Source organism: Vulpes vulpes, chromosome 11, assembly GCF_048418805.1.
Source record: "Vulpes vulpes isolate BD-2025 chromosome 11, VulVul3, whole genome shotgun sequence".
Lineage (NCBI taxonomy): Eukaryota > Metazoa > Chordata > Mammalia > Carnivora > Canidae > Vulpes > Vulpes vulpes.
The window spans coordinates 21,183,683-21,310,612 of record NC_132790.1 but is presented as its reverse complement, the minus strand read 5'-3'; the positions used below and the strand labels follow the sequence as shown (position 1 = coordinate 21,310,612).

The 126,930-nt window shown below is 39.6% G+C and overlaps 6 protein-coding genes across 12 annotated transcripts in view; all 6 read left to right on the top strand.

The window, feature by feature from the left end:
* The first annotated feature begins 10,478 nt into the window (after positions 1-10,478).
* TRIM6 (tripartite motif containing 6) lies at positions 10,479-25,435 on the top strand. 3 transcript variants are annotated; one of them, XM_025988419.2, is made up of 9 exons: positions 10,493-10,578; positions 11,284-11,439; positions 17,734-18,223; positions 18,950-19,045; positions 19,706-19,936; positions 22,432-22,454; positions 23,800-23,900; positions 24,188-24,214; positions 24,437-25,435. In XM_025988419.2, the coding sequence occupies exons 3-9, from the start codon at positions 17,801-17,803 to the stop codon at positions 24,997-24,999; spliced, it is 1,464 nt and encodes a 487-aa protein (XP_025844204.1). In that variant the 5' UTR covers positions 10,493-10,578; positions 11,284-11,439; positions 17,734-17,800; the 3' UTR covers positions 25,000-25,435. The 3 variants fall into 3 exon arrangements, with proteins under 3 accessions (XP_025844206.1, XP_072581898.1, XP_025844204.1); XM_025988421.2 differs by lacking the exon at positions 11,284-11,439 and having other exon boundaries at positions 10,479-10,578; XM_072725797.1 differs by lacking the exon at positions 11,284-11,439 and having other exon boundaries at positions 10,492-10,578; positions 23,803-23,900.
* A 10,957-nt stretch (positions 25,436-36,392) lies between these two features.
* On the top strand, positions 36,393-37,355 carry LOC112911792 (olfactory receptor 52B4-like). Its single transcript, XM_025988465.2, has one exon. It carries the CDS (start codon positions 36,393-36,395, stop codon positions 37,353-37,355), a length of 963 nt encoding a protein of 320 aa, XP_025844250.2.
* Positions 37,356-49,388: 12,033 nt separating this feature from the next.
* On the top strand, positions 49,389-69,996 carry TRIM34 (tripartite motif containing 34). Of its 2 annotated transcripts, XM_025988418.2 has the most exons (8): positions 49,389-49,784; positions 55,522-56,009; positions 56,876-56,971; positions 57,744-57,974; positions 64,570-64,592; positions 65,831-65,931; positions 66,237-66,263; positions 66,611-69,996. In XM_025988418.2, the coding sequence occupies exons 2-8, from the start codon at positions 55,590-55,592 to the stop codon at positions 67,174-67,176; spliced, it is 1,464 nt and encodes a 487-aa protein (XP_025844203.2). In that variant the 5' UTR covers positions 49,389-49,784; positions 55,522-55,589; the 3' UTR covers positions 67,177-69,996. The 2 variants fall into 2 exon arrangements, with proteins under 2 accessions (XP_025844203.2, XP_072581897.1); XM_072725796.1 differs by lacking the exon at positions 65,831-65,931 and having other exon boundaries at positions 49,523-49,784; positions 66,611-66,669.
* Positions 69,997-72,817: 2,821 nt separating this feature from the next.
* On the top strand, positions 72,818-96,590 carry TRIM22 (tripartite motif containing 22). 4 transcript variants are annotated; one of them, XM_025988426.2, is made up of 9 exons: positions 76,433-76,739; positions 82,878-82,990; positions 87,826-88,297; positions 88,852-88,947; positions 89,589-89,819; positions 92,603-92,625; positions 94,023-94,123; positions 94,428-94,454; positions 94,755-96,590. In XM_025988426.2, exons 3-9 carry the CDS (start codon positions 87,887-87,889, stop codon positions 95,348-95,350), a joined length of 1,485 nt encoding a protein of 494 aa, XP_025844211.1. In that variant the 5' UTR covers positions 76,433-76,739; positions 82,878-82,990; positions 87,826-87,886; the 3' UTR covers positions 95,351-96,590. The 4 variants fall into 4 exon arrangements, with proteins under 4 accessions (XP_072581895.1, XP_025844211.1, XP_072581896.1 ...); XM_072725794.1 differs by lacking the exons at positions 76,433-76,739; positions 82,878-82,990 and adding an exon at positions 72,818-73,531; XM_072725793.1 differs by lacking the exon at positions 82,878-82,990 and having other exon boundaries at positions 76,452-76,739.
* Positions 96,591-115,227: 18,637 nt separating this feature from the next.
* LOC112911736 (olfactory receptor 52H1-like) lies at positions 115,228-116,169 on the top strand. The gene has a single exon (XM_025988413.1). The coding sequence runs from the start codon at positions 115,228-115,230 to the stop codon at positions 116,167-116,169; it is 942 nt and encodes a 313-aa protein (XP_025844198.1).
* Positions 116,170-126,851: 10,682 nt separating this feature from the next.
* LOC112911793 (olfactory receptor 52H1-like) overlaps positions 126,852-126,930 on the top strand; it is a 948-nt gene continuing 869 nt past the window's right edge. Inside the window, exon 1 of the mRNA XM_025988466.1 lies at positions 126,852-126,930. This exon is cut by the window's right edge and continues 869 nt beyond it. Within this exon, the coding sequence (XP_025844251.1) occupies positions 126,852-126,930 (79 nt within the window).

The window sequence follows — 126,930 nt, the reverse complement described above, 5'->3', positions numbered from 1 at the left end:
CCTAAAATCTAGGGAAGCAATGATCAAGAGTCTGATGAAAGAAGACAAAGTCAATTGGAATATGCCTAACCATTAACAAGAGAAAATGAAATAAGACTACACCAAAATTCAATTTCTCACCTGTCAGATTGACTTAAATTAAAAAGATTAACACTGTGTTGGCAAAGAATTAAGAAAACAAGCTCTCTCATACACTGCTCATGAATATAAAATATGACAGAATTTTTGTGTAATTTGGAAATCTCTTGAAAAAATTCTTATGTATTTGTCCTTTGATCTAGCAGCCACAAGGGAAATTGCCTTTTAAACCTATCTTCACAGGTACAAAACAACATATGCACAAAGTCAGTAATTATGGTAAAATTTTTAAAATACTAAAGTATTTGAAAACTTAAATGGAGCCTGAATCCCTGGGCCCCAGAGCTTACTAGGAGTGCTATCTTCCCCAAGTTCCACAAAGGCTTTAAAGCCACACAGAGTTGACTTAGAGGAAGTCACCCTATTCGGTACATACTAGCTATTTGTCTCTAGGCAATATATTGAACCTCTTTAAACTTCTTTTCCTTTTCTGTAAAATATAGTAACACCCACTTCAGAGATGCTTTGATTATTAAAGAGATTAGCCTGACATAACAAAATAAATGGTGTTTCAATGGATATTTTGTTGCTATCAAACTTGACACCTTTCAGGTGCATGGGTGGCTCAGTCAAGTGTCCAACTCCTGATTTTGGCTCAGGTCATGATCTCAGCGTCCTGGGATAAAGCACCCAGCCCTATGTCAGACCCTGTGCTCATCAGGGAGTCTGCTTGAGATTCTCTCTCCCTCTCCTTCTGCTCCTTGCCCTCACCCTGCTCTCTCTCAAATAAATAAGTAAATATTTTAAAAAATCTATCACTGTTATAAAATAGCTGGAGTTTGTGTATATTTATGTGCATCTTGGGAGTTCTGTATTTCTGTAAGTTAAATACCTAAAAGTGGAACAGCTACATGATACATTATGCATTTTTTAAATTTTAATAAATTATGCTACTTTTATTGAGAAGGTTTTTTTTAAAGTTTTATTATTAGAAAGCTTTTTATAAAAGCTTTATTATTATTATTATGCATATTATTGTTCATATCAATTAATCAATTATGATTTGAATTAAATAGCACTAGGGTATCTGTTCCATGTTTAGCAAATTTTTGGTAACTGCTTTGGTAACTTTTAGTAATGTATTCTTTTACTCCTTCACCCCTCAGTCTGAATAACCTTGAAGAAATTGAGAGCTTTGAAGGTTCTGAAGGAAACAGAAACTCACCAATCTGAATTAGGAAACAGTTGCTAATTAAGAACAAGGAAGGAGGTCTGTGTCATCATCCTGGACCTCCTACAGTACCCTTGAGCACCAACTATGCCCCCAGCATCCAGAGAGGCTGCATCTTTGGAATCTGGGAGAAGTAAGAGTCAACCAAGGGAAAAACAAACCTATATTACTGTATACCATGTACTGGATCAACACCTAGAACACTCTATCCCTTTTTCCATTTGGCCATCCAGGCTGAAAACTTCAGGCTAAGTCCTAGACAGGAACTTCACAAGAATAGTCAGGAAATATTGTCAAAGATTTGGAAATGGGAGAAAAAGATGATTGGTATTCTTGGAGTGGAATTTTGGACGTTGTCTAACAGACTCTCTGGGAATTATTACCTGATTCTATAAGGATGTACTACCGTGATCATCTTTGATTAACTGGGGTCTAGGCTATTTTGCAACCCTACAAATTATAGAAAATGTTAACAAAGCAAATGTTTTCTTCCTGGAATTACAAATGATTCCTGTTCATGGCATATAAAATTAATTTTGTATGCTAGAGTATACAAATTTCTTGTCAACTGTTGGCTCTCTCAGAGTAATCCATAAATAACCTGTTGATAAAACAAGGCAAAGTTTTATCTTAATACAATGAGGAAGGGATCCCTGGGTGGCGCAGCGGTTTGGCGCCTGCCTTTGGCCCAGGGCGCGATCCTGGAGACCCGGGATCGAATCCCACGTCAGGCTCCCGGTGCATGGAGCCTGCTTCTCCCTCTGCCTGTGTCTCTGCCTCTCTCTATCTCTCTGTGACTATCATAGATATATAAAAATTAAAAAAAAATACAATGAGGAAGAGTCTTCAGAGGGAGAATGGTAAAGTTAAGATGTTTATGAAGATTTGGAGTTCTTTTCAAGATGAGTCTTGCAGTTCAGAGACTTAAGATTGGGTATGGATAACAGCTTAAGATTGATGGAAACAGTAAGGTAAGAAGAATTTTGAGGTAAGGAGGCTTGAAAAGTCTTGAGGAGTAAACTCTTCTATTGAAGTATTGAGCAAATGGATCACATATAAATGTATTTCTAGGTTGAATAATAAACTTATTTGAAATTTTTATTTTGCTAGGCAAGAGCCTCCTAAAATAGTAAAATCATGTTGGAATAGTAAGGTTTTGCTAATGTAGAAAGTAAACTATATAAGATATAGAATGTTGCAGTTCTCATTTCTGAAGTCATATTTTATTTGAACTGATTTTACTACCTTACTGGTTCATTCCTTAATTAATGAAGTAAGTAAATCTCTGACATGTATTTATTTCAGAATTGTATAAATGTTGTGGATTTTCTGTTTTAAATCCTTTAATGAGAAAGGAGATGAGAGCCTGGGAGAATGGGGGAGAGAATAGATTACAGAGCATTAAAGACTCACATAAATTTAAAGTGAAGTGTGTGGGGTGGGGGAGGGAAGGGGTTGTTTCTCCAATCATGGTCAGCTAACTGGATAAAGAGGAGCAGCAAAGAGTCAAGTAAAAACAGGGTTGGTGCAAAACAAACAAACAAACAAAAAAAAACAAAAACAAAAACAAAAACAAAAAAAACAGGGTTGGTATTTTGCTAAGAACCTACAAAGAAGGCGGGGAATAATAACAAAGTCTTTGAATGAACACATCAAAGAGTGATTATAATAGAGGAATTTAAACTGAGAAAATTGGAGAGTAGTGCAGACATGGAGGGGGTGCTGTGCACAGAGAATCAATGGTAGGAACCAGTTTGATTATGGTGGGATCAAAGGAAATTATAGTGATGGCACCTAGAGGAAGAGTGAAATGATTGAAACTAAGGTCACAGAAAGGTTTTGTAGTTATTGGTGACAATGGGATGTGTAGGATGACCACGGGAGGGAGAGGCTGAGGAAGGATGAAAGACAAGCTTATTTTAGGAAAGGTAGTGAAGAGGACTGAAGGTCAGCATAAGCAAGGATCCTGTATGAATTGAAATATCAAGAATCATGACAAAAGAATTAAGGAGAGAGAGAGACAGAGACAGAGACAGAGATAAAGAACCAGGAGTGAGGGGATCCCTGGGTGGCGCAGCGGTTTGGCGCCTGCCTGTGGCCCAGGGCGCGATCCTGGAGACCCGGGATCGAATCCCACGTCGGGCTCCCGGTGCATGGAGCCTGCTTCTCCCTCTGCCTGTGTCTCTGCCTCTCTCTCTCTCTCTCTGTATGACTATCAAAAATAAATAATTTAAAAAAAAAAAAAAAGAACCAGGAGTGAGACCAAGAAAGTAAAGAGAATATTCCAAGAAATTGACAATACAGGGAATTTTACTGAATGATGACTGAATCCCAGATTGTCCAATGAAGGATTTCAAAAATTGGAGAGGGGTGGAATATCGAATCAAAACTAGGGGTATAGGGCAGCCCAGGTGGCTCAGCGGTTTGGTGCTGCCTTCAGTCCAGGGCATGATCCAGGGCAGGATCGAGCCCCATGTCGGGCTCCCTGCATAGAGCCTGCTTCTCCCTCTGCCTGTGTCTCTGCCTCTCTCTCTGTGTCTCTCATAAATAAATAAATAAAACCTTAAAAAAAAAAGAACTAGGGATATATAGGGCTTTATGGAGATGAGAGTCTGGGCAATAACCTTGAATCATGAGTTTCTTGCATGAGACATAACAGGGAAAAAAATGCTTACTGACACTATTCCTAATGGTCTCAAAGCAGTAAGTGGTGGTGAGTATCCTGAGTGGGGAGGTGTGATGGGTCAGTCCAGGGGAGCTCATTGTTGTCTGCTCCAGCCTCTGGAGATGAGGAGGCTGGGGAAGGGCTGGTCTTCTCTGAAGCAGGGGATCGCTCTCTTGATTCTTGGGGCATCACTCCAACATTTCATTTCCCCCCCTTTTTTTAATATATAGATTTTATTGATTTACTTGACAGAATGAGAGCACAAGCATGGGGAACAGCAGAGGGAGATGGAGAGGCAGACTACCCCGACTGAGCAGGGAGACCTACGTGGGGTTCCACCCCAGCACCCTGGGATCATGACCTGAGCCAAAGGCAGACACTTAACATATTGAGCCACCCAGACACACCCATTTAATTCCCTCTGCCTTAAATGCACAACATTAGACTCCAGGACCTCTTAGGTGCTTACAAAATATTTGAATCCTAAAAACAATATTTCCCATAATATAGGGGAAAGATAAGTTGTAAAACCCAAGTTAATCAATACTTAACTGCTTCAGTTCAACTCTCCTAGTTAATTATTTTGAACATATGGGATGTGGGCATGTTTTTCTTTGTTTTAAATCATAGAGGAAAAATAATCATCCCTGAGGCCAAGACCTCAGTACCACTGTCTACTGGCCTCTGATAATTTCTAAGCCCTTTGTATTTGCTGTTCTTCAAGATCCTGTCACAGTTCTTTGCTTGAGAAAGGCATTTCTTCCTCTCAATTTTCTGATTTGGTGTTGCAGCATTCCTGACAAAACCAGAGATTGAGAATGCCTGGATGTACTTTGAATACCTCCCTACAGCAGGCTTTTCTGTCTCCTCCTATCCCTTTGAGACTCTGCCCCATTCCATTCTTTCCTCTTTTACCCTTCCTCCACTTCCAGAAGTTTTCCTTGCTCTCTATTCCAATTGGCATAAGCAGGTATAGATGAGTGAAGCCAGGTGTCCTTCGCCCTCCCTTCTGAGAGTTTCACCTCCCCTATTAGACTTCTGCAGTGGACTCTTGTTGAGTGAAGAAATGTAGGGGAGTTTACAAGTTTAAAGTGTCACCCAAGCTTGGGGGAGAGAGCACAGGAAAGATGATCTTGGGGCCATAAAGTAACTGTATAAAGGCTATTGTTCAGCAGACTGATACAGAAAGCTAAATGGCCAGCAGCCCACATTTCTCTTTCTGATCCAGGAGATAGACTTAGTTTCTTTCCTCCTCCCCTCCCTTCTATCTATCCATCCTTCCTTCCTTCCTTCCTTCCTTCCTTCCTTCCTTCCGCCCTCCCTTCTTCCTTCCCTTCCTTTCCTCTTTTCTTTCTTTCAATTTCAATAAGAGCTTTATTGAGATAAAATTCACATGGCACACAATTCATTTATTTTGGGTGTTATGAGTATTTCTTATTATGTTCATAAAGCTGTTGTCACTATCACCCAACCAATTTTAGAACATCTGCATTACTCACCTCCCTCAACAAAACCAGTATCCCTTTTTCTTCCATCCCACCTCCCAGCCCCAGGTAACCACTAAACTACTTTCTTTTTATGGATTTATCAATTCTGGAAATTTCATATAAATGAAATCATGCAATGTGATCTTTTCTGACTGGTTTATTTCTCTTAGTATGCTATTTTCAAGGTTCATCCATGTTGTATGTATCAGTCTTCATTCCTTTCGATGGCTGCATAATATGCTGTTGTATGAATATACCCCATCTTTTTAATCAATTTATACATTAATGGATGTTAATGCAAGGACACAGGAATTACTAATCCTGAGACTCCTTTTACTATATATCCCCCCACTGACTTGGAGACCTTGCCAAGTTCTCCATGTCCATTCCTGTTGATCATGACTCCTTAAAACCCAGATCAGTGTTATCTGCTAACTGCTCAATATCCCATCTTCTTTGCCCTATGATTCTCACAAGGGCTCATATCACACTTCACAAAATGAAGTGATATGAATGAATGAACAGTCTCCACTCCAACCCCATCCACTGTCTCCCTCCTCATAGAGGAAAAAGAAAGACAGATCAAGTTCAGAAATCACAGAACACATCCCCTCTTAGAAAGGCTTAGTACTGAGGTCAGAAAAGCAGGACACAGACTGAACTAGAAAAACAAGAGGGGACATAAAAGATGCAAAAATAAGATCTCCTGTGTGTAGAGCCTCACCATCCTCCAAATAGCTTAATGCAAAATCTGTCTCAGATTCACCTTCTTCCTCCCTTCAATTCGCTGCTGTCACAGAGTCTGATCTTGCCACCTTGGCGACTTGCTTCATGGTTACTTCATATTCTCACTCTGTTGCCTTTATCTAGTTTCATCTGGACTGTTTTAATCATCCATGAGTTGGTCTCCCTGGTTTCAGCATTGTGTACTTTCTAGCTACCACCTACCCGGACACCCAAAAAGGCTACCCAAAATACAAATAATTACACTTTCCACTGCCTATAAGATAATAAAATCAAGCCCCATAGAAGATATCTATTGAATGGAAAGTAAATTAGCAGACACATTACAGGGCAAGACTTATTTAGTACCTGGCATGCCAGTTAATTTTAGGCAAACAATTGTAAGTTGAATTTCTCAGGGTTTCTTTGTAAAGCGGATTTCCTTCTTTCATTATCTTTTCTGTGATAAGCTGAATTTCAGGGGTAAAAACTGAATCTTTAAAGGCCTATGAAGTGTAAGGGTGGGTGGATTGGGCTTGCATGAAGTAGGGGTTCAACATTGAGGGGGAAATAAGAGAGAGTGAGAGAAAAACTTGTTAAGAGAACTCAGACTCATTTGAAAGATAAAAAGGCATTTTAAAAAAAGCAAAGAAGTGTGGCCTTTGACCTGCAATTTCGGAGTGGCTAGTCTCTTGAGAGAAAAACAAGTGGGAAAAGAAATGCAAGTTGTATTGAATGGAATCAATTATCCACTGTTTGATTTATTCATCCTCATGTTGAAAAAAGCTTTTGATGAAATGATTTTTTAGCTTATTCTTGTGCTACATACCATCTTTCCTTTACATCTCTTCCAGTCCCAGACCTCAGACTTCTCCTTAAAAAAAAAAAAAATATTGAAGTATAGCTGATATACCATGTCCTGTTAGTTTGAGATGTACAACACAGTGATTCAACAATTCTATATATTACTCAGTGCTCACTATGATAAGCATAGTCACCATCTGCCACCAAACAAAGTTAATATTTGTTATCGACTATGTTCCCTATGCTGCACTTTTTTAACTCTGTGACGTTTATTTTGTAATTGGAAGTATGTAATTCTTAATTCCCTTTACCCATTTTGTACCCCTCAATACAAGCCCCAGACCTTCTTTAATATCAGGGCTCCCTTGAGCTTGCTTTCTTTCTTTTTTTCTTTCTTTCTTTTTTTTTTTTTTTTAAGATTTTATTTATTTACTCATGAGAGACACAGAGAGAGAGAGGCAGAGACATAGGCAGACCCCCGGATCACGACCTGAGCCAGTGGTAGACAACCACTGAGCCACCCAGGCATCCTTCTCTTGAGCGTTCTCCTTGATCCTTGGCTCTGTGTCTTCAAGGTGTTTTCCCTGGAAAGATGCTCCTTCAGTGTGCTCCTTTAAGCATCACTTCATATTTCTCTTCTTCCTACTTGTATTCTTCATCTCTCAAGTCATCTCTCCTTCATTAAAATATGAGAGCAAGAAATCTGGATGTACATCTAGAGTTATTTATCCTTAATCCCCACCTACACATTATCACCAATTTGCATGGAGAGAAAACCAGTGATTTCACAGATCCATTATTTTAATTTAATTTAATTTTTTATTTAAATTCAATTTGCCAACATATAGTATAACACCTCTTTTAACTAAACTCAAGAGCATCTAGTTAAGCATGTTTTCCTCTGTACTAAAGCAATAGCTAGACATTTATTCTCCCTGGATTTAGGCATTTAGTAATTTCCAGACCTCTTTACCTGCTTACTGCTGCCACGTGATCTTTTCTGACATGACATTTACAAATTTAGAACATATTACTTCCCACCTACCCCGTACCATCACACACACCCCTTATTAAAGGTCTTTAGTGGACTGCCAACAACATTAAGATAATTCAGTGGGGAAAGAATATGGTCCTGGGATAACTGGATATCCACATGCAAAAGAATAAAATTGGACCTCTGTCTCACACAATAAAAATTAACTCAAAATAGATCATAAACCTGGGGATCACTGTGTGGCTCAGTGGTTTGGCACCTGCCTTTGGCCCAGGGCGTGATCCTGGAGTCCCGGGATTGAGGGATTGAGTCCTGCGTCGGGGTCCTGGCATGGAGCCTGCTTCTCCCTCCTCCTGTGTCTCTGCCTCTTTCTTTCTCTCTATGTCTATCATAAATAAATAAATAAATCATTAAAAAATGCAAAAAAATAGATCATAAACCTAAATATAAGAGTTAAATCATACTACTTTAAAATATATATAGGAGCAAAAGAACGACTTTCATCAAGATTCAAAACTTGTTCTTCTAAAGGATGCAATCAAGAAAATGAAGAGACAATCCCTAGTGTGGGAAAAAATATTTACAAATCATAGAATTCATAAAGGATCATATCTAAAATATGTATAGAACTCTTAATACTAGGGACACCTGGGTGGCTCAGCGGTTGAGTGTCTGCCTTTGGCCCAGGGTGTGATCTCAGGATCCAGGATGGAGTCCCACATCGGGTTCCTTGCAGGGAGCCTGCTTCTCCCTCAAACTATGTCTCTGCCTCTCTCTCTCTCTCTCTCTCTCTCTCTCTTGCTGTGTCTCTCATGAATAAATAAAAATCTTAAAAAAAAAGAACTCTTAATACTAAAATGACAATCTATTAAAAAAAAAAAACAGGCAAAGGCTCTGAATAGACATTTCTCCAAAGAAGATATGCAAATGGCAGTAACGTGTATGAAAAGATGCTGAACACCATTAGTTCTCTGGGAAATGCAAATTAAAATACCACTGAAATACCACTTCACACCCACTAAGATGATTATAAAAGACACGGAATAACAAATACTGGCAAGGAAATGGAGAAATTAGAGCCCTTCTACACTGCTGGTGGGAATGTAGAATGGTGCAGTCAGTTCGGAAAACAGTCTGGAAGACTCTCCAAAGAGTAAATACATGATCCGGCAATTCTATCCTTAGGTATAGTCCCAAGAAAAACAAAAAGCCTGTGTTTAATAATAATAAAAAAAATGTACAAGAAAACTCAGTCATATTATTCATAAAAGCCAAAAAAGTAGAAACAATGCAGAATATCTAAAAACTGATGAATGGATGAACAAATCGTGGAAAATCCATACCATGGAATATGATTCAGCCATCAAAGTAATAAAGTGCTCGTAGGTGATATAACAATAATAAACCTTAAAAATAGTATGCTAAATGAAAAAAATCTATGTTGCCTAACCCTCTGTCCTGACTTTTATCTGACACCTTCCTCCCTGTGAGCCCTCCCCCCCCAACCCAACTTCTGGGACCAGGTTAGGTTTATCTCCTCCATTCCCTTAGGGCAAAAAGTTTGACCTTCCTTTTTCTTTTTCAAGAGTTGCTGTGCCATTGAAACCCGCTCTCACACTTCATAAGCTTTGCGCGTATTCACAAGGACCTAAAAACTCATATACACGGTCTCTCAGAGTACATAGGTCACATAGGCTAAAATCACAGATACAATTTTTTTAAATTTTTTTAAAATTTATTTATGATAGTCACAGAGAGAGAGAGAGAGAGAGAGAGGCAGAGACACAGGCAGAGGGAGAAGCAGGCTCCATGCACCGGGAGCCCGACGTGGGATTTGATCCCGGGTCTCCAGGATCGCGCCCTGGGCCAAAGGCAGGCGCCAAACCGCTGCACCACCCAGGGATCCCCAGATACAATTTTTTTAAAAAAAGACTTTTATTTTATTTGACACAGAGAGTGTGTGTGTGCGCGAGCACAAGCAGGAGTCGCTGCAGAGGGAGAGGGAGAAGCAGGCTTCCCACTGCGCAGGGAGCCTGATGCGAGGCCTCCATCCCAAGACACTGGGATCATGACCTGAGCCAAAGGCTCTTAACCGCCTGAGCCACCCAGGCTCCCCTCTTTAAAAAAAAAAAAAGAAAAGAAAAAAAAATCACAGATGCAATTTTTAACTTAATAAATTTTAATGATGTTCTTGCAAAACATACCATTATGATGCGAAGTGGTTTTCTTTACCTACTCCTCTAAGTTTGGATATTTTTATCCAGACATTTTAATTAACAGGCGTATTATCAGTGTCCCTCAACACTGACAGGAGGTCGGAAAACTCAAGTGGAGGCAGTTTGCAAGCGCCGTGCCCGGCGCTCAGGTGCTCTCCAAGGCCGCAGAGCTGCGGCGCACAGGTGAGCGCAACAGCGCCCCCGCGGGCAGGTGGGGCCCCGGCGACCACACCCCCGGGGAGCGGGACCCGCGCGCGGCCAGGTCGGCCCTATCAGCAGCCCTCGCTGTCCGGCGCCCCGCCCCTGGGCGCGGAGTCTCGGCTTGGGTGCGGGCGGCCGCGGCTGCGGGACCTCGGCTCGGCTCCAGGCCCCAGGTCCAGGTGAGTGAGCCGCCCTGCAGGCTGGGTCGCGGGGATCGCGGGCGGGCAAGGGTGGCGGAGACCTCTGGTTTTGAGCGGACTCGAGTGTGGCCCGGGAGCTCGGAAGGCCCGGCCACGCCCGAGTCGGCAGCCCCGGGTGGTCGGTGCGCAGCGTGGGGACAGGGGGCCGCGGGAGGTGAGGGAGGCCGGGCTGCAAGTGTTGAGGTCGCCAAGGAGCGCAAACCGCGGGGCCGGCGGGGCGCAGAGGTCAGCACCCCTCCCCGCCTCTGCGCTCGGCCCCAGGAAGCGACACCGCTTACCCTCCACCCAGGAGGGCCTGACCTCTCCAGGGAGCTGGGGGGGGTGGGGGGGAGCCTTCCGGCCTGGCTGGGGCTGCGGGCCTGGGCCTGTGCAAGGCCTGGCCCTGGAGCGCGGCCTTCCTGGGAAGGGAGCAGGCCCGCGCGCCCCTGGCCCTCCCCATCTACTCAAAACTGCTGGGGGCCGGGGGGGGGGGGGTCTTGGCCGCCCGGGGCCGCTCACCTCTGGGCCCTCTGGGGCATCTCATGCTGGCGGTGTGCGGGTCCCGCCTGCCCTTCCGCGGCGGGCCACCTACTGTCACTCCTGGCGGAGGGGAGACGGCAGTAGACGAGGATAGGAGGCCCCCTCCCTTCCTGAGCTCACGATATAGATAATTTTTATTTCTTTTTCATCCTCATTGCGAATGAGCTCGGCGAGATTAGGGACAAAATCAGTCAATGGAGGCAGAAACGGTGGCTGAAGAACCGCCTGTGGCCAAATTCTGCCTCGGACACGGACGTCTTTGAGCTTCCGTTTCTCCCATCTGCAAAATGGACCCAGTGATCCTTCCACCCTGGAGTTTTGGTGAGCATTAAGCGAGGGAGAGGTTGAAACGCCCAGGCGACTTCCTGACAAATAGTAAATTAGCAAATTAGGTCATTATTCTTGACCAAGTCAACGCCGAGCTTTTAGAAAATTGCAGTCGGAACAATTTTTGCAAGAAGAGAGTGGGCAATAAAATATGTTAAAATGCGCTATGATGAAGAAGAATAGGACTAACCTCTAAGCAAGTGAAAATATAACGAGTTTTAAAAATTGGAAATTACAAGTGGAATATCACAAATGCAGGGAGAAATAAGAACTTTGGGAACAGTTCTCTAAAAAAAAAAAAACCCTCAGTTAATGGATTGTCTAAAACTCAGGGAGAAGACGACAACTTGTGCGGGACAGTACTTTAAGAATTTGCAAAGTTATTATAAATTTCCGAAACGCTTGGGATGGAGATTCTTTTGAGGTACATTTTAAAAAGAATTTGAAACTGATTGTGTTCCAATTCCAATATTTATCAAGTGCCACCTTTACGATTATCCATTCCAGATAATAGGTTAAAGTAGAATTGAACCCTACACAAAGGTAAATATATATATAATTATTCCCTAAGTACGAGAAATCAAACTTACTCATGAATGCAGTTTCCACCTGTTCAGGTTTTTACTGCATTTTCAGTGGAGCTCCGAGCTGGGGGGTTAGTCTTGCCCATCTTATTTCTAACTCATTCTGAGCCCTCAGCCTGGGCTAGCCTCTAGTGTTCCCTCCGGAGTCACTGCCTTTAATTCTGAAGTCATTTTGATACTGACTTGTGAGCTTCTATTGGATGCTTCAGATCTAACTATTGGCCCCTCCTCTGACTTTTCCTCTCCCCCTGCCCCTTTCCAGCTATTTTGCCCCTAAATTGCATCTGCCTGGAAAGGAAGCGCCGTTCTGTAAAACCGGGCTTCTGAAACCTTGATGTGCATAGGTGTCACCTGGAGATCTTTATTGACTTGCAGAAACTGAATTGGCCCAGGTGAGGCTGAGATTCTGCATAAAGAGCTCCACTGGACGCCAATGCTGGTAGTTCCGTGATCACTTGACATTGTTTTTCAGGCATCTGCTTCTCATTTAATAGTTCCACTCAGGTCATGAATTTGGGCTCTTTCATTTGCAAATGTGATCCACAGGGCTCTGGCATTTTGGGCTCTGGGAACTGCTCCTCTCACAGCCAGGCTGTCATCTCTTGGTCGAACCACACCGCTCTTGAGACAGGCCTCCTTGGAAGGCTGAGCTGACCTGCCTTTTCTCCTCTGGGCTCCCTCTGTTGATACAGGCAGTCAAAGGCCTTCTGGGATGTGGGCAAGGGTTAGTCAAACATGCTAACTGTATGTTCCCCTCCTTCAAATTTCTTTCTCCAGCCTCAACTTTATACCCTTTGACAAGAGACGTTAACTCTTACAGCATCTTTTCAGCTCAAAATTCTTTCTCTGTCTTGAATATCAAATTTCCTGGTGGCCTATTAAAAAGAAGAAACAGGTGAAATTGATTTGAATATATTTTATTTAACTCAATGCGTCAATAATATAAAATATTAGGATGTATAATCAATACAAAAGCTGTTAATGATACGTTTTAGGTGATTTTTTTTTCTAACAAGTTCTTTGAAATCTGGTGTATAGTTGATGCATAATATATCTTATTTTTGACTAGCCACATTTTGCGTGCTCATTTCAAGTGGCTACCATATTTGACAGCTCAGTTCTAATTTATGCTTAGAAGATCAGAAAACCAAGCCTTCAACTTTTCTAAATGTTTCTTCCTTGTTCTGTTTTCTTCAGCCCTAATGAGTTATAATTTACATCTATTAAATCAACTTTAAGCATACAATTCTGTGAGTTTTATTATGTATACAGTTGTGCATTCACAAACACAGTCATATATATAGGACATTTCCATCACCCCCAAAAGTTCCTTGTGTTGGATTTAATCCCCTTCCCACAGCCTTGGGCTTGTCATCCACTAGTCTGTTTTTGAAATAGGATAGTTTTGTTTTTTCTAGAATTTCGTATAAATGGAATCCTATAGTAATTTACCTTTGGAATCTAGTTTCTTTCCCTTTGTATCGTGCTTTTGAGATTTATCTTGTTTTTAAGTATCAGTTTGATTTTATGTTTGGTAAAATGCCATTGTATGGATATACCACAGTCTGTTCATTTACCAGTTATTGGTTTTATGAATTATTTTTATTTATTTATAAGATTTTATTTTATTCATTCATGAGAGACACAGAAAGAGGCAGAGACACAGGCAGAGTGAGATGCAGGCTCCCTGTAGGGAGCAAGATGTGGGACTTCGTACCAGGACCCTGAGGTATACCCCACCACCTGAGCCAAAGGCAGGCGCTCAACCACTGAGCCACCCAGATGCCCCTATGAATTATTTCCAGCTTTTGGTATTATTGCATTGCACTTATGATGCAGAAATGCCCCATGGCCTATTCTGTATATAAAGGTCTCAACTGGGATCCAAGGGGTAGCTAGCATCCCTTCAACTAGGCAGTGTATTTGTGAGTTTGTTCTTTATTATTTTTTTTCAAAAGGGCCAGATACTCTTTTCTTTTTTTTTTTTTTTTTAAGATTTTATTTATTCATGAGAGACCGAGAGAGAGAGAGAGAGAGAGAGAGAGAGAGAGAGAGAGGCAGAGACACAGGCAGAGGGAGAAGCAAGCTCCACACAGGGAGCCCAATGCGGGACTTGAGCCCAGAACTGTGGGATCATGCCCAGAGCCCAAGGCAGGTGTTCAACCGCTGAGCCACCCAGGCGTCCCTGTGAGTTGGTTCTTTAATGTCCCAGACAAGACTCCAGCTAGGCAAGCAGAACAAATGGCTTTCAAGGAAAGTGATCAAATGGGGGAAACACACACTCACTCACTCTATACATATTTACATAGGAAGATGTCTTTAAAAAATTCTCATTGTGATTTAAGACAATGGTAATATAACTTAACAACTGAAAGCTTCTAATAATGAGAAATAGTGTTTTTCCCTTTTTTTTTTTTAAGATTTTATTTATTTATTCATGAGAGACACAGAGAGAGAGAGAGGGGCACAGATACAGACATTGGGAGAAGCAGGCTCCATGCCCGGAGCCTGACGTGGGACTGGATCCTGGGTCTCCAGAATCACATCCTGGGCTGAAGGTGGAGCTAAACTGCTGAGCCACCTGGGCTGCCTGAAATGGTATTTTTCAATGAGAACATCTATTTTAATTCACAAACAATAAAGTTAGAGAAAGTTCTAGCATCTCTAGTTGTGTAGTTAGAGAAGCTTCTAGCTTTCTTAACTGACCTTGTCCCAAGCACAAACAGACTAACTGGCACAGGTCAGGCTTTCTCACATTGTCCTTCAATGCCATGGAGTTAAATCTTGTTATGAATTGAAATAGTGGATTTTTCTCCTAAGTCCAAAAGAAGTAAGAAGAAATGAAAAGGGATAAGAAAGTGAATGATGAATTCTTGTAACAGATACTTATATAGAGCTATCTGTCTACCAGACTTGGCTCTGTCCCCAGTAAAAATATTAAGAGGCCCTTTTCCTCATGGTGACAGGTTAAGAGCATTGAAGGATCAGAGAGCAGTGCTAGCATAAGTGTAGCCATAATTAGTTTTTATTGAGACTATTCTATGCATTGGCTCAGATAATTTTCACAATTATACTCCTAAGGGAGGAATTGATTTCGGCAATGCACAAAGGATGAAGCCACAGCTCAGATCAGGAAACATTTCAGTGTTCTAAAGCTAGATACCGATAAATTCAGGATTTAGACCTAGGTCTATGTTACTCTAGCACCAGTGCCGCCTTTTCTGCCCTAAACTGCCAGGGAAAAGGAAGCAGCCTAGGTCTATGGGATGTGCTGCCAAGAATAAAGCCAAGTTGGGCTGGGGAGGGAGCTTGCAGATAACTTAGGAAGAGGTAGTGGATGCTTTTAAGTGTTAAGAGAAATAGAACATGGTATCATGAATCAGCACAGCCTAAAAATGAGAAAAGCGTCAGTCACGTCATGATCTGAGCACCTGTGCATGTGGCATGGGTAGCATGAAGAAAGCATTCTCTCCCTTTAAGGACCAGACAGGTCACTAGTTAATAACCTGAGATTTGGAGCTCCATAAAACTGGATTGTAATTTTTACTTTGTCACTTACTCATTCTGAGACATTTGGCAGTTAAATACTTCCTTAAGGATTTCACTTTTCACTTTCATAAAATAGGTGTTATTAAACCTCACTGATAGAATTACTGTGGGATTTGCTCATTCAAGGTCTGTAAAGCGTTCAGCCATTGCCTAGCACAGAAGAACTGATCAGAAAATGGCATTGATGATGATTTTCTACCTTCCTATTACTATTCTTGAAATGAATACCTTCATACATCATTATCTCTCCACACCAACTGCAGAACCATGCTTGACTCCTCAGTCCTCTCCCATGGCATGCTTTGTGTACAAGCTCAGGGCTTGGGAGAGCACTGAACAGGAGGTCATGGTAGTCTTCACCTCTTTTTTCCTCTCATACAGTTTGTTAATTGAGATACCATTCTTGTGCCATAAAATTCACCCTTTAAAGATATACAGTATTTGGGGGATGTAATTAGAAATACGTCCAACGAGCACCACTATCTAATTCCACATTATTTTCACCAACCCCCAAAAGAAACCTCAAACCTATGAGCAGTCATCCTCATTCTTTCTCCCACCAGCCCTCCACAAATAACATCCAAGGTTCGCTATTCTGGACATTTTATGTAAATGGAATTCTATAACATGTGATCTTTCGTGTCTGGCTTCATTTACTTGGCCTAGTGTTGTCAAGTTTCATTCATGTGTATCATGAGCCAATATTTCATTTCTCCCTTCCTTCCATGCTTACACTTCTATGCCATTGGTGATTCCAAACTACTTCCCTGAAATGCTGTAAAACCTCTTTGTGCCAGCCGTCCCACCTGCACACATCTCCCTCAGGTCTTTCTCTGGACTGCCCTACACTGGAATGCATGTGGCCCCCATCACCTCATCTTTCCCCTCTCCCCCCAAAACACGGGTCCTCGAAGACTCCTGTCAAAGATTATGACAGGCCCTGGTGAAATTTCTTCATCAAACAGGCCCTTTCTCATTTCCACACACCTTATGCATAAGGGTCTGTGTTTGACTTTTACCACCTTTCCCACCAAATGTCTAGTTAAAGCTCTGAGGTTGCAGACAGAGCCTTGAACTAAGACTGTAGACACGTTAGGTCTGCCAGCTGCCAAATCTGACTTACAGACTGTTTGGTTTTATAATGTCACTCAATGTCTCTATTGCTTTATCAAAAGGCCAAAAATACTCTTATTTATTCAGAGCTTTTCTCTGAGGATAAGGAAGGCAGGGGAATGTGATTTTCAAATCACAAATAGTTATGAAAGTCAAAATATTACCTCACAGTTATGGTGATCATTGTTTTGACCTGTTAGAAGGTGTTAGAGCTCTTAGAAGGTGCAAGTGTCTTCATGCTAAATGATTCTCATGGGAAGGCTCATGACAAAGGAAGTTCTGGATTTTCATTCATCAAAAGTTGAGGACCTTATACACCTGAAACTAATATAGCACTGTATGTTGAGTCTACTGGAATTAAAATAAAAAAAAATTTTGAGGACCTGTGTGTAGATACTGATATTTCTGAGGATATAGTAATGAACAGGGGGAAAAAAAACAAAAACAAAAACAGTCTCTGATTTCTAGAACTTATATTCTAGCAGGAGGATTCAGGCAATTAAAAATATGCATTAGGTGGTGATGAAAAGAAAAAAGCAGGTTAGTATATGGAGAGTGATTGTATGGACGGCCATGCTTTAGTTAGGCTAGATAGAGTCCGCTCTTCTGATAAGGGAACGTGTAAGGAGAGTGTGGAATGAAGTCACCCAGTCAGGCGGATATTAGGGTGCAGGGCCTTCAAGCAGTAACAGCAAGTGCAAACATGCTGAGGCAGCCTCGTGTTTTGATGCTTTTAACACTAAGGGTGTGTTTTGGTGGATGGGAAAAGATCAAACAGATGGTGGTTCATGCAGGGCTACTCCTCTCATGGGCTTCAGTTGGTCCCTCCATCCAGTAGGAGTAAAGGAAAATCTTTAATTTAACAAGGAGTAATTCTTGTTCTAACGAGAGTACAAATTGATGTCTAATATGAGCTGGAGTGAATAACAGGTTTGAATACCGTGTTACCCGGGTATCTGGCCAAGTTGTCCAGGATACTCAGCATCCCTTTATTTGTACTCTTTTCTTACCTTGACCCTTTTTTGTTTGCCCATCTACCCAGGATTCTGGAAGCAAGAAGTGCCTTAGAAATCCCAGCTGGGCAGGCAAGAGCCAGGAGAGAAGCTACAATGACTTCAGCGGTCCTGGTGGACATACGAGATGAAGTGACCTGCCCCATCTGCCTGGAGCTCCTGACAGAACCCGTGAGCATAGACTGTGGCCACAGCTTCTGCCAAGCTTGCATCATGGGAAATAGCACGGAGTTGGTGATGGGCCCAGACGGGGAAAGCAGCTGTCCTGTATGTCAGACCAGCTACCAGCCCGGGGACCTGCGGCCTAATCGGCACCTGGCCAACATAGCGGAGAGGCTCAGAGAGGTGGTACTAGGCCCTGGGATGCAGCTGAAAGTGACTCTCTGTGCACACCATGGGGAAAAGCTCCAGCTCTTCTGTAAGGAGGATGGGAAGCTTATATGCTGGCTTTGTGAGCGGTCTCAGGAGCACCGTGGTCACCACACGGTTCTTATGGAGGAGGTTGCCCATGAGTATCAGGTAGGATTCCAAACGGAGAAGGCAGGGAGGAAAAAAAAAAAAAAAAAGAAGAAGGCAGGGAGGAGCAGGGCCCTTGGCAGCAGATGACTTTTCTTCATCCTGTATTCTTTTTTTTTTTTTTTAAGATTTTATTTATTCAAGAGAGACTCAGAGAGAGAGAGAGAAAGGCAGAGACACAGGCAGAGGGAGAAGCAGGCTCCATGCAGGAAGCCTGACGCGGGACTCAATCCCGGGTCTCCAGGATCACACCCTGGGCTGAAGGTGGCGTTAAACCACTGAGCCACCGGGGCTGCCCATTTATCCTGTAATCTAATTTCTTTGTAGTTTTTCCATTTACCTAGAGGATGAACCTAGAAAATGCCCCCTGCCCAAGGGTAGAGACTTTATCTCTTCATTGCTGCTCAAGACCTGCTCCGCAAGAGTAGAGGATGCTGCAGGGTATAACTTGGTATGATCGAGTGTGGCGGATGTGGTGGTGGTGAGAGAAAAATCCTTCATAAACAGGTTCTATCCCTGGGAGGAAAGAGAAATGAGTCTATGCCCTTTGGCTCTTTATGCACACTCCCTGTGCATAAAAGATCCTTAGGCCTTCTCGGTTCTTCAGCCGGTTCTTCAGCCGTGGTAGGAGAGACTTCTGAGGTCAGCATAATCTCTTCCCTATTCACTCCATTCTGGACACAGAGACAAGTTAGTGCTTGACCCTGCTTGCCCTGATGTTTCTTTAAGGAGAAGTTCCAGGAGTCTCTGGGGAAGCTGAGGCAAGAGCAACAGGAAGCTGAGAGACTAACAGCTGTTATCATAGGGAAGAGGACATCATGGAAGGTGAGAGAGATTTCTTCTTGAAGGTGTCCTGGGACAAGAATCAGGGCAGGGCATGGGAGCCCAGGGTCTGTCTGTTCCCTGATTTGACTGGAAGAGCTTCCCTTTGCCTAATTCTTTTCTGAAGCCCTTCCAAACAAGGGCATTATTCTCAGTGTGAGGATGGGGAAGGCGGTGTTAGAGAATAAACATATCAAACAGGAATTCACGTTTTTAAAGATGGTTACATAGGAGAGGAACCATGACCATTGGCAGCCCCCAATTCCTGATTCCAGACCTTGTTCTACGGTTTCAAGCTCTGGAAGCTCCTGGAAAGACAGGTCACACAATCCTTCCCACCTGGGTATTCAAAATTGGAAGGGGAGGCCAATGCAGAGACCTAGGAGGCCAGGGAGGTGCCTTGGAATCTAGACCTCGCCCAGGATCCACAGTCTATGTCCTGGAGGCCTAGATAAGGTAGCCTGGGGCTGATGGTCTGGGAAGAGCTGAAGACAAAGCAGAAGGAAAGAACAGGTTCTGTGGGACTCCCTTCCCATTTTTACTCCTTTCCTGGTGAGACCTAGCCAGAAGAGTGGTGCTGAGCCTGAATCTCCACCCCCACCCAAGAGTAGGGACTCTCAGCTCAACAGATGAGCAGCCTTTCTCTCTTACACGTTCCTGAAGAATCAGATGGAACCTGAGAGACACAGGATCCAGACAGAATTTAATAAGTTGAGAAGCATCCTGGACAAAGAGGAGCAGCGACAATTGAAAAAGCTGGAGGAGGAAGAAAGGAAGGGCCTGAGTATTTTAGAAGAGGCTGAGAATGATCTGGTCCAGCAGAGCGAAACACTGAGGGAGCTCATTTCTGATCTGGAGCTTCGGTGTCAGGGGTCAGCAATGGAGCTGCTGCAGGTAAGACTCGGGGAAGAGCCCTTAGTCTGAGAGTCAAGGCAAAGGGAGACTGACTTTCATTCCCTTCTTATGCAGGACTAATGACCTGGTAGGAGAAAGAAAAAGATTTGCTTGGCCCTGTTGTGCCTCTTGCCTATTAAACTATGCAGAGGTCACGGGTAAAACATAGGATAATTAAGGTATAAATGCTAGGGGATTCTCATTTTCATTTATTATATATAAAGGGTAGTCCAAAAGTGTATTTGATACTATGGAGAAGATCTGTTATATCCACTGATGTTTTAGAGCAGCATTTCTCAATCTCGGCACTGTTCATATTTTGAACTGGAAATTCCTTGCCATGAGGGACTGCCCTGTACCTTGGAGGATGTTTAGCAGCATCCCTGGCCTCTACCCACTGGATGTCGGTAGCATCTCTCTTCAGCTGTGACAATCAAAATCCTCTAGATAATGCCAAATGTCCCTGGGGGAATCATAATCCCTCTTCCTCCTGTTGAGATTCACTGGCCATTTGGCATCTGTCAACTCTGAGGCTGTGTTGGGATTTGTCAGGTACTTTTCAGCCAGCTTAGTTACAGGCAAACACCCAAGCTCAAGTACTTAGAGAATCTGTGTCATCACCAGTCCTTCTTTGCTTTCACTCTCTTCTCTAGGGCAAAATCATTTAACATGTAAAAGAAGTTTGAATGGGTCTTTTTAAGACACAAACAAGACTGAGCTCTGGGACCTGTGTACTGGGGTGTGTGTATGCATGTGTGTGTGCCTGGAGAGTACATGGTGTCAGTTTGGAGATATTTGATACAGGAGCTTGAACCAAAGTTGAAATCCAAGCGGGTGATTTCTGCATAGAATGAATAGTGTGACTGGAGACTGGATGTAGTTTCAACATTCTGGAACATTCAGGCTATTCCTTATTTTCTGTTTGCTTTCTTGCTTTCCTCTTGCTCTCCCTTTATTGGTAGAATAATTAGTCCTAGTTACTTATCCTTGGGTCCTAGTATTAGGGTCATGGAGTAGCTACATTCTACCTATTGGACCTTTTCCCACGCACTGCTTCATTTTATTTTTCTTGTCCTTTTTCTTCAGCCTGGATATTGGGTTGCCCTGATGCTTCTCCCTGCCCCCATTTGAGCCCCTCCACAGACTCTTCAAGCTGTAAAAATTGCTCCATAAGTGCAAAGGGCTCATCCATTGATATCATTCGACAGGACCTGTCTAGACTCTCACATCTGTTTGTATGACTGCCTTATGGGTGTTTTAACCTGAGTGCTGTTCCACAGTCAGGTTTTCTAGAGCTTGCTCAGCACAAATACTTTCTTCCTCCCCTTTTTTTTATCGATGTGACATTGTTGCATGTTAGATTTGATAGCCCATGCCAGCCTGCGGCTTTCAAGTATCAGAATGTGACCCTTGAGAATAAAGCTAACGGAAGAGAAGGAGACATGAAGTGGCACCTAGATTTGGCCATTGAGTTCCTCAGTACAGCCACGCCTTAAGGCTGATCCAATCCTAGGTATTTGGTGTAAATTGACACATCCACCCCCTCTATTGCTTTCCATATTCAAACCAGTTTGAGTTGTGTTTCTGTTAAATGCCACCCAAAATAGGCCCAACACAGAAAATAGTTATTGCCATGTTACATAGATCAAGCCATTGTCCTTTCAGTCAATGTGGTGCATAGAGCAGAAGCTATGAGGACCAAGCGGGAGGCTCTGCTCCAGGGAGGCCATGGTGGCAGTGATGACAGTGAAGAGCAGGTGGCTAAAAGAAGTTACGAGTGTGAAATGGACTGGCTTGGTCTGAGATGGGACATCGAAGTGAATATGACATAGTTTTTAGAATCATACTTTGTCTAAATTGAGTGATTAAATAGATGCTGGCAACACTGAGGAAGATTGAAGATAAGAGACTTCACCATTGCAGGGAAAGTAAGGTGTTTTTTTTTTTTTTTAAACGTCTTGAGTTTGTGGTGCCGATAGCTCTTTTGCTGGCGTATATGAGAGACATCTGAGTGGAAGTACAGATTTGGAAACCATGAATATGAGTGTGTGTCGAAATCAAGAAAACTAGATGAAGTCAGAAAGGATAGCATTGAGGGTGAGAGGAGGTAAAGTTTGAGAAATAACCACATTTAAGGCTCTTGTATCCTTAGCAATCAGAATGTAAGCATCTCAAGGACAGAAATGATGACTTAATCATGTGGGATTCTCTAGTGCTAATAGATAGTGTGCATATTTAACATCACACACACACCCTATCATCAAAATAAAGGTACTAATGAATGAGTTGAATCATTTCCTGACATCCCTACATTAAAGTCTCAGGGACAGTCTGCTCTGAGTTCTTAATCTACTTTATGGCCTCCAGTTTGGGTCCTTTTTTATTCCCATCAAATCATGGGGTGGTGGGAATGGGATAAGGAATATGGATGAGGCTATTAATGGGTGAGGCCTAGTCTATTACTCTTTAACTTAACATTTCTCTTTCCTCCCTAGGATGTGAGTGATGTCATGAAAAGGTATGTGTAGGAGAGAACACAGAATGGTCCCCTTGGATTGACAAAGATTTCTGCACCCATAGAGTTATCTTGTGGGCAGTGGAAAAGGAAAAAAGAAAAATCACAAGGCAGGGAAGATATAGGACTGTGATGCCTTGAGTTGCTCATCATAAGAATTTTTGGGTTCCCCAAAATAAAGGGAATGACCTGGTTTCTATGGTAAGAGAATTTGGATGAAGGGGGGGTTGGTCACAAATTGGGGACAGTAGTGTTCTTAAGAATAAAAATTGCAGTATCATTAACTCCCCTAGTATCCCATGACTGGACTCCATTGCCACAAAACTTTAGATGTTTCCAACCCAGATTCTAGTAGCTTATAGTTACCTCAAACTACACAGCTTTTCTTTGTCCCTCTATATTATCAGAGGGAAATTTCCCATCTGTGTTTTCCAAGGTCCAAAATACAACACCTGGGGCATTTCACTTCAATTTCCCTTTCTCTTTTGGCTTTTGAAAAGTCCAGGCCTTACTACCTTTTCTCCTCAGACTTCCTCTTTTTTAAATTCCAGGAAAAACATAGACAAGGTCTTGAGAAGATTGGTTTTGGCCTTGAAACAAAACATGTTCTCTTCTCTCTCCCATACTCTAGAATCTCATCCATCAAGATGACATCTGAGGTTGCCCACACACCTGTACCTTTCAGCTCCTCATAGACACATGAAACACAGAGTCCGTTGTCCCTTCTGAAATATTCACTCTTGGCTTGGAGATAAAGATGTCTTCTTTCTCCAACTGGCATGATATTCCCAGAGACAGAGATATTCCCTCCTAAAACACTGTTCTGCAGGCCTTTGTCCCTAAGCCTTTAGGAGAACCTAAGGCATAACTCACTCTTCACAATGAAGCCCTTTACTCGATACTCTCAGAGCCCCAGCAGCAGTTTCCTGGTGTTCTCCTTGTCAACACACACATCTCCAGTCCGTTATACTAGACCTTTAGGATGGCATTGACATTGTAAACATCTTGTATCTTTTTTAGAGGTAGAAAAATATTTCCCAGCCCATTATTTTATATAGTCCTAGGATGTAGAGAGAGAAGGGAAAATTATTGTGTTTTATAAAAAACAAAAAAACAAAACAAGCAAACCAAAATGAAGTCTTTGAAAGGTTAGATCTTATCCAAGTTTGCACAGATGGTGAGAAGCTAGTTTCTAGTCCAGGTCTTCCAGTTCTAGTGTAGAATGTTGCTCATTTTCTTTAGGAGAGAATGCTGAAGTTCTCCCAGGGGCCTGGTTGATGGGGGAGATGGGCGTTGGAGGAACCCAAGGCCAGCAGTGTAGGAGATTCATAAGGTCTATTCTCTCTAGAAGTGAGTTCTGGACCCTAAAGAAGCCAGAAGCTCTCCCTACCAAGCTGAAGAGTATGTTTCGAGTTCCAGATCTGAAGAAGATGCTGCGAGTGTTTAGAGGTGAGGAGATTCAGGGGACAGCTTTTGGATGTGAAATTATTGTAGCCTCAGCAATACACAGAATGGAGTGTAGAGTTGGTATTTGGTAATAGTGGTGCAGAGAGAGATCAGAGAGAGAGGGACATAACCATGCTGAAGAAGATGCAGTTCATATATAAGGTGGAATGAGATGGCCAGCTTGCATCATTATAGAATTTCCTGCCTCACCCCTCAGTCAATAAGGGGGAGACAGCCGACCTGAAACTGCCCATTCTGTATAACATAATTGACTCTGTTTATCATTACAGAACTGACGGATGTCCAGAGCTACTGGGGTAAGTAACAACCATGGCCTCTCTGAGCTGAAATGTCCTTAGCCTTTCTCACCTGTTCCTCCCACTCAGACATACCCACACACACTCTCAACTACAGGTGTTAGTACCATCTCTCCAACCCCCCACATAGTTCCCATTCCTCCACTTCTGTGTTTCCTCTTCTCTGTGTCTTATGACCCATGTACCCATCCTTATCTGCTGATGTTGTACCTTTTCCCACAGTGGACGTGACTCTGAATCCACACACGGCTAACTTAAATCTTGTCATGTCTAAAAACCGAAGACAGGTGAGATTTGTGGGTGCCAAGCTATCTGCCTCTTACCTGGAAGAGCATTATGACTGTGGTATCCTGGGCTCTCAGCACTTCTCCTCTGGGAAACATTACTGGGAGGTAGATGTGGCCAAGAAGACTGACTGGATCCTGGGGGTGTGCAGTAATTCAGTGGGACCAACGTACTGTTTCAGCCAGTTTACGAACAATCGAAATGTCTACTCCAGATATCAACCTCAGAGTGGATACTGGGTGATTGGGCTCCATCATAAACATGAATATAGAGCCTATGAGGAATCTTCTACTTCCCTGCTCCTCTCCATGATGGTACCCCCTCGCCGTGTTGGAGTTTTCTTAGACTACGAGGCCGGCACTGTTTCCTTTTATAATGTCACAAATCATGGCTTTCCCATCTATACTTTCTCTAAATATTACTTTCCTACCACCCTTTCTCCATATTTCAATCCTTGCAACTGTGTAGTCCCAATGACCCTGCGTCGCCCAAGCTCTTGAACATTCTGCTATCTCCACCCATATCTGAGCAGGACCCTCTACTAAGATTCATCTGTATCTCAGTCTTTCCTTTCTGCACTTCTGTTTTCCTGCGTTCTCACACCCTTCCCTTCAAACATTTATTCAGTGCCAAAATATACCCAGAGGTGATTGTGAACATCCCTGAATGATTAATTACCAATATTGAGATGGGTGAGGGTAGCTTTCAACATTTTACCATTACCGTTGATTCATGGGATCAAATTTAGGAAGTTCTTTTCTATTAATTTGCTATCATTTTCTGCACTGAATGGAAAATTGAATTTCAATAGATACTGTCCATAATTATTGAGATAATCCTGTGCCCTGTTTATTCTGTCATTGGAATACATTGATTTGTTTCCATTTTTAAATGCAACACAAAGTCCTGAAATAAATCATTATTCCTCATATGCAATACTGGATTTGTTTTTGCTAGTATATTGTGTGGGTTTCATTACCATCCCCATTGATGAAAAAAAGCGACCTATAATGTTACAGTGTTGTAACACCGATGTCAGGTTTTGTAAAATGCAATAAATGAGCAAAGAAATTACTATACTTTTGTGTAAGTATATATAGGATTGAGTGCTAAAAGCCATTATAATGTTAATTTTGGTGGCTTTAAATCAAATTTTAACTTCAGTTTTCACTGCAGCCTTTATGGATTTAAAAATTTAAGATTACTAATTGAAAATTTAAAGCAAATTTCCCAAATTCACTGAAGTAGAAAAAAGGGAAAAGAAAATGATGATCGAATACAGATTTTTCTCCCGGAATGGGAGGAAAACATACAAAGAAAATAATATAAAGCACTTTTAGGCAGAGAATGACTTTTTCCAGTGTCACCCTCTTTCTTTATGCTCAAATGTGAGCAGCCTGTGAATGAGCTGCAATGGCTTTGCTAGAGGTGCTATATGCTTTTGAGCCAACTGTAAAAGAAATTAGGAGGTGGATGTGAGAGTGGAAATAAATACCAAGGAGCTAACTAGAGCTACTGTCCAATATGGTAGCCAAGAGCTACCTGTGACTATTGAGTTCTTTTTTTTTTTTTTTTTTTTTTTTATTTATTCATGAGAGAGACAGGGAAAGAGAGAAGCAAAGACACAGGCAGAGGGAGAAGCAGGCTCCATCCAGGGAGCCCAACGTGGGACTCGATCCCAGGTCTCCAGGATCAGGCCCTGGGCTGAAGGCAGCGCCAAACCACTGAGCCACCCAGGCTGCCCTATTGAGTTCTTCATATGTGACTAGTCTGAACTGAAGTATGCTCTATATATAATATGCACACCTGATTTTGAAGACTTAGTTTAAAAAAATAATGTAAAGTATAACTTTTCTGTTGTAGATAGCGATGATAATATTTTGCATACACTGGATTAAATAAATATATATTAACTTCACCAGTTTTATTTTACTTTTTAGATGTAGATACTAGAAAATTTAAAATTACGTGGTGGCTTATATTGCCTTTATATTGGACAGCTCTTTCTGAAATGCAATTTCTATCTCTCCAGGGGCCCTTGTGTAGGGAAGGTATGTTCATCTCTGCACAGACCTCCTCCCTTTGAGGCATTTTTGTAGAAGGTAATGGCAGAAGGAGATCTCAACATATTTAGAAATTTACAATGTGGAAGATCATAGAAAGGGATCATGGCCAGAAAAAAATCATTCTACATGGTCTGGTCCCTGTCTTTAGCCCCCAGTCTTTTGAGCACTTAGTCTGAAGAAATACAGAGTAGCTCATCCTCAGGCTCAGCTCTGGTATCTGTGGGGGAGATGAAGTACAGGTTATAGTAAAAACCCAATATTGGTTTGCTCTAGGGCAGAATTTTATTTGGGAGATGAAATTTGTGGGAGACCAGAGGCCAAATGTATATGCTTCATCCTGATTTGCATTTCAATCAGGAAATATAAAAGGAGATAGAGCTGGTAAATGGTTGCTCATAGAGGTGGTGGGGGTTTGAGGATGAGAGATGATAAAGAGAAAAATCTGCCTGAGTAATTAATCCCTTCTACTTATTTTCCCATGTAATAATTTCCAGGTAAAAAGGAATTAGCCCAGCCCGATGTCCTCTACCAGTGGAGGTGTTCAGTGAATGACCTTACACAATAAGGAAAGACAAAGTTCTTCCTGGGATTTTGTTGGTGAAATCTGGAGAAGGTTGTCCAGTTTGAGATTTGGAGGAATGAATTTGCAGCCCTGACTCTCCTGGGGGTTCTGGGGAGAGTGGCCTTGATGTTTTGGACATAATGTGGTATAGACTAACCTGCTATGATTAAATATGATCAAATACTAAAGAAATTCATTTCTTATAAAAATCAAACAGGAGTGTAGTTAGTGCCATGTAGCACTGTTCCATATGGGTTTCATGCACCAAGCTTTCTTCATCTGAATCTCTGCATCCCCAAAGATAGTATTGTCCTAAGCATCAAGCCAGTAGAATAGTTTAAAAAAAAGACCCAGGGAGGCAATTTGCTTCTTAAATTCTTCACTTATATATGAGATTCCTAATTTCTGCTCACTTTCTATTGCTGAGAATAGCTGTGGGGCCACATCTAACTACAAAGAAAAGTTGTAAACTTGGCTAACCATTTGCAATTTCTTTTCTTTTTTGTTTTTTAAAGATTTTATTTATTTTATTTTTTCATAGAGACACAGAGAGAGAGAGAGAGGCAGAGACACAGGCAGAGGGAGAAGCAGGCTCCATGCAGAGAGCCCGATGTAGATCCAGGGTCTCCAGGATCACACCCTGGGCTGCAGGTGGCACTAAACCACTGCGCCAATGGGGCTGCCCACCATTTGCAATTATGTACAATCAAATTTCAAAGGAAGGAAAATGCAGATTTTTGTGGAGACCTAGTAGTCTGTTACATGGGACACAATGAGTGCCTGGAATCTTAGGCAATTCCTCTTTCTCATTACAGAAGATCCAGGACCTTAGCTTTTTCTGGAACTATGTTTATTCCATCCTGTAGCCTAAAATTCATAAAGAAAAGGGGAAGAGATGAGATGTTTTCCTGTCATACACATGGACATGGGCTAAGTAACAACCATCTTTTTAAAATTAAAGGCCAAGCTAAGATCAAATGGTAATAAGTTAAAGAAACAGAACAAGAGGAATGGAACTGGTGGATAGTATATTAAGATTTTCAGGAGGTTGAGGGACAGCCAAATCTGGAATGTATGCTCTGATGTGAATGGACTCCTGAACAGATTGTAAATGGGTTCTGTCTCTTACCTTGTCACTTCCAGGAAAGACCTCTGTGGAGATTGAAGTACTGAGGGGTGAGCAGAGGGGATTGGGTCTCTGGTCATATATAAAGATATGAAATATTCAAAAGGAACTAGAGGAAGAAGCATGGATGGACAAAATTCTTTTTTTTTTAATTTTAATTTCTCTTTTTATTTATTTTTTAAAATTCAATTCAATTTGCCAACATATAACACCCAGTACTCATCACATCACATGCCTTCTTTAATGTCCATCATTCAGTTACCCCACCCCCCCACCCGCCTCCCTTTCAGCAACCCTATTTATTTCCTAGAGTCAAGAGATTGTCATGGTTTGTTTTCCTCTCTAATTTTTCCCCTTTCTGTTTCCCCTCCTTCCCTTATGGTCCCTTTCACTATTTCCTATATTCCATATGAGTCAAACCATATGATGATTGTCCTTCTTAGATTGACTTACTTCACTCAACATAATACCTTCCAGGTCCATCCATGTTGAAGCAAATGGTGGGTATTTGTCTCTTCTCTGGCTGAGTAATACTCCATTGTATGTACATAACATCTCTTCTGATGGACAAAATTCTTAAACAAGAAATAGATATTCATTTAGTTACTGAATAATGGAGTTAAAGGGGAAAGAAATAGGGTTAAATAGACAAGGATTTGAATATCAATAAACTATTAAAGTGTTTACTGAAAGAAAATAAAGAGGTCAAACTTCCTCTAAAGTTATTGGTGCGATAATTCCATATCATAAAAAGTAAAGACTTTACTCACCAATAACGATAAAATAGTTGATAAGAGGAGGACAAACTTAACATTAGTTATACTACTGTTATAGGAAATAATACCAAGAGATGTTCTTGAGATGAAAATGTAATAGCCTGAAGATCTCAGGGCCAGCTATTACTGCAAGAAACCCAGAAGTAGAGCTGCCTTTTTAATCTCTCTCCCTCCGACCCACATACAGAGGCCACATATTTGTGACTTTTCAAACCTGCACATGCCCTACTCCACAATACCGTGCCTAAATGTGTTATTTCCAATAAATGAATTGTTAGCATTAGTGCACCAAATAATCATGTTTCCATTTGAATAGGAATTAGCAAATATTAATCCCATTTTAAATCGGGACTAATTTGAACATCCACATATGTTTATAAAGACCATGTATGAAAGACTCACAGCTAATATCATCCTCAATGAGGAAAAACTGCTTTTCCACTAAGGTCAGGAACACAACAGGGGTATCCCTCTCACCACTATTATTCAAAGTAAAAGTATGAGTTCCAGGTGGGAAATATATATATATATTTTTAAGGCAAATATGTATTGGATAGAATACGTATAACATAGAAAATATTTAGCAATATTTTCTGATGTAATAAGAATATCTCTGCATTGAAAAATGATTTTTATAAACATTTTATTTTGACCCTATTGTCATATTATTCCACATTTACCTGCTTTACTAAAAAATGTACTTCTTAAAAAGAGGAATGTCCTCTTCCCTTTGTGACCATTGCTGAAGCACCAGTGGCCAAAATGAAGTTCAATCCCTTTGTGACTTCTGACCAGAGCAAGAACTGTAAATGTGGCAGCCTGGGTGGCTCAGCGGTTTAGCGCTGCCTTCAGCCCAGGGCGTGGTCCTGGGGACCTTGGATCGAGTCCCACATCAGGCTCCCTCCATGGAATGGAGCCTGCTTCTCCCTCTGCCTGTGTCTGTGCCTCTATCTCTGTGTTGTGTGTGTGTCTCTTATGAATAAATAATTTAAATCTTAAAACTGTAAATATGGCATTCCCACATTTGTAGGAAGATCATGTCTTTCCAAAGAGCTGAGAAAGTAGTATGATGTTTGATCCATGCCCATCCGAAAGGATGATGAAGTGTAAGTTGTGTGAGGACACTACAAAGGTCTGCAAATTGGTAAATTTACAGGAAGAAGTATGTCATCTACATTGAATGAGTACAGTGAGAGAAGGTGGATGGCATGACTGTCCATGTGGACTTTCAACCTAGCAAGGTGGTTATCAGTAGACTAAAACTGGACAAAGACTGCAAAAATATCCTTTAATGTAAAGCCAAATCTTAATAGGAAAGGAAAAGAACAAATATAAGGAAGAAACAATTGAAAAGATGCATAAGTAATCTTATATGCAACTTTGAATAAAAACTGTTAAAATGAAAAAAAAAAGGAATACAAACATGTTTTCTCATCAAGACATTATTTTAAAATGCTTAGTTGGGAAGATGATTTATAACATGCTCTATGAAAGGTAAGATTTCAAATGATTGGGATCTAAGTACAGGCTCACCAACCAGCCAAAGAAAGAGGATATTCCTGGCAGAAAAAAATAAATGAGGATAAGGACACAGAAATAATAGAAGCACCCAGCATGACTAAAGAGTGCTGATTTGCACTGTGTCTGAGAAACAGTTATGAAAGATGAAATGGGAAATATTGCTGGAAAGATAGGCTGCAGTGAGATGCCTAACTACCTGAGGTGGGAATTCTTGAAAAACGCTATGAATTGGGTAGTGAGAGGTTCCCAAATCCCATTCCCTGGCATCATCCAATGCCAATCAAACATTCTAAAACTCTACCAAACTGTCCCTGACTGGGGGATCACCAGGCTTCAGGGTATCCAAGCACCTTAAAAGTTCTATCCAGCAACTTAAGTCATATATTCTATCATTCAAATAAAGGTTATTCATTCAATCATGTTTCATTCAATAAATATTGTGTGCCTATAGTATGCCAAGAACAGTTCAGGTTTATGCTATGAAGAAGCAACTCAAGAAAAGTCCTCGCCTTTATGTCCACTGGTATGCTTCTGTTGTCTTTCGTGTGATCTCTCTCCACCTGGTCTCTTATTTGTTTGTCTAGCCTGAGCTTTTTAAATGACTGCTGGCTTCCCCAAGGGGGCAAAATAGAAGTTGCAAGGTCCAAATGCCTGGAAATTCCCAGATCATTTCAATCCTATTTTATTGGTCACAGCAAGTTATAAGGCCATCCCAGATTCAAGGGGCTGGAGAACAGACTGCACCTCATGATGGGTGAAGTTGGCTTGTGTGTGCAGTAGAGGAAAGAATTATCGGCAGCCGTTTTTGCCGAGGGGCCAGCCACACTTGATAAACTAGCAGAGTGACGAATAGTCAAAAGCTTGATAACAAACTCTGCTGACAAGATCTTGAGAAAAAAGACACTCTCATACATTGTTAGTGGCATTGGGGAAAGGTACAACCACATTTCTCCTTTAGTATCTAACAAACATACAACCACATTTCTCCTTTGACCACCATAGTTATATTTCTTCTTCTTTTTAAGATTTTATTTATTTATTTGGCAGAGAAAGAGCACAAGCAGTGGGAGGTACAGAGGTAAAGGGAAAAGCACTGAGCAGGGAGCCTGATGTGGGGCTCGAACCCAGGGCCCTGCAATCATGACATGAGCTGAAGGCAGACTTCTAACTGACTGAGCCACCTAGGCACCTCTGATAGTCATATTTCTAATAATGATCCCTAAGATTTATCAAAAGTACTTTCTAACTAAGATGTGAGAGGAAAAGAAAAAAAAATGAAGAGACCCTCAGTTATTGGTGGAACAATGTCAGAAGATCTAAAGTATGCAGTTGAGATCCCAAAATGACATGAGAGACTGGAGATAGGAAATAAGTTTAGAAGTAATAATTACTGACATTTTCCAAATTAGGTGAAAGTCATAAATTCACAGATTTAAAAAGCTCAGTGAACTTTATATACAGAGGATGCAAATAAAGCTACGTCTGGGTACATCACAATCACACTAAAGAGGTAAAGGGTCACCTGGGTGGCTCATTGGTTGAGTGACTGCCTTCGGCTCAGGGCATGATCCTGGGGTTCTGGAATCCAGTCCTGCATTGGGAGCCTGCTTCTCCCTCTGCCTATGTCTCTGCCTCTCTGAGTCTCTCATTAAGAGAGAAGAAAAGAAAAAAAGGAAGATGAAAAAAAAAAAAAGTAAAAAAGAAAAAGAGGTAAAGTAAAAAATCTTAAAGGCAGGCAAAGGAAGCAGAGAAATGATAAATGTCTAAGGTAGCTGCAGGCCCCCGCCTGGAGTGCCCCCCGCCCCAGCCACTCCTCCTTGCAGGGACTCCTGGCCCCTCGCATATCCACGTCACGGAGTTGGGGAAAGCCGCCGAGCCCTTTTGGTGGAAGTCGGTGGAAATCAGCACAGCAGTGGAGGAAATCCCCGAGTTACAGCAATTGGATCCCTGCGGTGACTGGGGGAAGGCTGCCTAGAACTTGCAGCCCCTGCACTCCTCAGAAATACCCATTCCCACTGTGAATCACTGCACAGCTGAGAGGGGCTGGAGCATTCAATAGCCCGTTTTAAGGTCTCAGGAACACAAGGAAGCTCTTCATCCTGCGTGGATTCTGCCTTTAACCCTTGGGAGTGTCCTCTAACACATCCGCACCACCATCCAGGCCCAAGAAACCAAGGCCAGAACACAGGTCAAGATGGGGTTTATTTTCTCAAAATCTATGAATGAAAACCTGAAAAACCAACAGGAGTTTATGCTTATGAATGCTCGACTCCAGATGGTGATGCTGTATAGACAATGGCCTCTCTGGAGATTGGCTGTGATTTTGTCTTTTTCTCCGTGGGATTCTGTATTGTTTCTAATAGACTACCTGGAAGAGGTCAGGGAATCCCTGAATGAGTGTCCTCTCATCACTACGAGTATTTACAATTTAAGCAAGTGAAAGCTGTACTAACATCTTGAAATAAGAAGTAACAGAACTACTGTTCTGAGGCAAGCAAGAGAGTACAGTGTCTGCTTTGTAGAGAGTCCTGTGGCAACAAGGAACCCCAAATGTAAAGCAGGTAGTGAAGAGGGGAGGAAAGCCGCCAACTGCATCCGTATGTAGGATGAGCAAGTGGGAGTTGGCTCCAGAACCAGAAATGACCAGGAAATGCCTTGACTAAAAGAGGCAGCATGTCAACCTGAGCTCATCAACAGTGGGAGGATCTTGGATTTACCACGGCTTCCACTTAACCCACTGAAACTCATTTCTGCTCGGTCCCCATCCCTGCTACTTCTCTTAGCCTCCCTCTGTCCCTCCCTCATAATCATTCTTCTGAAGTTTTATTGCGGTAAAACAAATAAAAATTCATCATTTTAAAATTCAGTGACATTTACAATATGTGCAACCATCGCTACTATTTAATTTTTTCATCAAAAGGAAACCCTATGCCCATGACACAGTCACTCCCATCACCCCCAATCCCTGGAAACCACTAACCTGCTTTCTGGACTTGCCTGTTCTGGACATTTCATATAAATGGAATCATACAATAAAAAAAAAATGTCTAAGGTAATCAAGACTCACACCTCTTCCACTAACTGTTAAGTGTGTTAAGAGTATATGAATGGTTATATACTCTTAGGCAATAGTACAACATCATTATTCATGATTCTAAAATTTACAACTTATTAAAATCCAGAGGATAAGTATACCTAATTCTTTTTATGAGGAACAAAACTATAAATAGAAATCATTAGTACATATTATTTATAAGTTTTTATATTCCCTTTGTTTTGTTTTGTCTTAAGGATTTTATTTAGTCATGGGAGACACACAGAGAAAGGCAGAGACATAGGCAGAGGGAGAAGCAGGCTCCCTGTGGTGAGCCAATATGAGACTTGATCCTAGGTCCCTGGGATCACCACCTGAGCCAAAGGGAGATGCTCAACCACTGAGCCACCTAGCTGTCCCTATGTTCCCTCTGAAAATGAGTTAAATATTCATTAAATAGGCCTCTAGCAAGGCTAGATTAGGTGGAAAAAATTTTCCTATCAGAGAATCTTGAGAAAAGCAAGCAAGAAGAGGGTCAGAAGGAAGGGAGGGAGATGGTAAATGGTTTTAGAGACCCAGCCCTTTTGGGAATAAGGCGAGGCTGGTGGAGACTGGCTCTGTCCCTGGAGCCCCAGTGTAAGTAAATGTTCCCTCCAGGGTTCCACAAAAGAGTATAAACAGCTCAACTCCTAACCTACAAGCTGAATTTTATTACGGATCTCATATCATCTGCTCCTGGATGTTCAGCGTAAGGCTGGTGAGTGAATTAGATATCTAGGAGTGGTGAAGTTTCCAGATTGAGGTAAGGACTGGACTGGTGTTCTGTCCCTGACAGGCCAGAGGTGACAGGACCCTTAGGGGCTATTGATACATGTGGACAAGGAGTGGTAAAGACCAGTGGCACAAATCTGTTTGGTTCTAGCAGATGTGGAAAGTGAGGTCTGGGAGGGGAGCTGGGGATGCATGGGCCAGATGGAAGTTCCTGAGGGGTGACAAACCAGGAAAAGCAATCCTATCAAATGGTAGATGCCTAAATAATTAGACTGGAGATGAGAAAAACAGAAAATGCAGTTACTTAGACTATGGAAATGCATTTACTTACCCCTCCTGAAAAATCAGGAAAGGAGCTCTGAGAAAGGCAGCAAACTAGTCAACTCCCCCAAGCCGGATATTGGAGGGGACTTTGGGGAAGGACCCAGGGCATCTCTGCAGGTGTGAGAACTCGAAGCCAATATTCCTCCACAGAAAGAAAAATCAAGGCACCAAAAGAGGGAGCTGGAGTGGAAGAAATAATGTTATCAAGTATAAGATTTATCTTAGCCCCTGAGCTAGATATTTTAAGATGCCTCTTCATTTAATATCTTCAGAAACCCCGGGAAGAGGATATTTTATTATTGGCTTCATTTCTTCTTCATTCTGGTGAAAATGGAATTAGACATAGCTGTCTTCTCAGGGGGTACCCTGTGAGCCCATTACACCTGGAAAATTTTACTGAACCCATCTGCTTCCATACCGACCACTTTCTCAGTCCATAAGCCCAGTTAGGACAGATGCCTGAAAAATAGCCTGTGCTCCAAATTAGCTTGCTGAATAATTAAGCTAATGAATGAAGAAAAGTTAGTGAATGCTAGGAAGCAAATGGTAAAAATTACGTGTTAACTTCTATCAGGAGAGTCTTCCAAATATCAAGTGTTCCACACCCGCCCCTAGAGATAATGTTTTTCTTTTTCAACTTTCAGTCATTTATTTTTTTAAATTCTTTTTAAAAAAAATTTAAGTCCTTTTTTAGGCGTGAAATGGAGGCCATATCTACTTCCTAGAGTGGATGTCTGCTCCCTACAGGGAGAGTATACAAAACGCCACATGCAACGTGCATACTGCAGTCCCTGACCTAAAATGATGATTAGGAAATACTAGTTTAATTCTTCTGTGACCATATTACATTCAGATCTATCCTATTCCTAGGACACAACTTACCTCTTAGTATCCAATTTCTCGGCAATTACTATTCCAATAAATCTTCAAGACATATAATGGCTGCCACATGGGTGAGGTCTAAGTATGAAGTTGTGATCAAGGCCCTTCACTGACTGTGCACCCCTTCTGGCCTCTTAAGCACTTCCTATGCACCTGTCACCCAAGGCTAGAAATGTTTCATAAACGTACTGTGCATGTTTATGCAGTATATTCACCTTTTCTTATGCTGATTCTCTTCTGATAAATTAGTCAATTTCAAGTATCTTTTGCATTCTTCCTAGTAATGATAATGAGTTTTTCTACTTATGTATAATCCTCTATTTGAAAGTGAGATACATAGAATAATATCTCTGATTTTGATTTGTTGGAGGTGAGTATAGTTGGTTGTCACTCATTGAGGCACACACCATATCCTTCATCTTTGCATATTTTCTTTTTTTTTTGCATATTTTCTATTTGTATGTTTAAGAAGATGAAGAGTATGAGATATGCCAACAGTTCTAATATTCACAAAGGATATTAGAATAATTCCCCTTAAGAATATATTAAAAATAATATGCATTTTCCAGGTGCCTGAGTGGCTCAGTTGGTTGAGTATCTGCCTTAGGCTCAGTTCATGATCTCAGGGTCCTGGAATTGAGCTGCATGTCGGCTTTCTGCTCAGCAGGATTTGCTTTTCCTTCTCCATTTGCTTTCCTCTGCTCATGGTCTTTCTCTCTCTCTCTCTCTCTCTCTCTCTCTCTCAAGTAAATAAAATCTTTTTTAAAAAAAAGTATGCATTTTCATATCTTTATAAACAGAAAGTGAGATCCCAGATCATCTGCTCCAGGCATGACTGTCTTTAACCACACTGCTGTTAGTCACACGGTCTTCCAGTTGTTGGGTATCCCTGGGCTAGAAGACCAGCACATGTGGATTTCCATCCCCTTCTTCATTTCCTACGTCATTGCCTTGCTTGGGAACAGCTTGCTCATCTGCATTATCCTCACAAAGCGCAGCCTCCATGAACCCATGTACCTCTTCCTCTGCATGCTGGCCAGAGCAGACGTTGTCCTCTCCACGTGCACAGTACCCCAGGCCTTGGCCATCTTCTGGTTCCATGCTGGGGAGATCTCCTTGGATCGCTGCATCACTCAGTTCTTCATCATGCATTGCACTTTCATATCTGAGTCAGGGATATTGCTGGTGATGGCCTTTGACCGCTACATTGCCATATGCTACCCACTGAGATACACCACTATTCTTACACAAGCACTGATTGGGAAAATCGGTGTGACTGTCTTTCTGAGAAGTTTTTGTACACTTTTCCCCATAATATTTCTTTTGAAAAGATTGACTTTCTGCCAAAATAATACCATTCCACACACCTTTTGTGAACACATTGGCTTGGCCAAATATGCTGGTAATGACATTAGAGTGAACATCTGGTATGGATTTTCCATCCTAATGTTAACAGTGGTTTTAGATGTTGTGCTAATTTTTGTTTCCTATGTGCTGATTCTCCATGCTGTCTTCCACATCCCTTCTCAAGATGCTCACCACAAAGCCCTCAACACCTGTGGTTCCCACACCTGTGTCATCATCCTTTTTTATGGGCCTGGAATCTTCACAATCCTTACTCAACGGTTTGGACGCCACATTCCACCTCATACACACATCTTGTTGGCTAATGTTTGTATGCTTGCCCCACCTATTCTCAATCCCATCATTTATGGGATCAAGACCAAGCAAATCCGGGTGCAGGTGGTTCATGTGTTGTTCACAAAGCAGAAATCACTTTGGTTTAAAACTTGAGTTTTGGAATCTCTACCCATCTGTGAAGTGGCCTCTGGAGTGGTCAATTGCAGATAGCTCAGTGAGTTCTGTCTCTGGAGCAAGTTCACCAGGGAGGTTGCAGGATTACTCCTTCATTGTCAAAACAACCTGAGCATAACGCCTTGTTGGACTGAGCAAGCCTGCTCCCACAAAGACCCTGGGAAAGGATGCACTGATTTTCAGAGATCATAGATATTTAATGACTCTAGCATGATCTTTATAAATAGATGAAGTGAGAGCAATCCTCTGGCCTGGGATTTTTGTTCCACCATTCCTCAGTGAGTTTCTCAAGCTCTGAGATGTCTTGTGTTGTCTCCTTAATGCCTTTCATTCTGGCTAACGACGTTCTTAGAATCAGTGATTCCTATGTTTTGTAGTTATTAGTCCTATTACATTATAATTTTTTAAAAGATTTTACTTATTTATTCATGAGAGACACAGAGAGAGAGAGAGAGAGAGGCAGAGACATAGGCAGAGGGAAAATCAGGCTCTATGCAGGGAGCCCAATGTGGCACTCGATCCTGGGACTCCGGGATCATGCCCTGAACAGAAGGCAGGTGTTCAACCACTGAGCCACCCAGGTATCTCTACATTATAATTTATATCTTGTCAACATGCATGTCTGTAATAAGAGAATGTAAATGAACCATGTATTTTTTACTTAGCAGAACAGCCCCTGAGGAGACTGAGGGGATTGAAATTGGTCCCTCCTGTGTTGGGGGGATGGTGAGGAGGGTGCTCTTCCAATCTCAATGTCAGACCATGTTCTTCAGTGATCTTCTCCTCAGTGGGGCATTCAAGGCCTTTAATGACCTGACTCCTGACCTCCTTCACTGCAACACTGCCCATGTCACCTCTAAGCGACCTGAGGATCAGACTCACCAGGATATTTAATGCCTCACCTTTTCCAGATCATGCCACACTCTCCGTGTCCTTGTTCTGCCTCGGGATACACCCCCCATGGGCTTGTGAAAAACTCCTATTCCTCCTTCCATATCCACTTCTCATATTATCTGCTCTGCCACTTTCTCCAACCACAGCTGTTTTCCAATGTGCTGTTTAGTTGATTTTTCCTCTCTGAGGAAGATAACATTAGTCCATGTTTCTTGTTAAATATGTATTTTATTAAAAAGCTATGTTTCCTGTAGAAAATATTAGAAATTATGAAAAAAGACAAACATGAAATGGAACTCATAAGCTCATAAACTTACAGCTCCCAAGCAATTTTATAGTTAAAGTTTTGTCTCCTATAGTTATACATCTATATCTATATACTTATATATCTACATCTGCATCTGTATCTATATCTGTGTCTGTATTTTTTCTCCATCTCTATCTATAGTTTGATCTACTCCTTTATCTACCTGGAAAATATTATCATATGATACACATAAATTTTTGATGGTACTATGTATATGGTCTGTAACTACTTTTCCAGCAGTACTTGTTAACATTGTTTCTAATACATATACATTTATATAATCAATTACTGTGCCTACATAGTGTTTTACTGCAGGGTTTTACTATATTAAACAAAACAGTATTTTTTAAGCCCTTTTTGCATGGCATTATGACTGTATATCTCTACAAATTTAAGACTCAATTCTACTTGCCTCTTAAGTACACAGTCCAGATATGGTTAGATAAATTATTTGTAAATATTGCCTTTTAATATAAGATGCAAATGCTCAACGTAAGATAAATGGAAAAGAAAAAAGTATAAAGAAAATCCCTAGTTAGGAGAAAACCACTGGTAACATTTTAGTATTTTGCCCTATATTCATTGTTCTTTGCATATATTTTTTCATACATTTTAAATATTACTGGATATTTGGAGTTTTCTGTTTTTAACTATATATACAAGGATTCTCTGCATAAATCTTACTCTGGTGTTTCAGTTTTTATTTTGAGGATGGAAACCTACAAATGCTATTGCAGATTTTATATATGTTTTTTGATGAGTTCTATAAAAATGTACTCAGAAGGATGCATAATCTATCTCTCTAACAATGGAGTTGAATATTTTTCTTTAAAAGGACAAAAATATTATACTGCAGTTTTTACTTATATTTTTAATTGTTTTGAGGTTAAATATATATTAGATAACCAATATATCATCTTATGAAGTAATAACTACCATTTACATGTTAAAATTTTTATGTACATTACCTCATACCCCTTTCATTTGCACTTCGTAAAATAGTTCTTACAGATGAGGAAATGGAAACTCTACCAAGGAAAATATCAGAGGCAAAAACAAATCTGTTTCTTTTTTATTTGTTAGGTTTGTTCTCTTGACTACTAAATCACCCAGATGATTTTAACTGTCTTTCCTTTGGGCAATTTAACTCTTAAAAACTTTATGTTGTCCTTATCACTTTTTATGATTTTAAAAAAAAGCATCACAATGATATATTTTCACTCTCATATTTAAGTATTTATCCAGTATATTTGTCTTTTATTTTTCCCATTTTATAATCTGATTTAGATATTTAATGTGTTTAACTATATTAATAGCTATGTGTATGTCACTTATGTCTTTTCCCCTTGCTTAATCAGAAAATTCACCTTAAGCTAGGATTTGAGTATTTTTCACATAATTTCTCTATTTTTACTTTCTAATTTCTAAATTAGGATTATTATATAAACATTACATAATTCTTATAAGGATTAAATAGCTTATTATATGTAATGTGCTTAAATTGGCACTAAGGATATAGTGTTATATATATTTGCTATTATAAGTATTACTTTTTATTTTAATTTTTCTTAAGATATCTTTTCTCACATTTAACACTAATGAGACATCTTTTAATTTTGAAATAATTAAACACTCACAGGAAGGTTCAAAATAACTACATCCTGGAAGGTCATGTTTATCTTTCCACTAGTTTTCCCCTGTGGTAACATCCTGTGTAACTAAAATACAATTATCAAAATTGTAAGGTTGACATTGGTACGAAACCATAGAACTTACTAGGTTCCACCCATTTTACATGCACTACTTGTGTGTGTCCTTGTGTGTTGTGATTCTTTGTGTTTATGTATAATTCTAAGTAATTGACTTCATAGATTCACAGAAACTCCACCACAATTAAGATACAGAATTGTTCAATCACTACATATGGTATCATTGTATAGCTTCACTCACACCCTTCTCTCTCCATATCTAGCCCCTGTCAACCATTAATTGGTTCTCTATCTCTATAATTTTGATACTTCATGAATGTTATGTAAATAGAATCACACAGCATATAACCTTTAGAGACTTTTTTTTATTATTATTTTTGAAGCTCAATTTGTCAACATATAGTATAACACCCAAGGCTCATCCCCTCAAGTGCCCTCCTCAGTGCCCATCACCCAGGTACCCCCAACCACCTGCCCAGCTCCCCTTCCGCAACCCTTTGTTCATTTCCCAGAGTTAAGAGTCTCTCATGGTTTGTCTCCCTCTCTATTTTTTCCCACTCATTTCCCCTCCTTTCCCTTATAATCCCTTTCACTATTTCTTATATTCCCTGTATGAGTGAAACCATATGATATTTGTAAATGACATATCACATAAAGGGCTAGTATCCAAGATCTATAAAGAACTTATTAAATTCAACACCCAAGAAACAAAAAATCCAATCATGAAATGGGCAGAAAACATGAACAGAAATTTCATCGAAATAGAGACTGGGTTTGTTTCGCTCAACATAATTCACTTTGGATTCGTCCAAATAGTTGTGTATATCAGTAATTTTATCGTTGTGTGGAATTCCATAGTATTCTACAATGGATGTACAAAGGGTGTACCATAGTGTTTTTAAACTTTCATATGTTAAATGGCATTTGGTTTGACATTGTTAATAAATTAGGTTTTAATCCTAAAAGTAATGGACACTCAATGAAATGTTTTACTTTCAATACTGGCATGATCATATTTTCATTGTAAAAGATAATTTTGGTTATTCTGGGAAGAATGTATGTTGGGTAGAATGTGTTAACCAGGAGAATAATTAGGAAGCCATAGGGCAGAAAAGGAGTGATGCTGGTATAGAAAATGATGTTGGAATTTGAGAGAGAAAAAAATAGATGGAGTTTTAGATATATATAATGAAGAGAATCTAGCTTCTGATGGCATCTGGAGGGTGTGTGGCCCTGTGTATTTGCATGGGTTTGTGTAAGGGGCAAGTGGAGAGAGAGCAGTGCACAGGTTCTACAGCCTGAGGTGTCTTTCCTCTCCAGCCTGCCCACAGAGCCCACATTCATTTTTAATCTTATGTCTTCTTGAATCTCTGAATTGACCCCATATCTAGGCTTCCAGTAAGGTCGTTCCTGGCTATGTAGTTTGTGTGAGGTCTAACTGTCATATGGATCTGAATAAAGGCACATTTCAGAGTGAAACATAGCTTATACCTGGTGACCTACTTACCTAAATCTATAACTACTGTCCATTGATTTTATCCTGGTCTCCATTCTTTATGATTTGAATGAATCAGTTTTAGAATTTTACTTGAAACATTGTTACCTTAGTTTTATTTCAAGAAATAGAATAAGTTGATTTTAAAATCACAGATAATTTTAAAATTTCATCTGATTGTAAAAGAATTCTTCATTGTAAAAAAATCTTTATTCTAAAACTAAAACTTTATTCTTACCTTATTCTTTACTGCCTTTTTAAGCAAACTGAACATAATAGTTAAATGATTTGATATTATTTATTCTAGATGTAGAATTTTAAAAAAAGTATTGACTTGTGTTCTCTGAGCTTCTTAGATCTCTATTTGATGTTTATTTTTATTTTTTGGAACATTCTTGGCCATTTTTACATCAAATATTTCTTGTGATCCTGCTCCACTCTCTCTTTCTTTTGCTAGTATTCCAATCATACATATATTACATAAAAAGAAATTGTCACACAATTCTTAAATACTTTTTTTTCCCATATTCATTCCTTTTTGTCTTGGATTTCATTTTGTTATGGGGAAGTCGTTGGACATATTTTATGATGGTTCTTTTACCCTCCCTCTGCCAGAGAAAAGATAGGATTTTTTTTCCCCTTGGCTCTTCACTAGCAGATCTGATTTGGTTTTCTTGGAAATAAATTCCAGGGCTGTGTGGTGGTCCCCTAGGGCAGTTTATCTCAGGAATTTCTCACTCTCAAACTATCCATACCCGGCCTCCAGCAATTCATTAGAATTACCATTTTAATGCACCTATTAGTTTATGATTCTTTTAACTTCTCCAGGTAAGCAGATGGAGGCTGTTATTCTCTGCGCTTACCTGTCATCTGTCTCTAGATACCAGGGTAGTGGTTTATCCTGTGGCCTCAAGTGTCTGTTGTTGCATCCAAGAAAAGTCATGGATGTTCAGTTTGTTCAGCTTTTTCTTTCATTATTTTTTTGAGTATAATCAATACACAACATTACATTAGTTTCGGGTGTACAACATAGTGGTTGCAAAAGTGTATACATTATGCTGCACTCACCACAAGGGTAGACACCACAAATGTCACTGTGCAACTATTACAATATCGTTGACTGTATATTCTTATGCTGTGCCTTTTATTCCCATGACTTATTCATTCCATAACTGGAGGGCTGTATCTCCCACTCCCATTCACCCATTTTGCCAACCTCCCATCCCCCCACCTTTCTATCTGGTAACCATCAGTTCGTTCTCTATAAAAGTCTGATTCTGCTTTTTGTTTGTTTACTTGTTTTGTTTTAGATTCCACATGTGAATGACATCATGGTATTTGTTTTCCCTAATCTGACTTATCTCACTTAGCATAATACCCTCTAAATCCATCCATTTTGTCACATGGCATTTTCTTATGAGGTCCTCATCTGTTTACCTATTGATGAATACTTAGGTTTGCTTTGATATCTTGGCTATTGTATAATGCTGCAGTAAACATAAGGGTGCATATATCTTTTTGAATTAGTGTTTTCATTTTCTTTGGGTAAATACCCAGTAGTGAATTATTAGGTCTTATGGTAATTTTATTTTTAATTTTTTAAGGAACTTCCATACTGTTTTCCACAGTGGCTGCAACAGTTTGCATTCCCACCAACTGTGCACGAGGGTTCCTTTTTCTTCACATCCTCTCCAACACTTGTTTCTTTCCTTCTTGATTCTAATCATTCGGTTCAGCTTTTTTCTTACTGTGAAGTTGGAAGTATTGACTTTCAAGTTCTTTTTACATGTTGGAACTAAAACTGCAAGTCTCTGATATTCTTTTATAATACTCAGTAATTCTTTCACTAGAAACTTTTCTCTCTTTGTCCAGCTAAGTGTCTGTTTTTCAGTTTGCTTGTTCACATTATGACTGAAAGTGACAGAGGAAGGCTCCAGAGTTCTGGGCTGGGCCCCCTCAACAGTGGTATATGTGGGTCAGAGTTGCTTTTCTCCATTCCTTTCCCATTAGGAATGAGGTAAGGCCTTTCTGCACCTCCAGAGAGAGAGGTCCAATGGTGTCGTCATACTTGGTAAGATCCCCAGGTCTTTCGTCATTTCCACTGCTATCTCTTCCCAAATTCTGCACTGAGACAAGTGTGGAGGCCAGGAAAAATTAAGGCCATCCCACCTCAAGTTTAGCATTAGCACAAGTACAGCCATCTTAGGCCCCTGTGAATAAGAGCTGAACTTTACGGAAAAACTGCAGGGAATCCCATATCAGAAAGACAACAGAGCCCACGCCAGTGGTAGAAAGTCCCATATTAGAATGAGAACAGAGCTCAATGTCCTTAAGCCCCATATCAGAACGTAAACAGAACTTGAGAAATTCCTCTACCCCTTCTGAAAATCCCCTAGACCAGCCTATAAAAAAACCCAGCTGTAACCCACTTTGGGGTCCAAGTCCCTGCTCCGCTGTGTGGGGTATACTTGGACCCAAGCTCGAGCTTGTAAATAAACCCTCGTGTTTGCATTGGTGTCGGCTCCTCGGTGGTTTCTCAGATTCGTAATCTTGGGCACAACGACAAGTAGAATTAATGAGCTGCTTGGCCAAGTAGTTTCTGCTCTTGTCCTTTCTTTGCCAGGAATTTTTCAAGTCTCCCAGCTCCTGGTGACTTTGAGGGAGGGGATGTAAAGTCAGACACATCCAGTGTCTCTGTGGGTACACACACACCTTTAACTACAGCACTCATCCATGGAAACCAACAGAAATCAGCCTCTATCGGTTTCCTTCTATCTGTTTAGTCCCCTGCTTACGAGTCAGTTTATTACTACCCCGTGGCTCTGGCTTTTGAATTATTGAGTGTTGTTGAGCATAATACTCAGTTAGCAAGTATTATCGAGTATCCCTGAGATAACTCTTGGGATATTCAGATCTTTCATTCTCTGAAATTCCCAATTCCTCAGCTCAAGATGAGACAGTTATAGAAGAAAAAAAAAAAAAAAAGACTTGAAATAGCAACCCAAACAAAACCATCTGCTAGCTAAGGAAGACACTTTTCAACAGAGCCCCTGGCACTAAAAAATGGCACCCTCTGCTGACAAGACCATAAAGCCTGCAATCAGCTTCCAATTTTCCCACTTTCAGGAAAAGAACAGAAAGGATCTGAATTCAAAATAAAAAATCCGGTGGGCACAAAGTGTGGATTCTCACCACCCAGGAATCAGTTCTAGGACTTTCTCCTTCCCATCATCTCCAAAAGTGTATGTGACATAATGCCATCTTATATTTCTGGGGCCTTAGGACTACACTGGGTCATAATTAGAGAGAAAGAGTCCACCATGAAAGTTTGGGGATGGGTTGGGAGGGTGGCTCAGGAGCATAAGGAGCCTTCAATCTGCAGGACTGTGCGTGGACAATGAATGAGCAGCAGGAACTACAGCCATCGCCAAATGGCAATCAGAAGTTTCTCAACCCTGGGAACCTGAGATCCTCACTGGAATAGACACAGGATCTGCACTCATTTGTGTGTGATTCTAATGATCTTCCCTTTTGTCTGAGGATGATGCTGGGCAATCTCTCAATCCCGACTTCACCCTAGATCTGTTTTGTTTTGATGATCTCAGGACCCTCAACCTTTTCCCTCTGCAGTGCCCCTCCCAGGCTGTGCACCTTCCCAGGGCAGGTCTCATCTGGTCTCCCTAGGGTGGGAAGAGAGGAATTTTTTTTTTTTTTTTGCTCAGTGTTCCTGTGCCGCTGAGACCCTATGGGGGAACGTACTAAGGTACTCCTAAATGCTTTAAATTATTCTTGAGAATATTGGAGATTTAAAAACAAAGGTCATTATTGTCTTCAAGTTTTTTGGTTGGGGGAGGGGGGACACCTCATAATCCAAAAGTAAGTGTTAATTATCTTTCTTCCAGACATGCTATTATGCCAAGTAGTCATCTTTAACACACTCATAAAATTTTAGAATATTTATATTTAATGTGGGACATTCTTACTGTGTCGTAGGAAAGCTAAAGCAAACAGATCGTGCTTTGCAGGTGGTGTCTGTGGCCCTACATGTGTTCAGAGGCCTCAGATTTTCCTCTTCATTTAGGGAGCATGCCACTCAGTACTGATGAGTACAAAAGATTTGAACTGTCTCCTCCCCTGGCTGATGGGCTGGAGCTGTATCCATGGAGTGTGGAGTCTGAGAGTCTGTGAGTCTGCACTGTGCTGTGTTAGTCCACCTTACAGCAGTGTCCTTCCTCCTGCTCCTTCCCTTCTGAGTCATTTACTCTCAAAGGATCACTGGCAGGTATCACAAGTGGAGGTAGGCTACAGCAGCACATGGTCTTCTGTAAAGCTGGGCCAAGGATTTCGGTTTTGGAATGCTATCCCAGCCTCCTTCTGTCCCCAAACTGCCATCTTCCCTCATACAGGGAATTTGCTTGTTGAAAGAATATACTAGTGTATAAAATATATACACTAAATTTCAGTAGGAAGAATTAGATGATCATTTTACACAAATGAACAAGGCAAATGAAATTGTGAATGAAAGTAGATCATTACAGATAATTAAAAATGGTAAACAGAATTACACAATTCTATGCTAGTAAGCTTTAGAATTCTGCAAAAAAAATTAAAAATGCCCAATATTCAAAAAACAATCAGAAAAGCTCCATAATGAAATAAAAATTAAAAGATGTACACAATTATCTCCATGTGCAGAGGGCCTTATGCATACTGATATTTGCGGAGACCCAGGCTTCCAAGTTACTTCTGCAAGTGAAAAATTGCAAAGCAGAGAGTCCTGCTGCGCCCTGCCATGGGAGAGTGTGGATACCTTGGTGATGGGATTATGAGGTTCCCCCACTCCCTCAACCAAATAACTTGAAGACAATATCTGGGAAAGTTAACACTTTACTTCTGCAGTGGTATCTGTGTAGTAGTTGTCATTCTTTTCCAAATAACTCCCAGCTCCCTCCCTGCCTGTGTAAATGGGTCTTAATGATGCAATGCTTGTTCACCTTTTGTGGTCTCTCTTTACCTAGAGCTCCAAGTACAGTGCCATGGAGCTCTTTGCAGGTTCCTGAATATTCCAAACTTGCTTATCCTTCCATTCATGTCTCCTGGAAAAACAGCTGACAGTGACATGCCAGACAAACTCTTGATGCCCTAAGATGAGTTTCCAAAATTGTCAAATTTTTCTACCTTTAATATATTACAAGTTGTAGATGGTTGTTAAGAAAATAATAAAACGATAGCAAAGTCAAAGCATGGTTGCAAGCCCATTGAACTCATAGACAAGTCAGGTATACGGAAAATAGAGGGAAAAAAACCCAAGTGAATAAAATTATTGATGAAAATTGGATGTTTCCCACACAGAACTGATAGTGTTGAGGTAATTTACATACCTAAACTAATGATTCAGACACCTAAAATAACAAATCTGTCTAATGACTAATTATCTGAATGATGTTAATTATCAGTATTGAACTAAGGATAAGCAAGCCTAAATAGGTAATTTATTGACTCCTTAAAAGTGGTCAAAGCATATGTCTAAGTGTAATAGATACAGCTATTTTAATGGGAAAGTTGTTAAAATTTCAAACAATTATTTGTCTTTCTGCTTGGGGGTGGTCTTTGGGCACCAGGTCTGAGTCAGATGATGAGAGAGGGCTGAAAGAACAATTACACCTTGGAAAGCAGTTCCAGGATTTCCTTGAGGAATACAACACAGAAAATTAATCCATCAATTTATTCTTCTCATGTTATCTTCATGGAGGCACAATATATGCTGAGATCATCCTGAGCCCAGAAAAGGTGGTAACTCCTGACAGGAACACCCTTGATCAAGATGACTTCCTATCAGAAATGGTGTCAAGGTTGTCTCATTTTCAAATCAGTCCTTTCTGACCAAGGCCCCCAAAGGCCCAATTCACCACTGAAGGTGGTGTTTCTCAACCTGAGACTCACATAAGAATCACCTGGAGAGACTACATCAAAATAAAAAGCTTTTGCACACACACACACACACACACACACACACAAAGCTTTTGCACAGTGAAGGAAACAATTTACAAAACTAAAAGGCAACCTAAGGAGGGATATTTGCAAATGCCATATTTGATAATAAAAAGCTGGTATCCAGAATATATAAAGAAATTACAAAACCCAATACCCCCTCAAAACAAATAATCCAACTAAACATTGGGCTGAAGACATCAGTGAACATTTCCCCAAAGAAATGTTCTCTCAACCTCAGCAATCAGGACATTTTTTTGTTTGTTTTGTTTTGTTTTGTTTTTGTTTTTATTTTATTTTATTATTATTTTTTAAAAAATAAATTTATTTTTTTATTGGTGTTCAATTTGCCAACATACAGAATAACACCCAGTGCTCATCCCGTCAAGTGCCCTCCTCAGTGCCCGCCACCCAGTCACCCCCACTCCCCGCCCTCCTCCACTTCCACCACCCCTAGTTCGTTTCCCAGAGTTGGCAGTCTCTCATGTTCTGTCTCCCTTTCTGATATTTCCTACCCATTTCTTCTCCCTTCGCCTCTATTCCCTTTCACTATTATTTATATTCCCCAAATGAATGAGAACATATAATGTTTGACCTTCTCCAACTGACTTACTTCACTCAGCATGATACCCTCCAGTTCCATCCACGTTGAAGCAAATGGTGGGCACTTGCCATTTCTAATGGCTGAGTAATATTCCATTGTATACATAAACCACATCTTCTTTATCCATTCATCTTTCGATGGACACCGAGGCTCCTTCCACAGTTTGGCTATTGTGGACATTGCTGCTAGAAACATCGGGATGCAGGTGTCCGGGCATTTCATTGCATCTGTATCTTTGGGGTAAATCGCCAGCAGTGCAATTGCTGGGTCGTAGGGCAGGTCTATTTTTAACCCTTTGAGGAACCTCCACACAGTTTTCCAGAGTGGCTGCACCAGTTCACATTCCCACCAACAGTGTAAGAGGCTTCCCCTTTCTCCACATCCTCTCCAACATTTGTGGTTTCCTGCCTTGTTAATTTTCCCCAATTTTCTCACTGGTGTGAGGTGGTATCTCATTGTGGTTTTGATTTGTATTTCCCTGATGGCAAGTGATGCAGAGAATTTTCTCACGTGCATGTTGGCCATGTCTATGTCTTCCTCTGTGAGATTTCTCTTCATGTCTTTTGCCCATTTCATGATTGGATTGTTTGCTTCTTTGGTGTTGAGTTTAATAAATTCTTTATAGATCTTGGAAACTAGCCCTTTATCTGATATGTCATTTGCAAATATCTTCTCCCATTCTGTAGGTTGTCTTTTAGTTTTGTTGACTGTATCCTTTGCTGTGCAAAAGCTTCTTATCTTGATGAAGTCCCAATAGTTCATTTTTGCTTTTGTTTCTTTTGCCTTTGTGGATGTATCTTGCAAGAAGTTGCTGTGGCCAAGTTCAAAAAGGTGTTGCCTGTGTTCTCCTCTAGGATTTTGATGGAGTCTTGTCTCACATTTAGATCTTTCGTCCATTTTGAGTTTATCTTTGTGTGTGGTGAAAGAGAGTGGTCTAGTTTCATTCTTCTGCATGTGGCTGTCCAATTTTCCCAGCACCATTTACATTTTGGACTGGATAATTCCTTGCTGTGGGAGCCGTCCTGTGCACTGTAGAACAGTTAGCCGTACCCCTAGCTTCTACCCACTAGATGGCAGTAGCACCCCCCAGGTACGACCACCAAATTTGTCCTCAGACTTTGCCAAACATCCCTTGGGACAAGCCCTGGCCTTCCCCACTTGAGAACCACTGAGTTATAGCATTTTTCTTCCAGTGGCTCTACAGGAGTGCTTCCTGTTGGGCCCAGAAGCTCCTTCCTCTGTCATCTTCCTTCGGCTCTGAGGATTTCACTTTCATTTTCAAGCCAGCAGCTCAGGAGGAGCTACGCAGACCCAGCACCTGTTTGGTGAGGAAATGCTGAGGACGCCTGCCCTGGCAGTTCTTCACCACTTAAATCGGGAGTCAAGACTTCTCTGCTGGGGCCTACAGGTGCGTTGGAAAGTTAATGAGGGTCTGTGTGTGGAAAGGGAGAGGGTAGGAGAAGCTAGAAAGAAGGTACTATACCAAGTTATGTGAGTTTATTGTGTGGCCCAGACTTGCTCTGACGGGAATCAAAGTCAGCTTGCCAACTTCCTGCTCTGAAAGCAGACAGATGGTGGCCTTGACTCTGGAGAGGATGGCCTAGAGAGAAAGGAATGCCCAAGAGGTGGAGGGCATTGTTTCTTTCCTGGAGGGGCCCTTCTTTCTCCAACCTGTGTCCATCCTCATCCCCTTTCTATTCTCTAGTTCGAATTATCTAACTGGCTGAAGAGAATTGGGTCCTTTTCCTCTCTTGCTCTCTGTCTCTCTTTCTCAAAGATGAACAGAAAGTATTTTCTCTTCTGCCCATGTCTACCTGCTTGAAAAAAAGCTGGCAAAAGAGGTCCTTGTGTTCCAAATGTTTGAAAGCCCAAGCTCCTAGAGTGGAGCAAGAGACAGAATGGAGTTTGGAGGGCATGACCGGGGTAATATTGAAGCTGATTCTCTCATTCCTCTCTGGCAAACCAACCAAGGGGCTGTCTATGGCCTTGCTGACATCTCCTTAGCTGCTGGTTTGTGGAGTGATGTGCCTGCCACCTGTCTCTGTGGTCCCCTGTCACCCTGTGTTCTTGGGAGTGCCAATCTCAGGAGTATCCTTGCAACTTTCCAGAATAGGCCCAAGTACTCTTGCTCCCAGTACCCCACTGACCCATCCTTACCTGCCTTAGGGCTCTTTCTTCATCATTCTTCCTCTGTAGACACACCTTTGCATGGTTACCTCAATTCTTCACTATTTTTCTTCATTCAGAACTAATTAACAGGGGTTGATTATTGCTCAAAAAGGGCCATACACAGTGATGGATTTATTATATACCTTCTGACACATGCCCATTCCATCCTGTTCTCTGGTCTCCCCGGGAGTCTATGGTTTACTCCTGGATAGGGTACCTTTCTGCTCAGACACTAATTGTGCCCCACAGTCCAAAAAAAAAAAAGCCCAGCACATAGGAAAAAACAGATTTATTATTTCTTTCTTTATTTAAACAATTGATTCATAGGAACTAAAGCTGCTGGTTTAAAAAAAAGTGCAATGAATATGCATTCAACATGCACTAAATGTTAAATACATAATAAGATCTTATAGTCTAGTTGGGGAGAGATTGTACACAAACAGATAATGGATATGTATACAAGAAGGTGACTAATATTATGGGGTAACAGTTTGTAAGTGTCAAATGCAGTGACCTGATAAAGGCCTCGTAACTGTAAGTAGTTTTCATAAAGGCCTCATTATGAGGAAATATTTGAGTAGAATCTTAAGAATGTGAGGGATTTAAAGGCTTTAGTATGGGTTTTCTACCAAGATTGAAAGGAGGTTAGTGTTGGCTGGGGCAGAATAAGCAGGGAGAAGAGAAGGGGGTGGCCTCAGGTGTTAGAGGCAGGAGGAGGAGGTATATATTGTGGCCCTGACTAGAAGGTGGGGATGATGACTGCCTCATGCTGGATGACATGTATTTGAGCCAAGTAAGGGTGACACGACTGGTACTTGCTTTGAGGAACACTCTACTCAATGATGTAAGAACAGAGATGGCAAACTGAGGAAGGGCAGTGATAGTTTCAGGGAGGATAGTTTCCCAGAATCCATGCAGGAAGACATATGGCTCCTGACAGGATGATGGTAGTGGAAATGATTGGAACTAGTTTGAAGAAAACATTCTTAGCATCCTCTGATGAGCTAATGAGATCAGGAACAATTTAATAAAAGTGGTCCTGTTACAGAATGACTTTTTTTAATTGACTTGTTAAAAATATTACTTTTTAAAAATATATTTGCCAGACAGCTTGAGCTGTTGGAGAGAGGGTCATGTATGGGGGGGTTGAGAGGGGGAATGCAAATTTAGTCCTGAATTCTAGGGAGTTTCTGAAGCAGGAACTCCCAATATAGAGTTATGGGGAGGGAAACCACAATATTTCTGAGTATTCTGAGTTCCCCAGGTCTCTTCATGTCAAAAATAGGTCCTACTTCCCCCACTGGAAGTTTCTGGCCCATGAAACCAAGAAAAGTGGCTAGGATGCTGTTTGAAAATTCACAGAACATCCTTTCCTGCACACCACTTCCTGGAGATGCTTATTTTACTATGTGACCTGCAGAGAGGCATAGAGTTGCATTATCATGAGTCCAGGTGTTAGGAGAAGACTCAAGTGTAGGATATAATCATCTGACACTTGTGACAGCCAGCTGACCTGGGACTTCCTTCAGGCAGATACTACTTGCATTCCCTTCCTATCTTCTTGACCACTGCTGGACTCTCAGGTCACTCTTGGACTTTGGTGGGGTCACTACCTATGTGTGGGGGACTGGCTCCTTTATACCATCTTCCTTCTGTGGCCAGTGTGGTGGCAGCTAATTTGAGATCAATTTCTTGTAGCCCCACTGTGAACCTGAGATTTATAACCCCATGGTAGAGTTCATGGTCCACTCCCCTACAGACTTTAGTTGTTTCTCGGTGTTGGACCCTGGCTCACGGGTGCCAACGTGTCCCGGTGGACGCCCCAGAGACTCAGACCCCAGACAGGCAGATGCAATTAGCAAGAGGGTTTATTGAACGTTTGCGCAAACGGGCTCTCCGCCTCCGAGGAGGAAAAGAGCCCCGATTAGCAATTACAGGTATTTTTTAAAAGGCAAAAGGAAAGAAACCGCCTAAAGACAAAAGAACCGCGGGAGTCCCATAGCATCCAGGTTGATTTCACAGAGGGTCAACATGAACCTATTCAGGGACATTCCAATCAGGGTGTAGGGGGAAATGGTTTTCTTATCACAAACAGAATGCTTTTAGTTGCTAAAATTTCAGGAAGGCGCCTGGATGGGCTGCCTCTGGGTTAGGGCTGACCCTACTTACAAGGGGGGAGGTTTCTTCACTCAGCATTGGTTGGATACTGAATAGAATGAAGGATAACAGAGAACCCCATCCCTATGGTTGGCTTTTAGCTTCAGTTGTAAGCAGAGGTGGATATTATCATGTTGTGTAAACCCCTGGTCTTGCCAGTCATTAAAGCCTGATTTGACCAAAGTCATTGTAACTAGGAGCTAATAACATTGGCCTTTGGACAATTTTCAGTATCTGTACCATTGGCTAGATAACATTGGCCAGCCCACATTCAGCTTTATTTTCACCAGGTTCACTTCATGGGTGATTGGAGAAGTGACATATTTCTAGACCTAACTTTATCTTAATACAGCTTCCATCATGCCCCTATTTTTCTCTTTTTAGGGGAAAGGGAAGATTTTTTTTTTTTTGGAAAGGGAAGATTATAGTTTGTTACACAGCTGAGTTCTTTCTTTTATTTCAACTGTGTTAGCTTCCTAAGGTTTTATAATAAATTATGGGTTAAAACAGGAATTTATTCTTCCACAGTTCAGGAAACAAGTCCAAAGTCAAGATGTTGGCAGAGTCGGTTTCTTCTCTAGGTAATAAGGGAGAATCTTGTTTCATGTTTCTCTCCTAGCTTCTGGTTAGTGGTTTCGTGAGATCCTTGGTGTCCCTTGCCTTGCTGTTGCATTGCTCCAGTGTCGGCCACCATTGTCACATGGCCTTTCTTCCCTGTATGCAATGTTCCCTTTCTTCTTCTTAAAGGACACTTGTCACTGGATTTAGAGCCCACCCTATTCCAGTATTACCTCATCTTAACTTGATTACATTGGCAAAGACTTTATTTCCAAAAAATATCACATTCACACAAGTGATATCGATATGGGGGATAGAATTCAATTATTTAAAACAGGTATCATAACATTAATATCTACTGAGATCTTCCCCTTTTTTTTTTTTGCCTCACAGTTTCTTGTCCATAATGAACCCAGGTTCTGAGAATCAGCAGTGTCACCACATTACCACTCTGTGATGCCTTCTGACTGACTACCACCAATAGTTTTAGGTTTGGGTTGCCATTCCCATTCATGTGATTTAGCAGGACGTAAACCAGTCAGGTTCAGGTAGCTTGTCTGGGGCATACAGGACAGGAGATACAGCATAGCATCATGACTGTCTCATGTCAGTCATGAGGGTCCACACAGTGATATGGAAGGTACTTTATCCCCTTCAAGAGGTTACTTGTTAGAGAACAAGACCAGGTGGTATGTATGAAACTAACATAGCTTAGGTAAGTCTTGGGGCAATAGATTGATTACCTTGTAAGAGCCATGAGAGGAGCTTCCAAGACCCTACCAGCAAATATTTCATTACAAGAGTAACAACCCACTTGTGGAAGCACAGGTCTGTACTTATGAAAAATAATAAAAATAAATCAAAGTACTAGAAGAAGGTAATGCCAGTATCCTTTTTTTATGGGAGAAAGGAGAAAGGATGTAAGCCTGATGATGACTTTTTTTTTGTTATATATCCAACCCAACTCCCAATCTTGTCTCTTTTCTCTTACCTTCTCTCTCAGCTTCATCTGCTTCTCTGTATTCCCTCCAGCAGCCTGTCCTACAATTCCTATCACTGATCCCTGCTTTTTGGAGAGAGACTTTCTCTTTTACATCATTTAGGAAGTGTCACTCTTTTGGTCTCTACAGGCTCATTAATGCCAAAAGCTTAGCAAATCTTGGCACACCAGGCATATGGGCATTTTAAAACCTGTACGTGTTGTATTTTCCATCAGCAGGACATTCATACATGTGAATTCTCCTATTTGGCAAATTATTAGTTCTTCCAAAACATGGACCTCTGAGTGGTAGTGTTTATCACACCTACCAGACATCTGAATGAGGATCCTGAAGACATTGTATTCACCCTAATTCAACTTAGTGAATGAAATAATTTTTATAAGCTACTTCATTCAATTTAAACAGTTCAATAAAGTACTCATTTCTCAAGGACTTTCATATAAAGAATAAATAGGCTCTATAATTCTTAGTGATAAAATTCCTTCCCTATTGTGGCCTTTGCTATTTCTGTGAGTGTCTCTGGAAGTGAATATGAAAGAATGGAAGGGTTCTATATGGGACAGGCATATTTAGAGGTAAGCATTTCTTATGTTGAAATTATATCTGTGGTCCCAATGTTTATCTATTTGAAAACAGGTAATTAATGGAACAAAAAGATGAAAGGATGATTAAAAGAAAGAATTTCATTACCTAAGGAGAAATGAGGAAGTTCTTTATAAATTAATCAAAGGTTGTGTTCCTGTGCATTCTAGGTACTAGAGATACAGCAGTGAATAAAAACAAAGTACCTGATCTATGTAGGGATTATATTTTAGGGGGAGGATATTTAAGGATATTTAGGGGGAGGATACTTAAGGAATATTTAAGGATATTTATGTCATATATCGTATAATATAATAAGAAAAAATGGCAAATGTACAACAAATGGTATATTAGTAATTGTGCTATAGATAAAGTAATCATGTTAGGTCCTTCTGATGAAAAAAATATTTAAGGAAAGGGTTGAGTGAAGTGTAAGAGGAAGTCGTGCAAATATCAAGGGGAGGATCCTTCCAGGCTGAAAGAAGAACAATTGGAGAAGAAGCCTGAGGCATTAGCAGCTTTACCAGGCCACTGAATTTCATTGCCCTTTCTTCTTTTTTTTTCCCTCTTTCTTTTTGTCCTTCAACATTTCAGTCTTGGCCAATCCTTAATATCTGCACATTTATTATTCTTTTACATTTCTGCCAATCTTACCTTATCCCTTTTCAATCTGCCCAGCCATCCAGGAACTTTTAAGCAAGAAGAGCCTCAGGAGCAACTATAGGAAGAGCCAAGGAAGACGTACTATGGCTTTAAAAATCTTGAACATACAGGATGAGGTATCCTGTCCCATCTGCCTGGAGCTTTTGACAGAACCCCGGAGTCTAGACTGTGGTCACAGCTTCCGTCAAGGCTGCATCGCTGTGAATAATAAGGAGGCAGAGATCAGCCCCAGAGGGGAAAGCAGCTGTCCTGTGTGTGGTGTCAGATACTCACTCTGTAACCTATGGCATAATCAGCATCTGGTCAACATAGTGGAGAGAATCAGAATGTTTAAGTTGAACCCAGAAGAGTTGCCGAAGAGAAACCTCTGTGTGCGCCATGAAAAGAAGCTCCTGCTCTTCTGTAAGGAGGATAGAAAGGTCATTTGTTGGCTTTGTGAGCGGTCTCAGGAGCACCGGGGACACCAAACATTCCTCGTGGAGGAAGTAGTCAAGGAGTATCAGGTAAGGCCCAGGATGGAGGGAGACAGGAGGGAAGATGGTACTTGGTGGGAAATCTCACCTTTCCATCCTTCTTTACTCACCTTGGCACTATGATACTGAGCCCTGTAATATTCCATGTATGTCTCTTATACTATGCTAAGCTTCCAATGCCTAAAGGACAATTCTGCGTATTCCTTACACTTACATAAACGGTGAGCCTTGGGGGGCTTGGATGGCTCAATTAGTTAAGTCTCCGATTCTTGGTTTCAGCTCATTTGTGATCTCAGAGTCATGAGATTTAGCCCCACATGGGGCTCTGCTCTCAGCAAGGAGTCTCTTCCCCTTTCTCTCTCCCTCTGCCCCTCCCCCACCCCCACTCTAACAAACACACACATATTCTGTCTCTAACATAAATCAATAAATCTTAAAAAAATAAAGAATGAGCATAGAATCTAGAGCCTAGACTCTTGGCCAAGAGTGAGAAGTTTTCCTTTTTTCTCTTTTGTTATATGGGTCAGGGATTCCTTTCACAAACTTGGCTCTCATAGTTCCCTCAGCAGGATGATTGCTGTTCCAACCTTGTGGATTGGATGTGGAAAGAGTGTCAGTAAGAGTATGGGATTTTTCTTGCTACAGCAGGATCAATCTTCTATGAAAAGAGAGAATTAGGCTACTCTTGGTGAGGGATGGTGACTTCCACCACCCAGGTACAAATGATGTATTCTCCTTAGCTTTTCTCTCATATCATAGATTCTAATCACTGTTTCTGTTAACTGGTCTCTTCTGAGATCAGCATGATTTCTTCTCCATTCATTCTTTGCTGAGAAAGCTCATAGGTTGATGATGTCTCCTAATGTGAGTCGTCTGATGTGACTTTTCTCTCACAGGAGAATCTCCAGGCAGCTGTGGAGAGGCTGAGGAAAGAGCAGCAGAAAGCTGAGAAGTTGGAAACTGATATCAGAGGAGAGAGGACTTCCTGGAAGGTAGGAAGAGATGCTTTCTGATGGGTTTTTGACACAGGAATCTTGGCAGGACCTTCAGTCCAAATCACAAGGAAGCCCCTTCTTTGTTCCCTGGCACCGAATGCATCCAGAAGCTATTTGATTCTTCGTCCTGTCTCAGTTACAATTGAGGGTTGGAGAGTGGACATGTTACAAGTACACACAGGGATTTGGAATTGAGCATAAAGACAGATTCTTTGGTGAGGAAGGATAGAGAATTCTGTCTTCCATTCCTCTTTTCCAATGAAGCTCTGATACCTTTGGTGAAGGACTCTGGACAAAGGACCAAGATTTTCCCTAAGATTTAAACTTGGAAATGTGGTAATGCAGGGAGATATGAATGTCCAATACAGCCACATACAACTTAAAACCTCATTTAGGTATTACTTTCCATCCCAGGGTTGGCCTGGATAAGACAGTCTGAGGCTTGCTTTGGTATGGTGACTGGGTGACTGGCACTGAGGGGGGCACTTGATGGGATGAGCACTGGGTGATATGCTATATGTTGACAAATTGAACTCCAATAAAAAGATAATTTAAAAAAAAGACAGTCTGAGGCTTGCTTTTTGGTATGTACTAAAGGGAAAACAGTAGGAAAAATACCCAGCTTTCCCCAAAATTGACCCCATGCCTCCATTTCCCTCTTGATTAGAACTCAGTGAAAAAATATTTCTTTTCCTGGCTCGTAATCCCTTACACAGTAGGCTTTCAGGCAGATAGATTCTTTATCTTTTTTGTTTGTCTAATCTTGCAGTGCCAGATACAGACTGAGAGACAAAGAATTAGAACAGAATTCAATCAGCTTAGAAGCATTTTGGACAGTGAAGAGCAGAGAGTTCTGCAAAAATTAGAAGAAGAGGAAAAGAGGATACTGGATAACTTGGCTGAGGGTGAGGCTGAGCTGGCTCAGCAGAACCAGTTGGTGAAAGAGCTCATCTCAGATCTGGAGCATCGCAGTAAATGGTCAACAGTGGACCTGCTGCAGGTAAGAAGAATCCCCCAATTTGGAATTCTTGAAACACAATTTATGTTACTTTCATTTCTGTGTCTTTGGGCTCTGATCTCAGTGTTGACACTAAAAGGTTCCTTTGGCTTTGTGAAGCCCCTCTTTGCCATCCATTCAAAATATCACGGACCGTTTAATATAAGCATTGCAGGGGAGTGTCCTACTTTATTATTTTATGAAGTAAGGAAATACACTTGAAGATCCATGGTATCCAGAGATATTCTCTATACCCCTATTATCTGTGATCCAGTGTTGGACATTTGTCAAACTTTTTTCATTTATTTTAGCCACAGGAAAATACATGCATTTTCAGGTTTAAGAAATGAATCCTTTGTTTAATTTAAAAATCTGTATTTATTATTATAAATTTCTCCTCTCAGATTTTTTTTTTAAGTATAAAGAGAAAGAACATTGAGCCTTTTCTTAGGAGGATGGGAAATATATGGATAGGAAGTGTCATACTTGAGTGGTAAGATTCTGTGTGCAAGTGTGTATATGAGTGTATGTGTATGTCAGAAAGGTTGCTGGTGTCAGGGAATTATGTTGGTGCAAACCTATAGAGACTTGAGAGAACAATTTGAACTAACATTAAAATTTATATAATATTTTCGAAGCATTATTAGTGTGACTATGATCCTGATGGTCATTAAGGGAATTCCAGAATTTTCTGGAATGATGGTATGATGGTCATTAAGGGAATTCCAGAATTTTCATATTTTTTGCTTGATTTCCTGTCTATTTCTTCCCTTTCTTTGCTGTATTTCCAAAATACTTTTTAAAATTCTTGTTATCAAGCAGAAGGATAATTGATTTTCACATATTGGCTTGTTTCCTTTCTCTCTGATACTTGCATTTTAGTCCTTTCTTTTTTCTTTATTCTTTTTTTAGTTCCCTTTTTTCTTCTTCTTTTTTTTTTTTTTTTTTTGCTTTCAGATTAATTTGGGATAGAGGTTAATAACTCTTCTTCTTCTTCTTCTTTTTTTTTCTTTCTTCTATCAGAATCACCTGGAGTGCTATTTTAACGTTAGGTCCTCAGATCCATTGTAGTAAAATAGCTTTTGCATTTTTTTAAAGATTTTATTTATTTACTCGTGAGAGACAGAGAGAGAGAGGCAGAGATATAGAGGGAGGAGTAGGCTCCCGGAAGGGAGCCCTATGCAGGACTCCATCCCCAGACCTGGGATCATACCCTGAGCTGAAGGCAGATGCTCAACTGCTGAGCCACCCAGGTGTCCCACCCAGTCTTTGCATTTTTTACCAGGATCTCTAAGTGATTATGTCACCAGACAAACTTTAATAAACTTACAATAGATGTTTTCAACAAATTGGGCTGGGAAAACAATATCCACAAGCCAAAATATAAAGGTAGACCCCTGCTTCACATCATATACAAAAATTAACCCAAAGTAGATAAAAAAAAAATCTAAAAGTAAGGAAAGTGCAAAAATTATAAGACTCTTAGAAGAAAACATAGGTATAAATCTTTGTGACTTGGAATTAGGCAATAGCTTCACAGATATGGTGCTTAAGAACACTAGCAACCAAAAATAAGGTAAATTGGAGCTCATCAAAATTAAAAATTGTGCTTCAAAGGACACCATGTAGAAAGTGAAAACAACATCTCACAGAATGGGAGAAAATATTTTCAAATCATACATTTGATAAGGTTTAATATTCATGATATATAGAAAACCTCTTACAACTCAACAATAAAAAAGGCAACCTAGGGTGCCTGGGTGGCTCAGTCAGTTAAGCATCTGACTTTCGAATTTATCTTTTTTTAAATTTTTATTATTATTTTTTAAATTATTTTTTCATTGGAGTTCACTTTTCAACATGTAGCATATCACCCAGTGCTCATCCCGTCAAGCACCCCCCTCAGTCACCTCCAACCTCCTTCCCCCCTCCCTTTCCACCACCCCTTGTTCTTTTCCCAGTGTTAAGAGTCTCACATGTTCTATCTCCCTCACTGATATTTCCCACTCATTTTCTCTCCTTTCCCCTTTATTCCCTTTCACTAGTTTTTTATTTTTTATTTTTATTTTTTTAAAAATATTTTATTTATTTTTTCATGAGAAACACACACACACAGAGGCAGAGGCAGAGGGAGAAGCAGGCTCCATGCAGGGAGCCCACCGTGGGACTCGATCAGGGGTACCCAGGATCACACCCTGGGCTGAAGGTGGCGCTAAACTGCTAGGCCACTGGGGCTGCCTTTCACTATTTTTTTATATTCCCCAAATGAATGAGACCATATAATGTTTGTCCTTCTGTGATTGACTTACTCCACTCAGCATAATACCCTCCAGTTCCATACACGTCGAAGCAAATGGTGGGTATTTGTCATTTCTGATGGCTGAGGAATATTCCATTGTATACATAAACCACATCTTCTTTATCCATTCATCTTTCGATGGACACAGAGGCTCCTTCCGCAGTTTGGCTACTGTGAACATTGCTGCTATGAACATTGGGGTGCAGGTGTCCTGGCATTTCACTGCATCTTTGGGGTAAATCCCCAGCGGTGCAATTGCTGGGTTATAGGGCAGTTCTCTTTTTAACTCTTTGAGGAACCTCCACACAGTTTTCCAGAGTGGCTGGACCAGTTCACATTCCCACCAACAATGCAAGAGGCTTCCCCTTTCTTCATATCCTCTCCAACATTTGTTGTTTCCTGTTTTGTTAATTTTCCCCATTCTCACTGCTGTGAGGTGGTATCTCATTGTGGTTTTGATTTGTATTTCCCTGATGGCCAGTGATGCAGAGCATTTTCTCATGTGCTTGTTGGCTGTGTCTATGTCTTCCTCTGTGCAGAAGAATGAAACTAGACCACTCTCTTACACCATACACAAAGATAAACTCAAAATGGATGAAAGAGCTAAATGTGAGACAAGATTCCATCAAAACCCTAGAGGAGAACACAAGCAACACCCTTTTTGAACTTGGCCACAGCAACTTCTTGCAAGATACATCCATGAAGGCAAGAGAAACAAAAGCAAAAATGAATAATTGGTACTTAATCAATATAAAAAGCTTCTGCACAGCAAAGGATACAGTCAACAAAACTAAAAAACAACCTACAGAATGGAAGAAGATATTTGCAAATGATATATCAGATAAAGGGCTAGTTTCCAAGATCTATAAAGAACTTATTAAACTCAACACCAAAGAAACAAACAATACAATCCTGAAATGGGCAAAAGACATGAACTGACTCTTGAATTTCACTTTAAGTCATGATCTCAGGGTCCTGGGACCCAGTGCCTCATCTTGCTCTGCACTCAGCATAGGGTTGGCCTCTCCCTTTGCTCCCCTCCCTCACTCCTAGCTTGTGCTCTGTCTCTCTCTCTTTCTCAAATAATCAAATCTTAAAAAAAAAAAAAAAGCAAAAATGAGAAAATCCAGTTTAAAAAATGGATAAAGGACTTGAGGGGCTCAGTTGGTTAAGCACCCACTCATGATTTCAGCTCAGTTCATGATTTCATGGGTCATAATATGGAACCTTGCATCAGGCTCCATGCTCAGTGTGGAGTCTTCTTGCCTCTGCCCCAACCCCCCCACTCACTTGCTCTCTTTGTCTTAAATAAATAAAAAAAAGAGTACTTGAATAGATATTTCTCCAGAGAAGATATATAAATAGCCAATAAGCTCATGAAAACATGATTGATATTATTAGCCATCAGGGAAATGTAAAATCAAAACCACAATGATGGGATCCCTGGGTGGCGCAGCGGTTTGGCGCCTGCCTTTGGCCCAGGGCGCGATTCTGGAGACCCGGGATTGAATCCCACGTTGGGCTCCCGGTGCATGGAGCCTGCTTCTCCCTCTGCCTGTGTCTCTGCCTCTCTCTCTCTCTCTGTGACTATCATAAATAAATAAAAATTAAAAAAAAAAACACAATGATAATTCTACCAAAAAATGGACAATACGAAGAGTTGACAAAGAGGTGTAGAAGTTAGAACTTTCATATACTGCTAGTGAAGTTGTAAAGTGTTGAAGCTATTTTGGAAAACTGCTTGGCAGTTCCTCCAAAAGTTAAAGTTACCATATGGCTCAGCAGTTCCATTCCTGGGAATTAAAACAGGTCCACACCTAAGCTTGTATACAGAAGTTCATGGTAGCATTGTTCATAAGAACTCAAAAGTGGAAAAATTAACTGAAGAATGAATAGATAAAATGTGTTATACCCAAACAATGTAATATTGTTTGGCTCTAAAAAGAAATTAACACTAATAGGTGCTATAACATGAATGAACCTTGAAAACATAAGTGAAAGAAGGCAGACACAAAAGGCCCTTATTGTATGATTCCACTTATATGAAGGTTGTAATTGATAAATCCCTAAACACAGATTAGATTAGTAGTTTCCAGAGTCTCTGGAGAGGAGGCAATAGGAAATGATTGCTATTAACAGTAAGGTTTCTTTTTGCCATAATGAAAATATTCTGGAATTAAATATATTTAAAGATTTTATTTATTTATTCATGAGACACACACACACACACACACACACACACACACACAGAGGCAGAAACACAGCAGAGGGAGAAGCAGGCACTGTGCAAGGAGCCCGATGTAGGACTTGATCCTGGATCCCAGGATCACTCCCTGAGCCGAAGGCAGACGCTTAACCACTGAGCCACCCAGGCGTCCCATAAATAAACTAAAACCTACTAAATTGTGAGCTATAGAAGGTGAATTTTTTGGCATTTTAATTATATTATGAGTAAAAACAAAAATCTTGCAGATTTATTCCTTTTCTCTTGTTTATAGTTCATTCACAAGCTCTTCACAGCTCTTTCAACTGCCTTCATGAAGACTCATGTTTATGTCACTTTTCCAGGCATCTGTTCCACTTATACCAGCTTCAGTTGGTATCTGGTTACTTGTAATAAAAACAGTCCTCAGTAGATAAATATTATAAATTTGGGGGGTTAACTTCCTACATTTAGATAACAGCTTCAAAGAATGACAAATGGGCCAACCAAGGAACTTACTCTTATACTAGATTAGGGAGTTTGAGTGTTCCTTTCCAACATGTTAAGATATATACTATTGATTGTGATGCTGTCCCTTCATAACCTTGTCCCTTGAAAGTTCTTATAACAACTTTCCTATTATCTGGATCTTCACTGTAGTGATAGGGATGGATCATTTTATCATATGCCTATTGTTTGCTAGAGGTATTATTGTTGTTTGCATGCTGTTGTTACCTTCAACACTGACTCAGAAGTCTGAGCTAACAAAGAAATTCCATACTTAAAAATGGATGAAAAATTAGATGAGATTTTAGGTTATTTACCTTGGGAATAAGAGGTACTTCTGTTCTTAATGTTCTTATAATAGTATTTTTACATTGGGCCATTTTTACCAAAACTGGAACAGGAAGAAATAGAAAACCTGAACAGGCCAATAACCAGGGAGGAAATTGAAGCAGTCATCAAAAACCTCCCAAGACACAAAAGTCCAGGGCCAGATGGCTTCCCAGGGGAATTCTATCAAACATTTAAAGAAGAAATCATACCTATTCTACTAAAGCTGTTTGGAAAGATAGAAAGAGATGGAGTACTTCCAAATTCATTCGATGAGGCCAGCATCACCTTAATTCCGAAACCAGACAAAGACCCCACCAAAAAGGAGAATTACAGACCAATATCCCTGATGAACATGGATGCAAAAATTCTCAACAAGATACTAGCCAATAGGATCCAACAGTACATTAAGAAAATGATTCACCATGACCAAGTAGGATTTATCCCTGGGACACAATTTTGTCAAAAATTTTCCCCTGTGTTTATTAAAATCATCACGTTGTTTTTACTTTTATTCTATTAATCCAGTGATTTATGTTAATTGCTTTTCTTATGTTAAACCAAACTTGCATTTCTGGGATATATCCCACGTGACCATGGTGTATATATCATCTTTCCTATTTTGCTGGATTCAGTTTTTTAGTATATTGTTAAAGAAGTTTACATCTATATTCATAAGAAATACTGGCCTGTAGTTCACTTTTCTTGTGATGTCTTTGTATTGTTTTTGCATCAGGGTAGTATTGGCTTCATAGAATGAGTTGGGAACTATAACCTCCTTTTCTATTTTTTGGAAGAATTTGTGAAGTATTTCCATTATTTCCACTTTAAATCTTTAGCAAAATTCACCAGTGAAGCCATCTGGGTCTGCCTTCTTCACAGGAAATTCTTTATTTCCAGTCTAATAGCTACATGTTTTAGGAGTATTCAGATTTTCTATTTCTTCTTAAATTAGCACTGATAGTTTGTCTTTCTAGGAATTTGTCCATTTCACGTGGATTATTTAATTTGTTGGCATACAATTGTTCATAGTTTTATATTTCTATTAGTTTGTGTAAAAGTCAGTAGTAATGTGTTCCCTTTCATTCCCAATTTTAATAATTTGTCTTCTCTGTTCTTCATGGTATGTCAATTTTGTTGATATTGTCAAATAGTTCACATTTGATTTCTCTGATTTTCTCTAGTGTTCTTCTATTCTATCTTTCATTAATCCTGCTCTAATATTTATACACCTTGACTCTTGTTTTCTCTCTTCTTTCTAGGACATGAGTGGAATCATGAAATGGTATGTATGGGTGACCGTGGGGTGGTGCTTTTGTGTTATTAAGAAAGGATTGTAGCCATATGAGTGTTCTGATGGTCAATCAGAATAAAAAGTCTTCCAAATCAGGGAAATTTGGATGTAGTATTATTTTAAATTGTTGGTCATAGACAAGGATTTAAGTGCTCCATATGTATGGGGAATAGATCACATTCTATGGTGGTGAATTTAGTGGTCAGAGTTCACAGAATTAGGGACAGTAAGGGTAATAAGGATCAGGGATTTTACTATCAGGCTTCTACGACTTTACTTTGTCCTTGTCTCATTCCTGTATTCCATCCATGCCTATCTTATCACATGGAGGGCTTCAACAAGCCCTAAAATAGGTTGTAGGAGCAGCTCCTTTATATTTACTTTGCTTGCATGAGAATATACAAGGGTCATTCTACAAGGTTCTCTTTAGATTAAAAACAACAACAACAACAACAACAACAAAAACCCTGAGCCTCAGGCTTAGTGACATTGACCGTGGTGCCATAATTAATCTCTTCCTATTCACACTTGTTAGAAGCTTATATAGGAAAGTAGTTCTTGTGGGTTAAGTTGGCAACCTACCTGACAACATTAAATTCCTCACAAACACATGAAATACCAACAGTTTGTAGTTTGGTGGTCATAATTTTTCCTTTACCAAGTGTTTTTAACTTTTTTCCCAGAGCTCCTGAAATCTCAAATGTTATTTGTATGGTCACACCACTGGGATTCAGGCTTTGGATGAGGGCACAAGCTCACAGGCTCTCAAAAAGAGACCTGTGGATTTCATATCATAGCTAGCATCTGCAGCCTCACTGCTGGTCTCTCTGCCTGGGAAGACTCATCTATGGCCTCCATGAAAGACCCACCATGATAACTTTCTCACAGACTGCATACATTTTTTAGAGGTAGCAAAGGCTTTCCCTACATGTTATTTCATCAAATTTTCTATTATGTCCATGAGGTATCAAGAAAAAGATTAACTATTCCATTTTTAGAAGAAGAAACTGAGATGAATACCTTCCCAAGGTTATACAGATAGTAGATGAGAAGGTAGACATGAGCACATTTCTTCTGGCTTCAGCATTAGGACTCTCCCTTCTCCCCAACTCAAGCTTTTCAGGGAGGAGGGTTCAAGTGCATCAGTGGCATGGAAAGAGAGAGGAAGCCAGTCATATTGAAGGATACACGGTAAGAGAAGTAGGATCAACATTTTTTGTCATGCCTAGGAGTGAGATCTGGACACTGAAGAAGCCAAAAACTATTTCCAAAAGACTGAAGAGTATATTCCATGCTCCAGATCTGAGCACAATGCTGCGCATGTGTAGAGGTGAGGAGAGCCAGGACAAGATGGGTGAATGTGGGACTCCTGTGGTGTCAGTGACTAAAGTGGGGGGCTGGTATAGTTTCAAAGAGAGAATAGAAAGGAGGAGGGTATTCACAGAAGATGGATATTGCTGAGAGAGATGTGGTTAAATCTACGGGGGAATGGCTAGATGCCTAGTCCATCCTCTCATTCACCAGTTCATAGCCTCACAGGGCTCCCCTCTGCTGGCCTTACTATGGAGAAGAGATAGGCATTGGTGCTTAGTCATTTGCTTCTAGTCAACATCACTGACTCTCTTATCATTTCAGAGCTAACACAAGTCCAGTGCCACTGGGGTAAGAAGAAGTTACTGGTTCTTCAAATCTCTGTTCTCTAATCCCCTTTCAGAAACTTGCAATTTCAGTGAGATCTCATAATCTTAGCTCCATGTGTTAATATATATAATATTCTCTCTCTCTCTCTCTCTCTCTATATATATATATATATCTTTTTTTAGTATATATATATGTGTGTGTGTATGAAATACAATTCTCCAGTGTCTTACTCTTTTCCCCAATCCATCAATAAAAGTTCTACCAAATCATTTCCCAAGTTCCCTCTTTATAATGTCAGCAGATAAACCAACCCCATACTTGTCACCTGATCTTACTTTTCTTTCTTTCTTTTTTTTTTTTTTCTGCAGTGGACATCACACTGAATCCAAGCAACTTAAATCTAAGCCTTGTCCTTTCAGAAGACCAGAGACAAGTGATGTCTGTGCCAATTTGGCCTGTTAAGTTTAGTAATTATGGTATCTTGGGCTCCCAATATTTCTCCTCAGGGAAACACTACTGGGAAATAGACGTGTCCAAGAAGACTGCCTGGATCTTGGGGGTATACTCTAGAAAACGTTTCCATAATATAAATCTTGGTGTTAGACGAGGCACAGATAATCAAAATGTTTACTCTAGATACAGACCTCAATGTGGCTACTGGGTCATTGGGTTACAGAATAAATTTGAGTATAAGGCCTTTGAGGAGTCATCTACATCTCTTCCCATGGTCTTGACTATTTCGATGGCTGTTCCTCCCCATCGTATTGGGGTTTTCCTAGACTATGAAGCAGGGATTGTATCATTTCTTAATGTCACAAACCACGGGTCACTCATCTACAAATTTTCTAAATGTTGCTTTTCTCACACTGTGTATCCATACTTCAATCCTTGGAACTGCCCCGGGCCTATCACCCTGTGCCCACCAGGCTCCTGAACCTTCTTGACTCCTCATCCACTTATATGTAGCAACCCTTGTCTTGGGGCTCATCTGCACCTGAGTTTATGTTCACCTTTCTAAACACCTCTTCCTTCCTTTCTCCTTCTTTTATGTTAGAATGCCATAGAATTGTGCAATGCTTTTCTCCATATACTGAACATACAACTTTTACCCTTTTGTTCCTCATTTAATTCAGCTATCTTTATAGTTCTGTTATCATTGTATTTTATTGATTATTCTGTGGGGTTAAGCCTATGTTAAGCCTTGATTTTTTTTTTTCATAGATTATTGAGGCTCTGTTCATTATTGTCCTATTGGATAATTTGCATTAATCTACTTTTAAGTTCACTCAGTCTTTCTTTTGTGATTCTAAATTTCTCTTAAGCCAGTCCAGGATTACTTTTTTGAGGGATTGAAGCTTTTAGTTTTAGTATTTCAATTAATAAAACTATTTCTATTTGTCTTTTGGAATTTCCTATTTGATGATTATTATAAGCATATTTTCTTTAATAGGCTTTACCCTAGTTATGATAGTTACGGTGAAGTTCTTATCTTCCTTGTTGTAAGTCCTGTTTTAAATGCAGTATCTGCATTATCTTGAAGTTGTTCTCCATTGATCACCTTGTTGTTGAGTATGGACTATTTTAGTTTCTCTGTAGGTTAAACCATTTTAACATGTACCTTAAATTCCCCAAGGGGAATTGTGAATGAGATGTAAAGACTCTGGATTCTGTTTATTTTTCTGAAGGATATTTATTTTTCAGGCAATTAATTTGGTTGATCTCAAATTCGAAAATCTCCCCTGCATTTTGCAGCAACTGAAATTCCGATCAGTTCTTTTAGGTCTATTGGGACTCCTCTGTATCCACTTCAAACATATGTTGTTCCAAGAATTGCTCTATTTGTATGTACAATTAGAGATTTCCTCCTCTGGATCTCTCTTTTACAGGCATTCTCCTACTGGCTGTTGTAATAGCCCCAAATCATTCCTCTTGCTTTTCAAGCTAATAAGTCTGTAGGCTGCTGAGTTTTAACTGTCCTGCTCACTACCAATTGAGCAAATGAAAAGCCATAAAACCAGGAAAGTCCTTCAATAGTATAGTCCCTTCTTTTAATTGTTTATTACACTGTAGATTCCAAGTGTTTTGTCAGTCTCTAGTGCCTTCAAGTTTTTGTTTGTTTTGTTTAATTTTTACAAATGTTCAAAGTTAATAGTGTTGACCTGTTAGGGTATGAGTACTCTTTTGTTAGAATAAATACCTCCATTATTTATGGAGGAAACAGAATCTCAGTTTTGCTTCTCTGGATATTCTAAGCTGAAAGTTCAATTTCTGAATTTTAGTGTGTGGTTTTGTTTGTTTGTTTGTTTGTTTGTTTGTTTTACAAACTGCCAGATTTTGTTCAAAGGGGTTATACCATTTCTGCACGCCTTCATATTTCAGGAAGGGAACAGTGATGGTGTGGAATAGGTGGTTAATGCAAAGATATTAAGCATAGATGTATTTTGCAGTGTATTTGGTTGAAACTGTAGAGGATTGGAGAGCTCAGAGTCCAACTGTGTGACAGGCACAGTACAATGATATTGATTGTAGTGCTCAGAAGAAAAGAACTTTCTTACCCAAAAACTTCTTCTCTGTCTGGTACTTCCTTTCCCAATCCCTCCACAGATCCAAAAATCCATTGTTTCACCTCTCTTCCTCTGAATCTCTTAACTGACCCTACATCCATGATCAATATCTTGGGACTCTCTTATGAAGCATTAGATTTGCAGCCAAGAAGAATCAGTGGGGAAAGCAGGTCTTGTCAAGATACCTAGAAACTTAGGCAAGCACAATACCTGAATTTACACTTCTCTTACCATAAATACTTTCTCACCAGAGCTGAGTATATTGGTATGTTGCATATTCCAGCTCATTGCATTCTGAGTTACAGGGAAAAAGAAATCTTTCTCAGAGCTCTGTATTTCCCTGCCTTCATTATGTCTTCTGCTTGGAAAGGAATCTAATGAAATATCTCTATTTGGCCCATGGATTTTTAATACTTTCCCATTTGAGAAAACCTTAGGGTAAAGCAAGAGTTGACACAGTTGAAGTGTATTGATGGGGACAGATAAAAAATCAATCCAAGAAAGCCATAGGAATAAGACAGAAGTGAAAGATTGATTAGTATTTGTCAAAAAGTGGAAACAACCTAAGAGTCTATCAATGGAATAAATGGATAAAGATGTAGTGTATATACATATATATATATATATATATATATATATATATATATACACACACACAATGGAATAATACTCAGCCATAAAAAGAATGAAATCTTGCCATTCAACAACATAGATGGACCTTGAAGGTGTAATGCTAAGTGAAATAAATGAGAGAAATGCAAACACCATATCATTTCACTCAGACATGTAAACTAACAAATAAAACAAGCAAACAACACAAAACTCATAGATAAAGAGATCAGATTGATGGTTGCTAGAGGCAGGAGTTTGGGGGTAGGCAAAATGTGTGAAGGGGGTCAAGAAGTAAAGCCTTCCAGTTATAAAATAAGTCACGGGGATATAATGTATAGCATGGTGACTTCATGTAAAAAGTATTGTGTTGCAAATTTGAAGTTGCTCCAAAAGTAAATCTTGAAAGTTCTCATGGGGGGGGGGGGGGATTTTCTTGACTTTGTATGGTGATAGATAGTAACTTGATTTACTATAATGAACATTTCACAATGTATACAAATGTTAAATCATTATATTGTACACCTAAACTAATTTGAGGTATGCTAATTATACTTCAATAAAAATTTATCAAAGGGGAATCATATATATGTTATTGATACCAGAAGAATAACTGAATTATATGATGTGACAGCAACTGTGTTCACAGGAAGAATGGTAGGTTAGAAGCATGATTTATCATCAAGATGTTCCATTCAGAATATTACTCAGCCATTAGAAATGACAAATACCCACCATTTGCTTCAACGTGGATGGACCTGGAGGGTATTATGCTGAGTGAAGTGAGTCAATCGGAGAAGGACAAACATATGGTCTCATTCATTTGGGGAATATAAAACATAGTCAAAGGGAATAGAGGGGAAGGGAGAAGAAATGAGTGGGAAATATCAGAAAGGGAGACAGAACATGAAGACTCTTAACTCTGGGAAACGAACTAGGGATGGTGGAAGGGGAGGAGGGCGGGGGGGGGTGGGGGTGAATGGGTGGTGGGCACTGAGGGGGGCACTTGACGGGATGAGCACTGGGTGTTATTCTGTATGTTGGCAAATTGAACACCAATAAAAAATAAATTTATTATTAAAAAAATAAAAATAAATAAATAAAACCTCTTGAACGAGGGCTGGCGGGGCGCCGGGCGGCAGCTGGCCAGGGAACGGGCTCGCTTACTCAGGTTGGGCTGCGGCCGCGGGACCCGGGGCCCAGGGGGACGCCGGGTTCGGGACCCGCCGCGCCGCACTGGGGTCGGGGCTGCCGGGGCTGCCGGGGCTGCCGGGGCTGCTGGAGGGCGGGGCAGCTGGTGCTGCTGGAGGCTGGGCTTTCCGCCCGCCTGGGCTTTCCGCCCGCACCCCCGCACCCCCGCACCCCCGCACCCCCGCACTGCCCGAGAGGTGCCTCCCGCCGGGGCCAGGCCGCCTCGGACCGAGGTGCTGGGGCGCGGGGCTGCGGGGTCCAGGAGGCGAGGGAGGAGGAGGCGGGCAGTGCCCGGGGCCGGGGTCGCCCTCGGGAGAGCTCCGAGGTCAGCGCGGGCGGAAAGCCCAGGCGCAAGCGGCCGCCCGGGGCCAGCGGCTCCCGCTGCGGGACGGAGGCGACGGTCCGGGCCCTCGGGGGAAAGCGGCTCAGCGAGGAGGGGAGGGAAGGGGAGCGGCGGGGCGGGGCGGGGCGCGGCGGCCAGAGGGACCGAGTGCAGCGCGGACCATGGCTCGGGCGGTGGCGGCGCAGCAACCTAAACAAATATCTCTAATATAAAGTGTTAAGTTTTCCTATTTCTGCATTTATTTTTATTTATTTATTTATTTATTTGTTTGTTTGTTTATTTATTTATTTATTTATGTTGTCGTTGGTTTGTTTTGCTTTTTTTTAGGGTTTTTTTTCCCCCTAGTGGTTGTTTGAGTGACGACCGTAGGCATCTCACCCTAGTAGGGTCTACTTTAGATTAATACCAAGTTAACTAGAGTAAGATAGAGAAACTTTCTTCCCACATTGCTTCATCTCCTTCCAGCTACAGTGCAGCAATACTTTTAATATGGGCACCTGATCCAATGCATAGCAGCGCCATGCAGGCATAAGAGTGCTTTGGTTTTTGCTTTCTGTTTTGTTTTGTTTGTTTTGTTTTGTTTTAACTGGGAAGAGAAATTCTCTTTTCCTCTGGAGTTTATATCAAGAGATTCATGTTTCCTTCATGAACTGAGAATAAAGTGAATATAGTGGAAATAAATGAATTTTGGAGAAGGACATAGATCAGATCCTGATGGCAGTGTTTGAAGTTCAAAAATAACCTTTGATTAAAATTATAACTGTCCCTAAACCCTTTTTTCTACTTAATCTAGTTTTGGTTTTTGTCATATACAACAGAAAAGCCCTAATACAGACAGCAAGACCTTGTGAGGTTTTTTTTTGTTTTGTTTTTTGTTTTGTTTTGTTTTTTTGCCCTTAGAGATCCACCTGCCGGCCTAGTTTTTGGTGACATGAAAGAAGTAAGCCTGACGTAAAGGAAATCAAATGTATTGGTAGATATTTGTTCAAATAACAAAATAATACCTGTGATGATAAAGAAAATCAGATGGTTAAGAACTATTAAGAATGTGTACTAAACTATACTAATATTATACTGTATGTTAACTAACTAGAATTTTAAATAAAAACTTAAAAAAATAAAAATAACAAAAAATGAATTGGACTAAATTGCTTGGTAGAGACTAAAGTGCAGGTAAAAAATATAGTTTTGGGATTGTGACTGAGTGGGTATTGGTAACATTATGAACAATGGAGTATAAGAGAGAAAATGATTTGATTGGTAAGTGATAAGTTACATATTAGACATCCTAACTTACTAGGTCCTATGGCTTCTTTACTACTGAATATATTAGCCTGCATTTAAGAGACAAAACTGAGTTAAAATGAAGAGTTGGAAATCAAATGCACATATGTGTGTTGAAATTAAGGGACTGAACTAGATCACTTGTAGATAGTGTGCAAAATGAGGAGAGACTTGAAAAAAAAAAAACTACTTTAATATATTTTCTTGAATCCTCAGCAAAGCCATGTAAATTTCTTGAGGGATATTATGATTATCTACTCATCTTTGATTCTCCAAATCCTCTCCTGATGTTTGGCAGATAATAGTATATCACTTTGTTTCTATTGAATAAATGAAAGAACTTTTGCATTATTCAAACCATCTCATTCATTTAGGAAAAAATGATGATACTCGTTTTCCTCGTAAATGTCGCGCGCGCTGGGGGCGACAACCGTCCAGGGCTGAGGGTAAGGGAATGAGGAAAAGAAAAGAGACACAAGCAGAGTGGGAGCGGGAGGGACATATGGCCGGATTCAGCCACAATGCCAACTTTATTTGTGTTACTCACTCTTTTATAGACCAGGGTTGTCTATTAAGCAGGATGTCCTAAGCTTAGTTCTTCAAACATGTCTTTTTACAACATATAGTGATAGTATGCGCCCTAGAATAGATAGCCAAGGTATGCGCCCTTAGATAGCAATGGTAAGCGTCCTTGATCCACAAGCCTTTAACCATAAGGGTGAGACAGGTCGTAGGCGGTTGGAAGAGTCAACAGAGAGCCCTTGCTCAATCCATTAACCCCTTCCTGGCACGCGGCTCCCAACACGTAAATATGCCTCATCTCCAGATAGTAGGAGCTTCATGCTTTTACTTCTACAAGGCTCAAAGCTGTTTCTACCTTTCAGGAAATCTGACAACCTCACATGAGTTTTCGGGATGGTTAGCCTGGTCTTATTTGTACTTATTTGCTCTCACATTGGGACCATCTTTACTCCTACTACGGCAGTTGGTGGGGAAGCTTTGTAAGTGAGGAGAGTCTATAGCCTCTTTTTTTTTTTTTTTAAGATTTATTTATTCATGATAGACAGAGAGAGAGAGAGAGGCAGAGACACAGGCAGAGGGAGAAGCAGGCTCCATGCAGGGAGAAGCAGGCTCCATGCAGGGAGCCCAACGCGGGACTCGATCCGGGGACTCCAGGATCACGCCCTGGGCCAAAGGCAGGTGCCAAACCACTGAGCCACCCAGGGATACCCGAGTCTATAGCCTCTTGACTCCTGTCTTCCCTTTTCTTCCTAGGATGTGAACCACATTACAGAAAGGTACGTGTGGGGCATCAGAGATGATCCTTTTGTGCAGTGAAAAGAAGTTTAAAGTCATTAGAGTTTTATGGTGATCAATTGGAATAAAACATCTCAGGGTAGGACAATTTGGGTATAGTTTTATGCTAAATTTCTGCTCACAAATCATGGTTTGAGTGTTCTGAAACTATTGGGAATGGACCAGATTCTGTGGGACAGAACTGTGGAAAGTCACACAGTTTGGGTCAATAGCAGTACTGGGGTTAAGGGGTGGCAGACACCTGTGACATCATAAATTTTATTCACCCTCCATGCCTGTATCTAACTCAGGCTCTCACATTTCATAGGTGTTGGCTTTTTGTGGGAAGGTCATGTCTTCTAAACCTGTCAAGCACAGGTTTAGGAATTGGAGACAGCTCCTTTATATTTAAGAGATACTTCTATATGGCTCTGTTTAGATTTCCAAAAACAGACTCATATCTCATGGAATATTTTGACCCTAGTACACACAGTGGTCCATCTTGGTCACACACTTTAGAAGCCAGAATGGAAACGTAGCATCTAAATTTGCACACCTACCTGACAGTATCAAGCTTTTTCCTAACACATGAAATTCTGGTCATCTTTAGTTTGATGTTCATGTCTTCTGTTCTAAGTGTCTGCAAATGTTTCCAGAGAACCTGAAAGCTCAGATGTTATTCTGAGGGATTTCCTGCTAGGGAGCAGATTTTAAAGATCTTGGTCCTTCCCAGACAATATTCCCACACTTGATATGTTTCAAACACCCAGGAGTCACGTTCTGCAACCTCACTTTCTGATTATCCTCCCTGGGAACCGACATCCATGCAGTGACTTTTTCACTCATTAAGTTTTTTCAAGGTACTATAGTTTTGTTTTGTTATATCCATTATTTCATATAATTTCTAGGAGATAGAGAGGGAGATGTTCATGGTTTAATTTTGGAAGAAAGAAATGTGTCTCTGAACGGTTAAGACATTTATTTTTTTTCTTTTTTTCTTTTTTTTTGGTTAAGACATTTCTAAGGTCACACAGAGGCTAACTGGTAAGGTGGACATGAACACATTTCTTCTGGATTCAGGGTCAGGAGTCTGCTCTCTTTTTTTTCTCGGGATCTCCAGGGAGGAGGATTCAAGCTCTTCAATGGGGTGAATAGGAAGTCAGTCATTTTGGAAGAACAAAGAGTCAAAAGTGTAAGGTTCAATTTTTGTCATGCTTAGGAGTGAGAACTTGAGCTGAAGAAACCAAAACTTTTCTCAAGGAATGAAAGAAAGTGCTCTGAGTTTCTAATCTGAAAGGGATAATACAAGAGATTAGAGGTGAAGAGCCCTGGAGCAAGTGGGTGACTGTGTGAGTGTTGTTTTTTTTTATTTTTATTTTTTTTTATTTTTTTATTTGAGAGCTGACACATGTAGCACTACTGAGGGAAGGAGAAATCAGTATAATTAAGCTAAACTGTTCTAATCACCTTTCAGAATTTTTCATTCTTAGTAGGTCTCATGTTCCTACACTTGTGTTTTCCCTTCCAACACATACATACATATTTTGCTTCTGCAGTGTTATACCTCTCCCCAGGAACAGAATAGAATTCTTCCCAGTTCCCACTCCAATTATTCCTAATGTCCCTTTTACAGTGTCACAAATAAAGCTATGTCACATGTCTCACCCAGCCCTAATTTTTCTGCAGCTCATATGACTCCAGATAACGCCAAAAATAACAACATATGCTATTTCTACAGATCGAAGACAAATGAGATATGTGTTTCATTGGAAACTAGATAATGCATATAATAGCAGTTATGGTGTCCTTGGCTCCCTGGTCATTGGATTGGGGAAACATTACTGGGAGGTAGATCCTGGCGGTATAAGATGGAAAATGCCCAGAATACATTAAGAAATTTCATGTTAGACATGATTAAAATCATCAACATAGTTACTCTAGGTTTCAACCAAATATGACCACTGCATTAAATAGTGATGAATCAACTTTATAATGCTTTTGAGGAGTCCTCCTTCTCTGATCTCCTCATCTTAATCCTGACCCTGCCTGTCATTCTCCATAGGTTTTCCTAGACTATGAGGCTGGCATTGTCTTATTTTTCAATGTCACAAACCATGGGTTTCTCATCTATACGTTCTTTTCATTTTCCTCTTCTCAGGAAGCTTTTCCATATTTCACCCCCATGCAATGGAATGACCCCATCATGACTCTGCTCGCCAAGCTCTTGAACCTTCTTACATCCCTACTCATTTCTTTGTAGTGCCTCTTGCCTTGGGTGCAGCTGATGCACTGAGCTTATCTGCACCATTCTCACCATCTTTTCTTTGCTGCCTTCCTTCTCTCCATTTGAACACCCTTCGTTCAGGAGAATATATCAAAAATAGTAATTAAGAGTTTTGTGTCTAGAGTGTCTGGACAATGTAAAGTAACCTTGAATAATGTACATAAATGCTGTGTTTATTTTCTTAAAATCATCTTGATGTAAAAAGTGCACCATACTTAGGATTATTGTGAGAAAATAAATTCATTAAATATTAACATCTAAGTGTTTCAATTTTTTTTTCATTTTTTAAAAAGATCTATTTATTTGAGATAAAGAGAGAAAGAGTTTGAGCAGGGATAGAGGCAGAGGGAAAGGGAGAGAGAAATTCCCAAGTAGACTTCCCCCGGAGTACCAAGACCAAAATGGGGCTCAATTTCACAATCACTTTACGATCTTAAAGCCACAGGGATCTAGGAGGGCTGATCCATTTGCTTCTTGTGCTTGCAAATATATAGTGTTTCTGATCCTCTGGCGAAATTCCCAGTGCTCTCTTCACTATATAAAGGAGGGTTGAAACTGGGCTGCTTGCCCAGTTCTACAACCTGAGTTCATGACCTGAGTTAAAATCAAGAGTCAGGTTATTAACTAACTGAGCACCCAGGTGCCCCTGAGTGCCTCTATTTATTCATAAATATTTGCTCCTAAAAAATATAAGCTGTGTCAGTGTCTCATGAAATTCTATGGGATTAAGTTTTCTCATTTGAAAAAAAGAGAAAAGAAGAAGAAAGAAGAAAGAAAGGAAGAAAAGAAAGAAAGAAAGAGAAAGAAAGAAAGAAAGAAAGAAAGAAAGAAAGAAAGAAAGAAGAAAGAAAAGAAATATACCTGATGTAGAATTGTGAAAATTAACCAACAGAATGTTTTCTAGCACATAAACAGGGATCCAGTAGGTAGGTATCTATTCATTTTTTGTCTCCCTCTCAGTGTGACTAAAATAAATGATTTTAAGAATACACATTAGCTTACTTTCAACATTAGTATCCTTATTTTGTGTTAAGAAATAAAATAACTTGATTAAACAATTATAATTTTCTTCAAGTTTTAGCTAATAAATGTTTTGTATAACTGCCTAGTCTTACTTTTTTTTTTTCATTTTTCTGCAGTATGGTATTTAATTGAAGTTGAATTTCAACTTGGGCTGTTTGCTCAGCTTTAAAAAGTTATTATTCACAGTAATACAGTAAGAGAAGTACAATCGTGGGATTTCTTAACAATGCTGTAGTTAAGGGTTTTGCTTGCCTGGTCACCTTTCCTTTTGCAGTGACTTGAAAGTTCTCAGGAAGGAAGAGGAAAATCCATCTCTCCTCCTTTAGTGAGATTGGAGCGGAATTATCTCTGCAATGTATCTTCATTTCGGGCTTGATGGGATCCCATGTTTATGTTCAGAGCTAGGGAAAAAAAGTGGGCTATCTGGTTAAACAGTATCTGCTCTCATTCCTGGCTGTCTCCAGAATCCCCACCTGCCTCATCTTTGGATGACCTTTGATGACACAAGGGATTCCAAGGTGAATGTGCCTATATCTCATCACTCATCACACACACATATGCCTATATATCATCACTCATCCATGGAGACTGGAGGAAATTGATCTTCTAAAATTTCTCTTTGACCTCTGCCTTCCTGTCACCCCATTGCTACAATGAATAATTTGAGGAATGTAAAAATGTCTTCTAGAAGTAGCAGAAAACTTGGTAGGATCATGCTAATGAAGGTTTGTAAAATTATGAAATTTAAGTGTCCAAAGTATATGAGGCAATGCTCCCTTCGACAGCCCAGCTTCTGGGTCACTTCTGTAATCAGGGGCAGCAGATGATATCTCTGTCTGCCCTGCTCCAGGAGAGAAAGGGAAACAAGGAGATGCCATGATCTTAAAGCCAGGCAGATCTTGAGAAGCTCATCCATTTGATTCTTCTTGAAAATAATAGTGTATTTGTAATCCCCAGAGAAATTCCTAGTGCTTTCTTTATCAATGTAAAGGAGACTTGATGAGGGGGCCCCTGCCCAATTCTGCAACCTCTCATCTCTTCACTTGTCTCTCTTGAGCCCTGCAACTCATCCTCTGGAAAAAGCAACAGGTTTCTGAATATTCATGCTTCTGTCTGGGCCATCTGCCACCTGGAAGCAAAACTCAGCTGAGGATACAAAACTAAAAGAAAACTTGTACCTCAGAGAAGAATTTCTCAAAGCGTCAACTACTTTTAAAAATAAAAGATAACTGTAGCTTCACTTATATTTGTAAGAGATAATACAGACATGCTTATACACTTTCATCAATTTCCCCCATTTTTCAGATTCTTGCCACCACCAACAAGACTATTCCAGTTCTGCTTTTGATAAACACCCCTCCCCACACACACATCTCCGGCAAATCTGCTTTCAGTTTCTTATCAGCCTTGAGATATCATTGTCATGTAAAAATTGTAAATATTTAAGATGTACTACTTAATGGTTGAGTACCTGTTCCTTGTGAAATGATCACCACAATCAAGCTAATAAACATATGCATCACTTCTCCATGGTTACCTTGTGTGTGTGTGTGTATGTGTGTATGTATCTCCATTTCCTCCTCCCTCCAGCCTCTGACAACCACCATCCTAATTTCTACTTCCTGTAGCTGTTGTAGATCCCACATAGAAGTAATAACATGCAAGATTTCTTTTTCTGTATCACAGGTGGACTTTTATTATAATTCTGTTAGGCCGTATGCTGGCCCTTAACAAATAAACCATATTTTATGAGATGCACTTTCTCATTTATTAAAAAAAGTAATGAAAATTACTTGATGAGTTATGATGAAAATTAAATAACAGAATATTTTAAATAATTGCTACTATTTCTTAACACATAAGCAGTGATTTAGAATAATATCTGTTATTTTTCTGATTCCCTTTACCTGTGACCTTGAAATAAATTATTAAAAAAATATTAGTTTACTTTCAAAATTGTTGCCTTTGCATTGTTTTAATAAATTGAATTACTTGCTTAAATATTTAGATTTTTAAGTTATTTTATCTGATTGTAAAATAAACATTTTAGCATTATAAGAGTTTTTTCTTATCGCCTTCAGAGTTGCTCAGTCTTATTTTATAATTATATAGCCTCTTTAACTGAATATACTAATAAAAAGTTAATATCCTCCAGTAATTCTATTTCATTTGAAATATCTATTTTCCTGGCTTTATTCAATTATTATTCATGGTAATACGGAAGAGTCCAGAGTACTTTGTGGGATTTCTCAACAATGTCCTAGGCCAAACTTGGTTTCTCCTGGTTTGTCTCATTCTTGCCAGTGAACTGAGGACCCTGGCAGTCCTCAGTAATGAAGAAAAGCTGGTTCTCCCAGAATTGTTTCTTCAGTGGTTGCTCATGCAGGGCTTGATGAGATCTCCCTGTCCACGCTTCAAAAATCCAACTCATCATCCCTTTTGTGAGTGAATACTGTAAACTGGTTTTTAGAGTTAATGCATATTTTATAACATAACAACTGCCAGATGCTTTTCCAAGTGGTTGTCCCATTTTTCATTATCACGCATCAGAAAGGAGAATAGGGATGGTATGGAGTGTGGTGATAAAGGCAGAGATGTACAGTAGATGTGACTTTGGGATAGTCTATTTTTGCTCTGTAAATATTGTTGATAATTAGAGGGGAGTACAGGGCTTGGGCTGTGTGTGTGCATTTATGGGGCTTAAATAGGGGCAGGGTAAGTGAATTGATAGGACCAAAGGTGATGAATTCTTTTTTTTTTTTTTAAATAAATTTATTTTTTATTGGTGTTCAATTTGTCAACATACAGAATATCAACCAGTGCTCATCCCGTCAAGTGCCCACCTCAGTGCCCGCCACCCAGTCACCCCACCCCCTGCCCACCCCTCTTCCACCACCCCTAGTTCGTTTCCCAGTTAGGAGCCTTTCATGTTCTGTAGGAGATGAATTCCTAATACTTCTTCCCTTCTCATGCTTCCCACAAATCCCATATTCATCCTTTCATTCCTTTTGAATCTCTCATCTGACCTGACATCCTGGGCCCCAGACACCTAAAGGTTCTCTCCAGACTTTTCTGTGAGAAGTTTGTATGAGGCAAGAGTTTTTGGAATGTAAAGAGAGAGATAGGGATCCCTGGGTGGCGCAGCGGTTTGGCGCCTGCCTTTGGCCCAGGGCGTGATCCTGGAGACCCAGGATCGAATCCCACATCGGGCACCCGGTGCATGGAGCCTGCTTCTCCCTCTGCCTGTGTCTCTGCCTCTCTCTCTCTGTCTGTGACTATCATAAATAAAAATAAAATAAAATAAAAAAATAAAAAAAAAATAAAGAGAGAGATGTTTGGAAGTACAGGGTGTAAAAGCTGACTGTTTAATCAGGATCTCTTCTCTTTAGTCCTCAAGAACTCCCTTTCTTCCAAAACTCAAATCCCAGGACCCCTCATGCATTTCTTTTTTTTTTTTTTTTAATTTTTTTATTTATTCATGATAGTCACAGAGAGAGAGAGAGAGAGACACAGAGAGAGGCAGAGAGAGAAGCAGGCTCCATGCACAGGGAGCCCGACGTGGGATTCGATCCCGGGTCTCCAGGATCCCGCCCTGGGCCAAAGGCAGGCGCCAAACCACTGCGCCACCCAGGGATCCCCCCCCTCATGCATTTCTGAGTTAGTTGAGATAGGGCAGCTTTAGACTGTAAAGCCTTGGATCAATCTATAATTTGAAAATTACAGTTACATAGATGACCTGATGTTTTTGAGCTTGTCTAGGAAAAGATAACAAAAAATTCATCTGGAAAATGTGGGAGGGAATCAGAGACCTAAGAGAGTGTAAGAAGGTGGGAAGGTAAGGGGATGGCACTGATGTCCTGGGAACCTCCTCTGAAACATCAGCTTTAAGGTGGGAGAAATCAGTGAAGAAATCAGAGCTTGTCAGGTACCAGGAAACATGGGCTGGTAGGAAATCTGAATGAACCATGCTTTCTCCTACCTCCCAAAGTCTACCTCTGGAGCTAACCATATTGTGGTGATCCAAATGCCAGTATACTATGCTCCAAAAGACCAGGGAATAAAAAAATCCTCCTTAGGGCTTTGTGTCTCCCTCCACTTCCTACATCTCCTATTGAGGAGGAATCTACATGAAATATCTCCCACTTTGGGTGAAATTTTTTTTTTCCTTTGGGTGAATTTTAACTGTTTTCAGTCTGAGAAAACCACAAGCCACAGGAAGTAAGGTGGTTAGAATGTGCTGGTATAGAACGATTAAAAAACAGGCACTGAGAGAATTATCTGAGTAAACTTTAGGAGCAAAACAGACAAGACATGAAAAAATTGTTGGGTAACATTCTTCAAAGGCGTTGATATAAATGTTTATGCCAGAATTCACACACACCTCAGCACTTATGTTGACTGCAAAAGCAACAGTAGAACCAAACCATGATTATCATCAGTTTGTTCAATGCAATTTAAGTGGTATCTATAGCCATATAAATGTGTGTCTATTTAAATATCATTCCCTGTACGCAACACTTTGTAATATATCTGAAACAAGAAGGAACAACATAGAAAATTTCCCTTTCGGCCTTCATAAAGCTTACTGTTGTTTGGTGCAGGGCTGCAAGGGGAGGAGTACTTGATGATAGTATTATATGATAGCAAAGGTGATAAAAAATGCTAGCTCTCAGAATGCAATTTTTTTTTTTAAGATTTTATTTATTTATTCATGAGAGAGAGAGAGAAAGAGACAGAGACAGAGACACAGGCAGAGGGAGAAGCAGGCTCCATGCAGGGAGCCCAACATGGGACTCAATCCCGGGTCTCCAGGATCAAGCCCTGGGCCAAAGGCGGCGCTAAACCGCTGAGCCACCCCGGCTGCCCTCTCAGAATGCAATTTATACAAAATGGAGATTATTATAATTGCACGTGAAAAGCATCACAACTTTCTTCATTGTTAGGAAAAACTTACTTCAGTATACTCCTATATGATTTTTCGGTTCCTGCCTCATAGATATAAGAGATTCGAGAAGTTTATAAGCCACAATTACCTTACTGTCTGTGGGTTACAAACAATACCAGAATATCTGTGCTTTACTTCACCAAACATCGACTTCTCAGGTGCCCTGCAGATCTCACATCAGTTCATGTGTGAAGTTTGCCATGCTCTGCAATTCCCTCAGTCAGAGATCTCTGGTAGAGCTGCCACCACCATGAAGTTGCCCTGTCTACAATATGTAATCAGAGCAAGGACAGGATAGATAACACAACACTAAAATGTGTGCAGGAAATAGAAGATGTTTCACTCCTGCTTTTGATTGATAGTAAAAGAAGGACAAATTTTTCCCAAAGGAAGTGGGGAAAGGTGGAAAAATTATGGAGGTATGTTACTCAGTAAAAGATTGTGCTTGAATACTATCATGTATTAACTTACATGTTCTCACCTGCCTCCTGGTTGTTGGGTAACAAGGCACTGATTTGGTTCTACTATGATTAATTTCTAGAAGCCTTCCTTTTCTGACCTGCCTGCATAAGAAACAGAAACTGGTAATTCCCCGGTATACTCCTAAGATTCAATGACATTTTGGAAAAATTTTTCTCCCTAGGCTCACACTGAAGAAACTTTTAAATTTTATTTTTACTATTTACAATAACGGCTGCTGACAGTCATTATGTCTGCTCATATTTACAGAGATTTATAACTGATTATCTGCATTGCAAGAGTTCAGATCTAATCTTTCCGGATCATTATTTTATCCTTCATGACTTGCTTAGGCCTTGAATATAGGATAAGCTCTACAAATAATTATAGGATTGAATCAGGCTATATCATTGTACTTCACTTTTTTTTTTTTTCTTGCTCAAATATTCTTGCTGGAGTAAGCCAGGGTAGGAATAAGAATGCAGTGATTGGGTGCCTAGCTGGTGCAGGTTCTAGAACATATCCTTCCCTGGCATCCTACATGGTGCCCTCCCACAGTTATTGTTTTGTAAGTTTCTTCTCTGCTTCCTTTCTTTCATTTCCCCTTCTCAGATTTTAAGTTTCATTTCTCACTCAGTTCCTGTAGGGAAACTCTCTTGTGGAGAGCAGTTTTCTGGCTTGGTGAGTGAATCTTGCCTATACCTGCATCTGATCTCCGCTGAATCAAGACTTCTCTACTTCAACCTAAAGGTGTGTGTGGGGCAGTTTGGGAGGGCAAAGGACAGGAAGTTTGGAAGGAACATATTGAATGTGTTTGGATGAGTTTAATTTGTGGTTCTGAAGCTGCTCTAAATTCACCAAAGAGCCAGCTGGTAGGTTTTCTGCAAAAGAGAGGTGCATTGAGTCTGGAGGCACCATGACTGATAAAGAAGGGAGGTTTAACAACATCAAAAGCCTTATTTGTTTCTTGGAGGGATCATTATTTCTCCCAGTTGAATTACTCTCATTTTCTTTCTTCCTGTAGTTTTGAATTTTCTACCTTGCCAAGGTGAGCCAGAATAACTTTCCCCCCCAGAAACAGAAAATCTCTTCCTCTTTTCCTCCAGCAAAGCCCATGGATTGGAGCCCTGTTTTCCCTCTTCATAAAAGCCCAAGCTCCTGCAGAAAGCCAGCACAGACAAGAGTCCTTATCTGGACTTGTGAGAGGGAAAGGGAACTTAAGGACTGTGCCTGGGAGAAGAAGCTCTTGAAATTCATCCTTTTAATCTTCTTGTCCTGATAACTTCTGGGAAGCTTCTAGGACCTTTCTGATAAATTACCAGACTTTTGGCCAGCCTGATGAGAGAGGCTGGATGATTAGACGGCTGTCCATCTTTGCAGCTCCTCCATGGTCACTTGTCTCTCTGGAGCTCCAACCACATGGTATTTGCTTTTTTTTTTCTGAGTGTGCATGGCTTACTGCCATCTCAGCAGCACCTGCACAATGCTCTGGTTTTCACTCCTGCTTTACAAGAAGGACAATCATTGTATGGTTTCACTCATACAGGGAATGTAAAAAATAGTGAAAAGGATTATAGGGGAAAGGAGAGAAAATGAGTGGGAAAAAACAGAGAAGTTGACAAAACATGAGAGACTCGTAACTCTGGGAAATGAACAAGGGGTAGTGGAAGGGGAGGTGGGAGAGGGGATGTGGTGACTAGGTGTCAGGCACTGAGGGGGGCACTTGATGGGATGAGCACTGGGTATTATACTATATGTTGGCAAATCAAGCTCTGATAAAAAATATATATACGTTAAAAAAATGAACTTGTCCTCTATCATCTTAGACACACCTTCTCATTGCTTTCTAGCTCAACCCTTTACTCCATTTTCCCTGCACAGAGCTAAGGAAGGGAGTTGGTAATTTCTCAGAAAGAACCCCATCTTAATCTCTCTGAACACATTGTAATTTGATCTCCATATTATGTAATATTTTGATGTGTAATTTCCTCTTACTTTTTAGAAGTCATTGGTCTGTGTCTTTTTTTTATTTATTTATTTATTTTTTTAAATTTATTTATGATAGTCACAGAGAGAGAGAGAGAGAGAGAGAGAGAGGCAGAGACACAGGCAGAGGAAGAAGCAGGCTCCATGCACCGGGAGCCTGATGTGGGATTCGATCCCGGGTCTCCAGGATCGCGCCCTGGGCCAAAGGCAGGCGCCAAACCACTGCACCACCCAGGGATCCCATGGTCTGTGTCTTATATCTAGACAAGGTTTATATCTGGTGAATATTAATTGTTTACTCAGGGGGCTAGTACAGGATCCAATGGATGGGAGAAAGTGAATTAAAAAAACTTTTAAACATTTTAGATTAAATTCACAAGAGCAAAAGTATATAGCTCTGATGAAAAAAATTGTATTAACACTGAACATTCAATAAATACTAAGCATCTATAAAAGATTACATTCTGGGTGAGTGGAGAGAAAGTAAATAAACAGCAAAAGGATAATTCAATATGAGAAAAGATGAAAACAAAGAAACAATAGCACGAATAGACAAAAAGGCCTGCCAAAGGGCCTGGTGTCTATGGTGTGCCCTGCTAAAGGGCTTTAGCAATTTAAAATAGATTTCAGGGTAGGTATCAGTGTGAGAAGGTGATTTTGAGCTGAGTTTTCATGGAATTGATGGCTTTAAGATGGATTTTTGCCCAGAGTGATCAAGGAACAAATAAGGTAGCCAGCCTAAATCGGGGAGGAGTTGGAGCTGGGCTAAGGGGATGAGGCAATAGGAGGGGATGTAAAATGTGAACCTAACTCAACCACCATAAAGACTGACTCAAGCTGAATGATATGTATTTGAGCAGAGAAATGGCAAGACTGATTGATTCTAAGAAAAAAAAGGAGAATCATTCTTGCTGGTGGTGTGAACAGTGATGAGAGCAGATTGTATGAGATGAATGACAGTATCAGGGAGACTGGTGGGGAACCTATTAGGTTACCTGGAATCAGATTGTATGAGATGAATGACAGTATCAGGGAGACTGATGGGGAACCTATTAGGTTACCTGGAATCCAGGTAAGAGATTCAGTTGGATGGGATCTAATTTGAAGAGACAGACAAGGATTAACCTCCTGTCACTTACGGACATGGCCTTGTGTGACAAAATGACTGCTTTGAAACAACTGGACTTCAGAGCTTGAGCTCTTGGAGGCAGGGTCATTTATGTGGGAGAAGATTAAACCCTGTACTCTAAAGGGTGGTAGAAGAGGGATGTAGAGAAATGCAGAGGAATTGTAACACTTCTGAGTTCCCAGGTCTCTGGATGCCAAGAACAAGCCTTACTTTCCAACTGACGGTTCCTAATCCAGGGAATAGGGAAAGTATTATAGATATTATCGGACCCCCTCATAGGACTTTCTCTCCTTATTGTGAAGACACTTTCATTTTTCTTGTCTAAACTGTGCAGACACAGAAAGCCTCTGTGCAGACAATCAGGATATAGTGAGAAAAGGAAACTTAAGATCTAGTAGGCCCTTACCCTACTATAGAAAGTCCTACATTTGTACCATCTCCAAAGTGAGCCTACATTTTGTTTCTGTGTCTGTCTGTCTGGTTTAGGTGGAGGGAGTTTCAATGGTGAAACACTTCTTCAATGATAGAATAAAGAATAAATGAATAGAGGAAACAGATGCACTTATATTAGTTTTCTGGGACTGCCATAAAAACACAAATCACAAATCGTTGGCTTAAATGAAATTTATTTTCTCTCAATTCTGGAGCCTAAGAGTACAAGATCAAAAATGTTGGTAGGGTTGGTCTTTCTGCAGGTGGTGATGGAGGATCTGTTCTGGGTTTCTGCTAGTTTCTGGTAGCTTGCTGGCTATCTTTGGTGTTTCCTGGTTTGTAGATGCATCACCCTGATCTCAGCTTTTGTCTTCACATGGCCTTCTCCATGTGTGTATGTCCATCTGTGTCTCCAAATTGCCTCATTTTATGAGGACATAGTCATATTGAATTAAGGCCCATCATAATGACTTCATTTTAACTTGATCCATATTATGGAATTGGATTGGAAACACAATTTCCAAGTGAAGTTACATTTACACATTTTAGAGGTTAGGACTTTGACATATGTTTTGTGGAACATAATTCAACCTGCAATAGCACCCAATGTGTTTGAAACAGGACAGACTTTATCTCTCTATCAATGGTCTTTGTTCTATATTGAGTCTTCTCTCCCACAACTGACAGAGGACTCAATGGAATTTATGTTTCTTGAGATCTGTCATGTGTGTGATCCTGAGTATATGAATCTGTTCTTTTCCTCCCTAAAAATATAAATACCCATCTAGTTCTTACAACCTTTACCCCCGTTTGTCTTTGTTAATATCTTTGTAGTGCAAAGATAACTCTGAAAGAGGATCCTGTGGATTGTATGTCCACCAACTCTACCCTTTATAAAATAATGATCTCTGTAAATAGAATGATCTGTACATCATTTGATTCTATTTATACATCTGAGGAAAGGATATACTCCTATTTCTCAAGGATTTTTATATAAGGGGTAAATAGGTCAAAGTCATTTGTAAACTGCAACTGGTTATAAAATTGTTAGTGATACAATTATCTGCCTATTGTGGCCCTTGCTGTTTCTATCTCCCTGTTTGGGGAATGAATTTGAGGGCATGGGAAGACTCCATGTGTGACAGATGTGTTGGGAGGTAAATTTTTCAGCTATTAGAGAACTGCTAATAAATGGAAAGAAAAAATGAAAAGCTGATGAGAAAGATCTAGTCAATTACAGAAGGATGAGGAGTTCTAACTTTATAAATTCATCACATTTTGTGTTCCTGTGTATGATGTTCCTCTCTGTCAGTGCACGAAACCATGCCTGATCTATCCTTAGATTACTTTTTAGGAGGAAGAATAAGACATTTAAAGAAAGATGTTATATATTATATAGTAAATAAAAGAAATTTAGCAAATTTACAGCAATGTATCAATTGACCAGAAAAGACAAATCTGTAAAAACAGGCTCAGAATGGGGGAGACTGCTAATGACATTCAGTTTGTTTTCAAGTGATGGAAATGTTCTAAAATTGGACTTGGGGTTGGTAATACAGTTCCCTAAGTTTACTGGAATCATTGTATTATACTCTTAAAATGAGCGCATTTGATATACATATAACTTGATAAAACTTTTTAAAAAGGGAGTCAGGCGAATATTAGGGGTAGGATCACTCTGCTTAGGAGGAGAGCAGTGCAAAAGACCAGGTGTTACAGTGGGTTTAGTGTATTTAACATGGAGGATGTATTTGGGGGTAGGAGAGTAAAGACAGGGAAGGGCTTCAATTTGTCCTACCAGCAGAAGAAGAGAAACTAGCGAGCTTGCCCTGATGCGGTGAAGTTTCTCATGCGATATAAACTTAGAGTCAAGTGTTTGAAATATTACAAAGAGCCATTTTCATTCTGCTATTAACTTACTTCTCTTGTCTGTTTTCCTTTCTGTATTGTATATTAATATTTTTCCCTGTTCTAAATCTCTACATAATCAGTATCCTTTCTACTTTTGCCTTTCTTACCAATATTCCTGCCCCTACAGGAGTCTGTGAGCAAGAAAGGCCTCAGTTGTCAGGACAGGAAGAAGCCAGGGGAACACTGCAATGGATTTTCCAGCACAGGCAAACATACAGCAGGATGTGACCTGCCCCATTTGCCTGGAGCTTCTGACAATGCCTCTGAGCCTGGACTGTGGCCACAGTTTCTGCCAAGCTTGCATCACTGCAAAGAACAAGAAGTCAGGAACCCATCAAGGAGAGGGAAGCAACTGCCCAGTGTGCCAGTGCAAATACCAGTTTTGGAATCTCCGACCTAATAAGCCACTGGCAAACATAGTGAAGAAAGTCAGGGAGAACATGAGCCCACAGAAACAAAAGCTCTGTGAGCACCATGGAGAAAAACTCCTGATCTTCTGTGAGGAGGATAGGAAGGCCATTTGCCAGCACTGTGCCCAGTCTGCGGAGCACCATGGTCATCAAATATTCTTCATAGAGAAGGTCATCAAGGAATATCAGGTAGGCCCAAGGGTGAAGGTAAATGGGGCATAATGGTACCTCAAGTGAATCCTTCACCTTTTAAAATTACTTTCTTCTCTTGGTTATCATAGAATTGAGCTCTGTAATCTCTTTCCATACTCTTTGCTCAGCTTCTGGGATTTAAACAATTTTTTGTGCATTCTTTCACTTGATCAGAAATAAGAGAAGTTAGATGAGTGGAGAAATGCTTCCCAAGATAAATTCTGATTGCCCCTTTGAAGACAGGGTTTCTGGGGGTACACGGTTGGTTGAATGTGAGGAATATGTCAATGAGATGAAAGGAACTTCCTTGGTGCAGTATCAGCTCTTCTAGGAAAAAAAAAAATAATAATCCTGTTACTCTTGACCAAGGGATGGTAGCTTGTGTCACCCAGTGATACAGAATACCTCTTCAGATTTTTGTCTATATCCTAGATTCTAATCGCCAATTTCATTTCTGTAACCTAGTCTCTTCTGAGATGAGTCTAACTTCTTCCCTCTATCCAGGTGCTAAGAAAGCTCATAGATTGATTCTGGTGACTCTTTTCTCACAGGAGAAACTCCAGGCAGCTCTGAAGAAGCTGAGGAAGGAGTATCCAAAAGTGGAGGAGTTGGAAGCTGACATCAGAGAGAAGAGAGTTTCCTGGAAGGCAGGAAAAGATATTTCCTGAGGGAGTTCTGAGACAGAAAATGGGCAGCACCTTGGTCCAGTCACAAGGATGCCCCTTCCTCTTTGTTACTTCAGAATTAATGAATTTGAGGGCTTCTTAATTAGTCTTCATTTCATTCCTTCACTGTTGGGGATTGGGTGCTAGAGAGTAGACATATCATGAGTGAAACCAAATATTGGGAAGTGAAGGCATGGAAGAAACAATAAAAATGACTCATGAATCCCATGTCCCATATCCATCATCAAGTTTGTGCCACTAATACTTCCAGAAAACACATTGAGAAAAGTTTAGTGTTCCCTTTGTAGGAAGTGTGGGAAGATGGGCTTGCTATATGGTGTGGCATGATTATACAGGACAGATGTCTGCAATCCAAACTTCATCCAGCTATCACTTTGTGCCTCAGAGGGGGTCTTGATAAAGTAGACTTTAATCTATTTCTTTGGGAGAAACTCAAGAGACAATAGTGGGGAAATGGCTTTCTCGGTAGTTGCTCATTGCCTGTTCCCTATCTCTTTGAGAATTCTCTGAGGAAAATAGTTCTTGTCTTGCTTCCCAGGTCCAGATGATGTCGGCCCTTGGCCAGACACACTGACTGCCTCTTTCTCTTCTCATACCCAAAGAATCATATGCAGAGCGAGAGAGAAAGGATTCTGAAAGGGTTTAATGAAATGAGAGCCATCCTGAACAGTGAGGAGAAGAGGGTGCTGCAAAAGCTGGAGGAAGATGAAGTGAATGTGCTGGATAACTTGATAGTGGCCAGAGACCAGTTTGCTCAGCAGAAGCAATACTTGAGAGAGCTCATCTCAGACGTTGAGCATCAGATATGGGGGTCGTCAGTAGACACACTGCAGGTAAGGCTTGGGTTGGAGTTCCTACATGATGAGATTCTGGGGAAGCACAGAGACAAAATTTCCTTCTCTGCTGGGTCCCCACACTTTCTTCCTCACGGTGACATTCAAAGACTCTCAGGATTCTCAGTACCCCTTTTCTGACATCTGAAGGGTCATCAGGATAATTCAAAGTATGAACAGCAAGAGAAATTGCCATTATTAGTAATTTATAAAAGGAAGTACAAAAAAATGGAGAGAAATTCTAAATAAGCTTTCGTTATCTTCACTTAAATTTAGTCAAATAACACAAATCTCTGTTTATATTTGATTTTCTTGTTGTTGGTGAGTCTACACTGTGCAATACCTGTGATTTTGATTTGCATTTCTTACGTGTAGACCAGTAATGCTGAGCATCTTTTCATGTGGTTTATTGGCCATTTCTTCTTTGGAGAAATATCTATTCAAATTATTTCCCTATTTTACAAATTGGGTTGTTTGCTTTTTGTTGTTGAGTTGTAAGAGTTTGTTGTATGTTCTCTATACTAACACCTTATCAAATATATGATTTGTGAATATATTATCCCTTTTCATGCATTATCTCTTCAATCTCTTCCTGGTGTCCTTTGATGCACAGAAGATTTTAACTTTGATGTGGTCCAACTTAGCTATTTTTCTTTTATTCCTTGTGCTTTTTTTGTGTGTCATATGAAAGAAATCATTACCAAATCCAGTATTGTGAAGATTTTTACCTTTATTTTCTAACAGTTTTATACTTTCATATCTTTTTTAAAAAGATTTTATTTATTTAGTCATGAGAGACAGAGACAGAGAGAGATAGAGAGAGAGAGAGAGAGAGAGAGAGAGAGAGAGAGGCAGAGACACAGGCAGAGGGAGAAGCCGGCTCCATGCAGGGAGCACGATGTGGGACTCGATTCCAGGACTCCAGGATCACGACCTGAGCCAAAGGCAGATGCTCAACCGCTGAGCCATCCAGGTGTCCCTACACTTTCAGATCTTAAGTTTAGAGCTTTAAATGATCTTAAATTATAATTTATGTGTGATGTAAGTCGTCCATGTTTAATATTATTGTAAACATTGTATTATATTGAGCCTTTTTTGAGGGGGAATAATTTGGTGAAAAAAGGAAGGTGAGGGGATGGCAGTCAGAGTGAAGGGATGGGTTGCACGGGACATTTGATCTCAATTCAATTACTTTTTTTTTTTTTTTGGTAGCAACCTTTTGAATTATCTGTTGAACAATCCTTACCTTCACCCCATTGTAGTTGGTTAGGGTTGATAAAATCAGTAGCAGCAGGGATGTATGTTTCTCAATTCTAGGTAAATCAGAATATCAAATTCCTACATTTTACCAATGATGCAATAATTACTTTAAGATATGCATCTGACCCAATTTAGGTCAATAGTTTTTTATATGCCTTAGAATTTTACTATCATGACTAAAAAGAGAAATTCTCTTTTTCAGCAAGTAATATATCAGGGATTATCATTTAAACCAGGAGATTCAATTTGATATCATACAGAGTCTGAAAAGAGAGTCAATATTGCAGGAAGAAAATAGAATTTTGAGAACACATTCTGATGACAAGTTTTTCACTTAAAAACCTAGCTATGACTAAAGTTACACCTGCCCCTGAATTTATTCTTCTTTCTTTTAAATTTAAACAATTTTTAGTTGGGTTTTTGTCATATACATTAACAACAAAAAAGCCTAATACAGAGCATAAAACTTTATCTGAGTATGTAGAGCCAACTTCTGGGCAAGTATTTGTTGGTATAAAAGTGGTTAGGCTGGAGAGAGGGAAACCAAATATATTGGTAGGTTTCTGTTAAAAAAAAAATAAGGCAAATAATGGCTATACTGGGAATAAAAAGCTGGCTAAAAGATTTTGAGGCTATGGACTGGACTGGCTTAATACAATATTGGAATTCAGAGTAAGATTTCTAGTCTCTAAGACAGTGACTGAGCAGATATTGGTATCATTTTGGACAATGGAGTGTAAATAGTTGGGAAATAGTAAGTTATGTTTTAGACTTTCTCAGGTTCTGAGGCTTATTTCATGCTTAAAAATTAGGGATATTACCTATAGATAGTGTAGAGGAGGTATGTAGAATGAGTAGAGGGAAGCCAGAGAAACATTTGTTTGAAGTGTTTGTTTACTTGTACCTGCAGCAAAAGAAAGTATACTTTTTGAGAACTACTATTATTAATTACTCATATTTGACTCTCCAGAGCCTGGAAAAATGTCTGCAAATATGGGTTTCATCTTTATTTGTCTCTAGAACAAATAGAAACATAATGAATTAATGAGGTCTTCTCCTGAATGTAATTTTTTTATGTCAAGTCTCTTATCTTCTTTTTAAATATGTCCCGTCTCCCAGTATTGGAAAGCATCTTTCTAATATCCTCACATGAGTGCTTGGAATGGTTGATCTCAGTCTTATCTCTACATTTTGTCCTCCATATTCTGATCATCAGACTCTGACCATCTAACACATTCATACCAAGAGGTGTTAGGGGTCTAAGGTGAATAAAACTTTTTAAGGTAGGATGGCTTATAGCTCCTTGGGGGGTTCCCAGACAAAATACAGGATGCATAATTAAATTTGAATTTCAGATAGAGAATAAATAATTTTTTAGTAGAAAAGTATCATAAACATTGCAGGAGGCATGCTTAAATTAAAGCATATTTGTTATTTATCTAGAATTAAATTTTAACTAGACATTTTTATTTTCTAAATATGGCAATGCTATATGTGACTCATGTTTTCTTTCTTCTCCCCAGGATATGATTAATGTCATGAAAAGGTATGTGTGGGAGACCAGGTATGGTCCTTTTTTTATGTGAAGACAAAGTTATCTTGGGATCAATCAGGATAAAAAAAATCACAGAGCTGGAGAATTTGGGAATTATATAATTTCAAAATTTTGATCACAGGTGAGGTTTTCAATGGAATTTGGTGATAGGAAGTCACAGAGTTAGGACCAATAAGAACATAATTTCACTCAAACCTCAATGTCTGCCTCAGTTTGCTTTCATATTTCATAGGTGTCTATCTTATTTCAGAGAAGATCCCATCCTCCATCTGCCAGGCCTCCAAATTTTCCACAAGGATAACACTCTTGCACTTATTTTTCTTCTGTATGTTAGAAGAAACAAGATCTTTCTAGTGGTTTTATTTGGACTTCCAAAAAAAAAAAAAAAAAGCTCCAGTCTTTAAGAATAGTGGCTTTCATCCTGGTGCCAATAATTAATCTCTTCTTGCTTACACATTTTAGCATCTCGTAGAAAATATAGTCTTCTTGTGTCTAAAGTTGTCTATCCACCTGGCAGCACCTAGTTCTTTCCAAACACACGAAACTTTTGATTGTCATAATATCTCCTTTTCTAGATGTTTGTAATATTTCCCCAGGGAATGTAACCTTAAATATTATTATCTAGATATATGTCTGGGGATAGCAGGCTTTGGAGATCCTTCAACTTTTAATACAGGAGCTATGTACTTGATAACCTAAATCTCTCAGTAACCAGGGTCTGGAGCATCTTTACTGACCACGTGCCTGGGAAATCCATCTTTTTTTTTTTTTTTGGGAAATCCATCTTTAGTGGTGGAACCACTAAGATGACCATGACTTCTTCCTATATCAGACGCTTTTTAATTTTATTTTTATTTTTTTAGATTTTATTTGTCAGTGTGTGTGTGTGTGTGTGTGAGAGAGAGAGAGAGAGAGCACAAACAGGGGGAGCAGAAGACAGAGAGAGAAGTAGGCTTCCTGCTGAGCAAGGATCTTGGCTTGGGGTTTGATCCCAGAACCCTGGGATCATGACTTGAACAGAAGATAGATGCTTAACTAACTAAGCTACCCAGCTGTCCTTAAATACTTTTTTTTTAGAGGAATCAAATATCTTTTAAAGGCACCATGAGTTCACCTAGTTTTATTATTTTTAAGAGGTAAAAATTCCATTTTAGAAGGAAGAATATGAAGCTCTTTGAAGTGAAGACCTTCCGAAGATCACATGGAGGGTAAATGGAAAAGTAGGCATGAGCATTTTTCTTCTGTTTGCAGCACCAGGATTCTCCCCTTTTCCCCCCTTCTTCAGTGGAGAGAATTTAAGTGTATCAGTGGGGTGAAAAGCGAGGGAAACAGTGGTCTTGTAGAGACACAAGGTCAGAAGTGAGGTGATCAATTTTTGTCTTCTCTAGGAGTGAGAGCTGGACCTTGAAAAAGCCAAACATTGTTTCCAAGAAACTGAAGAGTACATTCCTAATTCCAGATCTGAGTGGGATGTTGCAAGTGTATAAAGGTAAGAAGAGTCAAGGGGAAGGTTTTGGGTGTGGAATTCTTATGGTATTAGGGCAAAATAGGGGAGAGGATGTTGTTTCTGGATGAAGATAAAAGAGAAGATGTAGACTTGAGAAGGAGAGGTAGAACTCCTGAAGGTGTGATCAGACCTAAGGGGGAACAGTCAAGGTGTCTGCTTCATCATCTTGTTCATGAGTTCATAGCCTCACAGAGCTGCCCTCCCTATCCCCATTCTAGTGAAAAGACAGGTATCAGTGTTTACTCCTTTGCTTCTAACGACATCATTGAAACTTTTGTCATTTCAGAGCTGACAGATGTCCAATGCTACTGGGGTAAGAAGGAGCTACAGTTTGTTCTAATCACTGTGTTCTGATTCCTTTTTAGAAATTGTGGTTACTATCAGGTCCCATGGTCTTAGCACCAACATGTGTTCCTCTCAAACACACATGCATACAACAGTTCTTGAGTGTTCCTCTCAAACACACAAGCATACAACAGTTCTTGAGTGTTCTACTCATCTCTGATCCATCAACATAAGTTTCTCCCAGTCACTCCCCAATATTCCACCTCACAGTGTCTCAAGACACATCTACTCTGTGTCTGTCACCTGACCCTGTCATTTTTTCTTACAGTGGACGTGATGTTGAAGCCAGTCAATGCTATTTCGAACATTACCATTTCTGCAGATAAAAGACAAGTGACAGTTGTGCACAACTCCCCACTTAAAAGTATACCTCCATGTGATTTCTCTGCTTTTGATGTTTTGGGCTGCCAACATTTCTCCTCAGGGAAGTACTACTGGGAAGTAGATGTGTCTGGGAAGATTGCCTGGATCCTAGGGGTGTACAGTAAAGGAAGAAGCCTCAAGAGAAAAGGGGATTCTGGGTTTGTTTTCGATCCAAAAGTAAATCATCTAGATGTTTACTCCAGATTCAAACCTCAACTTGGTTACTGGGTTATTGGGCTACAGAATGAATCTGAGTATAAGGTCTTTGAGGAGTCTTCCACTTCTGATTCCAAGGTTTTGACTCTTTTCATGCCTGTTCCTCCCCGTCGTGTTGGGGTTTTCCTAGACTATGAAGCACGCATTGTCTCATTTTTCAATGTCACAAACCATGGGTCACTCATCTACAAGTTTTCTGAGTGTCAGTTTTCTCAGACTGCTTATCCGTATTTCAATCCTTGGAACTGTCGATGCCCTATCACCCTGTGCCCACCGAGTTCCTGAACCTTCTTAGCCCCTCATCCACTTGTGTGTAGCACCCTTTGTCTTGGGGCTTATCTAAACCTGAGCTCATCTGCACCATTATGAACACCTCTTCCTTCTTTTTTCCATCTTTCATTTTAGAATATTTTTGGAACAGTCTGCTAGGACTGCTGTAACAAAGTACCACAGAATGGGTGGCTCAAATAACAGAAATGTCTTGTCTCACAGTTCTGAAGCCTGGAAGTCTAAGACCAAGGTGTCAGGAGAGTTTTTTTTTTTTTTTTTTTTTTTTTTCTGAGGGCTCTGTCTATTCCTTGCCTTGTAGATGGTTGACTTCTTTCTGTGTCTATTCATATCATCTTCCCACTGTGCATTTCTGTGTCTAAATCTACATTTTTCTAAGGACAGCAGTCAGATTGGAGCAAGGACCACCCTAATCACATCATTTTAATTGCCCCTGTAAAAACTCTATCTCTGAAAGGTCACATTCTGAAGTATTAGGGGCTGAGACTGTGACATATGAATTTGGGGGGAATAAAAGTCAAGTCAATAGTCTTTTACATGCCCCTATTATGCAGTGAAAGCTTGAGCCTTTTTCTTCCTAATATTTTGTTTTCATTAGCAGAGAATGCTTTTTTCCTTGTTAGTTTTGCTTATTATTAGGAAAGAATGTTTACTTGCAAAGGGAACACATCTAATCCATTCTACAGAAGGAGCAGTATTGCTGTACCTCCTTTGACATTTCTTTCCCTCATTCCCTCTGCTGTTTAATAGAATTAACAAAGGAAAACATCAATTCTCTCCATGTGCATGGGACATAGGACCTTACATAGAAATCTGTCAGTAGGTGTTGAATCCTTCAGAGTGTGTTGCTTTACCAACGGCACCCTTTTATGTATCATAGAGTTAAAGCTGAAGTGCATAAGTAAAATATTTACCAAGAATAGATTGTTGGTGCTCAGAGTTTCTGAGGTCAAATCCTGTCTCTTTACTTTCAAGCTGTGTAAACCTGAACAAGTTACTTAGAACCTCTTGGTCTCATTTTCCTAAAGTAAAAATTGATGTCAAAGATTGTACCCATTTCCTAGGGTCACATTGAGAAACGAAATTTCATTAGGTGTGAAACATTTATCTAAGAGTTTTATATGTAAGAATAAATATCTGTTATTGATGAAAAAATATAAGCTGTATCGATGAGGTACAATTTTGGCTTGGTTTGGTTTGGTTTGGTTTTGCTTTAATAAAATGATAATTGACTCTGTTGAAGTCTCATGTCTCATTTCTCAGATCCCAGAACCCTACTGCAGACATTATGAATTTTCATGATGTGTCCTATAGAGGTCAGGTCTAGGCTCAACTGAACTTATGAGAGACAGCCTTCTGCTGCTCAGTCCTTTATCTTGTGGTGAAACACCTGAGTATGTCACTGCATTTGCCCACCCTCTGCACTTTCCTCTCTCTTTCCCCCTTCTTCTTCTCCCTCTTCTCCTTTTCTTCCTTCTTCCTCTTCCCTCTTCCCCTTCTTCCCATCTTTCTCCTTCTTCTTAAAGAATATGAAATAAAGGATGGAACTACTCAGGATAGTGAAGATATGGTTTGTTCTTTGAGAAGCATGCATTATAAATTAGGGCAGGCTATGCCACTATACAAAATTTGAATCAAGATTTGCAGATCTTTAGATAAATAGGAGTATTTTGGCTATGCTGGAAGAAAATGAAAATGTCTGGCATGGGATCTATGTATATATCTTTACATGTCTATCTATACACATGCACAAATACACACATATATGTATACATATGGGAATATGTACATGTAATCATTTGTATAAATACATGTATATATATATTAACATGATCCTGGTTAGTCTTCACAAATATCCTAAGAGGGAGAAATTTATATCAGGAGGTTAAAAGAGTTTATAAACTAAAAAAAAAAAAAAGTTTATAAAGTGTTATAATTTTCTCCTATGGACCAAAGGCTAATGAGCGAGGGAGGCAGGATTAGTACCAGCTGGGTGCTACTCCAGCTTCTGTGGTTCTCCTCTGTACCACACCCCAGAGAAGGCAGCAGCCTGGCTCCCACGGATGTGGGGAAGAAGGGAGAGTCAGGAAATTCTACCTGCAGGGGAAGCCTGGTGCATCTTAGGGAAAAACTTAGATGCCATTAAATGAAATTTTATATGCTCAATCCATCTAGCCTAAATGAGATGGAAGTAAGTCATGACCATAGGCAATATTATGTTGAGCTTCTTCATGGCCAGCATGCTATGGCAGATGACATGAAGAAAATATCCCCACCCTTTAGTGTAGATGATAAAGACTAGAATTGGAGGTTATAAGGCTGGACTCTGAAAACAGATCAAATTTTGTGTAATGAATATATAGCCGCCTTGTGGCCCTTATCAGATACACTGAATACAATAAGAAAAAGTGGGAATTGGTAGCCAAGGAGCAGGGTCAGACATTAGTAGATGGAAAATTACTAACATTACTAGGAAAATCCCAAAGAGGTAAATATTGCTAAAAATGACTGACAGAAGTTTGGTCAAAGGGCAGGCCAGGGTGATAAGGTATTGAAGAGTGTTCAGATCAGCAGCAGGAATTTCCAGAAAACTCAGCAGGATTCTGGACCACAGAGAAGAATGTCAGAAGTCTGAAAGTCAGGACCCAGTTGAGGAGAGAGTTCAGAGGAGCCTGAGTGAGTTCGGTCAAGGAGAGAATCGTTGGCACCATCCAGGCCTTTGTACAAGCCTAACAACAGGCAAGTGTCTCTGGGCCCCTACAGCCTTCTATTGTGATGGCCCCCACTGCTGAATATATTGTATTCAGTATTGATATTGTTTTCAGTATTGATATTGTATTAAGTATTCCGTATTGATAAAGCATCTGTGCACACCTTTGCTAGCCTCTGCCCCAAACCGTTATAGGGACATTTTGGTGGGGCATGTGGAAGATTGTAAACATACTTGATTCACAGGCTATAGCTAATGGCCTGACTGTTTGATTGGACCTCTACAGAACCTTAGGCTAGCATATAAAACAAGCCTCCCCATAGAGATGGGGAATTTGGAGAAAAGTCCATTGTTCCTATTACGTTTTTGTGATCCATGTGGATGCTCAGCAGAGAGGACCCCATGCTTGGCCAAGGAAACAATTGATGAATAGACCATGACTGTCAACTAAATGTGGAGACTACAATGTCCGCTACTCCGGAGCAAACAGTATGTGACCAATTTCTTGAATTCAGGTGAGGATGGCCTTTGAAAATCTAGACTCCACCTTATGTCAGGCCTATACACACACTGCCCTGTGAGAAGATGCTAAAAGAGTATAAAAAACTTGTCCCATCTTACCTATCAGACTCTGCATCACTGCTCAAGGACAGATTCCCCAGGGCAAGGGGTGGAGTACATTCTTGGCAGGTGGAACATTCTGCCTCACAGCAAACCTCTTGTCCCATCAGAGGATCTCACATGATCCTGCATAAGTTGACACTTTTATTGCATGTGTCCGAGCCATCCCATGCATTCCATTGACTCCAGTCTCACTATCTCACTCCTAGTCCTCCCTCTTCAAGCTCCCTTAGGCACAGGGGTTCATAAAATGGCAGGAGACTTTTATTCAGGATTCCCTTAGCAGCGAGACAACCCCCGTGTCTGTGCTGATCGCTCTGCCCCTCAGCTTGTGCTCTCCTCCAGAGGGGAAAAAGGGGTGAGGACATTGGCACTGTTAAAATCAATTATAGACTCAGCCTCTGTCTAAGGAGACAAAACCAGCTTGGTCGTGTAAAGTTTAATTATGTTTATTTTGCCTGGCTCCCTTAACCTGGGTCATTTCTAGCTTGTGCCTTTGGAAATCCTAAGCAAAACCTGAATAGTTTCCCAAGGTTGATATCAGGCAACCACTGACCAATTCCCTGTAATTTATCAGGAAATTCTAAAATCATAACCAATCTCTGTGAAGAATAAACAGTCAAACCTTTTCCTACAACACAAGCTGCTTTATACACTCACAGGCCTCATACCATGTTTTGGTTTGGGTTCTCCCCCTGGTTTGCAAGTTATCCTTTTGATGTGTGCACAATAAACTTTTACTGATAACTACTTCAGTAATTCACTGGTTTTACTTCTGTTATTTATGAAATCTGATAGCATTTTCTCTTGTTTTAGCCTCTTCCTTATGCTACTGCAGTGAATGTTTAAAGGTTTTACTGTTACTTTTGTTTTGGTTTATTGTTTTTAATCTGCTATTCTGATGCTTGATTGCTTAGACCTCTTTAGATCATCCGGGAGCTCCTGGACACGCTCAGCCTTCAGGTGATCATTCTAGGGCTTTGCCCTTCCCACCACGTCTGAATTTTGAGTGGCAATCACACCATTTGTATTTCTGGGGCCTTAGGACTTTGCTGGAACACTAATGAATGAGATGGGTGTCCACAGTGGGAAGTCTGGGTAGGCTCAAGAGAGCCTTCAACCCTCAGGATCACCCATGGACAATGTATAGGCAGTGGTACCTAGAACCATCACCAGACAGTGATCAGACATTTCTCAATATGCTGAACTGAGGTGTTGTTATTGGAAGACTGACACGCAGACCACCCCCATGGGTTTGGAATTCCAATAATTTCCTCTTTGCTCAAGGAGGATACTAGACAATCTAATTTTTTTTAATAATAAATTTATTTTTTATTGGTGTTCAATCTAATTGATCGAGACTCCTAATTTCTCTAAATTGTTCAACCCCAAACTTGTTTTTAATCTCAAAGGCCTAAGCCCCTCCCCCTCTACTGTGCCTCTTTGGACTATGCACCCTCCCTTCCTCCTCACCCCACCTCTCTGTTCTGGTGACTCTCTCTCCTGTAGTCTGTCTGAGGTGGTAAGTGTGGTTTTATTTCTTTCCTGAGTCGTGCTTTCCTACTAAGACCCTCCCAGCACATCCCTAGTCTCTGAGTATTTTCAGTTGTTTTTGAGAGTTTTGGAAAGCAATAACCCATATTGTCTTCAAGGTATAGAGAAAAATCCTCATAGCAGATAAATGTTATTTTTCTTTCTATCAAACATACCATTATGCCAAGTTGTCATCTTCAACAAGCTCATACAATTTTACAATATTTATATTTAATGTGTAACATGTATACATTTTTGGTGTTTAATATAGTCTAGCAAAACTACAATGAAGTGATGATACATTACAAGTGGCACCTGGGCCCTCACAGATGTTCTCAATGTCCCCAGGTCTTCCTGTTCACTAAGAGCTTTATTTCCTTTTGCAGAAATATCTTAGTCTCTTTATAGCTGTCTACTTTTATTAGGGATAATATACTAAATTTTTAAACAAAACATTTCCATTTTTTATCTCCTAACATTTGGGCTACAAAAATAGTTGTAGTTTTTGTTTATCTGATAAAATGTCTTCATTTTGGCCTTATTAAGAATATTTTCATTGCATACAGAATTGCAGACTCATATATATACATTTTTTCCTTCAATTTTTTTTAAAGATTTTATTTATTTATTCATGAGAGACACAGAGAGAAAGGCAGAGACACAGGCAGAGAGAGGAGAAGCAGGCTCCATGCAAGGAGCCTGATGTGGGACTTGATCCCAGGTCTCCAGGATCATGCCCTGAGCCAAAGGCAGATGCTCAACTACTGAGCCACCCAGTTGTCCCTTTTCCTTCAATTTTTAAAAGATATCATTCCACTGCCTTCTGGTCTCTGATGTCTCTAAATAGAGGCCAACAATCATCCCACTCTGTTTATTGTGCTGCTTCCTCTTGCTGCTGTCAAATTTTTCTCAAACTTTGACTATAATACTTGAACCTGATTTTCTTTGTATTTACTCTAATTAGGATTATGTCTTTCATAAAATTAGGACTTTTTTGGCTATTAACTCTTTGAACATTTTCAGATATATGTTGTTTTCTTTTTCTTTTAATTCTGGAATCCCAATTAAATGTGTATTATTCCTTTTATTTTGTCCTACAAGTCACTGAGACTCTGTTTTCTTTTTTTTTCTCTTCAGTTTTTTAATATGTTGTTCAAGTTAGATATTTTTTTCCTCTTTATTGAGGTATAGTGGACAAACAAAAATTGTATATATTTATGGTATACAAAATTATGTTTTTATATATGTATATATTGTGAAATGATGACCACAATCAGGCTAATTAATATATCTGTCACCTCACAGATTTCCTTTTTGTGTGTGGTAAGAATACTTAAGATTTATTCTCTTAGCAAATTTCAAGTATACAATACAGTATTTTTTAGGATTTTATTTACTTATTTTAGAGAGAAGAAAAACTGAAAGAACAGGCAAATGAGTAGGTGGAAGGGTAAGGGGGAGGGGGAGGGAGAACAAATCTGAAGCAGACTATCTGGATGAATGTGGAGGCCTCAATCCCACGACCTTGAGATCATGGTCTGGGCTGAAACCAAAAGTCTGATGCTTAACCAACTGAGTCACCCAGACCCCCCTACTATTATTAACTATAGTCATCATGCCCTGTGTTACCTCTCCAAAACTTATTTATACTGCATAACTAAAATTTTGTATCCTTTGGCCAACATCTCCTCATTTCCCTCAGCTCCTAGCCACTGGTAACTACAATTCTACTCTAGTTCTATGACTTTGACTGTTATAGATGCCACAGATAAGGGAGATCATGCAGTGTTTGTCTTCGTCTGACTTATTTCACTTAGCATAATGTCCTCTAAGTCCATCCATGTTGTCACAAAAGGCAGAAATTCCTTTTTTTTTTTTTAAAGCTGAATAATATACCACTGTGTGTGTATTGTGTGTGTGTACACCACATTTGGTTTATCCATTCATCTGGTGATGAACAATTGGGTTATTTTCATGTCTTGGCTCTTGTGAATAATGCTGCAATGAACAGGGGAATGCAGATATCTTTTCAAGATGCAGATTTCATTTCCTTCAGATATATAGCAAGAAGCGAGATTGCTGGATCATATAATAATTCTATGTGATTTTTTGAGGAACCTCCCATAGTGTTATTCATAGTGAATATATCACTTTGTCTTCCCACAACAGTGTGCGAGTGTCTTTTTTCTCCACATCTTCATCAACATTTATTTTTTTGTCTTTTTAATAATAGTCATTCTAATATGTGTGAAGTGATATCTCACTTTGGTTTTGATTTGAATTTTTCTGTTGGTTAGTTCTGTGCTTATTGTCACACTTAGCCACCTTTTTTTAAAAAGCCCTTTAGCCGTTTGTATCTGCTTTGGAGAAATAGTTATTCAGGTCCTTTGCTCATTAAAAAAACAAGGTTGTTTTGTTTTGTTTTGTTTTTGGTTTTGGTTTTTGGCTTTCAAGTTGTTTGAACCTCTTTCTTATGTTATTTTGGGTATTAACTTCTTATTAGGGGCATGGTTTGCAAATACTTTTCCCCAACCCACATCATGTTTTACTTTTGTTGTCTATGCTTTTGGTCTCATGTCCAAAAAAATCATGCCCAGACCAATGTCAGAGAGATTTTTCCCTTTTTTTTCCTCTAGTAGCCTCACAGTTTCAAGGTATATATGTGTTTAATCCATTTTGAGTTGACTTTTGGGTAGAGTATAAGTTCAATTTCATTCTTCTGCAGGTGGATATCTAGTTTTGGGGTTTAAAAAAATTTTTTTTAGATTTTTATTTATTTATTCATGAGAGACACACAGAGAGAGGCAGAGGCATAGGCAGAGGGAGAAGCAGACTCCCCACGGAAGCCCGATGTGGGACTTGATCCCAGGACCCCAGGATCACGCCCTGAGCCAAAGGCAGATGCTCAACCATTGAACCACTCAGGTGTCCTTGGTATCCAGTTTTCTTTTCCCTCAGACTGTATAACTGTAATTAATCCGTCTTCAAATTCCTTACTTTCTTCTCTTATCTCTTATCATTTTTTTTTTAGCCCTTTTAGCAGTTTTAAGTTTCAGTTATTGTTTTTATGGTTTTATACTTTTCATTATTTCAAAATAATTTTAATTTTTCTGCTGAGATTTCCTACTTGCTCATTCATTAAAAACATATTTATCCTTGTGTCCTTGACTATAATTAAAGTAGCTGCTTTAAATTTTGTGTCCACTCATTCAAATATCTGTCTCAGTCACCCTCCATTGATTGCTTTTTTTTTTTTTTTGAACATGGGTCATGTTCTTTCTATTTTTCTCATATTAACCATATGGGACTAACTGTAATTTTGGATTGCCTATTGTACTCCAGAAATTGTGAATGATACGCTGCCAAAAATCTAGATTCTGTTATAGTTTTCTGAGTTAAATTTATTTATTCAGGCAGTTTACTTGGCTGATCTCAAATTCCATCTTGTCTGCAATAGGTAGCAGCTAAAATAGCTCCTCAGGTCTTGTAACTTTACTTAGGTTGTATGGAGTCTTCCTTAAACATGTGTACTTTAGAGATGTGGTCAGTATTTATATGGGAATTTCAAACTCTTTCTTCTGTGGATATTTCTTTTCACTTTCCAGCATATGTGGTAGACCTGTATTTTCTTTTTTAAATTATTTCCCTAATTGAGCTTCTCTACAAATTTTAATTGTGTTACCTTGTATGTCTCAGTTGAAAAGACACAAAAACAGGAAACTCCCCCAATGTTATTTCCTTTTTACGAAGGGCATACTCCCTTTTGGTTTCTGACTTTTTTTTTTTTTTTTTTTGGTTTCTGACTATTTTCGATTATTTTACAGTGCCTTCAGATTCTTTCTCTTCTCCTCTCCCTGCCCCCTATACACATGATTTTAAGTCATCTATGGGAAGGTTATTTTGACAGGATGAATTCCTCTGCTCCTTGAGATCGAATCTCAACTTCACCTGTTTGGATCTTCTTTTAAATGAATCATACACTTAATTCCATTATATAAGCCTTTCACCTCACTTAACATTTTTTTTCTTTATTCATATCATTTTATGTATCAGTGATTTGTTCTCTTCTGCTTATTAATGTTCATAGTATCGTAGGGATAGAGACAATCTATCCATTCTCCTGTTAAGACATATCTGAAGTTTCTTCAATTATTGGATATTATGAATCAAGGTGTTATGAGCATTTTTATAGATGTCTTTTTGTGGTGGACATGTGCTTAATTCTTCTTGAGAATATACCTAAAAGTTGAATTTCCTTGTTACAAGATAGACATATATTTTGCTTTAAGATAAGTGCTACAGTTTCTTACAATGTTGTCAGCATTTTACACACTCTACACACTCACCAATAACATGTGAGGATTTGGACTGCTACTTATCCTTGACAACATATGAATCTTTAAGTCATCATAATTTTAAGTACTTTAGTAATCTATCGTGCTATTTTATTGTGATTTTAATGTGTATATTCCTGAACTCACAAGCACTTTTTTCTTGTGCAAATTGGCTATTCATAACTTTACTTAATGTCCGTTCAAATCTTCCTCAATTTTATTTTATTTTTTTTCAGGTTTTAAAAATTTTAATAACTTATGAAACTGCTGCTCAGCATTTCAAAGCACAGTGGTTTTCAGAAAACCTTTACAGTTAGGGAGAACTAGCTAGTGACTCTATTTTCAAAACCGAACTGAGATAAATAGGCTAAAGGTGAAATTTCAAAAAAGCAATATCAGAGTTAGTATAAATAGCAAGAAATACAATAGAAGAGTTTCTTTGTAATAGTTGTTTGGTCAAATTGAATTAGTTGTTTGGTCAAATTGAACAATTTTCTGGAAGCCAAATATGAAATCCTATCCATTGTGGAATATTTTCATAAAACATCTTATACAGTTATCTAAGCACAATATATATTATCTGATTTGGGGCATAAAGAAAATATATAAGGTAAAATGGATTATCATTCATTTTACAAACCAGGTAAGAAAAGCAAAGCTCAGAGTGACTAATGATTTGCTCATGGGACTTAGTACATCCAGTAGTGAACATTGTTTTTCAGATCTTATGATTGCTTTTATACTATTACAAAATTTTTTTTCTGAGTTTTTTTAAAATTTATTTTTTATTGGTGTTCAATTTACCAACATACAGAATAACACCCAGTGTTCATCCAGTCAAGTGTCCCCCTCAGTGCCCGTCACACACTCACCCCCACCCCCCGCCCTCCTCCCCTTCCACCACCCCTAGTTCGTTTCCCAGAGTTAGGAGTCTTTATGTTCTGTCTCCCTTTCTGATATTTCCCAACATTTCTTCTCCCTTCCCTCATATTCCCTTTCACTATTATTTTTATTCCCCAAAAGAATGAGAACATACACTGTTTGTCCTTCTCCGATTGACTTACTTCACTCAGCATAATACCCTCCAGTTCCATCCACGTCGAAGCAAATGGTGGGTATTTGTCGTTTCTAATGGCTGAGTAATATTCCATTGTATACATAGACCACAGCTTCTTTATCCATTCATCTTTCGATGGACACCGAGGCTCCTTCCACAGTTTGGCTATTGTGGACATTGCTGCTAGAAACATCGGGGTGCAGGTGTCCTGGCGTTTCATTGCATCTGTATCTTTGGGGTAAATCCCCAACAGTGCAATTGCTGGGCCGTAGGGCAGGTCTATTTTTAACTCTTTGAGGAACCTCCACACAGTTTTCCAGAGTGGCTGCACCAGTTCACATTCCCACCAACAGTGTAAGAGGGTTCCCTTTTCTCCACATCCTCTCCAACATTTGTGGTTTCCTGCCTTGTTAATTTTCCCCATTCTCACTGGTGTGAGGTGGTATCTCATTGTGGTTTTGATTTGTATTTCCCTGATGGCCAGTGATGTGGAGCATTTTCTCATGTGCTTGTTGGCCATGTCTATGTCTTCCTCTGTGAGATTTCTCTTCGTGTCTTTTGCCCATTTCATGACTGGATTGTTTGCTTCTTTGGTGTTGAGTGTAATAAGTTCTTTATAGATCTTGGAAACTAGCCCCTTATCTGATATGTCAATTGCAAATATCTTCTCCCATTCTGTAGGTTGTCTTTTAGTTTTGTTGATTGTATCCTTTGCTGTGCAAAAGCTTCTTATCTTGATGAAGTCCCAATAGTTCATTTTTGCTTTTGTTTCTCTTGCCTTGGTGGATGTACCTTGCAAGAAGTTACTGTGGCAGTGTTCAAAAAGGGTGTTGCCTGTGTTCTCCTCTAGGATTTTGATGGAATCTTGTCTCACATTTAGATCTTTCATCCATTTTGAGTTTCTCTTTGTGTATGGTGCAAGAGAGTGGTCTAGTTTCATTCCTCTGCATGTGGATGTCCAATTTCCCCAGCACCATTTATTGAAGAGACTGTCTTTCTTCCAATGGATAGTCTTTCCTCTTTTATCGAATATTAGTTGACCATAAAGTTCAGGGTCCACTTCTGGGTTCTCTATTCTGTTCCATTGATCTATGTGTCTGTTTTTGTGCCAGTACCACAGTGTCTTGATGACCACAGCTTTGTAGTACAACCTGAAATCTGGCATTGTGATGCCCCCAGCTATGGTTTTCTTTTTTAAAATTCCCCTGGCTATTCGGGGTCTTTTCTGATTCCACACAAATCTTAAAATAATTTGTTCTAACTCTCTGAAGAAAGTCCATGGTATTTTGATAGGGATTGCATTAAACGTGTAAATTGCCTTGGGTAACATTGACATTTTTACAATATTAATTCTGCCAATCCATGAGCATGGAATATTTTTCCATCTCTTTGTGTCTTCCTCAATTTCTTTCAGAAGTGTTCTATAGTTTTTAGGGTATAGATCCTTTACCTCTTTGGTTAGGTTTATTCCTAGGTATCTTATGCTTTTGGGTACAATTGTAAATGGGATGACTCCTGAATTTCTCTTTCTTCAGTCTCATTGTTAGTGTATAGAAATGCCACTGATTCTGGGCATTGATTTTGTATCCTGCCACACTACCAAATTGCTGTATGAGTTCTAGCAATCTTGGGGTGGAGGCTTTTGGGTTTTCTATGTAGAGTATCATGTCATCTGCAAAGAGGGAGAGTTTTACTTCTTTGCCAATTTGAATGCCTTTTATGTCTTTTTGTTGTCTGACTGCTGAGGCGGGGACTTCCAGTACTATGTTGAATAGCAGTGGTGAGAGGGGACATCCCTGTCTTGTTCCTGATCTTAGGGGAAAGGCTCCCAGTGCTTCCCCATTGAGAGTGATATTTGCTGTGGGCTTTTCGTAGATGGCTTTTAAGATGTTGAGGAATGTTCCCTCTATCTCTAAACTCTGAAGAGTTTTGATCAGGAATGGATGCTGTATTTTGTCAAATGCTTTCTCTGCATCTAATGAGAGGATCATATGGTTCTTGATTTTTCTCTTGCTGATGTGATGAATCACATTGATTGTTTTAGGAGTGTTGAACCAGCCTTGTGTCCCGGGGATAAATCCTACTTGGTCATGGTGAAGATTTTCTTAATGTATTGTTGGATCCTATTGGCTAGTATCTTGTTGAGAATTTTTGCATCCATGTTCATCAGGGATATTGGTCTGTAATTCTCCTTTTTGGTGGGGTCTTTGTCTGGTTTCGGAGTTAAGGTGATGCTGGCCTCATAGAATGATTTTGGAAGTACTCCATCTCTTTCTATCTTTCCAAACAGCTTTAGTAGAATAGGTATGGTTTCTTCTTTAAACGTTTGATAGAATTCCCCTGGGAAGCCATCTGGCCCTGGACTTCTGTGTCTTGGGAGGTTTTTCAAATCTTCCTCAATTTTAAAATTACAATAACATGTCTGTTCAAATCATTTGTCTATTTTACAATTAGATTGTTTTGTCTTTTTTATTATTGATTTGTGGAATTCTGATAGATTCTGGATACAAGTCCTTTGTTGAATGTATTTTTGATGAATATTGGACTATTTTCTCTCTCTCTCTGTCTCTCTCTGGCTTGCATATGCATCTCTTTAATGGTGTCTATAGTTGAGAGGAACTTTAAATTTTTTTGAAGTTGAATTTTTCATTTAAAAATATTAGTTGGAGTATTAAAAATTTTGAATTGGAGTATAGTTGTCATGTAATAATATGTTAGTTTCAGATGTGCAATAAAATGATTCCACAGTTATATATACTGCAAAGTGATCACTGTAGGTATAGTTACCCTTTGTCACCATACAAAGTTATCATAATATCATTAACTATATTTTCCACATAATTTATCATTCTCCGAAAGCTTATTGTTTCTGGTTCCTTTTAAGAAAATATTTGTTGAGAAAATGATTAAGGGAGATAACTTAAGTGATACATGAGGTTTTTAAATACTTCATGATGTGGATAGTCTCCTTTCAGACAACCACAAAATGGAGCTGAAGGCAAAAAACTTTCATGGGTTAAAGAATAAGCAACAAGGAGAGCAAATAGAAAATATCTGACTGGCAGGGACCACTTAATCAACCTTATGTGGGATAAGAAGGGCAGAGTTGGCTTGGCATCTGGGGCATGGCTGATGGATATACTGTGTGTATGGTCAAGTGGAGTACTGACAGGGGCACATAAGTTGTCTAAGTTTTGGTTTGCTAATGTGGGATCCCAGGCAGGAACAGCTCCATTTTGGACCTAAACGTTATTTTCAACATCTTTAACTATTCAAGATTATAAAAGTGGTCTCCTATGCTTTCTTCTAAAGATTTTATTCTTGTATTTTTTTCCACTTAATGTCTGGTTTACTGACTTTCCTTAGAGTACTGACTTTTAGTTTGGCATGCAGTCACATTGCTTGTGGCTCTTTTAATCACATTCCATTCACAGGAAACATAATGTCTACATCCTATTCATTCCATATTCTGACACTAAAGCACCTTGACATTCTAAATCTACCTGACGTAGTTCTCAAGGAAATTGTAAGCAGCTCCAAGGTGGCTGAGGAAACATCAGTAGGAAACTGAGAATTTGTCAGGTTATATCAGAGATATGATGTCCTAGAAGGCAGGAGAAGACTTTTCTGAACACTTTAACTATTCCTCCACTGCATCTCTGCACCTAAAGGCATCACCCATGTGAAGAAGGAGAGCTGAGAAGTTTGAGAGTGGTCATTTTAGAAATGAACACATTTACTTTATCTTTAGTCTATAAGAAGTAAATGGTACAAATGAAACTTTCTCTCCCACTTTAATAGAAAAATGGGGAAATAGACCAAATATTTGTTTTTAGGCTCTGGGAAAATAAATATTGTGGAATTGTGATCCCTAAACACTAATGACATTTTTGTGGATCAAGGAAAAAAAAATAAAACAAGGACTATGGGTCAGGAGGTTCACAAATCCATAAATACTGAGTTCCAGATATAGAACAAACTAGTAGCCTAGAAAGAAATTCAGCTCCTGCAAGATTTTGACAAGTTCTTTCATGCAGCAGACCAAAACTGAGGTCACTACTTGAGATAGGGGATAGGGTTCCTGCTCAAAAACATAAATTAAACACACACACACACACATATCATCCACACACACCCCCAAACTGGCATCAAACCACTTTCTAGAATTCCATTTATAGAAAATGTTTATCGGGAGATGTTAGAGTTTAGATACACAGTCTGCCCCAAGGAACTGAAGAATTAATCTTCCTTTCGTGCCAGTAACTAGATCTGTGATGTCCATGAAATGATCATTGGATCAGGATCAGAAGCCACCACACTAAGCTTTGATTCAGGACAGACTGCTAAGAATAGAATGAGGTAACTGGAAGAATGAGCACAAGAAAGAAGTCAAAAAGAGAAAGAAAAGTCAGAGGGACTCTCCCACTCAGAACTGTGCTGCAAATCACCAGGATATGTGAAAACAGGCATTATGTATGTATATTACAAGATAGCCTCAATATGTAAAATATTCACTAAGAAGCAAGGAGAGGGCTGCCCGGTGGCTCAGTGGTTTAGCGCCACCTTCAGCCCAGGGCATGATCTAGAGACCTGGGATGGAGTCCCAGTCAGGCTTCCTGCATGAAGCCTACTTCTCCCCCTTCCTGTGTCTCTCCCTCTCTCTCTCTCTCTCTCTCTGTTTCTCTCATGAATAAATAAATAAAATCTTTTAAAAAAGGAATTAAAAAAAAGAAGCAAGGAGAAATGAACAAAACAAAATGACATGTTTAAATGCATCTATTATTGACAATATATCTAGAGATTAAATTAATCAAGAATAGTGAGTTCGTCAAACATAATTTACAAACTCTGAAACTTGGTGTGATAGGCAGAATAATGGTCACTCAAATAGTATCTCCATCTTAAACCTCTCTGATTATGTTAGGTTACATGGCCATGGGGCATTAAGATATTCAGATGAAACTCATCAGTAGACTTTAAAAATAGGGAGATTATGCCAGGATGTCTAGCTGGCCCAAATGTAATCACAGATATTCTTAAAAGTGAAAGAGGAAGGCCCAAGGGGAGAGTCAGAGGGGAACTGAATATGGAAGAAGGGCAGAAGGAATATTGCTTTCTTTGAAGATGGAAGGAGGGGGTTTCAGATGCAGAGAAAGTATTTCTAGTTACTAGAGAAAGCAAGGAAAGAATTTCTCTTCTAGAGCTTCCAAAAAGAGAAGCAGCCTTCTCAACACTTTGATTTTAGCCCAGTGAGAACTACACTGAACCTCTGAACTATAAAACTGTAAGATAATTACTGTGATTTATGGCATTTAAAGCCATGGAATCTATGGTAATTTTTATAATACCTATAGAAAATAAACATTCTGCACCCCATAAAAAAAGAGTATTTGTGTTTTTTAACTGAGTTGTAATTGACATATATAGCACTGTATTAGTTTCAGGTATGCAACACAATGATTCAATATTTGTATACACTGCAAGGTGTTCACCATAGTAAGTCTAGTTAACGATTATAATTATAGTTCCCTTGCTGTATATTCTTTCTCCATGACTTATTTATTACATAACTGGAAGTTTGTACCTTTGACCACTTTCACTCATTTTGTCCACCCCTCACTCCCCCCCTTTGGCAACCACTAGTATGCTCCCTGCCTTTATGAACTTGTTTTTGTTTGTCTTATTGTAGTTTTTAAGATTCCACATATAAGTGAGGTCATATAATGTTTGTCTTTCTCTGTCTGACATATTTCACTTAGCATAATACCTCAAGGTTCATCTGTGTTGTCACAATGGCAAGATTTCATTATCTTTTTATGGCTGATACATACATACACACATATATGTATCACGTTTTCTTTTCCATTCATCCATGAATGGATACCTCTTAGCTTGTTTCCATATCTTGATTGTTATAAGTAATGCTGCAATGAACATGGGTATATAGATATCTTTTCAAATTAGTTTTTAAACCATTATTAGGGAAATTAAAAGAAGACTATGTTAATAATAGAATATATCATGCTTTTAAAGATATAATATTACGAACATATCAGATATTTACGTATTGATATACAGATTCAATGCAATCAAAACAAACTCTGTGTGTGTGTGTGTGTGTTTATAAATTGAGAAACTGTTTATAAGGTTTTTGGCAATGCAAAGTGCAAAGAATGGCTAAGAAATTTTTTTAAGGGGGGGATGGGAGGAGGAGCAGAGGGAGAAGGAGAGAGAGAATCCCAGACCCCTTGGGGCTCTATCTCATGACCCTGAGACCATGACCAAAACTGAAATCCAGAGACAGATGTAAATGACTGAGCCACCCAGGTGCCTCTGGCTATGAAATTTTTTGAAGAACAAGTCAAAGGTCTTACATTCCAATGTCAAGACAAGAAAACTTTAATCATATTCATACAATATTGCTGCAAGTTTACACAAATAGACTAATTAAAGAATACCACATGTACAGGAACATTCTTAGGCCCCTGAGAATTCTGTCTCAATGTGTCTAAATTGTCTAGACTGAATCTCTTAGGAATCCAATATCTACAGCCTACTGAAATCACCATGGTACATTCCATCTCAAGGGAAAAGAGTTAATATGGTTGACCTCATCCCCTCTCTGGGGATGGAAAAACTGGTGGTACCCACATAGCATGAACTCTATTTCCTGGGAATAGAAGGTAGCACATAAAAACTTTCACTTCACCTCTTATGGAACATCTCCCAGCCTAAAATTTTACTTGTTTCCTCTAAGCAGATATTTCCCACTCCTCCTGTAAAGCACAAGGTAGAAGACAATTTGGTGAGCTCAAAACTACAGCCTATTAGGGAAGAGAAAAATGCTACACTGACTTTTTAATTTTTATCAAACAATATAGTTTGGTGTTTACTCAGTGTCCAGATAGGGTCTGTGTCCTAGAGGACATGACTCTGAGAGGAAGGAGTCCTGCTGACACCTATGACTTCATAAGGAGACAGCTCCTGGCAGAAAACGACTGATCTCAACTGTAGACCAACTAATGTAACCAGGAGTACAACGGGGAATCCGGAAGAAAAAAAAAAAAAAAAAAGAGCTCTTTGGGTGAAAGAAGTGAAGTCAGAGTAGATTCGGACCAAAGCAGCAAACCTTGGTTTGTATGTTTTCTATTGATCTCCTTTGTAGTTTTAATAATTAGTGGCTCATTTTTCTCCACATTAAATTTATTCCCCGGGACCCTTCTTGGAAGGCAGTGAGTCTGTGCTTCGAGAGACTGAGTTGCAATGTAGCCTAAATTATAGAGACATTTTGGGACCTTCTCAGTCTGTCTACTTTTCATACCACACGAGATGAGGTGGTTGTTCTTTTAGGGAGGTTTTCAAAGACTCTGTGAATACCATTATTCTCACAAATTCAGTGCCCACAGGTGGTTAGCCTACATCAGATCTGTAGGTGGAATTTAGAGTCTACATCCTCACGGGCATAGAGGATGAGTCGCGATTGGGGCAGGGATGAGGGGCTGCTTTTGGACAGTGGGAACTGGTTAGATTCAACCCAGGTCAATGTTTTTTCACTTTGACTGATTAAGGACTCGGACAATGACAGAATCATTCCCTACATGAGAGAACCTCACTATGTAAAGCTTTGACTGGGCTTCTCCAGAATTGCCACAAAATCCCACGTCTCAATCTGTTCCTCCCTCCCTGTCACACAACCACACATTTCTGCCAGACATAACAGTATGGAACTGTTATGACCTGTCTGAAAAATCCACTTCCTTTCCTTCAAAGCTTTTTGAATGATTTTGTAAATTTTTTGGAGAGGATAAGAACTAGATCTCTCCCGAAAGGGGCCGAAGGATGGCTCCACTTGTGCTGGCGTCTCCAACTCTACACTCTCGGCTATCACTGTTACTGGTCCCTGTCAAAGTACTTTATAAAATAGATCATACAGTGGAGTTAAACTTTTTTTTTAAAGATTTTATTTATTCATTCATGAGAGACACAGAGAGACAGGCAGAGGGAGAAGCAGGCTCCATGCAGGGAACCTGATGTGGGACTCAATCCTGGGTCTCCAGGATCACACCCTGGGCTAAAGGCAGTGCTAAACCGCTGAGCCACCTGGGATGCCCCATACAGTAGAGTTAAAACTGAAATACAAAAAGAACCTCCAAAGGCAAGCCCTAATTAGTGCAAAGATGGGGTCCAAGTACTGGCAGACCAGAAACGAAAACATTAGGGCAGCACTGTTTTATTATTTTTAATTTTATCTCTAGGAGGTGAGAATCTGCTCTGCTTGACTTTGCCCAGGCTAATCACACTGGCTGGTATCTGTTACAGAGGCATTGTTACACTCACTGGTGGATAAACTGTCTGCTCTACTAAGTTAGGGGGCAGAGATCCTCCAAGATTCAGGGCATCATCATCCCTGAAGCCATAAATCATCCTCTGAGCTCACTACCCTTTGCCTGAGTCAGGAGAAAGCTGCTTACCTGACCTTGTGCACTTGTTGGTGGATGAATTCTCTTATTTTCACATTCCGGGAAGCAACCCTCCTAATCTGAACCATATGTCAATCTCTGGGTAACAAAATCTCCTGTATCACCTACCCCTCTAGAATCTATTCTTTATTTTTCCTTCCCTTTTAATTATTCCTTGTATTACTCTATTGAAGTTCTTCAGTTTATTTTTTTAGCTTTTTTTAAATAATAAATTTATTTTTTATTGGTGTTCAATTTGCCAACATACAGAATAACATCCAGTGCTCATCCCGTCAAGTGCCCACCTCAGTGCCCGCCACCCAGTCACCCCCACCCCCCGCTCTCCTCCCCTTCCACTACCCTTAGTTTCCTAGAGTTAGGAGTTATTTCATTCCCAGAGTTAGGAGTCTTTCATGTTCTGTCTCCCTTTCTGATATTGCTCACTCATATTTTCTCCTTTCCCCTTTATTCCCTTTCATTATTTTTTATATTCCCCAAATGAATGAGACCATATAATGTTTGTCCTTCTCCGATTGACTTACTTCACTCAGCATAATACCCTCCAGTTCCATCCATGTCGAAGCAAATGGTGGGTATTTGTCGTTTCTAATGGCTGAGTAATATTCCATTGTATACATAGACCACATCTTCAATTTATTTTCTAAAAACCATTGGCAGAAACCTAATATTTGCTCTATAAAAGTCCATTTCTCAAAGCTCATCCCATTTAATAGTTGTAATTTATTCTACTTGTCTCCCTCCACTGCCCTCCCTCTCTCTTACATACACAGACCTTTTCTTCATGTATAATGTAATAATTTCTTTCTCCATTTGAGCCCAGGCTTATTACAAATAATCTACATTGAGAAATAGACACAGTTACTTAGGTTTAATCACATGAAATTGCTGATCTACAAAAAAAGCATTCTGTAATGTGTATTAATAAATGTATAAAAGAAATGAAGTGGGGCCACTGGCAAAGAAAAGGGGTAATAAAAAGTCAATTCTATAGGTGTCAACATCCAGGGGACAGAGGGGACACTCAGGCAAGACACCTGAATGCGACAGTTGCAGTCACCTACCATGGTCAGTCCCAGCCCATTCTATCGCTGATGTGTCCTCAGAGCCCCAAAGCCAGTGGATCCCAGACGGAGGAGACCATGTATAATCTGAGCTGTTACAATCCTGGTTCCTTTATCCTTGTGGGGATACCTGGCTTGGAGAAGTTTCACATCTGGATCGGGATTCCCTTTTGTGTCTTCTATGTTCTGGCTCTTGTGGGTAACTGCACCCTCCTCTACCTCATTGCAGTGGAGCACAGCCTCCATGAGCCCATGTTTTTCTTCCTAGCTATGCTGGCTACCACGGACCTCATCCTGTCCACTGCCACAGTGCCCAAACTCCTCACTAACCTCTGGCTGCACTCCCAGGAAATAACCTTCTCTGGCTGTCTCACCCAGATGTTTTTCCTCCACTTCAGCTTTGTAGTCGACTCAGCCATCCTGTTGGCCATGGCATTTGATCGCTACGTTGCCATCTGCTTCCCCTTGAGGTACACCACCATCCTGACTCCGCAGGTGATCATCAAGCTTGCAGCGAGCATTGTTGTGAGGAGCTTCTCTGTCATCTTGCCAGATGTTTTTCTGCTGAAACGGTTACCCTTCTGTGGGACGCGCATCATACCACACACATACTGTGAGCACATAGGTGTTGCTCGGCTTGCCTCTGCTGACATCTCCATCAACATCTGGTATGGCTTTTCTGTGCCTCTTATGACTGTCATCTCAGATGTGATCATTATTGCTGTTTCCTATACCTTCATCCTCCGTGCTGTCTTTCAGCTCTCATCTCAGGGTGCCCGCCAGAAGGCCCTCAGCACTTGTGGTTCTCATGTCTGTGTCATCCTCATGTTTTACACACCTGCCTTCTTCTCCATCCTTGCCCATCGCTTTGGGCATAGTGTCCCTCGAAATGTGCTTATCCTGTTTGCCAACCTCTATGTGGCCATCCCCCCCGCTCTCAATCCTATCGTCTATGGAGTGAAGACTAAGCAGATCCAGGACAAATTTATTCTCCTCTTCTCTTTGAAGAAGACACAATGAGTGGGGGAGAGTCACTGAAGGAGAAGTTTAAGTAAAAATAGACTAGGTGAAATTTTATAGAACACAGACATAAAAATAAAACTGTAACTTGAAATTTTAGGGTTCTAGCTGTATGCAAAGTATGGGAAGGGAGGAAACAGGAGAAAGAAAATATTCTAGACTTTCAGAAAATCAAGGGTTTTCTTGATCAATTTTTCTCATCATTTATATGAAGGAGGTGATAATGGGTACACAAGAGCACTAATGCTCAGGTTTACATTTTTCCTGTTGCTAATTTTGAGATATTTGAAGGCTAGGTATTTCCTAACATACAACTCACCCCTGTGTTTCTCATTTCCTAAGTTAAAGGCAAAGGCTCTTGTGTTCCTTTTTTCAGTAGCTATCAATGTTTTCAACTATAACTACCAAACTTGCTGCTTTGCACTTCAGTCCTGAGTCTATACATTTTAAATCCCACCTCCTATGACCTGTACTTGCTTTACTTTTTTCTTTAACCATCTCAAATTACATAGAACTGATTATCTTTTGTATCTGTCCTCTTAATTTGCATGTTCCAAGAAAATGTTTACTACCGTTGGTCCATATTTTACAAATATTAATTAATTGAATTAAACCTAATTATGACAGGGAATATTGGTTAATTCATTTCACAGATGAGGAAATGGAGACTTATGAAATGATAGAAAGACAATTAGTAGATTTAGGATCCAAACCCAGGTCTGTCTGATTCAGAATTCTTTATCCAATTGCTTCCTGGATATCTACTCACTTGAATGGCTTTCAAATGCCTCCAACTAAATTTCTCCAAAACTGACCTGGGAATTCACTAACTTCTTCCATAAAAAGTGCCCTTCCTTTTCAGTCTTCTTTTACAGTGAATGGCACTACCACCAACATGAATTCCCAAGCCAGAAACCTGTGTTTGTCCTTGATTTATCCTACATCACACTCCAACAAAATTAAATCGATATTTGGGTTAAATATTTGATTTAAAGTTGCTTATAAGTGATACTAGTAGATATATACATGAAATTCTCACCTCTTTCATGACCATGACCGACTTGCCTGGGCCCTTCTCTATCATCCATCCCTCTGAGAGTATTTCAAAGTCATCTTTTTAAAGGAGTTCCAACCCTGCTCCATTCAATCCATTCTCTCTATAAAAGCTAGAGTGATCATTTTAGAATTCATATGACGGTGCCACGTTGCACCTTGCATCTCTTGAATAATTCTATTGTCTTTAGGATCAATTCAAGGAATGGGAGAATTTAATGAAAAGAGCAATCCTCCCTGAACTCAGAGCTTTACATTTAATTTACATTTATTTATACTTCATTTATGTTTATTTCACTTAATTTGCATATCTCTGACTCTTTGAGCAAGTAATTTCAGAAGCGATGTTCTTTTTGTGTGTGTCATACTCAATGTCTTGTTACTTAACAACAAGTTGGTGTGAGTGTAGAGTGTGTATTGACTGGAGTTGGGTAGGAGCCATCTATGTTCCTCTTAAGAAACCATCCCAGGATAAAAATGCCTATTTCCTAACAATTTCCACTGAAAAGGAAGCAATAAATTTAATCAAGATGAGCATATTAAATTACTTGGGAATAAGAAGTAAAGAGTAAAATTGGTATAATGGATAAGATCTCTGTGTACGTTGGTCTGTGTGTGTGTGTGTTGACATTTTCTTTGCTGTCTGTAGTGCCCTTAGACAGTTCAGAAAATACACAAGCAGGGCTGCTTTATCTATGCCATAATTACAAATCATAATACTTACTTGCATGTTTATCGATGCCTACATCATGAGTTCCTTGAAGGAAGAAACTTAGTCCTAGGCATCTTCTTATACCCTTTTATATGAAAATATCTAACATGTGTTCTCAGTAAAGGTTTCATACATCTTCAAACTTTATCAGAAACCTCTTCCTTAGGGCCATTATACTTTTCCTTTCTTCCTTCTCTATCCAATTTAGATTCCATACTATATTATTGCAGTCATTGTCTTGTTTATCCTAAACTCAACTTGTTCTAAACTCAGCTGTCTCTCTTACATACTCAGGAATCCTAATGAATCTTGATGAAATTAGCCCTGTATTTTGGGGAAGTTGGAGAAAAAGACTGCACAAGACATACTGATACTACAGTTAATGAATTCAGATAATATGCCACCAGACTTGCCTACTTTCAGCTTCTCAAATGCATCAGATTTCTCCTTTTCTCTTCCACATGTGCTTTCTCTTTATTCTTTGCCTAGCAATTTATGTTTAGGCTTCAACTAAAAATACCCTTAGGTATTCCTTTTTTAGTCCTGTACTTGACTACTACCTTTCACATACATTCTCATTGTACAATGTACCTTTCATTTTAAGACTTACCACAACTTTAATAAGGTGATTGCTCATATACTCAGTTGTTTAATGTCTATTCCTCCATTATATGTCATCAAGAACCAGGTTCATGCCTGCCTTGTTTATCATTGCTTCCTATCATTTAGAAGCTCCTGCTTTGTAATAGGAATGCAATAGGGCAGCCCAGGTGGCTCAGCAGTTTAGCGCCGCCTTGGGCCCAGGGCCTGATCCTGGAGACCCGGGATCGAGTCCCATGTCAGGCTCCCTGCATGAAGCCTGCTTCTCCCTCTGCCTGTGTCTCTGCTGCTCTCTTTCTCTCTCTCTCTCTCTCTGTCTCTCTCTCTGTCTGTCTCTATGTCTTTCATTAATAAAAAAAAATTTAAAAAGGAATGCAATAAATGCTGAATAAAAGAGTTGAAATGAATGAGTTTTAATGAATGAATGAGATCCCTCTTCCTTAGTAGAAGTCTACCGGCATTCGTAAGTCTGCATAATTAGAGAAAAAATTACGGAGAGTCATGAAAAAAAAAAGATTTATTTTCTTTATTGTCAGGTAGTAGGTTGTTTCCTCACTTATTTTTCAGAGTTCTTCTTTCAATTAAGCATTTTAAAACAATTAAGCATTACATCACATCTGTGTTTAATTGCTCATCTGTTTTTATACATGCAGAAACTTATTTCTAGAACAGTTAAAGCATTTTGTTAGAGTACAAAAAGAGGAATGAGTAGAACAGGGATAAATTCCAGATGTTTAGCCACTAGACATTGAAAGTAGTGGGAAGTTGTACATAGTGTTCTGTTGGAAGGATGAGATTATAACCTGGCTGGCTAGCTATGATTTTTAGATTTGCATGTGCTTTGTGTTAGACATTTGCCTTAAACAAATAGATTAGTAGCCTGTAGTCTAAAAAATGGAATGAACACAAAGTTAGTGATGATTCTACACTGAGGGAAGTTGGACAGAACTACCAAGCAAGACTAAGCATTGAGGTAGGTATCTAAGAAGAGAAGCCTCTTCACACCTGGAGAGATGCTGCCTCAGTGAGAATTATCCCCAGAGTTTTTTTATACAAGGTTAGAAGCAGATACATTTCAATCCAATAGATATTTATTGATTTTCCTCTATGAAGTACTCTCAGCTAGGGATTCAGAGGAAAATGAAACAGTCTCTACACAAGAAGTATTAGGAGTTCTATATTGGGCTAACACATAGTAAAATGACTCTTGACAGACTTTCTTTATCAAATTACTGATCAAGCTAGATCATGACCCCGCTGAGGCTCAGGTATGCTATCATCATGAATTCCAAAATTTCCAAGCCACCACTAATATGAGCAGAAGTGTAAGTTTCTAAAGCTGGGAAAGCATTAATTTGATTGAATCCTTCTTCATGTCCCAGACTGACTTGGAGCCTTGGGACCGGAGGCCTACAGGTCCCCTGGGTTCAGAGGCTTTCTGTTCTAATTTATCTCTAATCCTGGGAGATGACAAGAGAAATACATTGGCAATCCACTTTTCCAGGCTCTGTGTTGATTCTGCCCTATAGTAAGCATGATCTTATATGTCTGTTCCTATGTCCGTGTCTGTCCTTACTAACTCTGGCGCTGCTTCTTTTGTTCTTTGCTCTTTCATCTGCTGTGTTTCTGCACTCTCTGATTATCGCCTTGCCTTTGCAAAGCAGTTCTGAGACCAGGATCTGCAAGGTGTAAGCCCATGGTGAGCAATGCAGAACCATGAGGAAGTAATGGAGTAGAGCCAATGAGAAAAGGGTCTACTAGAGCTGGTGAAGAGGAAAGAGGCAGGTGGGGAAAGAAGGAGCTCCAAGAGGAGAGGGCAAGATTAGAATTCTACATATAGATCATAGAGCTGCCGCTCATGCTAAGAAAATGGTATGAAAGAGAGGTGTCTATTAGGAGCTTTATTCTGAGCTCCTCCCATTTATTTCCCTAAAATGTTTCTAGGCTTTTCCAAAGGTCAAAATTTATAATGCTACGGATGTAAAAATAAATAAATACATAAATACATAAATAATAAAATGAGTAGTCATGATAGACTTAGAACTGACCATTTCAGACTGGGTCCAGACACCTGGAGATTGAAATTTCATACACCATCTCAGAGACTTTTAGGTTATCTTGTATGTGTAAACATCAGTTTGTATTTGTGAGTACATTTATGAATGAGTGTCCTATTGTTTTTTGGGGATCATAGGGGTAAGCACTCAGATGTCCACCTACCCTAGACATCACAGAGGGACACAAACACAAAACAGATTTGAACAGTTGCTTTTTGGATTGGATCTTAAAATAGTCCTTCTTGTAACCCATGGACCAACCATGGATATCCCTTTCTCTAAAATAGGGCAGAAGAAAGATATTCACATAGACAAACTTAGCATAAAAAAGAGAAATAAAGTCAAGGTTTGGATTATAATACCTCATAATCAAGATATTACCGAAAGTCCTGTCCTGTGTTCAGTTTAGTGCTAGAGGAGATGGAGCTTGTAGAGACATTAGATGTGTTATTGCAATATTCCTAGCCTTAGGAGAGAGAAGAAAAATGCTCCTCAGTCAATCAGAGACTAGTAAATAAGGTGGTGGTAGAATACTTGCTAAAATGCAAAATCTTATTCAGGAACCTGTAATCAAAGGGACTGTGATCAAAGAGTACTAGTGCTAGGAGATTAAAGAGAATGTATAGTTAGTGATACCTGAGAAGTTCCAAGAAAGCAAATGTAAAGCCCACAGGCCTTTTTCTGTATCTAGAACTTTGAAGGTAGGTGAGGAAGGTGTACTAATCCCACATCTAGCTGAGTCCTTCCTCCCAGACCATCTTTCGTCACTGTGCAGTGTTTGTGGATTCATTCCATAGGTTTGTTTGGTGGGAGCCTTCATCCATTTTGGAAGTATTTAAATAAGGGAAGCAAGTTTCCATGCTTTTCTAGATCTTTAGTTTTCCAAGGTTTATGTGGAGGAGCCTACTTAATATTGTTGTGGTAGGCTGAGAGGACATAAGACTGAGGGAATGGTGGATAAATGAAAGGATATTCACAACACTATTTGAATGATCAAGTTAATTAGTATGAAGTCCACTGGTCTCTCTGGCACTCATTTATTCAAGAACCTATTGAACACTCTGTGACACATTCTGTTCTAGGGATAGAACAGTGAAATAAGCAGACGTGATATATATCTTCTTAAACTTTATCACTTATTAAGTGAGAAAGCTAAGTAAAATAAAATAAAATGAAATAAAATAAAATAAAAATAGTGTGTTAAGTGCTCTGATTGGATAGTGTGGAGTGCCAGGAGTATACCTGGGGCATTACTTAATTTGGATATTGTTCAGGAAAGCTTGTTTTGTGCTATAGATGAGAGAAAGTTTGCTAGAGAAAGAAAGAAAATGGACCAAGCTGAAGAAACTTCCAAGACCAAATGTAGGTGGAAAAGAAATCAGACAAGAATATTCCTCAAAGCTGAAATTTAAATTGGGGGTGACACACTCAGTAGATTAAAGTTATCTCATGTTTGACATGGAAGAAGGCTTTATGGCCTCTTCTACTTTGATATTCTCTTCTGGGATCTAGTGTTAGGTAATATTCTATTTGTTTCTGACTGAACAAGAAAAATTATTGAAAGTCTTTAAAGTCTTTAAAGCATTGAGGAACTACATGGGTGTCAGTAATGCCATGGTGTTAGGTATAAAACAATGAGTTTTCTGCAAATTCTTCAGTTATGAGATTATGCAGCAAGAGATCTACAGATGTGGATACTACTCACAAGATCAGATAATGTGTCTTCAAAATATGTCTATTTGCTTACCTTAGTTGATAGTAAACAAATGGGCATATTTTAAATAATCTTAAAATTATTCTCTAAAATCAGGAGACAAAGTAGAAGCCAAGGAAACAAAATGAAACAGGGCAAACTTGACTTGAAGTTCATAGATATGGTAGAATTTGCTGGTGTTTCAGCAACTTCATCACTCCTCTTCCCATCACCCCTCTATTAACTGATAAGTCCTATCAATTCTGTCTTCTCATCTTTCTGAAGACAATCTCTTCTGTTACAGTAATGCAGGCTGCCATTCTTTACCTCACTTCAGTCATGATCATACTCAGTCCATTGTTTACAGAATGAGTTCCTAGTTCATCTGGGTACATATTAGGACTTACAAGTAATGTTCAAATAAAGGAATAAATTTAGGTCTCACAAAATAGTTTAACTAGCTTTTAAAATAAACTTAGAACATTTTTGGGCTTCCTATATCCTCAGAAATCAGTTTATCCTACATGAATTACCTACTCTTTAAATATGAGAAGATATATTTGATGAAATTGTCTAGTTTGGGCACCATTTGGAGGGAGATAGGTCTCTGACAACCTTTTTATTTTATATAAATTGGTTTACTTAGGTTGTATGATTATTCATCAATCATGTTTGTTTCTGTATATTTTCCCAAGTATCTTAATTTTACTTTAATTGTCAGAGCATTATAATGGACTTCAAAATACCATTATTGTTTAAAAATATATCTTCTTTGTCATTAGAAAATTTTTTGTCTTTTTTATCTTGATTTTAATCATTATGCTTATGTAATTCACTTGTGACTTTAGAGAATTCTACTGATTACATTTTTTTTACTTTTTTCTCTTTTTAAAGTAATTGATTTCCAATTTTGGATATTTAATATACTTATATTAATTATTCTTATTTCATTGATAATGTGTTTAAAGATTTTTTTCAGAGATTTTATTTATTTATTTATGAGAGACACAGAGACAGAGGTAGAGACACAGGCAGAGGGAGAAGCAGGTTCCATGCAGGGAGCCCCGTGTGGGACTTGATCCCAGAGCTCCGGGATCACGCCCTGAGCCAAAGGCAGATGCTCAACCACTGAGCCATCCAGGTGTCCCTTAAAACTAACATTTTGAATCCTAAAGCAACATCTACTAGTTTTCGAAGATTTGCCATTTAGTGAATCTTTGGTGCTGTTCTCTAGTCTGTATCTACCTTTTTGTCTTTCTGCCTTATTTGATATTTCCTGATTATTTACCTAAATATGTTTCTTAAAAACCTCATTCTCATACACATTTCAGGGGCATATACTTTTAATATAAGCTAGAGGTTTTATTGTGATACTGTTTTCATATATACATATATGATACATATATCTTTTTGATTCATGAGGAATTTTTGAATTGTGAATCCAACTACATTTTCTTCTGCAATAAATAAGAAATAATTTCCAAGCCTTTTGTGGAATTATCCAGTATTTTCTCACCAATCTTGATTCCTCTAATTGCATATAGTATAAAAACTACAACCAATTTTGGAGCTATATATTCTGTCCGTGGGTGTATTTATTCTTGAGCCAGCAAGATACTATATAGTTTATTCATGTATTTGATTTGTTTTATGTGTGTATGCATTTAATAAATACATTCAAGTTAATCATGTCATTTTATTGTTAATTGATAAATTATATAATCCTCCTTTTTCTTATCATTTAAAATTTTTCTTTACACATTTTTTTGCTATTTAAAAACATTCTGAAATTATGTTACCCTTTAAATATTACCAGCTAACCTCCTCTGTTTTATTCCAGTTTTAGTATGTGTCCTGCAGAAGTAGCACTATTTTGGCGTCTTTTGATTCCTATACACATAGCTTTACCTCATTCCTTTTGAAAGCCATATACTATTACATTGTATGAACATACTGTAAATGTTAAAATAATTCCCATATAAAAATTAAATGATGCTAGCTTTTCAATTTTTATTTTTCATATTAAAATTTCTCTCAAATTTCATATTATAAATGTTGCTGCTGTGAATATCTTTTTGCCATTTTAATTTATATAATTGTATCTGTAGATCCTATATTTGGAACTTCTGGGGCAATGGATATGTGCATTTTACATTTTGATACACATTGTCAAATTAGTATCTAAGAAAGTTATATAGTAAACCCTTCTAAAATAGTTATGACAACTCTTACTTCCTCAGACCCTTCACAGGATGGATATTATCAATGATACCATTGATCATTTTAAGTATTGATTGATAAATAACATACCTCATCATTCATGTTTATATTAAGTTTAATTATTTACGAGACCAAAAATAGTCTACATATTGTTACACATTAGAGTTTCTTCTTATATGACCTGGTTATTCATATCCATTGTTACTTTTTCCACTTGATCACAGGGCTTTGCTTTAGGGATCTGTAAGAATACTTTAAATAAATGTTAATGGAATTATATATTTTTCATTCAGATTAGTCTTTAATTGTGCTTTTGTCATGGAATTTATTGTCTCCTGCTTAATTATCATTTCTCTGTAATAGTTTGTTCTGCCAATTTCCATATTTTGTCCTTCTTTCTTCCTTTAGATGTTATCTGGGTGTATATGTGGTAGGGAATATGAGATGTGGGTGAAGTGATTTATAGATAATTTTGTGAATAGGGAACCAAAATCCTGGATCCTGAAACCTAGCTAACGCTTCTCTATGTGTCTCTTCTATACCTATATCTATTTTTAAAGAGGTGGACTCCACGTAGATTTAAGCACTGAAGATATTTACTGCTGCCAATGGTCAGCTTTGCCATTTCTTCTTATCTGGAATTATAGTCTTTCCATTTTTCTTTTCTTTCTAGTTGGGACAGACTTTACATCATATCTGCCTTTAATTGCTCAGGGAAAATCGGTGCATTTGAGTTAGAATGCAGAGGTCTTGATGAGAGATGATAGCATGTAGGATAGAGCAGTCAATGCAAGGATAGCAATAAGTGGATGTAAGACAGAATGAACACTTACATGTAACATGAGACTTGTTTGGAAGATGAGCAAGATGAAAGAATGTGTGTGAAAGAATAGGATTGAGATAATTTCAAGGCTTCTAGACTGAGAAACCGTGTTATACTATCATTTGCTGAGTTGGAAAACATTATAGGAGAAACAGATTTGGAGCAATGGAAAGAGAAATAAGATAGTTTGAAATATGCTGAATTGGATGCACCTGTGGTATTTCTAAGCTAGCAGGCATTGAGTAAGTAACTAGTTCCAAACCTGAGGGGAGAGAAATATCTGTAAAATTATAAACTTCAGAATATTCAACATAGGAGACACAAAGTCATGGCATTTGGGGATATCACCCAGATGGAGTTTGTTGACCTAGATAGAGTAGCAGATATAGAGCACTACAGAATAACAACATTCAAGAACAGGTAGAAAGAAAAATGAGAGACTACTGAAGTTGGAGAAGATATTTGTGTGTCATGTCACAAATAGAAGACTTTTGGGAGGAGGGCCCAACTATTTCAATGAAATCTCACAAGAATGAATCATTACATAGATTATATAGGGGCAAGAATACTGGGGTATAACTACCCAGAGACTGGGCTGCCCCTGCTGGGATATCTTCTGTGAGAGTTGAGAGGAGGATTATATTCTTTCCTTGAGACCAATCTGACATAGTAAGCTAATGGAGAATGTCGTTTCTTGGAAGATTTTCCAACCTGGGAATATCTGAAGGCAGAGTAAACCACCTAAACCATAGCCTTTAGGGAAGAATATATTTTGTTTCCTCTTTATGCTGGTGAACTTTGCTACAATACTGATGAGAACCAAGGTAAATGTCCCACTGTGGAGAAAGAGCAGAAAAGAAAAGAGACTGCATGGTCTACTTCAGTGTTAGACCTCTTGAGACTCTACAGTTGTTAGTCCAGTTCACTAGGGCTGGAACTTTACATTGGACTTGTGTCAAATCCCCAACTAGCCATTGTCTCTCCACCTAACAGTATTTTGAGCACCTATTTTCCTAGAAAACTTCCTGGGGGACAGCACGGGTGCTCAGCATTTTAGCGCCACCTTCAGCCCAGGGTGTGATCCTGGAGACCCAGGTCGAGTTCTGTGGCGGGCTCCCTGCATGGTGCCTGCTTCTCTCTCTCTCTCTCTCTCTCTCTCTCTCTCTCTCTCTCTCTCTGTGTGTGTCTCTCATGAATAAATAAATAAAATCTTAAAAAAAAAAAACAACTTCCTGGGTTCCTGGTAACTAGGCAGGTCTAAAATTATATGACTAGTGTTATGTGATTTGTATCTCTGGGAAAAAATTATTTTGATACCTCTCTTAATATGACTTAAAATTCCAAGTAAAAGTTTAGCAGGTGTTTATTAGCAAAGAAAAGTGACAAATGACAGTCTGTCACTTCACAGAGCTGCAAATAAGTGGATAATACTGAAGTAGGCTCAGAGGTGGACGTCTATAGATCATTAGCAATCAGCCATGAAATTTTTATTTCCAGGCTATGAGACACATCTAATCCAAGACCATGGTGGCCACATTCAACTTGAGCAGCTTCAATCCGGGCCCGTTCATCTTACTGGGAATCCCAGGGCTGGAGGAGTTTC

Coding starts and splice junctions, on each gene's coding strand:
- TRIM6 (XM_025988421.2), top strand. CDS start 17,801: ATGACTTCAGCGGTCCTGGTGGACATACGAGATGAAGTGACCTGCCCC. Junction 22,455..23,799: donor GTGAGTGATGTCATGAAAAG/GTATGTGTAGGA, acceptor TATTCTCTCTAG/AAGTGAGTTCTGGACCCTAA. Junction 24,215..24,436: donor GGATGTCCAGAGCTACTGGG/GTAAGTAACAAC, acceptor CTTTTCCCACAG/TGGACGTGACTCTGAATCCA.
- LOC112911792 (XM_025988465.2), top strand. CDS start 36,393: ATGACTGTCTTTAACCACACTGCTGTTAGTCACACGGTCTTCCAGTTG.
- TRIM34 (XM_025988418.2), top strand. CDS start 55,590: ATGGCTTTAAAAATCTTGAACATACAGGATGAGGTATCCTGTCCCATC. Junction 57,975..64,569: donor CAACAGTGGACCTGCTGCAG/GTAAGAAGAATC, acceptor TCTTCTTTCTAG/GACATGAGTGGAATCATGAA. Junction 64,593..65,830: donor ATGAGTGGAATCATGAAATG/GTATGTATGGGT, acceptor TGTCATGCCTAG/GAGTGAGATCTGGACACTGA.
- TRIM22 (XM_072725794.1), top strand. CDS start 87,887: ATGGATTTTCCAGCACAGGCAAACATACAGCAGGATGTGACCTGCCCC. Junction 94,124..94,427: donor GATGTTGCAAGTGTATAAAG/GTAAGAAGAGTC, acceptor TTGTCATTTCAG/AGCTGACAGATGTCCAATGC. Junction 94,455..94,754: donor AGATGTCCAATGCTACTGGG/GTAAGAAGGAGC, acceptor TTTTTCTTACAG/TGGACGTGATGTTGAAGCCA.
- LOC112911736 (XM_025988413.1), top strand. CDS start 115,228: ATGTATAATCTGAGCTGTTACAATCCTGGTTCCTTTATCCTTGTGGGG.